At 42.9% G+C, this 144,179-nt stretch overlaps 1 long non-coding RNA gene and 1 pseudogene across 1 annotated transcript; one reads left to right on the forward strand and one right to left on the reverse strand.

Moving 5' to 3' along the window:
• Nucleotides 1-13,133: 13,133 nt before the first annotated feature.
• Nucleotides 13,134-93,153, reverse strand: LOC138737750 (uncharacterized). The gene is made up of 3 exons (XR_011341202.1): nt 93,000-93,153; nt 60,579-60,726; nt 13,134-13,237 (listed from the first exon to the last, which is right to left on the reverse strand). It is a non-coding gene; the product is annotated as an uncharacterized lncRNA (long non-coding RNA).
• On the forward strand, nt 57,196-58,035 carry LOC138736911 (delta-aminolevulinic acid dehydratase-like; annotated as a pseudogene).
• Nucleotides 93,154-144,179: the final 51,026 nt, after the last annotated feature.

A 144,179-nucleotide genomic window follows, 5' to 3' on the forward strand; every position in this document is an offset into this window, starting at 1 on the left:
AAAGTTGGTGCCGGCACATCGGTGAGTTCGGCATGGCCGATAAGGGGACCCACGAACCCGCGACCTCGCTGGGTGGCCTGGTGGCACGCAGGGTAGCATTGGAAGATGCCTCTGTGCGTCCGACGACCTTGCCTGGCCTGCGTGTGGCATCGTGGGCCCGGGAGTTGTTGGAAAAGCTCGGTGCTGTGGGGGAGCCTGAATGCCACCATCCCAAAGAGGTCGGGTTGCCGCTGTCAGGTGTCCAGACCTGCAGCCGTTCAGTCACAAGGACTTGTGATTTCTGACGAAGAAGAGGAACTTACCTTATTGGAATTCATCCAGGAGGAGGAGCTTGCAGTTAAAGAAGGTGAATCTCAATAAGTGGAAGTGGAATCTGGACTGGATTCAGTGTTCGCTGTTTTGGAAGGGATTGCTGGTCAAATACTGCAAATGTATAATATGTCAAAACAAATATCAACTCAAATGACTCAAGGATTTATGGAGATGAAAATAAAAATGAATACTTTGGGTGATGAAATGTCAACTGTGAAACAGGAAATGACTGTAGTTAAAAGTGATATTAATAAATGTATAAAATCAGTAGACACTGTGCAAGATAATTTTAAGAAAATTGAAACAGCTTTCTCTGAGTGTCAAGCTCAGGTAGAATGTAATAGAGAGAAAACAGAAAATGTGGAAGGTTCTTTTGAAGACTGGGGGATTCAAAAAAGAGATTTAATGAAGGAGATTGATTCGTTGGAAAATCAAAGTCGGAGGAATAATGTGAAAATAGTTGGTCTCCCAGAGGATATGGCAGGTGCTGACCCTATAAAAATTTTTAAGCACTGGATCCCAGAGGTGCTGGGTAAAGAGCTTTTCCCTGAGGGCTTGGAATTAGTTAGGGCTCATAGAGCTCTGAGAAGAAGACCACTTCCAGGACAAACACTGAGAGCAGTCTTGGTTCATTGTTTAAAATACCAAGATAGAGAAATGATTTTACATATGGCAGTGCAAAACGCAAGACAGAATCGATCTCCATTAATGGTTCAACATAATAGGGTGTTCTTTTATACTGATTTGAGTCAAGAGGTTATTAGAAGACGACGAGAATTTAATACGGCTAAAGACGTTTTGTGGTAAAAAGGTTACAAGTTTGCTTTTCGTTATCCTGCAATTTTGAAGGTTTTCTATGGAAATTTTCAATCTCAATTTTTTGAGAATGATCATGATACTTTAGTTTTTGCCAAAACTTATATACTTCTTAGGGGAAACAGGATAATGGTTCTATTGATTCTTACTTATCTAAATTAAAGTTACCGGTATTAGATGGAATTGATGTTCAGGAATTGGAATCTCCATTTACGGATTTTGAAATTAAGGAAGCTATTCAGGAAATGCCAAACGGAAAGTCCCCAGGGAATGATGGATTCCCTGTGGAATTTTATAAACTTTTTTATGATGATTTTTCTAATGAATTTGGAGAAGTGTTGAATCAAGTTACTGAAGATCAGAAGTTACCAGAATCCTGTTCTAGTGCTTTAATATCTGTCATTCCAAAAAAAGAACCATTAAAAGTGTCTTTGTATAGACCTATTTCTTTATTAAATGTGGATTATAAAATTATAGTGAAAGTATTAGCTAATAGACTTGCTAAATATTTGCCTAAATTGGTACATATTGATCAAACAGGTTTTATTAAGAATAGAAATGCATCAGATAATATATTTTGGTCAATGCATATCGAAAGCATTAGATGCAGAAAAATCTTTTGATAGGGTTGAGTGAGATTTTTTATTTAAAGTGTTAGAGAAATTTAAATTTGGCCCTTTTTTATTGGTTGGGTTAAGGCTTTATATATGAACCCAATTGCTAGGGTGGTGACAAATGGACAGATTTCTTTACCATTTAAATTGACTCATTCAACTTGACAGAGCTGCCCATTGTCACCAGCCTTATTTGCATTGGTTATTGAACCGTTAGCTCAGGCTATTAGACAAATGAAGAAATTAGAGGGATTATGGTTAAGAATGAAGAATATAAAATTAACTTATTTGCGGATGATGTGTTGGTATACTTGACGGAACTGGAACGGTCATTGAAACAACTGCAAGAGTGTTTGTTGAAATTTGGAGAATTATCAGGATATAAAGTTAATTTGGATAAAAGTGAAATTTTACCAGTTGGAGTGGGAGATTAGTCTGAATTTAAAACAATTACAAAATTAAGGTGGACAATTAAAATTAAATATTTATGTATGTTTTTGGATATGAATTATCAATCATTATATCAATTAAATTATGTACCTATATTAAGATGGATTAAAGCAGAATTGATTAAATGGAAAGATCTTCCATTAACTTTGATTGATTGGGTTAATTGTATTAAAATGAATATTTTTCCTCGAATTCAATATTTATTCCAGTCACTACCTTGTTTACTTTCTAAGGGGTTTTTTTTTCAAGATTTGAATAAAGCAGTACGAAATTTTTAATGGAAAGGTAGATTAGCTTGAATGGCATTGCATAGACTTACATGAAAGCATACATTGGGCGGACTACAACTACCACATTTTCAAAATTATTATGAAGTGGCCCAGTTGAAGTTCATTAGTAGATTGACGGACTTAGATTAGCCTCCTAGCTGGTCTAAAGTGGAGATGGTATGTATTCCTAGGGTTGAAATACATGAATTTATATTTCGTTGGAATTTGAATTTGTTACAGCAATATGATATGCCGATACTGAAACATTTATTAAAGGTTTGGTTAAAAAAATTAGGGTGTTAGGGTCAAAAGATAAATTATCTATTTTAACTCCATTGTCTAACAATCAGCTTATTCCTTTTTCAATGTTTAACAATAATTTAAAGATTTGGGATTCTAAGGGTATAAAGACAATACAAGATTGTTTTATAGAGGGGCAATTTCTTTCTTTTAATCAATTGAGAGAAAGATTTGATATACCTGTAAATTATTTGTTTGTGCATTATCAACTTAGGGCTTTGATAAAAGATAATTATGGTAGAGAGATGATTTTACCTTCTTTGTCGAGATTGAATCTTTGATTTCCTCTATACTGAAAAAGGGTTATATTTCAGTTATGTATAATTTGTTACACGATAGTATGAATAAACCAGATTGGGAGAAATCTAAACTTAAATGGGAGAATGATTTAGTATTTATTTTTCCTGAAGAAGATTGGGCAAATATTTGTCAAGACAATGTAATTAAATTGACTAATGTGCGATATGGAATGGTTAATTATAATTTTTTGCATCAATTATATTTGACCCCGGAAAAGTTAAAAAAATATGGGTTTAGTAATTTGGATTCTTGTTTTAGATGTGGTTCATATATTGGACCTTTTTTACATGCTGTATGGAATTATGTTAAAGTTCAATCATTTTGGCAAGCAATTAAAGTAGTTTTTGAGAAATTATATAATTTTATACTACTGTTAGATCCGATGATTTTCTTGTTGGGAAATTTATATTCGTTAAGAGGAATGGGATTGGATAAAATTCAAATTGCTTTTGTAGATTTGGTATTATCAGTAGCGCGTAAATGTGTTGCTAGTACTTGGAAAGACGATACTGAGATTAATATAGCTCGTTGGCATAATGAATTGAAAGAATGTGTTGTTATTGAAAAGATTACTTATACTTTACATGATAATTATTCTTCTTTTGTTAGTAAGTGGTCTCCATGCATTTAGATATACTTTGAAATGTTGTTAACATTTATAATTTTTATCTTATATAATCAATATTTTTTAAATATATTTTTTGCTCCCCTCAAGGGAGCTGGCTGTAAGGGTGGGAGGAGGGATGGGTATTAATTAAAAATTTCCTTTGAATATTTTTATATTGTATGCTATGTTTCTGTTATCTTTTAAATAAAGTTTGGAAAAAATAAGCAAAAAAAAGCAAAGGTAGAAATACCTAACTCACATTTCAGCCTGAGACCTTCATCAAGGCATGAGAGAATGTGACCAAGCATCCGAACAAAAGGATTGGGGGGAGGGGGTTGGGGGGGACAGCAATGGCAGGAAATGATAGGTGGATGAGGTGAGTGCAGTAAACTGAGATTCACTGGATGGATTGTGTAGATTTGGCTCCTCCCCCAGGCTCCGCCCCCATCTACCCATATATAATCCAGCTTTCCCAACTAAACCCAGAGCCTTACTGAAGACCCTATCCTTTGTTAGAAGCTAATAAAAGCAAATGTTCTCCCTCCAGTTGTGAGAGCTTTTATTCGTGCTACAATTTTATTAGCTTATTATTAAAAAGGTGGAAGTGCTGCTCAAGCCGAGTATGCTACTGATTGACCCTCTGTCCCCAGATGCTGCCAAGGAGTTTCCTTACTGGCTGGACTGCTTCCAGGTCTACCTGAATGCAACTAGGGATGTATTCAACACTGATGAACTCAAGAGGTCGGCCCTCGATTCCAGGGTAGGGACTAAGGGGTATGCAGTCATTCAGGACTGTGAAACCTATGATGCTGCCATTGAGGCTTTGAAGACTCGATATCTGAAGTCACAGAATGAGGTCCTAGCGAGGCATTGACTTGCTCTACGTCTCCAAAGGCCTGGAGAGACCATTGATGACTATCTGCTTGACCTGTGGACTCTTGCCAAGATGTACCGGTATGAAACAGCTACCAGCTATGTTCATGAGGAAGAGCAGATCTGGGACACCTTAGGCGCGGGGTTCCGCTTAAGTTACATGAGGCAGCGACTACTCGAGTCAGGTAAGAAAGACTTGGTCAGCCATGTTGAACTGCCCAAGTCCCTTGAACAGGCCCAGTTCAAGACCAATGACCTCGAGGTCAACGACAATCCTCTCCCCCATGAACCCTTCCTAGGACCAGCAGCCCCCGCTGCCCCTGCCCTAACAGTAGCCACCTCCCGTACCAGAGAGCACTCCCTAGCGCGGGAGTGCTTCTTCTGTGGTAGAAACCAGCATCCTTGTGCTCGATGCCCAGCTCAGAATTCTGTCTGTTCCAGCTGCAGTAAGAGGGGACACTGGGTGTGAGTCTGTCATGCAAAAGGAACACCTGGGAAATCCATAGCCTGCACAGCTCCCGACTCTGACTCCAGCCCCAAACCATCACCCTCAGCCCTAAACTCGCCAGAGCCTACCTGCTGCGCTACTTGTCAAAGGAGGGTGGCGATGGAAAAATGGCACAAAAAGCCTCGGCTGGGATGACTTGATCAGGTACACCATTGCAAGGCAGTAGAAGTGCAGCTTGCTCTCCATACAGACCTGGCAAGACCTAGTCATTTCCCTGATATCCTCCATGGGGTAGGGCAGATTGCATGGCTTGACAAAATGGGCCATGCGGGTAACCCCCCTGGATAGCAGAGCTCATTATCTAGGGTTCACAGTTGACCAGTGTGTGCTGAGGCACACCTTCCTCTGGATAAGGAATCTGGAGGGTCATTGAGGTCTCCTGGCTGATAGGTGGAGAGCTCGATCCTCCACCTAGCAATTTTGTCATTCTTGATTTTCCCCTTGATATTACATAAATGTGACAGAGCGCTGGTCAGTGAGGATCGTAAATTTCCTAACAGCCAGGTAGTGCCTCCAGTGTCTCACAGCTACAACAATAGCCTGCACCTCCTTTTCCTCAGAGGGGTTTCGGAGCTCGTGGTCTTGCAATGTCTGAGAAAAAAAATATAACTGGCCTGCCAGCCTGGCTGAGGGTAGTGGCCAGGGCCACTACATTCTTGTCCAATGTGGTTTCGGAAGTAGTTAAAATCCATTTAGGCTTCAGCTGAGCTGCAAAACATAGTGGCTTTTGTGGGGGGGGGGGGGGCAAACCCTATCAGCATATTGAGGGATCCACTGGGCGTAATATGAGAAAAACCCAGGCATCTCCTCAAAGCCTTCATGATCCTAGGAACAGGAAGCTCCAACAGGGGGCGCATCCTATCGGGGTCAGGGCCAATGATGTTATTCTCCACCACGTAGCCCAGGATAGCCAGACGTTTAGTCCTGAACGCACACTTGCTGGAATTATAAGTGCAGTTCAGGGCTTTTGCTGCATGAAGAAAGCTCTGAAGATTGGCATCATGATCCTCCAAGATGTGGCCACAGATGGTGACATTATCAAGGTAGCCTTCAACCCATACTCATCCACCATTCTGTCCATCTGTCTCTGGAAGATAGAAATGCCATTAGTAATACCAAAAGGGACCCTCTGAAATTGATAGAGATGACCGTTTGCCTCAAATGCTGTGTATGGACCATCCTCGGAATGGATTGACAGGCAGCTGGTGATAAGCAGCTTTCAGGTCAATGGTCGAATAGACCCAATATTGCATGATATCATTCACCATGTCTGAAATACGAGGGAGGGGGAATGAATCCAGGATTGTGTACCAATTAATAGTTTGGTTATAGTCAATTACTAGGCTGGATTTGTTTTCCCCTTTTACTACTACAACTTGCGCTCTCTACGGGCTGGAGCTAGGATCGATGATACCTTCATTGAGTAGACATTGTGTCTCAGGCTTTATGAAATCTCAGTCTGCTGTTCTTTACCTCCTGCTCTTGGTAGCTTGGTAGCAATAGGTTTGCAGTCCGAGGACAGATTCGGGAAGTGGGGAGGGGATTTAGTGTGGAGAGGCTGCATGTGGGTCTGACTTTAGAGGCCCTCTGTTCCAAACCATTATGGGGGGAGGGGATCAAGGTCACGCTTTTAAGGTGACACATGAAGTTCAGACCCAACAACACCAGAACACACAATTCGTTAAGTACATACAAGCGTATTTTACAAAATTCTTCCCCCTCAAACGACAAATGTACTATACAAGGTTCATGAATACGGATAGAGGGTGAATGGGGCGCGAGGAATATGTGATAATTGGAAAGATACTCCTTCAGGTTGTATTATTGTACAATCCATGAGTCTATGAAGTTTTCAGTGGAGCCCGTGTCAATTAGGAATTTAGTAGAGATCCATTTACGTTGCAGTCACTATGGAGTTGCTAAGCTGATGAGGTCTGTCCTGATCCAGAAACATGGAGGCTAGAACCTCGGAGACTCCGTATTCCTTACTTGAGTGGCCCCCACCATCCTGTGGCACACTAAGATGGCTGCCCTCCTTCCTCCTCTCGTAATCAAGGCACCAAATTTGAATTTGAGTCGTGACAAGATGGCCTCTGAGCCTTTTCATGCCGTTTTCTAACTGCCACCCTCCTTTGGTGTATAGCACAGCAAGTGGGTTCAGTCGTATCCAAGGCATTGAAAGGAAAAGCACAAATTGCATACTCTAGTCTGACTTCAGAGCAAGTGGCAAATTATGATACTGTTAAACAAGCAGTATTGAAAGGTTAAGAGTTGGTTCCATAAGCATATGCACAAAATATAGGAGTTTGGTGAAATCATGGTATCAATCTGATATGGATTTTGCTCTGAAGAATTCTGTATGTTTTGACCGTTGGTGCACCTCAAAAGGAATAAACAATGATTTTGACAGATTGAGAGAATTGATATTAATAGAGGAAATTAAAAGGTGTGTCCCAAAGGAGATTAAATTCTTCCTAGATGAGAGAGACTTGGAGACGTGGCAATAAACGGCTAGATTAGCAGATGAATTTGCTCTGATTCACAAAAGTGCATTCCAGAATAGTAAGCATTTTCAGAGAGTTAATGTGGAACGGATTAATAAACCTGTTCATAAGGTTAATGTGGAGCAGAATAGTAAACCTGAAATTAAGTCTGGAGAAATGTTAAGAGAAAAGATGTAAGGTGGGAAAGGACAGAACTTCTGCATTTGTATGTCATTTTTGTAAGAAACCTGGTCAAGTGATTGCAAATTGTCTAGTGTTGAAAAAGAAATGAGAAAAGGAGGTTTTACCAGAAGCATGTATTAAAACAGTGGAATTTAAGGAGAGCAGATGTTCCAGACCTGGTAAGGAGGACATGGATGTTTTCAAACCTTTTGTGTCAAAGGGCTTTGTTTCAGTAAAAGAGGGAGAACCACAGGTTCCAGTTAAAATTCTTAGAGATACTGGGGCTGCTCAGTCACTGTTGTTGGAAAGTGTTTTAACTCTGGATTAAAGGACTGACACAGGGGAGACAACTTTGATTAAAGGTGTTGGATGTGTGGTCGTACAATATTGTGCTAAATTCAGAATTAGTTAAAGGACCTGTTGTAGTAAGAGTAATTTCAAAGTTACCCATGCAAGGTATCTCATTTTTATTAGGGAATGATTTGGCAGAGGATAAAGTTGGGTCAGTTTTGAGATTAACAAATTGGCCTTGTAAGGATGAGGTTAGAGAGGATTGTGAGATATATCCTGCATGTGTAATGAGGTCTGTGACGAAGAAAATTATGAAAGCTGAAGAAGATCCAGTTGATAGAGACTTGCCCAGTACTTCTGAAGTACTTTTGAAGGCACAGGGACATTATGATAGTAAGGATTTCTCTTTGTCAAGGAAAGAGTTAATTCAGCATCAGGAAATAGACAAAGATCTCATCTTAAGGGACAAAGCAGGAACTGAACAGGAGATTAAAGAAATGGCTTGTGGATATTACTTGAAAGGTGAATTGTTGATGAGAAAATGGAGACCTCTTGATATTCCTGTTAATGAAGAGAGGGGGTGGGGGTGATTCATCAGGTGGTTGTTCCTGGAAATTACTGGATGGAAATATTAAATCTAGCCCACAGTACACCGTTGAATGGTCATCTTGGTGTAAAGAGATTTTGAGACAGTTTGTCTGGCCTGGTTTGAGGAAGGATGTAATAAATTGGTGCTAGACATGTCATTTTTTTAAGGTTGTGGGGAAACCTAATCAGGGTCCTCCAGTGGCTCCATTACAACCTATTCCTGTTGTCGGGGAACCTTTCACTAGGGTTATTGTAGATTGTGTAGGTCCCTTGCCGAAAACTGTCTGGAAATCAGTACTTATAACAATTATGTGTACAGCGTCGAGATTTCCAGAGGCTATACCTTTAAGAAATATTAAAACCAGAACAATGGTAAAGGCTCTGGAAAGATTTTTCACAGTGTTTGGACTACTGAAAGAGATCCAGAGTGATCAACGATTTAACTTTATGTCTGGGTTGTTTCAGCAGTTGATTTATGAGTTGGGAATAAAACAGATCATTTCATCTGTGTACCATCCTGAAACTCCGGGAACTTTGGAAAGATTTCATTCTACTCTTAAAAGTATGATGAGGATTTATTGTCTGGAGAATGAAAAAGATTGGGATGAAGGTATTCATTTAGTGTTATTTCCAGCAAGAGAGGCCGTGCAGGAGTCATTAGGTTTCAGCCCCTTCGAAATTGTGTTTGGACATCAAGTTAGAGGACCTTTAATGTTGATAAAAGAACAGTGGGTTAATGAGGATGTACAGTTGAATTTTCTGGATTATGTGTCTAAATTTAAAGATAGGTTACAAAAAGTGTGGACTTTGGCTCAAGAGAATTTAGAAATGGCTCAGGGTAAAATGAAGCATTTATTTGACAGGAAAACTCAAGTGAGGAATTTTAAGACAGGAAGTAAAGTTTTGATTTTGTTTCCAACTCATGACAATCCTTTGAGAGCTAGATTTTCTGGACTTTACGTAGTTAAATCAAAACTGAATGATGTTAACTATGTTGTTAACACTCCAGATTGAAGGAATAAAACTCAGGTTTGTCACATAAGTATGAGAATAGAGGTAGTGGAGAACTATCCATATTTGAGGTGTTAGTTGTTGACAAGGTTGAGTAAGTTATGGATCATAAGATTATAGAACCAGAATCTTGTGAGGGTAACCTTAAAGAAACCATGTGTGCTTGTCTAACTCAACAATTTTGGAAAATTTGGATGAAAAGTTAGGGCATCTTAAGTTACAAGAGCAGATGCAGTTGAAAGAATTACTTTTGAAATACACAAATTTGTTCCCTGATGTTCCAAAAAAGACATCAGTGATTTACCATGATGTAGATGTTGGAGAACCATAAAACACCAACCATATAGGATAAACATTCAGAAAAGTAAAATCATGGATCAGGAGGTTGAATATATTTTGAGAAATGATATTATTAGATCTTCGAACTCAGATTGGAGTTCTCCTTGTATTCTGGTACTAAAACCAGATGGAACTGTTAGGTTCTGTAGAGATAACAGGAAAGTTAATTCAGTAACTAAAATAGATGCTTATCCTATTCCGGGAATAGATGACTGTATTCATAAAAATGGCAAAGCTAAATTTCTTAATAAGTTGGATTTGTTGAAGGGATACTGGTGTGTGACTTTAACTGAGTGAGGAAAGAGTATTACGGCTTTTGTAACTCCATCCAGTTTATATGAGTATAATGTGTTACTTTTTGGCATGTCCTCTGGACTCATAACAGTAAGGTCTTACAGTGATCTTCAGAAGGGCTCAGGGTTTAGGAGGGTAGATGGGGATGGAGCCGGGAGGTGGAGCCAGCCATCAGTATAACACATCACCAGTGAACCTCAGTTCACTGCCAGGAGGAAATGCTGGAGTCTCCCTTGCTGATTTGCACCACGTGGCTCCCCGTACAGACTACTACTGGAGTCCTGATATCGCTACTGGATCCCACTTAATTATCCTCCTCACTACTCCTTGCCTATCCTCCTACACCTCTCCATACTCTACCTGCATCTCCCACTCTCCCCTCCTCTCCCAAATCCACAATCCTCAGACCTCATTTCCCCCTTCTCTCTGGCTCCCCCTCCCTCATCTCCCCCTCTCTAAACTCCCCTACCCCCTCATCTTCCTCCCTCCAATGGCCCCTACCCCCTACCTCCCCACTCTGACCTCCCCAACACAAACCTCTTCCCCTGACCTCTACAACTCCGCAGCTCTCCCCCTCCTGACCTCCCTAATCCCTTCCCCCCCCCCACAAACCCCCTCAACCCTCCTCCTCCTTCCCCAACCTCCTCCCAACTCCATCTCCACCCTTGGACCACCCCAAATCTCCACCTCCCCCTCCACAACTCCGATTCCCTCTCTGACACCTGTCTGGTTTTTACTAACCTCTCTGACCTTCCCTTCTCTGAGACGGAGTGCTTGGTCCTCAGTAGAGGCCTCACACATTATTAAGATCCGAGTACACTGCGATCCCAACTCTTCTTCTGTTGCCTTTGCCTCCGGCCTTACTTCCATGACCCTGACTCTCCCCACTACCCTAGAACCACTTCAATCCTTCTTCCTCCTCCTGGATACCTTGTACTAGCCAGCTGCCCAGTCTGGAACTTTTTATTTCCAAATGCCGCCGACACATCAACTGTCTCAACTTTACTACCCTCCCTCTCGTATTCCAATCTCACATCCTCAGAACGCTCCATCATCTACTCTCTCTGTAACAATCCCAACCTCACCATCAAACCAGCAGATAAGGGTTGTGCTGTTGTGGTCTGGCGCACTGACCTCTAACTTGCTGAGGCCAGTTGACAGTTCTCAGACATCTCCCTCTGATCGACCCCTCCCACAGGATCCCACCACTACATATCAAGCCATTGTCTCCAACACCATCTCTAGTCTTATCACCTCCCTCTACGGCTGCCAACCTCATTTTCTCCCCTCCCTACACTGCCCATTTCTACCTTCTACCCAAGATATACAAACCTAATAATCCGGGAAGACCCAGTTTCTGCCTACCCCTGCCCCACCAAACTAGTTTAATCTTATCTTGACTCTATCTTTTCTCCCTTGGTCCAATCCCTCCTCACCTACACCTCACATGCCCTCCATCTCCTCAATGACTTCAGATTTCCTGAACGGACTGCCTCATCTTCACGATGGATGTCCAATCCCTTTATACCTCTATCTCCCACACAGAAGGTCTGAAAGCATTTTGCTTCTTCCTGGACCAAAGACCTGACCAGTCACCTTCTACCACCACCCTCCTCCACCTGGCAGAACTTGTCCTCACTCTAAATAACCTCCTTTAACCCACTTCCTCTAAATCAAAGGAGTAGTCATGGGTACCCACATGGGTCCTAGCTACACCTGCCTATTTATGGGCTTTGTGGAGCAATCCATGCTGCAAGCCTACACAGGCAAGACCCTTGATCTCTTCCTCTGGTATATCGATGACTACATCGAAGCTGCCTCATGCACCCATAATGAGCTTGTCAACTTCATCCACTTTGTGTCCAACTTCCACGCTCATCTCAAACTCACCTGGTCCATCTCCGATAACATTCTCCCCTTCCTCGATCTCTCTGTCTCCATCTTGGGAGACAAACTGGCCACCAACATGAACTACAAACCCTCTAACTCCCACAACTACCTAAACTACACTTCATCACACCCTGTCCCCTGCCAGGATTCCATCCCCTTCTCTCAATTTCTCTGTCTCCACTGCATCTGTTCCCAAGATGAGTTCTTTCAGATCAGATCTTCCAAAATGTCTGCCTTCTTCCACAAACGTGGCTTCCCCTCTGCCACCATTAACTAAGCCCTCACCTGCATCTCCTCCATTTCCCACTCACCTGCCCTGGCCCTCTCTACCCCCAGATGCGACCACAATAGAACCCCCCTTATCTTCACCTACCACCCCACCAGCCTCCACTTCCAACACATGATCAAGTACTTCAAGTACTTGTAGCTGGAGTTGATCTCTACATACAGGGAGCTGCAATTTATGATAATATAAAGGAAAATCATGCTGAACTTTACAAATATTGATATTCCGGTTTTGCTCCACCAAGATTGCAGCCAACGATGAATATGAGCTCCACTCCTGTCCTACTTCTTCGGTTTCCAGTGTTACCTGAATTATTTAGTTTCTAGTACAACATCAAATTAATCATTCATGGCTATCAGTTTTAAAACCCTAGTTCTGTGGGTTATAAAGAGAACAAATGTATATGAAATTTAAATGATTTATTTTCGGTTTGTTGTCACTTCACACACAGCAGAATGAAAGACATGTTTCGTAGCTTTCAAGCCTACAAGGATCACCCTGCTTGAAGAGATTTGACAAATAAATATATATTTTTACCACATCAATAAAAGTTCATCAACCTTTCTCTGCTTTAAATGTTGTGCATTTCGGCTCTTTAGAAATGATATGATGATAAAACTTTCAAAGAGGATGAAATAGAAATACAAAGAAAATTTAAGATAATGAATTTGAAGTTTTAATATGTTAAAAAAAAAACCAATGAAAGATTAATGAAACAGAAGTGAGATTGCTCTTCAGGATCTAAAAATTTCCACCTTGATGAATTAAAAGATGTAATTGAGGAAAATAGTATTTTTTTTTAAAAGCTGCAGATCCTGTAAATCTGAAATAGAAGTAGAAAAGTACTTATTAGTAAGGGAGCATCTGAGGAGAAAGAATCCAAGTTTACATTTCAGGTAATGATGCTTCAGCTACCTTTATTTTATATGAGGAAGTAGAATTAATTCACTCAAACTTTAATGAATTTCTTTAAAGAATGCAGATTGTAGATGGGCAAGAGCTGTATCCCAATTATACAGACTGTATGCTCATATATACTGTACAAAGCACATACGTACTAAAATTCTTATTTGCTGCAGTCAAACAAGCACTTTATAAAGAAAAAAACTACTATGGAGGTACAAGTTAAATTAAAAAAAAAAACCAAATATAGAAAATAAAAATCCAGTTACCATAGTGCAAGAGAAAATTGGTGTTACAATAGTGCAGACTATAAGTTTTGCAGTGTGAGTGGTCCAGGATCAGACCCTGACAGCCATTGGAAAGAAATTGTTCTTGAATGTAGAAACACAGGAATTCAGGGTTCTGCACCTTCTGCCAGAAGGTAGCAGTGAGAAGAGGTTGTGACCAGGGTGATGGAGGCTTTTTTATGATGTTAGTGGCCTTCTTTATTTAGTTTTTAATGATAGAGCATGGTAGAAAGCCCTCCTGCCCCAGAAATCTATGCCACCCAATTAGATCCAAGTAACCTACCAACCTTTTCATTTTGGAGGGTGAGAGGAAACCAGAGCAAACCTATTCAGGACAGCACTGGATTTGCACCCGGATCACTGGTGCTGTAATAGCATTGCGCTAACCATGACACTAAATGTGCTGCCCGAGGCAATGCCTCAGATAGTAGATATCTTCAGTGTATGGGAAGTGGACCTGGCTACGTTTGCTACCTTTTGCAGACTTCTACGTTCCTGGGCACCCAAATGACCAAACCAAGCAATGATGCAACCTGTCAGTGCACTTTCTATAGTGCACCTGTAGAAGTTTGATAAGGGTATTCGGCTTTGTTTTTTGATGCAGAGGCTACCCTAGGCAGCAATTAATGTTAGCTGTTGCTGGTTAGGTTAGCCAGAAGTGAAGACCAGTCCCAGTATTGCTTTGTGGTTGGAGGTCTGCCCATAGCAGGCAGCGCATTTTAGAAATCAGATTCTTTTGAAAACCGTAGCATTCAGATACATTGCTCCTCGATAGTTAGAGATCGAGTACAAGATAGACTCCTGACTTACGATGTTCTGACTTACGGTATTTTGAGGTTACAATGATCAGAATCTGTTTTGAATTAAGGTAAGTCGGGGTCTACATGTATCCTGCTTTGACGGACCCAATGCCATTTTTTTAAAAAAGCTAACATGGAACGCATGCATAGATTGCTGTCACGGGGGAGATAGATAGAGAGAAAGAGAGAGAGAGAGAGTAATGGCAATCTGTGCATGTGTTCCAAATCACCACTTAGGTTACGAGGTAACACCGCTACCCTTGGTTACCTGGCACCACTTCAGGCTCCCGGCAACATCAGGATATCAGCCTCCTTGCTGCAGCAGCGGGGACATCGGCCTCCCGCTGGCAGCAGCTGGGACATAGGCCTCCTGGCAGGGACATGGCAGACTGCTACCAGTACAGGCGGACCCCAACTTAATGATAATTTCACCTTACGGTGTGAGTTCCGGAACAGAACTCCATCATAAGTAGGGGTCTACCTCTATTGTTGTCAGAGAACTGGGAACAAGAGTCTCGCTACTCTTCCTTTGACCTCCTCCAGCATGGAATTTTCTCCTGCCCCTGGCCTTGATGGAGATCCCAACTGAATTACCACTAGGGTTCTTATTTTTAAAAAAATGACAAGCAGGAAACAGAAGTTTTTCTAAGGCTTCTGGCAATAGTCCAACCCAAAACAATGCAATAAATTCATCTTCAATTCAGTCTTCAAAAACCTTGCAACCTTTTAAGGATCCTTTTCAATGTTTCAAGTTTCGAAATGGGGATATCAATGCTATTTAGACCTGTTTTCTTTTGTGTGATTCGTAACGTGTGTTAGATGCTTGCTCAGAGCCAATTTGGCAGGACAGGTGTTATATCATCATTACATAAGGGCTTAAATTGATCCAACTAGCGGACTCCTCCTGTACTACATCTTCCACTGGATCCACGCATTCAACCATCAGCTCTACACAGATAAGGGTGGTGCTGTAATGTTCTGCCACTTACTGAGGCCAGACAACAGCTCTCAGACACCTCTTCCTATCTAGTCCTCCCACAGAACCCCACCACAGCACATCAAATCACTGTCTCCACCACTACCTCCAACCTCATCACCTCTGGTCACCTCCCTCTCTCGGCTGCCAACCTCATTGCTGTACTGCTTGTTTCTACCTTCTACCCAAGTTACACAAACCTAAAAATCTGGGAGGACTCATTGTTTCTGCTTGCTTTTGTCCACTGAACTAATTTAATCTTACCTTAACTCTATCTTTTCTCCCCTGGTTCAATCCCTCCCCACTTACATCCACAATACCTCAGATCCCCTTCATCTCTTCAATAACTTCAGATTCCCCGAATCCGATGGATGTCCAATCCCTTTATACCTCCATCCCCCACACAGCACTTAGCTTCTTTCTAGATTAGAGACCCAACCAGTCATCTTTCACCTCTACCCTCCTCTGCCTAGCAGAACTTGTCCTCACTTTAAACAACTTCTCCGTTAACTCATCTCACTTTCTCCAAATCCAAATCCATGAGTAACGATATGGGTCCCTGCTACACCTGCCTATTTGTGGGTTTTGTGGTGCAATCTATGTTACAAGCCTACACAGGCAAGACCCCTCAACTCTTCCTCCAGTATATCACTGACTACATCAGGGCTGCTTCATACACCCACAATGAGCTTGTCAACTTCATCCATTTCGCGGCCAACTTCCACCCCGATCTCAAGCCCATCTGGTCCATCTCCAACAACATTTTCTTCTTCCTGGATCTCACTGCCTCCATCTCGGGAAATAAGCAAGACCTATATTACAAGCCCACTAACTCCCACCACTACCTGGACTACACTTCCTTTACCCTGTCCCCTGCAAGGATTCTATCCCCCTCTCTCAATTTCTCCCTCCCTGCTGCATCTGTTCCCAAGATCTTCCAGTCCAGATCTTTTGAAGTGTCTTCTTTCTTCTACAAATTTGGCTTCCCCTCCACCACCATCAACTCAGCTCTCACCCACATCTCCCCCATTTCCTGCTCATCTGCCCTGGCCCTTCCTGCCCTCAGATGCAACAAACATCGAATCTCCCTTATGCTCACCTACCACCCCACCAGCCTCTGTATCCAACACATTATCATCCGGAATTTCTGACACTTACAACAGTATCACACCATCAGACACATCTTTCCCTCTCCTCTCCTCTCTGCCTTACTTAGGGTCCATTTCCTCCATGACTTCCTTGTGCACTCATCCCTCCCCATCAATCTTCCCCCGGCACCTTCCCCTGTGGCCACAAGAGCTGCAACACTTGCACCCACATCAACACCCCCCCTCATCACAGTCTGGAGCCCCAAAGAGACCTTTCAAGTGAAGCAAAACTTCATTTGTGTATCTGCAGGATTGATTTACTGCATCTGGTGCTCCGTTTGTGGCTTTCTCTACGTTGGAGAGACTGGGCGAAGATTGGGAGATTTGCTCTATTCACTAGAGGGACAGACACCTCCCAATAGCCAACCATTTTAGTTCTGTCTCACACTCCCATACTCACCTACCTGTCCATGCACTTATGTACTGTCCGACAAAGTCCACCCACAAATTGGAGGAACAACACCTGATTTTCTGTCTGGGCGCTCTCCAGCCAGATGACATTAACATCGATATTTCCGGTTTCTGCTAGCCTGTTCATCTCTTTTCCCTCCTTCTTTCCCTTGCCCTTTCAGTTCTCCTCCCTCCCTTCCCCTTCCCCTCACCTAGCCATCCCTCCTCCCCTGATCACTGCTGTCCCCTCCTTCCCTCCTCCATCTATCACCTCCTGCCTTTGCGACCGCACCTCCTCCCTTACTCTTTTACTCAGATGCCTGCTGACATTTTGCCATACCTTAATAAAGGGCTCAGGCTGACTTCCAGGCCAAACATTTCTGCAAAACAAAACGGAGGTCCTCCATCAGCCAGCTCCCCACCATGACTACCAGCCCCCCCACATCTCCGTCGGGCACACAAAACTCAAAACGGTCAACCAGTTTACCTATCTCGGCTGCACCATTTCATCAGATGCAAGGATCGACAACGAGATAGACAACAGACTCGCCAAGGCAAATAGCGCCTTTGGAAGACTACACAAAAGAGTCTGGAAAAACAACCAACTGAAAAACCTCACAAAGATAAGCGTATACAGAGCCGTTGTCATACCCACACTCCTGTTCGGCTCCGAATCATGGGTCCTCTACCGGCATCACCTACGGCTCCTAGAACGCTTCCACAAGCGTTGTCTCCGCTCCATCCTCAACATTCATTGGAGCGCCTTCATCCCTAACATCGAAGAACTCGAGATGGCAGAGGCCGACAGCATCGAGTCCATGCTGCTGAAGATCCAGCTGCACTGGGTGGGTCACGTCTCCAGAATGGAGGACCATCGCCTTCCCAAGATCGTGTTATATGGCGAGCTCTCCACTGGCCACCGTGACAGAAGTGCACCAAAGAAGAAGTACAAGGACTGCCTAAAGAAATCTCTTGGTGCCTGCCACATTGACCACCGCCAGTGGGCTGATATCGCCTCAAACCGTGCATCTTGGCGCCTCACAGTTCGGCGGGCAGCAACCTCCTTTGAAGAAGACCGCAGAGCCCACCTCACTGACAAAAGACAAAGGAGGAAAAACCCAACACCCAACCCCAACCAACCAATTTTCCCCTGCAACCGCTGCAACCGTGTCTGCCTGTCCCGCATCGGACTTGTCTGCCACAATCGAGCCTGCAGCTGACGTGGACATTTACCCCCTCCATAAATCTTCGTCCGCGAAGCCAGGCCAAAGAAAGAAGAATAAAGGCTCAAGCCTGAAAATCAGTTATGTATTTTTTTCTTTGCTATATAAAAGACACTGTTTGACCTGAGTTTCTCCACATGGGTTTGTGCGGAGAAGATCATATTTGACAAATCTTGTTGAATTTTTTGAGGAGGTGACTAGGAAGGTTTTTTTTTTGTTTTAAAATTTTTCACACTATACTGACCAAAATACTTACAGACATTTTTCTCTTGAATATATACAGTGCCATTTTCTCCCCTTTTCCCCCCTCCCTTCCCTACCTCCCTCACCCCCCTCCCCATTTAATCAAAGTTCAATCTATATGATACATAAAGACTAGGAAGGTTGATGAGGGTAGAGCAGTAGATATAGTCTATATGGATTTCAGTAAGGCCTTCGATAAAATTCCACATGGAAGGTTGATAAGGAAGGTTCAGGCGCTAGGTATTAATGTTGAGATAGTCAGAGAGTTTAACGGTGGCAGAAAGTAGATGACAGACAGTCATGGTGGATAACTCTCTGTCAGGATGGAGGCTGGTGACAAGCGGTGTGCCTCAGGGATTGGTGTCGGGTCCCTTGTTGTTTGTCATTTACATTAATGATTTGATAATGGAGTGGTAAATTGGGTTAGTAAATATGCAGATGATACAAAAATAGGGGGAGTTGTGGATAGTGAAGATGGTTTTCTGGTATGGCAGAAGGATTTGGACTGCTAAGAAGAGTGGGCTGAAAGATGGCAGATGGTGTGGACTAGAGGGGTTGAGATGGCCTGTTTCCATACTGTGATGATTTTATGGTTACATGTGTTTTTTTACTTCCACCATAGTGTCTACAGATTTTCATGTTTTACTGCTCAGTGTACTTCCTGTATGTCTGCGCATGGAATTTCACAATTTAGCCAGTAGCACGGAGGCGAGATGTTATAATGATTTCTAATTGCCACATACATCTGTGGAGGTGAAGTCATGGGTATATTTAAGGCAAAAGAAGTTGGTACATTCTGGAAGAGAAAAGATGTCATAGGTTTTTGGGAGAAAGCAGAAGAATAAGGTTGAGAGGAAAAATAGATCAGCCAGGATTTGAATTACAGAGCAGTCTCAATGAGCTGAATGGTCCAAATCTGTTCTATATCTCTTGGTCTTACTTGCAGTCAAGCTGAAGCGCAAACTGTGACCCACAAGGATTAAAAAATTACAGAGAAGCATATAAATTTCTGTCCACTTCAGATTCACAGTGATACTATTGTTAAAGCATGGGGTGTGCTATTGTCTAGTTATATCTAGGTTAATATGAACATGTATCTAAAAGTAAAACACTCACACCTTACAGGAACGAGCAATAGATACAGGATGTACCTTTCGCAGATACAAAACTTGGCACCACTGATACCTTGAATGACAACAAGTCAATTTGGGCAGGAGGAAATGGAAGCAGAAAGATTGGAAGTTAGAAATGTAAATGTGACCAAAGTTACTGGTGAGTTTGCATTGGCCAAAATCTATGTGTATTATCCAAAGAGTTTAGAGGCGTTCTAACTGACAGTAAGGTGCAAATTATTACTTGATGTTTGTCATTGTGTTTGCAAATATTTTAAGCTAATGCTATCTGCTCACCTGAGAGATCAATGAGGGTCCTGCTGTTCTGTTATTCCCCAAAAATCAAAGGGAGAATTGTTTTAGTCGTTATGTATAAGAGACTTTTTTTATTAATTTGTTACAGGGAGCAATTTTAATTTCTATCTGTGGAAAAGATGCCAGCAGAATCACATTAACAAAAAGTAACCCTGGACATGTAAGAGTCTGTTTGAGTGATGCTGTAAAGAAACATCTTGCATACCTTTGCAAAATCTGAGTTATAAATAGATGAAGTGACAACCAAAATAATTTCCATTCCTATCCTTCAATTCAGCTAATTTTACTCAGCTTCCTGAACTTTTTTTGCCCACCTTTTCAATAGGTAAATATTGAAGAACAATAGAATGTGTTGCACTAGAAATAGAGCCACTGGCCTCTTTCGTTCATTTTCTTTTGATTTGCTTTGGAAGAAACTGCAGAAGATAGTGAACGCAGCTCAGAACATAAAGTGAACTTCCCTCTTCTCCATGGATTCCATCGACATTTCCTGCTGCCTTGGAGAGGCAGACAACATAATGAAATACCTAAGACACCCTGGATGCACTTGCTTTCTCTTCCTCCCATCAGGGAAAAGACCTAAGAGTGTGAACACATGCACCAGCAGTTTATTCCCTGCTGCCATCAGGCTCCTGAACGAGTCCCATAAAAGTGCTCTAATGCTGCTCTTGCCTGGTGCTAATTCACCTTCCTTTTCAGTGTTATTCTATTCTCTGAACATTGTGCTCTATACATGGTTGAATGCAGTGTTAGAGATAAGCAGTTGGTTTGTTCACGTGTATTTTGTGACAAATAAACTTAGTGTGCACAAAATTTGTGAAACATAGAGCTGTAATTGAAGTACTTTGAATTTTAATTTAGAACATTTGAGTGATTAGGATTAATCTCTCATTCTTGTCATTTGAATATGCTCTCTGAAAACATTATGTACAAGTTTTAAGCTCCAATGTCTTGTCACTACCTTTCTCCACAAATAGCAACCTATAACGTTTTTTTTTTCACCAAGCTCACAGGGCCAAAATGAAATTCGTCTCATCTTTGATAAATGATGTGGTTTCTTTGATTTCAGATATATAAGATTTATTGTCCGAGTACATACATGACATCACATACAACCCTGAGATTCTTTTTCTGCAGGTGAGGCAGATTTACCACTTATTGGTAGTGAAAAAATACTGTACTCAATGTACTCATGAAAACAAATAAAGAAATGTAAACAAACAGACTGTGCAATACAGAGAGAAAAAATCCATAAGGTGTACAAGTAAGAGTCCTTTAATGAGTCCCTGATTGAGTTTGTTGTTGAGGAGTCTGATGGTGGAGGGGTAGCAGCTGCTTCTGAACCTGATGGTGCCAATCTTGTGGCAACTATACCTCTTCCCTGATGGTAGCAGTGAAAACAGAACATGTGATGGGTGATGTGGATTCTTGATGATTGCTGCTGCTCTCCGATGGCAGCGTTCCCTGTAGACATTTCAATGGTGGAACGGTTTTGCCTGTGATGTCCTGGGCTGCGTCCACTACCTTTTTCAGGGCCTTATGCTCAGGGGTATTGGTATCTCCATACCAGACTGTGATGCAGCCAGTCAGCCACACATTTGTAGAAATTTGCCAGGATTTCCGATGTCATTCCAAACCTCTGCAAACTCCTGAGGAAGTAGAGGTGCTGACATACTTTCTTCACGATGCTTTTAGTGTGTTGGGTCCAGGAAAGATCCTCTGAGATAGTGACTCCCGAGAACTTAAATTTGCTCACCCTCTCCACCTCTGATCCTCCAATAATCAGTGCTTTCTCTTTCTGAAGGCAACAATTAGCTCCTTGATTTTGGTGACATTCAGTGCGACGTTGTTGATAGGGCATGCAAGGGTGGCTATCAGACTTTTGCTCATCCTTCAAATTATGAAAAATTCACTTACATGTTTGGTGCTTTTTTATGAACTGCTGGTGTGGCTTTGGCTTCAGAATGAATTCCAAGGTATGCAGGTACATCTGAGATAAGGATCGATGATGTTGATGGACTGTATATAGCCAACAAGGGTTGGAAGCGTGTAGACCAGCTTATACATTCCATAAGCTGCTGTAATTACATTTTCTTACTTATTACAACACTTGTTTGATGTCAATAATGTGTACACTTTACAAGAAAGCAAAGCACTTTCCTTGAAGAACATGAATTCGAGAGATGAGCATAGATTCCAGGAGGCTACTTTCCCTGGCTGGTGAGCCTAGAATTAGAGGGCATGTCCTCAGGATAAAGAGTCAGATATTTTTCACTGAAATGAAGGAACATTTTCTTTAGCAAAGCGTGGTGAATTCTCCACCTCAGAGAAGTGTGGATGACCAGGCAGTAACTGCAGTATTAATGTAAACCAAGGCCTTGTACTTAAACCTAAAGGATTTCAGTCATTCAAAATTCAAATGGAGTACAAACATGGAGATCATTGCCTGGTGCCGTCGAAGCAACAAAGCTGCCTTTTGAGGCTGTCTGCTGATCACATTCACACATTCATTCAAGGCTTATAAGCCAAGTAGTGACAAAAGATTAAAACATTATTAACAAAATGTAGGGTGCTTTGGATATACCTGTACAAGAATAACATCAGACTCCCCACCCCCTCTAGCTTTTCTCTTTTTTGGATTGCTTGCTTCAGAGGTATTTCTAGCTTCTATCAAGTAATTTCCTAAAATATGGGCTTGATTATCTTGGCCTTTTATGAATCCCTTTGCAATTTGATTGTCATATTAATGTCAGAATAAAGTTGACTTAATGTTTGCATCCTCAGCACATCATCTAACCAACCAGTAGCAGAATATCGGTGATGATATTGGCAGAAGAGTTACTACTAACTTTTTGTCTGCTACCAACATCTGCCAAGTGTAAATTTCTTTTTTATTGCAAGGTCTCACATTCCTACTCTCCTTCCAAGGCCTCCACTGTGATTCTGAAAGGGCCCAAGTAAAGTCCAAAATATTAATTTGTGCCATAATAGCCAAAGCAATCGTTCAACATTGCATCTAAATACCCGGAGCTGAATTTGAGGCAGTTCAATCATTCATTTTTCCTTAAATATCAGATTTCAGCAGAAAGCTACGCTTGGAAGCTGAGCGTAATGTGCAATTAGAGCCACATGGTTACTGCTGCCCAATTTTCTTACATGTACCAGACTGAATAAAAAAGAGGCCAAATGAATATCGGTTGCACCCAGAACATTGCAGAACAGTGCAGGCCCTTCAGTCCACAATGTTGTGCTGACCCATGAAAACCTACTCCACATCAATCTGACCTTTCCCTCCCTCACAGCCCTTAACCCTTGATTTTTCTTCGATCCATGTGCCTATCTAAGAGTCTTTTAAATGTCCCCATTGTACTAAAAGTACTATTAAATGTATTTGTTTTTTAACTGAGAATGAGCTATCTGGTTCAGTTGGGAATATTCTTTCTCCGACAATTCAGAGCCAGATTTAGTGACCAGCAACATGGGGGTTATGTTGGGGAACTGGTGTCCAAGGTTGAGCTAGTCGACATTTGCAATGTCAAATTTCAAACTAATTCATTAATTCCTGTTATAAACAGCCACATCTTCTTTAATTATGTGGAATGCATGTGAGGTGCGTCAAAAGAACCAAAGACTTGTTGATCCAAACCAAGGCTTTTTATTAACTAAAAAACTGGAGCATACCACTAGTTCGACCAGTTCAGAATGACCTGGTCTGGCTGGGAGCAATCCTTTAAGACCTGCCAGTAGGTGTGGCTACACTCTCAGCCAATCACAGTCATCCTACACTACCATCTGTACATATGTACATATACACATTGGTGATAGAATCTGTCCTATCACATTGCAAATCTCTGATCATGGAGATATGGAACAAAAGCAAAAAACGCCTGGGTTAATTGTGGAGAGAATCAGTTAGCATTGTAGGTCAAAGATCCTCCATTGCAGTTGGTCCTTGACCTGGAGCACCTACTCTGTTCCTCCCCCAACTAATACTACCCTCCATTATTTTCTGCATTTGTGCCAGGTTTTTATCTGGATGCTACAAGACCAGCAGAGTTGCTCCAGTGTTTCTGTGTTTTGACTACAATCAGAGCATCTGAAGGCTTTCAGTGGTTCACCCCGGGTTTGTATCTGGTTCATGGAATCCATGTGTTCATTCCATCAGGACACTGAGAAGATCTTTGTTCAGGACTTTGTCAGTTGCTTGAATTGAGCTGTGATCTTGGCATGCTTTCCATCTGCTGTGGTAACGTGCGACAAGTTTGTAAACATGTCATCAATTAAGCGAATTTCAGAAACGACAAAATGACAGAAATCTGAAATAAATCCAGAAAATGTTGGAAATTTGGAGAGTATCTGTGATGAATGTTGACTGTTTTACTGGCCACAGTTGCTGCCTGGCCTGCTGAGTGTTTTCAGAATTTTCTGGTTTGTTTCAGCCAACCTTCTCAAAACTGGGACCCTTTGCACCACTATCAACTTCAGTGCTCCAGTAATGGAATACAGTAATGGAATACAAGCCATTTAGCTGGATTGCATACCAAGATCGTGTTATATGGCGAGCTCTCCACTGGCCATTGTGTCAGAGGTGCACCAAAGAAGAGGTACAAGGACTGCCTAAAGAAATCTCTTGGTGCCTGCCACATTGACCACCGCCAGTGGGCTGATATTGCCTCAAACCATGCATCTTGGCACCTCACAGTTCGGCGGGCAGCAACCTCCTTTGAAGAAGACCGCAGAGTCCACCTCACTGACAAAAGACAAAGGAGGAAAAACCCAACACCCAACCCCAACCAACCAATTTTCCCCTGCAACCGCTGCAACCGTGTCTGCCTGTCCCGCATCAGACTTGTCAGCCACAAACGAGCCTGCAGCTGAAGTGGACATTTACCCCTCCATAAATCTTCATCCGCGAAGCCAAGCCAAAGATACCACAATGATAACATGATGAGCTATTTGACACGGGATGGCACAGTTAGTGATTAGCACAGCACTGTTACTGTTCCAGTAACTGGGGTTCGAATCTGGCGCTGTCTGTAAGGAATTTGTATGTTCTCCCCATGTTTGTGTGAGTTTTCGCCCATCCTTCAAAATATACTGGGGTTGCAGGTGTAATTGGGTGGCATGGACTCGTGGGCTGGAAGGGCCTGCTACTGTACTGTATGTCTAAGTATTTATCTAAATTTCTAAATCAGGGCCAAGCACAATGGATTGTATGTAGCAGTACTTGTTAAGAAAGAAAATGGAAAATAGAGGACTATGGAACCAATGATATTGTCATTGATATTGGGAAACCTCTGGATTCAAGTGGTATGGGAATGGGAACATTCGGAAAATAATAATGGAACTGGGCAGACAAATGGATTTATGAATTCATGGATTTATTGTTTTTGACAAGTCCACTGAAAATCTATGAGGTTCTTAAGTAGCAGGATAGATCTGGGCAAACCAATTGATGTGCTGCGCTTGGACTTTCAAAAGGCCCTTGATTTGATGTGACACAAGAGATGATGAAACAAATTAGAGCATGTGATAATGGGTCATGAGGTAATCCAGTGCCATAGATTGAGATCAATTCATGGACAGAAAACAGGCAGATTGGGAGACTTTGACTAGTGGGGTATCAGAGGGATGAGCACTGGTCCTGAGCTGTTCACAATTTAGATCAATGCTTTTAGGTTAGATCAAGAATTTAGGTGCAGTGATCAAGTACAATATATTCAAGTTTGTTCATGATACTGAGCCCAAGTTTAGAAGAATGAGAGGCAATCTCATTGCAATGCGTAATACTCTAACAGGGCCTAACAGGAGAAGGTGGAGGTTATTCTGTCCCTAGCACAATAGGTCATAAGCACAAAATAATGGACCAGCTGTTCAGAACTGTGATAATATGAAAGTATTTCACCTTCCTTCTGAACATTTAGAATTCTCGACCTAAGAGGACTAGGGAGGTTCCGTCTCTGAATATATTCTGGATAAGTGCCTATAATCTTTAATATATTAAGGGAATCAATAGATATGGTTTAGTGAAGCAAAGTTCTACTAAGATAAAAGATCTGCTGTAATCTTATTGAATGGTGGAGTATGCAGAAAGAACTGAATGACTTACTCGTGCTTCTATTTCTTACATTTGGGATCTTGTCCTGAAGCTTGGCATAGACAAGCAAGTCCTTGAAAAATAGCAACCTAATAGTCAAACATTGGCTAATGTCTCCACCCGATACTAGCTGTCCTCTTATCTGACCTGCAGGTCAGAGGTGACAGGATAATGATGTAGACAAGGAATGTTCCTGGTAACAGGACTCTTCATCCCCTTAGAGATGATATCCCTCTCTTGATAGTATTATGTGGAAGAAAAATCATGAATATTCTAATTCTATTGCATAATTCAAACAGTCAGTTGCTTACTGAAGAGAAACAGATAACTGCAGATTCTAAAATTCCTTTAGTGTCTGCAATTATTATCGGATTATAAAAAGTTACTTATAAATAAATTGTTTTATTTGCCTTGTTGTAGGGCCTCTTGTACACCATCTTGAATGAAATTGATTTCCTGCAATGAATTTTTAGTTTAGCTTTTAATTATTTTCAGATGTCCACATTGTGCTGCAGGATTTTCCTATTTTTGCTTAGGTCCTGTTTATATTGCAGTGCAACATCTGTAATTAATGGAGAGCGTGAGTGAGTGGGCAGGTTGAAAAAAACACGTTACCCCCACCAGCAACATAACCATCACCAGCACTGAGCACAGACAAGACAAGACAAGACAAGTTTTTGGAACCATTTTGAAAAGAAATCAGTAAGTATCCACTGATTTATTGTTGAGAACAATGGCTGAGGATATTATTCAGACTTCATTGCTACATTACAATTAAAGAGCTTTTGTCTTCATGAAAAAGAGTTTGTTGATACTTTTCTTCAGTTCTACTGAATGTCACATTCAATCTACAATTCATTGGCGAATAGATTCTTATATCAGATTGTGGGTCTGGGTGTCTGTCAAGAGTTTGTCTTCCGAGATGGAGATATCTCAAGACATCTTCCTTCTCAAAGATCAGAATTTAGCACCAATAATTATGTCATTGTATATTGAACAAACTCATGACAAATCAGGTGGTGCAAACATGTAATATTTCATGTTACAGTGTCGCAACAGAGATACTCCCTTGCTCCTGGTCTGTTTGGTGGTCTGTGGGTTGAACATTAGATATTTTCCCTGCATTGTGTTGTGTAACATTGAATTTATGATAATGATTAATGTGTGCATATTTGATTTTATATATATATATATATGTATATATATATATATAAATAAATAGATTTCTATGAGGCTCTAAAGGGTGTGTACGGCCCCTCACCCCAAGTCCAAAGCCCGCTGCGCAGCTCAGACGGCAAAGTCCTCCTCAGCGACAAGATCTCCATCCTCAACCGATGGTCAGAACACTTCCAATCTCTTTTCAGTGCCAACCGCTCAGTCCAAGATTCCGCCCTGCTCCAGCTCCCTCAACAGCCCCTAAGGCTAGAGCTGGATGAGGTCCTCACCCAGGATGAGACATATAAGGCAATCGAACAACTGAAAAGTGGCAAAGCAGCAGGTATGGATGGAATCCCCCCAGAGGTCTGGAAGGCTGGCGGCAAAACTCTGCATGTCAAACTGCATGAGTTTTTCAAGCTTTGTTGGGACCAAGGAAAACTGCCTCAGGACCTTCGTGATGCCACCATCATCACCCTGTACAAAAACAAAGGTGAGAAATCAGACTGCTCAAACTACAGGGGAATCACGCTGCTCTCCATTGCAGGCAAAATCTTCGCTAGGATTCTCCTAAATAGAATAATACCTAGTGACGCCGAGAATATTCTCCCAGAATCACAGTGCGGCTTTCACGCAAACAGAGGAACTACTGACATGGTCTTTGCCCTCAGACAGCTCCAAGAAAAGTGCAGAGAACAAAACAAAGGACTCTACATCACCTTTGTTGACCTCACCAAAGCCTTCGACACCGTGAGCAGGAAAGGGCTTTGGCAAATACTAGAGCGCATCGGATGCCCCCCAAAGTTCCTCAACGTGATTATCCAACTGCATGAAAACCAACAAGGTCAGGTCAGATACAGCAATGAGCTCTCTGAACCCTTCTCCATTAACAATGGCGTGAAGCAAGGCTGTGTTCTCGCACCAACCCTCTTTTCAATCTTCTTCAGCATGATGCTGAACCAAGCCATGAAAGACCTCAACAATGAAGACGCTGTTTACATCCGGTACCGCACGGATGGCAGTCTCTTCAATCTGAGGCGCCTGCAAGCTCACACCAAGACACAAGAGAAACTTGTCCGTGAACTACCCTTTGCAGACGATGCCGCTTTAGTTGCCCATTCAGAGCCAGCTCTTCAGCGCTTGACATCCTGTTTTGCAGAAACTGCCAAAATGTTTGGCCTGGAAGTCAGCCTGAAGAAAACTGAGGTCCTCCATCAGCCAGCTCCCCACCATGACTACCAGCCCCCCCACATCTCCATCGGGCACACAAAACTCAAAACGGTCAACCAGTTTATCTATCTCGGCTGCACCATTTCATCAGATGCAAGGATCGACAACGAGATAGACAACAGACTCGCCAAGGCAAATAGCGCCTTTGGAAGACTACACAAAAGAGTCTGGAAAAACAACCAACTGAAAAACCTCACAAAGATAAGCGTATACAGAGCCGTTGTCATACCCACACTCCTATTCGGCTCCGAATCATGGGTCCTCTACCGGCATCACCTACGGCTCCTAGAACGCTTCCACCAGCGTTGTCTCCGCTCCATCCTCAACATTCATTGGAGCGCTTTCATCCCTAACGTCGAAGTACTCGAGATGGCAGAGGTCGACAGCATCGAGTCCACGCTGCTGAAGATCCAGCTGCGCTGGGTGGGTCACGTCTCCAGAATGGAGGACCATCGCCTTCCCAAGATTGTGTTATATGGCGAGCTGTCCATTGGCCACCGTGACAGAGGTGCACCAAAGAAAAGGTACAAGGACTGCCTAAAGAAATCTCTTGGTGCCTGCCACATTGACCACCGCCAGTGGGCTGATATCGCCTCAAACCATGCATCTTGGCGCCTCATAGTTCGGCGGGCAGCAACCTCCTTTGAAGAAGACCGCAGAGCCCACCTCACTGACAAAAGGCAAAGGAGGAAAAACCCAACACCCAACCCCAACCAACCAATTTTCCCCTGCAACCGCTGCAACCGTGTCTGCCTGTCCCGCATCGGACTTGTCAGCCACAAACGAGCCTGCAGCTGATGTGGACATTTACCCCCTCCATAAATCTTCGTCCGCGAAGCCAAGCCAAAGAAAAAAAAGATATGTGTGTGTGTGCTTTCAAATATTTTATGTTTCTTGTAACTGTCTGCTATCTCACTACAATTTTGCTCCTCAATTCCAGCCGACTATTGGGATATTTTATATATATATATAATATATATATATATATATATATATATATTAAAAAGTTTGTATCTTATCCCTGTAACTCGTGGATTTCCACTGGGTGCTTCAGTTTCCTCTCACTTTCCCAAGAAGTATGGGTTAGTAGGTTAATTGGTCACAAAGGTGTATTGGGGCCACATGGGCTGGTGGAGTCTGCTATATATTTGTTCTCTTCAAAGCCAGCAGAGGTCATGGTTTTGTTTCTGGGTAGATACAATTTTAGTTAAAGCTCTGAGAAGGTTGTCCTTAAAAGCACGCACACTCAGCAGAAAGAAAGTTTGAGAAGTTTGAATTAAATATGTGAACCATAAAATATTGATATCATGAAAATTGTTCCCAAAATCAGGTGGGACTAAACCATTTTCACTGCAAAAAAAAGAAAATAACAAAGAAAGGAGGGTGACCTCAGCAATGGGTTCAATTGCAGCAATTGACTCTGAATTGACAGGAAAGACATCATGAGATACTATTGCATTTCTATGCTTCAAACAATATTAATGATTAAAATAAACAAAGATCTTTCCTAATTAATCCAATGAGAACCCTGGCCGAAAACTTAATGAGAAATTTGTAGAGCTGGAGGAACGTGGTCACAAAAGGAATGAAAGGAAATGGTGGATTTGTTGAATTGCTTTAAGCTGAAATGAAATTGTGTAAAGGTTTATGTTTGGTTCACAGGAAAGAAAACCTAATAGAAGCAATGGCTAAATATGCACCCAAATACAGGGAGCCATCACAAGAGGGTATTTATGCAATGGTTTCTCTCATGCAGAGGATAGTTAGTGTGCAAAATGACCTGAATCATTCAATGCTATCTGAAGATAATATGACCTTTGAAAATGCACTGAAAATTGCCCAAACAATGGAATTGACAAGTGAAAACATGCAGAACTTGCAAGTGAGATGGGCTGTACCATATAAAAGTGTGTGGGTGTTGGGAGGAGGGGAAAGGAACAAGAAGCAAAAGATAGTGACTAAGCAAACAGAATGTTATTTTTAAAAGAGTAAAAAGAGGCGGTTTCTGCTGTGAAAGGAAACCTGTGGCATCTGAGTGCTGGCTCAGTCAAGAAAAAATGTAATGTATGTGTTCATGTCATGTTTGCAGAGAATAGTAGTGTGGTGTGCTGTTAGCCAGAATCAGACACACACAAGGTAAAGACTGTACAACAGGCTTTAATCCACAAAGACTTCCACAGAGCCGGGCTGGCTGTAGCTGCAGCAACTCTGAGTGAGGCCTCAGGAGGCCGGCGCAGGCTTATATCCCAGAGGGTGATTGACACCCGAATCGGGTGGGGCTAGATCCATTCAGGCCGACTGATTGACAACCGGCCAGATGTTGTCCTGTCCCCTTACAGAGGTACAGAGGTTGTCCCCTGCAGTAGGCCGGTGGTGCACCACCACATTCATCCCCTTCTTTAAAATTGTCCCAGGGCCGGGGGAAGAGGGGGTGTGTGGCAGTAACAAGGAATAGTACCCACTATACAAAATACATTATTTACAGATGGAGACGATCCGGCGGCGCCGGGGTCTCTGTGACTGTCGTAGGACTGGCTCCTGGTCACTGGTTGGAGGGGAAGTGGGGGGCTGGCGGCAGGGGTCTGTGTGACAGGTGTGGTGCCGTGCGGAGGGGTGGCCAAGGCGGCCAGGGTTGAGTCATATTGGATGGGTGAGGGGGCAAGTTCGTCCCCCCCAGGGCTGAAGCAGGCCCCTAGTCGTCAAGGAGGTCCTGCGCGCCCCATAGCTGCCTGGGGATAGGGATGTATGCCCGGTCAGCGTGGTCCTGGGCAGAAGGATGCCGTGGGGTGGTGGGTGTGCCTGCTGGTGCCAGGTCCCTGGTTGAGACTGTGTCCTCCCTGCCGCCGCCGAACCTAAGTTGTGGTTCGTGTGTAGGAGGAAGACCTGCTCAACCAGGGGTTCAGCCTTGTGTGTCCGTACTTGTTTACGCAGGAGGACTGGTCCCGGGGATGTGAGCCATGCTGGGAGGGACATTTCAGTTGCCAACTTCCTGGAGAATGTGAACAGACGTTCATGAGGGGTCTCGTTGGTAGCCATACATAGTAGCGACCAAATGGTATGGAGCGCCTCGGGCAGGGCATCCTGCCAGTACTCAATGGCCCACCCTTTCGACTTGAGAGCCAGGAGGACTGCCTTCCAGACCACTCCATTTTTGCATTCTACTTGCCCATTGCCTCTCAGGTTATAACACATCGTGTAGCAAGTCGCGATGCCCCTCACCGTCAGGTACTGCCTCAGCTCGTCACTCATGAAACTAGACCCTTGGTCACTGTGGATGAAAGCAGGGTAGTCAAACATGGTGAAGATCTGCCCCAGGGCCCTGATGACGGTGGCTGTGGAGGTGTCCGGGCAAAGGATAGCGAAAGTGAAGCATGAGTACTCGTCCACTATTGTGAGAAAGTAAACGTTTCGGTTCATGGAAGGCAGGGGCCCTTTGAAGTCCATGCTGAGACGCTCAAAGGGCCAAGTGGCCTTTACGACATGAGCCTGGGGCGGGTGGAAGCGGTGTTTACACTCCGCACAGACATGGCAGGCCTCAGCCATGTCCCTAACGTCCCTGATGGTATACAGCAGGTTCCGGGACTTAATGAAGTGGTACAACCTGGTGACACCCGGATGGCAGAGAGACTCATGCAATGCCTGCAGCCTGTCGTCGTGCATAGACACGCAGGTCCGAGAGAGGTCATCGGGTGAGTCGTTAAACTTCCTGGGGTGGTACTGGATGTCATAGCTGTAGGTTGCCAGCTCGACTCTCCAGTGCAGGATCTTGTCGTTCTTGATCTTGCTCTTGTGGGTAGTGTTAAACATGAAAGCCACGGCCCACTGGTCCATGAGGAGGGTGAATCTCCTGCCGGCCAGGAAGTGGTGCCAGTGGCAGACTGCTTCCACAATCGCCTGGGCCTCCTTTTCAATGGCAGAATGCACTAGATCAGAGTCATGGAGGGTCCGAGAGAAGAAAGCGACAGGGCGCCCCCCTTGGTTGAGGGTAGTGGTGAGGGCTACCTCGGAGGCATCGCTCTCCACCTGGAAGGGGGAGTCCTCATCCACGGCCTGCATCGTGGAGTCCGCGATGTCCTGCCTGATGTGGAAGAAGGCTGTCTGCGCCTCGGGTGGGAGGGGAAAAGTTGTAGCTTGGGCCAGTGGGTGGACCTTGTCCGAGAAGCGAGGGACCCACTGCGAGTAATAGGAGAATAGGCCAAGGCACCTGCGGAGGGCCTTTAGTGTGGGGGGGGGAGAGGTAACTCCATTAATGGGCACATCCTTTCTGGATCTGGGCCAACGACCCCATGGGCCACGATGTACCCCAGGATGGCAAGGCGGGTGGTGCTAAACACACTCATCTCCTTGTTGTAAGTGAGGTTCAGCACCCCGGCCGTCTGGAGGAATCTTTCCAGATTAGCATCGTGGTCCTGCTGGTCACGGCCGCAGATAGTGATGTTATCCAGATACGGGAACGTTGCCTTTAGCTTGTGCCGGTCTACCATGCGATCCATCTCCTGCTGGAAGATGGAGATCCCGTTTGTGACCCCAAAGGGAACTTAGCGGAACTGGTACAGGCGCCCATCTGCCTCGAAGGTGGTGTAGGGCTTGTCCTTCGGGTGGATGAGGATTTGGTGATACACCGACTTCAGGTCAATCATGGAGAAAACCTGATAGCGGGCTATCTCATTGATCATGTCAGCGATCCTCGGCAGGGGGTAGGTGTCAAGTTGGGTGTACCGGTTAATGGTCTGGCTGTAATCCATGACCATCCTCGGCTTACTTCCCCCTTTGACCACCAAGCCTTGGGCTCTCCAAGGGCTGTTACTGGGCTCTATGACACCTTCCAACAGGAGTCACTGCACCTCCGCATTGATTAAGTCTCTATCTGCAGCGCAATAGCGCCTATTTCTGGTGGCGATTGGCTTGCAGCCTAGCTTAAGTTGTGGGAAGAGCGCTGGTGCAGTGATGCATAGTGTGGAGATGCCGCAGTTTGGCCAGGGCTGGTAGTTTGGTGTGCTGTGTAACGTGAGTGGAGGTTGGGACCACCCGAAAGCAAGGGTGACACTCTGCAGATGGCACTGGAAATCTAGGCCCAGGAGGCCTGGGGCGCAGTTTGGGCATGACCAGGAGCTTGAACCCCAAGTAAGTCTACCCTCCCACAGTTATATCGGCCAAGCAGAGCCAAAGGGTACCAACAGTCTTAGGGTGGTGAGGGTGATCGAGCAGGTGATGGAGTGGACTTTTAATCTCATGGAGTGGGCCACACTCGGGAGAATGAAGCTCTCGGTGCTGCCACTGTTGAACAGGCATTTTGTTACCTGCCCGTTGACTTGCACGTCCATTATAGAGCGCTCGAGGTTGTGAGGGATGCCCCTCATCAGCATGGTGGCAGCCAGGAAAGTCTTGGGATCGGAGTTGTCACTCTCCAGTTGTGCCCGGTGATTTATGACATCCGGAGGTGTGGGGAATGTCGGTAGGGCAGCCTGGTCATCGCCTATGTTGACCACGTCGACGTCGGTTGTGGAGTGCAGTGTGCGGCAGCCGATGGCATCCAGAGGCATGGGGAACGTTGGTAGGATGGCCTGGTCATCACCCGTGTTGACCACGTTGTTCTCCTCATCATCAGGAGCCCTCTGTGTAGGCCGCTGCCTGGCCCAAGATGGCGGCGGCACGTGGGGGCTCGCTGCGTGGCTGCTCTCCTTCCCCAATTGTGTTCATTGCACCAGGGGAAGTGATGTCATCGCGGTCAGTGGCAATGACATAATTACATCTGCTGGAAGTGACATCACGCCATGAGTTGGAAGTGACATCGCTGTAGTTCTCGGCGAGTGACACTGGCGAGGGTAGAAGACCTGGATGGGTTAGAATTTGTCAAATATGTTCATGAAATTTCAAAAATTCAATATACAGAAGTCTCAGCTAGAGAGAGTGGAATACTGGATCTGATATTAGGGAATGCGACAGGGAAGGTGATGGAAGTCAATATCAGGGAACACTTTGGATTGAGTGAAAAGATAGTGCCTTGGGTTGAGATTCTAAATTTTCATGGTTTGAGAAAGGATCTGGCAGTGTGGATTGCAACAGTTTGTTTCTAGTAAAGGTGTTTTTCACAGAACTTCAAAGGTGAAATTTTGAGAGTATAGAATACAGAGTACAGAGTTTGTATGTTCCAGTCAGAATCAAAGGTAAAACTAACAGGTAAAGAGAACTTTGGTATTTGAGAGACAATGAAGAAGGAGGTGCTTAGCAGATATAAGTAGTAAAGAACAAATGAGGTTTTTGAGTATAAGAAATGCAAGAAAACACTTAAGAAGGACATCAGGAAGGCTAAAAGAAGGCATGAGATAGCCCTGCCAGACAAGGTGATAAGGTGAATGAAAATCCCAAGGGACAAGATTGGTCCTATTGAAGACCAGAGTGGTCATTTATCAAGTCAAATCAAGTCCAATATATTGTCATCTGATTGTACAAGTATGTCTGCCTGTTGAAGACATACAACCAGGCATACACATACAGACAAATAATACATACGCAGGACAAGTATTATATCTATAAAAATAAATATATATTGTTTTGTACAATTGAGAGTCTCGGATGGTGAGGGGAGCAGCTCCTTTGGTCGTTCAGCATTCTCACTTCCCATGGGAAGAAGCTGCCCCTCATGTTGGCTCTGTATCTCTTCCCTGACGTGAGCAGCTGAATGATCCTCAGTGGTCCTCAATGATTTTGCGTACCCTCTTCAGACAACAATCCCAGTAGATCACGTCGATGGTGGGGGGGGGGGTCGAAGGGGGATGGGGTGAGGAGGGAGAATCCAGTGATCCTCTCTGCCACTCTTATGGTCCTGTGGATTGGCCTCGGATCCATTTCTCTGCAAAAACCATCCCACACTGTGATGCAGCCAGCCAGGACGCTCTTGATAGAGCTCCAATGGAAGGTTGACCTAATGGTGGCCTGCAGTCTTGCCTGCTTCAGTCTTCTCAGGAATTGAGTCTCTGCTGCATTTTCTGACAAGTGAGAAGATGTTGAGTGTCCATGATAGGTCACTAGTTAAGTGAATTCCAAGAAACTTAGTGTTCTCCACTAAATCCACTACAGAGTTTTCTTGGTGTGGTGGAGGGTAGTAATTCGTGGTCCTCCTGAAGTCTATGATCATCTCCTTCATCTTGTCCACATTGAGACTCAGATTGTTACTCTTGCACCATTTCATGAGATTTTTCATCTTCTCTGTAGTGCGACTCATTGTTTTTGCTGATGAGGTCAACTACTGTTGTGTCATCTACAAACTTGATGACACTGTTGGAGATGGATCTGGTAATACAGTCATGGGTAATTAGTGTGAACAGGAATGAGCTGAGAAAACATTTATGCATGGAGCTAAAGGAGCTGAGGAGACCTTAAATGGACTTTTTTGCATCTGTATTTACTCAAGAGATGGATATGGAGTCTGGAGAAGTGAGGCAAAACAGCAGCAAAGTCATGGACCCCATAGAGGATACAGAGGAGGAGGTCCTTACTGTCATGAGACACATAAAGTTGGTTAAGTCCTTAGGGCCTGGCAAGATATTGCCTTGAGGGAGGCTAGTAAGGGAATTGGAGGTGCCCAAATGGAAATATTTAAAACAACCTAAGATACAGGTAAAGTGCTGGTGAATTGGAGAAAAGTTAATGTTGTTTCCTTGTTTCATAAATACTCTAGGAATATTACAGAAAACTATAGGCTGGTGAGCCTGACACCAGTTGTGCATAATTTATTAGAAGGCATTTGTGCTTGGTTGGTCATGTCTAGAGTTTTTTGAGGTGTTACTCTGTAAGGTTGATGAAGGAAAGTCAAGGAATGTTATCCAGTCCTCATCAGGGCTCAGAAGTGGAGAGGGTCAAGAACTTCCAATTCCTGGATGTTAATATCTCCGACGATCTGTCCTGGAGCTTCCATGTTGACGCAATCATGAAGAAGGCTCGTCAGTGGCTATATTTTGTGAGGTGCCTGAAGAGGTTCAGTATGTCATTTAAGACTCTTGAAAGCTTCTACAGGTGTACCATGGAGACCATTCTGGCTGGGTACATCACTATCTGGTATGGAAGTGCCAACTCTCAGGACAAGAATAAACTCCAGAGGGTTGCTAACTCGGCCTGTGACATCACAAGCACCAGACTTCACTCCATCGAGGACATCTACGTAGGGCAATGTCTTAATAAAGCAGCCTCTATCCTCAAAGACCACCACCACCCAATCCATGCCCTCCAATGTGCTACCAGCAGGGAAAAGGTACAGGAGCCTAAAGGCAGGCACTCAGCGGCACAAGGAAAGCTTTTTTCCCGCTGCTATCAGATTCCTGAATAATCAATGAATTAAAGGTACTGTCTTACTTTTCGTGCACTTTTTTTTAGTAAAAGTGGTTTATCTGGATGTTTCCATTATGATGCTACAGCAAAACACCGAATTTCATGACTTGTTCGTGACAATAAATTCTGATTCTGATACAATGACTTTGGTAAGATCTTTGATAAGGTCCTGCATGGGAGGCTGGCCAGGAAGGTTCAATCTCTCAGTATCCAGGATGAGATGGTAAATTTAATTTGACATTGGCTTTGCAGGGAAACCCCATAAAGTGTTGGAGATGATTGATTGCCTTTCAGACTGGAGGCCTGTGAATAGATGGAATTTAATGCTGATGTGTGAACTGTTTTACTTCATGAGGGATGTATGGATTTGCACTCCAAGGTCTATCCACACATTTAAGTAACCAACCATTAACCTTGTACTCAGCCTTCTGGTTATCCCTTCCAAAATGCATCACCTCGCACTTATCCAGATTGATATCCATCTGCCATTTTTCTGCCCAACTCTGCATCCGGTCTATATCTTCTTGTAACCATCGACAACCTTCAGCTCCATCCATAACTCCTCCAACCTTCGTGTCATCTGCACATTTACTGACTCATTCTTCCACCTCTTCATCCAGGTCATTTATAAAAATCACAAGAGCAGGGGTCCCAGAACAGATCCTTGCAGCACTCCACAGGTTACTGACCTCCAGACAGAATACTTTCCTTTCACAACTACTCAGTATTCCTCCGATGGGTCCATCCACCTGGTCTGACTGCTTTTGGCTCTGAACAGGCTTTAAACAGCCTGTTACAGGAGCCAACAGTGATTTGTTTTAAAATATCCAAATAAAATTTCAATGAGAATTTGTTATAAAAATATTGTGATTTTCTTTTAACAGCGTTAAATGCCAGATTTGGGGGTGGTCATCTTATACAAAGGATATTGCTCAAAACCAATGTTTTAGGTGGAAATTCTGGGCTGACCTATGTGAGTCATCCTTATACAATGGCACATATGAAAGTCTGCAAAATATAACCCACTGGATTGGGGAAATGTTCCATAATTAATAAAAAGCTGGTTGGCAGATAGGAAACAAGCCATAAAATAAATAGTTCTTCTTGTGAGTGGTAGACAATGAGAAATAGTATATATTAGCAAAGTTCAACCCTTGGACCCCAGCTGGTCACAAATTATATAATGATTAGACATATTTAGTATCTTCAAATTTGTTGATGGAACATAGCTGAGTGGAAGCTGTGTGGAGGATGGAGAAGCATCAGAGTGAATTAGACAGCTAGGTGTGTGTGTAAATTTCTGCCAGATGGAGAATAATACAGATAAATAAGAATGGGCAAAAACAGGAAGGCAAATTATTATCTGAAAGGGGAAGTGGTTCAGAAAAGGGGAGGTATAGTGAGAAGCAAATCACGAAAGTCTGTAGACACCATAGTTGACGTAAAACACAAAGCTGGAGAAACTCAGCAGGTCAAACAGTGTCCTTTATATAGCAAAGACAAAAATACATAACCAACATTTTGGGCTTGAGTCCTTCATCAAGGTATGGAAAAGTGTCACCAGGCGTCTGAACAAAAGGGTAAGGGGGAGGCATAGTTGCAAAGGCAGGAGGTAATAGGTGGAGAAGGGAGGGAGAACACAGCAGCAAGCAAAGGGAGGAGGGATAGCTAGGAGAATAGAGAGGGAAGGGGGTGGAGAGCTGACAGGGGGAGGGGGAGGGAAGGGGAAAGGGGAGAAGTATAGTGAGAAACTGGGTGTCCTTATGTATCAATCAAAGAATGCAGGAAATGAAAAAGTAAGAAGTGAAGAAGGCAAGTCGTACTTTGAGCTGCAGGACCAGGGAAGAAATTCAATACAGAAAAACTGCATCTGTTTGGAAGATGAAGCAACACACAAAATGCTAGGGGAATTCAGTGGGCCAGGCAATGCCCATGGTAGGCATTAGTCAGTGAATGTTTTGGGCTGAAGTCCTTCATCAGAATTGGCAGGAAAGAGGGCAGAAGCCAGAATAAAAGGCTGGGGGAGGGGCCTGATCAGGCAGGTGATTGGAGAATAGAGGGGAATAAATGGGAACAAAAGCTTGGTGACAGGAGGAAGAGGCTAGGGACTGAGGAAGATGCACTCAAACAGGACAGTAGATCATGGAATGAAGGGAAGTTGGTAGGTAGCTGGAAGAAGGGTGTGAAAGATTGACAGGTAGAGAGAGTGGGGAAGAGGAAGGAGAATGGGCCCAGAGGGGTCAGGGAGAGCAAGGAGAGTATAGAAAGCAATAGCAGTTACCACAATGTTATTATGGAGTCAGCAACATGAGTTCAAATCTAGTGCTGTCTATAAGGAGTTTTCCCCGTGACCACTAGCTGTTTCCTCCAGGTGCTCTAATTTCCTCCCACCCTCCAAAAATCTACAAGGTTTGTAGGTTAATTAGTGTATTTGGGTAATGTAGGCTAATGGTATAGAAGGGCCTGTTACCACGCTATATCGTGCTGTATCTCTAAATTAAGATTAAATTATTATTTTTTATATATTGTGATAAACCACTTTGTATATTTAACTGTCTGGGCACGTCCATTGGCCGATTGTACCTGTGGTTCCTCCCACAGACTCCTGAATAAAGGTGACTGTTCCACAGCCCCCTCCCCAGTTCAGGACAGTCGACCAGCAGGGATGTGGCTCTATTCTATTGCTAATAAAAGCCTGTCAGTTTCACATAACTTCCAGTCTTTTGGAGTTATTGATGGTGCATCATATATCTTGAGTGTTGAGCTTCTCTGATCCATTCTTGGTCTGGAGCAAGTCCAGACTGAATCCTGGGTTGGTGACACTTATGAAATTGGAACGATTAGGTTTATATTTGGTAGAGTTTAGAAGAATGAGAAGGGAATTGGAGTGATAAACCTGTAGAATTCTCAGCATTGAAGGGTAAATCATCAAGAAGGATTTAGGTCGAGTATCATGGGCTAAAGACATCAATGGAAATAGGGAGAATGCAGTAACAGGATACTAAATTTGGATGATGCACCAAGGCCAGAATGAATGTGGATAAGACTTGTAATTTCATTGTGTCTTTAACGGTTGACCCTTCCACAGATGGTGCAGGAGATGTCTGATTGAGAAGGCAGATGGAGCATCAGTAAAGTCATTGAGAACTTGAGTATCTTCACTTGGAGCACAACACTTAGTTCAGTGAATACAGTGGAAGAAGAGCCTCATCTCCTACATTTCGTATCCACCCATCCCATCAAGCACCTGTGACTAAATCTGTGGATGCCACGCTACCCTCATTGACCACTTCAACTGAAGAGGAAAATCTGTGGATCGATCACGTCTCTCTTCCTCTTCAGCTACTCTGCCTAAATTTACATTGTGGGAAATTTGGACTCAACAACATCCTGTGATGTGCCATCCTTGGATGATTCCCTAATCACCTAAGAATTGTATTCTGACTTTAAACAAGGCAGACTCAGAATATTGTCCAACCTTTTTTTAAAAAAAGCTGTTCTAAGGGAAATCAAGTTTATTTATCATCCAATTATACCAGTACAACCCAATGAAAGTACATGTACAACATAGCATACAGACTGACAAATGATACAAATACACAGTACGTGTGTGTGTGTGTGTGTGTGTGTGTGTGTAAAAATAAATATTATTGACAGATAGTGGAGTTTCTGGAAGACGTTTTAGCAGGTTCATCAGTCATTCAGCTGTCTCACTGCCCATGGGAAGAAACAGTTCTCAGCCTGGTAGTTCTGCTTCTAATACTTCTACATATCTTTCCTGACGGAAGTAGATGGAAGATGCTGTGTGCAACGTGGTTGAGATCCTCCCTGATTTTTACAAGACCTCTTTAAACAACAATCCTGGTTGATCACCTTGATGGGGGGAGAGGAGGGGGTGGGGGTTGGGAGACTCCAGCGATTCTCTCTGCCACTCTTATGGTCCTGTGGATTGACTTCCAATCCAATTCTCTACAGCAACTGTATGACACTGTGATGCAGCCGGCTAGACGCTCTTGATAGAACTCCTGAAAAATGTTGACAGAATGGTGGTTGGTAGCCTTGCCCAACTCAACATTCAAAGAAGTGCATTCGCTGCTGTGCCTTCTTGACAAGTGAGGAGATGTTGCATGTCCAGGGTAGATCACTTTTTAAGTGGATTCCAAGAAACTTTCATCTAATTTGTCTGGTCCATGTTGAGGTTGTTATCTCACTTCTTCTCTGTAGTGCAGCTCCTCATCGTTGCTGATGAGGCCAATTACTGTCGCATCATCTGCAAACTTGATGACATTGTTGGAGCTGGATCTAGCGATTCAGTTGTGGGTCAGTAGTGTGAACAGGAATGGGCGGAGAACTCAGCTCTGAGGTATGCCAGTGCTCAGCAAGGTGGTGCCTGATGTTTTGTTGCTAACCCAGACAGACTGTGTGATGCACGATCTATTACGCAAAGACTGAAGTTACTGGAATTGAAGGCTTTTATTAGCAAGAGATGGACAGCTTCCCTTGTGTTGCTGGCTCTCCCTGACCTGGATTCGAACTGGGGGCAGAAACAGCCTTTATGGGGAGGAGTTACGAGCCAGTGAGTGAGAGCAGGGTCAAACATAAAATGTCATATTATTTACATATAATAGTGGTTTCACAACACTCAGCCCCTCCTTTAAAAAGAAATCCGGGGAGGGGGTGTTGTGGTGAGGTAACCTCATAAGTTCAGCCTGTCCAGTGGCCTCCTTTGGCATTGTGATTGGCATGCCCCTGTCCAGGGGTCTGTGGTGGCCTCTGTCGGCTGTGGCTGCTCCCTCTCGGTTAGCCCAGCTTGGTTGAGCCGGGAAGGTGGGAGCGTGTGTGACGGCTGCCGGGTTGGCCAGGATGGTGGGGGTAGCAGACTGAGGCCTCAGAGAGTTGCTGGGGGGGGGGCATACCTGCTGGCTGGTTGAAGGGGGGGGGGGTTCAGCTGCTCCCATGTGTGTCAGGTCCCGGATGGATGCTGTGTCCTTATATCCGCCTTAGAATGCCATGTAGGCGTACTGTGGGTTAGCGTGGAACAGCTGGACTCTCTCGACCAGGGGATCAGACTTATGGGTCCTCACATGCTTGCGAAGTAGGATGGACCCAGGGAATGCAGCCAGGTGGGTAAGGTAGTTCCCAACGCCGATCTCCTGGACATCCATCATGGCTCTGAAAAGTTGGTGTGGTCTGAGTTAATCAGGGTTACTGATACCAACATCAGCTCACCGTTTCAGGAGTTCCATTGGTTGCTGGTGGTCTGATAAGATGGCAGCCCCCATGGCGCGCACGTGGCCCCGTCATCATTCGTTGAAAGGGAAGAGGGAGAAGACGGATGTGACATCATTAAAGATGGCGGCCCCCATTCGCACACGTTGCTGCTAGGTTTGGGGGTTTGCTTAGACTTATAGATCTTCGTGAAGTGACCCTTCTTCCCGCAGTTGGAGCAGACGGCATCCTTGGCAGTGCAGTGTTTCTTTGGATGTTTGCCTTGCCTGCAGAAGTAGCACTTCAGGTGGTTGGCTGACTACTGTGGAGGTTAGTTTGGGGTGGGAGGGGGTTTATGATGCCATCTCCCAAGATGGGGGCACCCGTGTCCCCCACGAGGTGGCTGTGTATTCGCTGGAGAATGATTCTGCGTTATGGATGGCTACTTCCAGAGTGTTTGCGAGTTCGATTGTTTGAGGTAGGCTCAGTCTTTTCTGCTCGAGCAGCCTCTACCTCACGTAATCAGAGCAGACGCCTGTTGCACAGACATCTCTGATCAGCAGCTGGGTGTGTTGTTTTGCACTCACAGCCTGGCAGTTGCAATCCTTGCAGGCTCCTGCAGGGCCCTGACAAAGTCATTGAACATTTCCCCGGGTCGCTGCATGCGTGAGTGGAGTACGTGCCGTGCATAGACTTCATTCACCTGTACCTTGTACTGGTCTTTTAGGGTGTTCATGGCTTCTCCATAGGTCTGGCAGCCCCAGACCATCTGGTAGACTCAGTGCCCAATGTATGAAAATAGCAGATGGAGCTTGTCTTCGTTGTCCTGGATCGCAGCTTCAGAGACGCCAGAGTGTGAATTTGTTGGCTGCTTCGGGTTCTCTCAGGTCAATTTCTAGGTGGTCCAGCTTCAAGTATTTGTCCACATTCTAAAGAAACAAAGTTTTGCTAACAAAATCAATTCACTATCAATTACACAAAGACTGAAGTTACTGGAACTGAAGGCTTTTATTAGCAAGATATGGACAGCTTCCCTTGTGTTGCTGGCTCTCCCTGACCCAGACTCGAACTGGGGGCCGGCTTGTGGTATGACAGGCTTTATGGGGGATAAAGGGGAAGAGTTATGAGCCAGTGAGTGAGAGCAGGGTCAAACATAAAAGGTCATATCATTTACATATACAAAAGTGGTTTCACAATACTGTGGTCTTTCCAGTATGAAGTTCAGAATTCAGTTACATAGAAGGGCATTGAGTCCCAGTGTGGATAGCTTCTCCACCAGCCTCCAGGAAATGATTGAATTCAATGCCAAACAGGTTGATGAATGGCAGCCTAGGTTGTTCAGGATGGAGAGGAGGAACAAGGCTAAAGCAACATCTGTGGAACAGTTCTGTCTGTAGGTGAATTGAAATGGGTCCAATGTCCCTGGGAGGTTTGCTTTGATATGCTTCATCACCAAATGCTTGAAGCATTTCATAATGGTGGAGGTCAATGCCACTGGGCGGTCATTATTGAGGCCTGTTACCATTGCCCTCTTTGGTACCGGGATGACATGGGCTGCTTTGAAAACCATGGGGATGATGGACTGTTGGAATGACATTTTGAAGATGTCCACAAGGACCTCCATCAGTTGGCTGTACAGTCGTTCAATACCTGACCACATAGGTTGTCTGATCCTGCTGCCTTGTGTGAATTCAACCTAGATAGGATTCTCCTCACCTCAGACATGGCTATGCAAGAGGTCTGTTCTTCAGGAAGAGACAAAAATTTCTTTGGTTTCAGCAGGTTCTTTTCATTGAACCATGTGTACAAGATGTTCAGTCTGTCTGGAAGGGAGGCATCCTGTCGTTGATTCACAAAGTTGTCTTGTCATCTGTAATTATTTTGATATTTTGCTACATGTGCCTCCTGTTGCCAGTGATGTAGAGCTGACTGTGGATCCATTGTGTGTACTCATGCTTTGCATTCCAGGTTGCATGGGAGAGTTCAGCCTGGCTGATCTTAGTGCCAGCTTGTCTCCTCTCCCGAAGGTAGAATCACGAGCTCTGAGAAGTGCTCGGATCTCTGCGTCTGACCATGGTTTCTGATCAGCCCTGGTTGTTCAGCATTTTATCTTCGTGACATCCTCAATGCAATAGCCAGTCAGTGAGCTCGTGTACTTGGCGATGTTTAAGTTGCCATTGTAGGTGGGTGCCTCCCTGAAACAGCTCCAGTCTGTGATCTCAAAGTAGTCTTGCAGCGCTGCTGTGCACCACCCCACCCCCCCACCCCCATCATGTCCTAATTCCCTGCAAATTGACTTTGCTAATTTTTCTAGCAGTCTGTATGTCAGGGTTAGCAGGACAGATATGTCATCTAAGTATCCATGATGGGACTGAAGAACAGCCTTAGGCACCTTTGAACGCACCAGGGACATTGATGTTCACTCAATCTAAGGTGTTCTCTCTTCTGGTGGCGCAGTGGACGTGCTGTTAAAACCATGGTAGAACAGTTTTCAGGTCGATGTGGCTGAAGTTACCAGATACAGTCATGCACCCATCAGGTTGAGATGTCTGAGCTTCACAGATGGCACCATAAAACTCCTTCATGGTTTTAACCTCATTTGCCAAAGGCAGAATGTAAACTGTGGCAATCAGTGTGACCGTGAATTCCCTGAGCAAGTAGAAGGGTTTGTATTTCACCATCTCTGCAACAGAAACATTTGTGTACCAGTTCTCACTGATGTAAAGGCACAGAGGCCCCCTCTTTGAGTCTTGCTAGAAGGAACAGCATCTCTGCCTGCCCTGAAGGAGATAAGGCCATTGAGCTGGATGAAATGATAATTAAATAGCTTTAATATGAACTTCCAGTAAATTGGGTTTCATTTTCTGTTTATCTTGGCAAGTGTTTGATATGTCATTTCGATTCCTGCACTCAGCTTTTAACAAGAAACTACTCTGCAAAAAGCAGGCAGTAAATTTAAATTCCTACAGTCAACAAACGAATTAATTTTGAAGAAACCACCCAACAGAAATATTTACTTTGAATCGTTGGATTAGTAAACAGTTTCAAAAGTGTAAAATAAATACATTTATTTTCAGTGGGTAAGGGCATTAATAACAATGCAGTTCACACTTAATTCAGGAAGTAAGAGCTTTTGGTTCCTTCATCTCATCTCCACCAAAGATTTACTTATGACTCTGAGGTGTCTTAAAAGTTCAAACCACAAACCCATCTGCAGAAGGTCCAAAAATGTCTTCACCAGTGGCATAGCTAGATGGGGCGCAGGGGTCGTGCAGCTCTCCCTGAGCACATTTTACAAAAGTGGAGCCTTCCCCCCCCACCCCTGGCCTGCTCCTCCCCCCTCTTCACCGCCACCCCTTCCCCCCACTCCCCCCCCCCCCCCCCCCCCCCCGCTATGCCCCTGCATTCAACACTACTTTATTGGAACTGCCATAGCGCTGGGATATCTCTGCAGCTTTCACCCCAGTGGGGGGAGAGTTATTAGTAAAGACCTGGGAGACTTGCAGCCACGCCGCAAGATTTGGATCACTCACCATCTAACACCACACTTCAGCAAAGAACTAGGAGGTAAATCTGACATGAAGTAGCAGAAAACTCCGTACATTGAAAGTGCGCCTTTATTTGAAAGGGGTGTGATAGTCATGAAGTGTCCAACCCCTTCTTAGTTTTCGAACCCACTTACCTGTTGATATCCCATTCCTGGTAGAGTAGCCAATGAAAGGCCCCATGAGATTCTCCTCCAGTAGGCAGCCTGGATGATGTCCTGGCACCAGATAGTTGTTTTGAACTTTGAGCTAAGGGTTGTGGATGGCCAGAGAAGAAAGAGGCTTGGTGCCGCTGGTGCTGACAGCCAGTCTACTGTAACGGCGCTGCTGGCTGTGAATCAGGATGATGCCTATCTCTTCCTTGCATCTCACTGTCACATTAACCTGGCCAAAAAACTCACTGAGTAGCTTTTGCCCAGGAATCTGGTGTGGCCATAAGTCCAACTGGCAATTGCTGGGAATGAGATTGCTTGGCAAATGGGAGTTGTTCTAAGGACCTCACTGGCCAGGTGCAAGCAGCTCCTAATCTGTGCTGGGAGGCTCCCAGGTCATTGAGAAGTAATGGGGTTTCTCAGTTCTTAGCTTCCCCTAGAGGATGGCCAAAACCGTTAAGACCAGCAGTAAAACCATGATGAGGAAGCCATAGGACGCCATCACCTCTGCTGAGGTAGAATCCAGAATTAGACTTGCATCTCATGTTGGTGCAGGGCCCTTCCGGGGATCCCGAGCTGGGGTCTGGTGAGCAGGTCACGCAGAAAGCAAAAGGCAGTCAACATTTCAAGCTGAGCCCTTCACCGGGAATATTGAGACTCAGACTGGCCCCTGAATAAAAAGGTAGGGGTGGGAGGAAGGAGAGAGAAAGAAGTGGAGCACAGGCTAACAGGTGGACACAGATGGGAGGGTTAGGGAAAGAGTCTGAGATCGGGGAGAGGGCAGCTCTCTGATAGGAGTAGGAAGGGGGTGAAGAGCTGGAGAAAGGTGGACAGAGGGATGAGGGACAGGGAGAAAGAGAGATCTGAGCTGCTTTTACCTTTACATACAATATTCGTGATGAAACCGGGATCTGAATCTGATCCCACTTGAACCAATATCTATCTTTAATTTTCCTTAGAAAATAACATCACTCGAGAGAGGCTTTATTTGTGTCTTATTCATTTGAAGATGGCGCGGAAGTGAAACTCTCCTTACAAAGCACCGTGCACCTGACATCACCCGTGCATGTGTGTTCCCACAACACTCCATGTACCTGACGTCATCTGCGTTCCCATAACACTCTTCCCCTACAAACAAATGTTTTGTACTTACTGGTAAATAAGTATAAAGTATAAATTAATGATGTTGACTCTACATAGAATTTAACAGTGTTAACCCTACAGAGAATTGAACTAAAATTTAACTATAACTTTCACTAATCATGGTAACTATAGATCCAATGCTACTGGAAACAGACAAAGTTTTAAAGTCTTAAGTTGCTACCCATAGTACATTTGAGGTGTACTGAATAAAGTCTTTAAGTCACTGCACGTAGAAGTGGAGGTGACTTTCTCTCTTGGATCTTCTCAGGGATGAAGAACACTGAACCAGAGTATGACTTATCAATTCTTCAGGGGCACATAACTTCTCCTCACTGGCTGGTACTACTACTAGCTGTGTGTCTGGTATCTGGCCAGCATCTTGCTCCTGTGTTACCGGTACCAGGGCTATCTTAGGTACATCATCATTGGGTTGTGCCCAAACCAGAACTTCTGGGGGAATCGTCTGCAAATGGAATGAAGATGGAATCCTCTTAACTGGTCAATGTGCCGTTTCCATATCTTGTCCACTGAACATGAACATGGACTTAGTTTCTTGCCAAGCACGCGACTTATCCATGTTTCTTTATTCTCCCGGTAATCTCTTACTAATACTTGTTCTCTGATCTCCAGAGCTCTTTTTGGCTTAATCAGGGATGTCGACTGCTGAATAGATAGTCCAATCTGCAGTAAATCAGGTTCTCAAGTTGTGTCCAAACATCAATTCTGCCGACGGGCATTTTCTCGTGGAGTGTGGTGTTGTTCTGTATGATAACAGAAAATCTGCAATTTTATGGTTCCATCATATTTTCCATGACTTCTTTGCTTCATTACTCTTTTCAACGTTCACATGAAGCGCTCCGCTTCCCCATTTGTACTCGGATGGTACAGTGCAGATAATATGTGTCGCACATTGTTGCCTCGCAGAAATTGTTTGCAAGCATCTGACACAAAGCGAGGTCCATTGTCTGCAACCAGTTCTATGGGTAACTATACTGTGTGAACACACCTCGTATTTCCTCAGTTTTTTTGCCGTTGTCGTTGTCCACAATGGCACCACAATAATCAGAAAATTTTCCCCCTTAAAATCAATGTGAAATCTATGTGAATTCAGTCCCATGGTTGTGATGACCATTTCCATGGGTTAGCTTTGGCCTGGGGTGCCTTCAGTTGAATTTCATGGCAGTTGTGACATCTCTGTACCATCTGTTCAATGTCACTGTCCCATTGGTGGCCATCAGACATGCATGTATGCCAGTGCCTTCATCTGGACCCTTCCTGGATAAATGGTGTGGATCTCTTTCAGCACAGTCTCTTGCCATTTCTTGGGGATGATTGTTCTTGATCCCCACAACAGGGAACTCTCTTCAATTGATATTTCATTTCTCCACGTGTGATAAGCTTTCAATTTGGGGTAATAATGTCGGCCTTGGGCCACCCATTCAAGGTGAAGTATAGAATCTTTGACATTGTAGCTTCTTTCCGTACCTCTTTGCTGATAGCTTTCGCTGTAATAGGCAAGTGGTGAAGTTGTTCCAGGTTGATCGCTGTGACTTCCGGTGTCCAATTAATGTTCCCTTTCGCCTGTTCTGTCTCAGGCAGAGGTACATGATAATGCATCCACATGGCCGTTCTTGTCTGCTGGACAATACTCAGGTCATAATCATATGCCACGAGTTGCATCGCCCATCTTTGAATTCTCGATGCCACTAATACAGGATTGCCTTTCATGGGGCCCAAGATCAAGCTCAGTGGTTTATTGTCCACCACTAAAGTATACTTGCTACTATATAGGAATTGGTGAAATTGTTTAAGACCAAAGATTATGACCATTCCTTTTTTCTCCAGTTGTGCATAGTTCTGTTCACAGGCCGTCAAGGCGTGGGAAGCATATGCAACTGGTTATTTTTCCTTTTCCGTGACTTGTGACAATACCACACCGAAACAAACAGGTGAAGCATCAATAGGAAGAGTCACTTCCTTGTCTGGGTCATAGTGAATGAGAACATTATCCCTTGAGGTCAGCAGTTTCTTCAAGCGATTGAAAGCTTTGTTAGTTTTCGCCTCTCAGCACTATTTACGGTCTTGCTTTTAACAATTGGTTGAGCGGGTTGTAGTGTAGATAAAAGCTTACTCTTGACTGGAGGGAGAACTAACGCTTTTATTAGCTAACAACACAGGTAGGGTTCACGAACTGGCTTCAGAGGGGTTCTGGATTTAGGCGGGAAACCAGGGTTATATATGGGCACCCAGAGAAGGAGCCGGGAGGCGGGACCCAGTTTACTACATGGGCTGCACAGCATTGACATGTTAGGGATGTGCTTTTGATCATGGTTAACCAAACCTAAAAACAACTGTAACTCATCTCGATTCGATGGGCAAGGTGAACGGCAGGTGGCTTCGGTGTCAGCTGTATCCATCCTGACTCCTTCACGGTGAATCATAAATCCCAAATATGTTTCTGAGGGTACCATAAATACACACTGATCTTGATGCAGACAAACTTTAGCCTGTTCTAACCTGTCTAGGACTTTTTCAAGGTTTGTTAGGTGCCCTGCGTCAACCTGACCTGTTATGATGATGTCATCTAGGTCACATCAAACATTTAGTCCTTGCAATAGTTTGTCCATGACAGCTTGAAACATCGCTGGAGTTGATGATATCCCATATGGCATCCTGGTGTAAATGAACAATCTCAGGTGAGTGTACTTCCTAGATTCGGGGCCCAATTCCACTTGTTGATATGCTTGTGATAAGTCCAATTTTGTGAATTGTCTCCCTCCTTTCAGAGCATGAAATAATTCCTTCGCTTTCAGAATGGGATGTCCGGGAACTTACAGCCTTTGGTTAATTGTGACCTAAAAGTCCCCACAAATTCGAATTTCATCACTGGGTTTTCGGACTGGCACAATAAGAACTGCCCAATTGCTGCACTGAAGTTTCTTGAGTATCCTTTCTTTTTCTAATCTGTTGAACTCCATCTCAATTCCTTTTTTTAATTGCGAAAGGTCCGTCCTGAGGTTTGGCTTCTGGTTCCAATTGTAATTTCACCTGGACTCCCTGAATTTTTCCCTGGTCCTTCTCAAAAACTGTCTGATACTTCTGAAGCACCTGCTTCAGCTTTGATTTATTTTTACCTCCAGTTTGTATATTCTTCACCGCAAGAATTTCCCTCCAATCCAATTGGATGTGTGACTACCAATCCCTTCAAAACAAGGTGGGCCCTTTTATATCTACAATGTAAAGATATAATCCTTTCTTTGTCTGTCGATGTCAACATTACCCTATCACTTTGATTTTCTCTCCAGTAACTGTCTTTAACATTATGACCCACAGTTTAATTTCAAGTTTGGGCAGTTGTTTGTCTTTCAGATCTTTCAACATTAATGACACAGCTGCCCCTGTGTCAAGTTCCATCTGGACCAGTATAATTTGAACAAAAAATTCTGACCCTGCGATCAACAGCAATAGGATGTCATGGGTTGGCTTTGTGAATGAAGATTTAGGAAGGATCGTAGACGTGGGTGTGTCCTTCGAGCCTGTGCAATGGATTTTTTAAGGTGGAGTGCAGTGTACACAGTACTGGCCACACCCTTTACACCCTGGGGTTATCTGCCACAGCCTAGCAAGTTGAGACGGTGACAGCCAGGTCCCCGGGTCATAGGTGATTGGTCAGAGTGACCTTCTCCTAGATGGATGGCCTGACAAGGCTATCGAGCCCATTCTGCCTGGGTTTGAAATCAGAGTTTTCCATCCCTTAGGCTGGCTGCCAATCAAGGCTAGTGAGCCCAGCCTACCCAGACCTCACCTACTTTACTGCCATTGCTCTGTCATCCTCAGAGACATTTTAGTACTTTGGCTCACTGGTGGAACTTTTATAATTACCCCTGAGGTATTTTAGTTTGGAAGCTTGTCTTTTAATATTTCAATTTTCATTTTTATTCCCTTGGTAACCCTCTTTTTCTCTATTTTCTTTCTGTCTTGGACATTTTGACTTGATGTGTCTCTCCTTGTCACATAAACAACAGTTATCAGGGCTGTGGTTATTTCTACCACAGCAGAAGCATTCTCGTTGGTCCATTCTCTTCACCACATGCTCCCCTTGTATAATATCAGCCACTTCAAAACTCAATGCTATCTCGTCTTTATGTCCAAACTTTTCCTGCTCAACAAATGCTGTTGGGCATGGCGGTCAGCTAAACCGATGACCAACATGTCTCTCAGGGCCTCGTCTAAAAAATGTCCAAAACCACATGTCTCCAACAACTTAAGGAATTCGGCAAAATATTGGCTCACCATTTCGCCTGTCTTTTGCTTTCGGGTGTAGAATTTGTATCTTTCTGCAATCACCACTGGTTTTGGGGACAAATGCTCTCCAATCAGGCCACATAACTCTTTCTAAGGCTTGGTATTTGATTTTGCCAGTGCCAGGAGGATCTTGATCAGACAGTATATTCTGCTCCACACCTTGTATCCCGCACATCATGGGCAATGCAGTACATGTCAAACTTATCCACATAATCATACCAGTCTTCTGTTTCTCTATATTCCATCATTTTAATTACTTATTATTCAGTAACAAAGTAAATCCAGAATTTATTCTAACTTTTTTGTTCTCTTTATCTTGAGTTTCCACTCTTTTCCTTTCTTTTGCTGTCAAGCACATGCTTGCGTCTCACTGTATCCTGACGATGTTCCTTTTTTCTCACTCAGTTTCCACCTCCGCCCAAAATACTGTCGATTCCATTGTCCGGAGTTTATCCTCGTTGCCATTTTTATTGTGTATTTTCCCTTGAAAATAACCTCACTTGTGAAAGGCTTTACTTGTGTCTTTATCCATTTGAAGATGGCACCAAACTGAAACTCTTCCCACAATGCACTGTGTATCTGACATCACCCATGCATGCGCATTTCCACAACATTCTGTGAACCTGACGTAATGTGCACATGCTTATACATCTGGCGAGTAATCCAAAGTTTAGGTGGATTTGCGCCATGCATAAGATGCCCATTGATATTCCATATTACCAGTGACAGCGCAGGGCGTAGCATTACCATTCAATAGGAGTGCATTGGGTCACTTTGAATATAAGGTTGCTGTCATTTTCAGAAGAGATTCACAAACAGTTAGTGGGAAATGGATGAAAGAACACATATATCTTATTAGGATTCATTAGGCCCTGTAATACGAAAAATATGATACTTAGTGATTCCGAAATTACAAAGTGTCAATAAAGTATTCGTGCACATTTAATCAAACAGAAAAATGTTTGCCATGCACCCTGTTGGTTCTTGCTCCCTTAAACTGAGACGACCAGGCCCTGTGCATCCAGGTAGGAACAGATGCCCTACAATGTTGAATTAATTTGGAGAAGACAACTTTTTGTCTGGATCAATAGAGACATGTTGGAGATTGCAGATGTGGGAATCTGAAGCAAAGCACCATCTTCTGGTGCACGGAGCAGCATCAGAATCGTCAACCCTCTGAGTTCCTCCAGCAGATTGCGTTTAGTTGAAGTAGTACACAAAAGGGCTGGACTTTTGTGTATTGCACTCAACACCAGGATATGCCTCCATGTAGCTTAAGTAACCTGATCAAGATTGTTGAAGCAATATTCAACATGCTGGGCAGAAATAGGCGGTCGATATTTCAGGTAGGAGCCCTTCATCGGAAAAAGAATTGTTGAAATATGTACAAAAATGTTATTGCAGCTCCCCCCCACCCCCCCCACCCCGCTCCGGTCTGCCACTGCCAAAAATCAGTGCGGCTCACTATTCAACCAGTGAGTCACCATCTGGTATGTGTCGGGGCACCTTTTTATATGAACTCACTTCTCCTATCTTTAGAACCTGGCTACAGCCCTGGTCCTCACAGGTCAACTGCCCGGTGTCAGGCAGGTCTTCTTTGTTCCTTCCTTCTGTCACCAGTTAGGTCAAGGGTAGCACATCTCTCCCTGAAACATGCCATTGCCTGATCGAAGATGTGGCGCCACTGAAGTTAATTGATGGTTTGCTCCTCCAACAATTGTTTTCTTCAGAGATATTTTCAGGTAGATTTTGTTGAGTTTTCTCTCACTAATATGGGATCTGTGATCATGGACAAGATAGAAATGGAGAATTGTTTGACGTGATGAAAATTGGCATCCTTGCATTCTATCTGGTCTGGTAGAGTTGATGCATGAGTAGTAAAAACACAGCAGGAAGCAAACTTTGGGGTAAATCAAAGGTAATTTACTATATTAAGGAATGAAAATTTCTGTTTTAATTCATCTGAATTAAAGATTGATTTCATAGTCTGTGTAGTAAAAATTAATAGTGAAAACTTCAAAAGGTTGTGTACATCAATTTTTTAGTGGAATTCCCCACTTGAGGAACTGTATGATACAGGTTGAAAACATCACTGCACACATTCCTGTAACCTTTCATTTTTGGTGATAGCATGTGATCTGTAGTTTGGAATGACATTTTCATCTTGTATCATTGTCCCCAATATTACAGGCATAGCCCCTCATGGAATTTGGAAACTTGGATGACCTTTGAATAATCTCAATCAAATTATTAAAAAATACCCTTTCATTTTTTTGAAAGACTCCCGAACTGTGGAGAGTACTGTGGAGAGTACTGTGGTTGCATCACTGCCTGGTATAGAGGTGCCTACTCTCAGGACAAGAATAAACTCCATAGGGCTGTTAACTCAGCCTGCGACATCACAGGCACCAGACTTCACTCCATTGAGGACATCTGCATGAGATGTCTTAAAAAAAGCAGCCTCTATCCTCAAAGACCCCCACCACCCAGGCTTCACTCTGCTACCATCAAGAAAACAGGTACAGGAGCCTAAAGACGAGCACTCAGTGGCACAAGGACAGCTTCTTCCCCACTGCCATTAGAATCCTGAATAACCAATAACCAAAGACACGGCCTTACTTTTCGTGCACTATTATTTAAATTGTTTTATTGTAATGTCATAAGATGGTTATAATAGGATTGCTTGCACTATATTTTTCATAACTTGTTCATGACAACAAATTCTGATTCTGATTCTAATGCCAGATAACTCCTCTTTTAACAGTTTGCCAAAACATGTGACTCCACCCTTTCAAACCCACTAAGAGATTTTTTTTTCTGATACTTGGTCTCTGCCTATAAGAGCAACTAACCTCATTTGTCTGGAATATAAACAACTGGACCTTCTGAGGCTTCCATGTCAGAGTGAACATGTTACTGCTAATGTCTTTTAATGATCACTGACATCAGGTAAACTCCATGTTTTATTTATTGTCACTGTAAACCCAAGGTGCAGCTCACTATTATGTACTTTAAATTTATATTACTTGGGGAAAAAAATTGTACTTAAAATGACAAAGAATTTCAAGTAATCCCATCAGAAAATAATTAGAATTTTTCTTGAATGCCATGAATTTGGTTTTCATTAGACTAGATAGTTATGGTCTTGGTTTAAAAAAAACAATAGGGCTTCATTAAAGATAAGATTTTCTCTTTAGTACTTGAAACCTAGATTCATTGCCATTCTTAAATTAGAATTTGTTTCAGCAAGCCCCTAGTGATGGAAAAGCTGTACAGAAAACTCAAAATCTTATTGAAAATGTATATAGTAAACTAAGATGTAGCCATTTTTTTAATCAAAGGAGCTCAAGATCTCCCTCTATAGGTTATATTATTTATGTAGCAAAAGAAATAAATATTTATTTCTGCTTTTTGGCTGTCACTCCATTAAACATTCTTAATATTGCTTTTATTTTATAATCTTGAATCTTTATTTATAGATTAATGTGAACCCACATTAACATTATAATATATTTTAGCAGGTGTATACAAAAACTTTAGGAATTTCTTTCATTCTGATCTTCTCACCTGGTCCCTCAATACGTCCTTCATGCAGTCGAAATGAGGCGAGCTTTCTGCAGAGCAAAGATTCAATCCTGTGCCGAATGTGTCAGGGATCCAACCATATGTTAATTTTTAAAATAATTCAGGATTTTTTCTCTCAATTTAGCAAGTCCTGCAGCATCCATAAGGAGGCAAAGCTATCTAACCAATGTTTTTGGCCTGAGCCAAGGCCTCTCCAGGGTTTCTCCAGCACTTTTTTTTGTATTTATCTAACCTCTCTACAATTGTGCTCCTGATATTCATTAATGCAGTTTTTTATTTTAAAAATCCCTATTAATATCTGTACTGACAATAACCACACCAGTAATGCGAGTATAAGAAAGCTTTAATAAACTAATATGTACACTAAGAGGTCTTGTCTCTCTGCAAGACGAACCTGGAAGGCTAGACTATAGCTCTGGACTGCTTTATATACAAGGTCACCGGGATGACCCCTGGTGACCTAGTGGTGTAATTACATATCACCACAATATCTACTTTGAAAATAACCATGATTTGGAGAAGAGCGTTAAAAATTCTGTCACCCATTGACAGCATTTCTAATCCACTCTTGAATGGCCTGTCTCTGAATTTTAATCTTAGACTCCCCCTTTCTTTGGCTTGGCTTCGCGGACGAAGATTTATGGAGGAGGTAAAAAGTCCACGTCAGCTGCAGGCTCGTTTGTGGCTGACAAGTCCGATGCGGGACAGGCAGACACGATTGCAGCGGTTGCAAGGGAAAATTGGTTGGTTGGGGTTGGGTGTTGGGTTTTTCCTCCTTTGCCTTTTGTCAGTGAGGTGGGCTCTGCGGTCTTCTTCAAAGGAGGTTGCTGCCCGCCAAACTGTGAGGCGCCAAGATGCACGGTTTGAGGCGTTATCAGCCCACTGGCGGTGGTCAATGTGGCAGGCACCAAGAGATTTCTTTAGGCAGTCCTTGTACCTTTTCTTTGGTGCACCTCTGTCACGGTGGCCAGTGGAGAGCTCGCCATATAACACGATCTTGGGAAGGCGATGGTCCTCCATTCTGGAGACGTGACCCATCCAGCGCAGCTGGATCTTCAGCAGCGTGGACTCGATGCTGTCGACCTCTGCCATCTCGAGTACTTCGACGTTAGGGGTGTAAGCGCTCCAATGGATGTTGAGGATGGAGCGGAGACAACGCTGGTGGAAGCGTTCTAGGAGCCGTAGGTGGTGCCGGTAGAGGACCCATGATTCGGAGCCGAACAGGAGTGTGGGTATGACAACGGCTCTGTATACGCTTATCTTTGTGAGGTTTTTCAGTTGGTTGTTTTTCCAGACTCTTTTGTGTAGTCTTCCAAAGGCGCTATTTGCCTTGGCGAGTCTGTTGTCTATCTCATTGTCGATCCTTGCATCTGATGAAATGGTGCAGCCGAGATAGGTAAACTGGTTGACCGTTTTGAGTTTTGTGTGCCCGATGGAGATGTGGGGGGGCTGGTAGTCATGGTGGGGAGCTGGCTGATGGAGGACCTCAGTTTTCTTCAGGCTGACTTCCAGGCCAAACATTTTGGCAGTTTCCGCAAAGCAGGACGTCAAGCGCTGAAGAGCTGGCTCTGAATGGGCAACTAAAGCGGCATCATCTGCAAAGAGTAGTTCACGGACAAGTTTCTCTTGTGTCTTGGTGTGAGCTTGCAGGCGCCTCAGATTGAAGAGACTGCCATCCGTGCGGTACCGGATGTAAACAGCATCTTCATTGTTGGGGTCTTTCATGGCTTCTTCAGCATGATGCTGAACCAAGCCATCTTAGACTCCACAACCCACAGAAAGAGCTTGTTTCTAAGTATCCTAATAAATCCACCTAACACCTTGAAAATCTCAATGATATTATTCCTGTCCTTCAGATTCAAGGAAATATAAGCCTCTTGTCAAAAGTAACCCTTCACCCAAGTAATTTTTGGATGCCATCCAGAATTGTTATACTCTTCCAAAAATGTGGTATCCCAAACTACATCTCAGCATCCACCTGATATCTCCACTATCACAGAAGCCAGTATCCTGCCAATTTCATTTATTTCATGTGCGTTAGCAAGATACAACAAAGGCCACAGAACCAGACGACATCCCTTCAAGTACTGAAGTTTTGTGCCTACTAGCCAACTATGTTTCTAGACCAGCTGTGCCAGTGCAGTTACTGGCATTTTTATGACATTGAGGAAAATTGCCCAGGTATTTCTTGTTATTTCATATAAACCCAATTCAGTAAGTTAGCACCTTGTCAGTCTATTCTCAGCTATCAACAAATGGTGCAAGCTGTTGTCGGCAGTGCAATTGACCCTACCCACTGTTACCATGTTTTAGTTTTGCAAGACCACAGAGCTTCCTATCTCATCACACTCTATCTCTAAACATTGACCAAAATTGAGGTGAGAGTGATTACCCTTGGCATCGAGGCTACACTTGATTGAGTGTGGCCTCAAAGATCTGTGGTAAATTTGACATCAATGGCATCAAAGGGAAAACACTTGAGCAGTTGGAGTCATACTTCTCATGCAAAGGAAGATGCTCCAAAATGTTACTGCAGGGGGTTCCTCAAAGTAGTGTCTTTGGCTCAACTTTCATCAATGACCTTCAATTCATCAACTGGAAACAGCTGCTGAGGTTTTTCTTTTTACCAGCAAAGTATGGTGTTGATGAAATCGTTCTTACACTGTGACTATTTGCAGACCTTTCTCTATGTCTTGCAGACATGCGCCCCCTCCTTTGCAGCAAGCAACCTCATCTATCCCATCTTTGTAACCGATGAAGCCAAGAACATTGTGGAACCTATTTCACGCTTGCCAGTTCAGGCTACATACTGTGTCAATAAACTGGAGGGAAGGTTGCAACCCCTCATCATCCAGGTTCTGGCTTGTGACTTGAATTACCAACCTAACTTGCCAAAGCTGAGAGAGTCTGGCGTAGAACTGGGGACCCCCTCCTCCATCCATTATGGCAAGTAAAAAAGCTAGGATCCCATTTCTAGGTTCTGCTGATTGACTAAGAGGTCTGTCTCTCCTCAGACACTGTTCACAGGCTGCCGAAGATGGCACTGAGTTATGCCAAAGCAAGATGCTAAATTGTCCTTCCTTTGGATATGATGGAAAGCAGAGTTGAATCCACAAAGCAAGCTCTTGTCTCCAATGACTTAGGAAACAAGGTTTCACTGATGAGCAAGAATACAAAGTTAGATTCCTAATTTTATGATCTTTTCCGACCTGCTGCTCAGTCAAAGTCAGCTTTCAGAAGTGTTGCCAGCTACCGGGGGAATTACTAACCCATCAGTGGACTATAATGTGCATGGGGGAGTGGACGTACCGATGCTCAAACAGGCCTGACCTGTGCAAGAGGTGAAGAACAAATATCCTTGTCACCCACTGGCAATTTTCCGTGTCTGAGGAAAGCTTGGAATACTGTGCCATGGTGACCATGCTGGACTACTTGAGCTCAAGGCAGTTGTGAAAGAGGCAAGTATTGCTCATTAGCAAACAAGCACTTCTTCCATTTGACTCATATCTTCTGCAGAGCGAGGTGTCAGCAATACAACGGTAGATCTTGCACCATCCTGCAATTTCTACGTAGCCATTAACCCCAGAAACACAAGCACTGCAATGAGTCTTGGACACTCCCAACCTTGTGTGAAGAGTGGGCTGGCAGTTCAGGTGCCACCTTGTTACATACAATGAGAAGCAGGCCAGACAGCTTCATAAGTTGAAATGATCAGGCAGTGTTTCAGGTCAGGGCTCTTTTATAAATTCCTTTGGCTACTCCTCAATAAATGAAGCAACTCATGGCTGTTTGCAGTAAGTCCAAGACAACATTTATAGGCAGAGGCTGATAATATGCAGCTACGTAATATTTGTGACAGAAATGTGATGGGAAATGATCATCTACATTAAGATCTAGCCATATATCTAGGAATTTAACGGCATTACCATGGCCAGGACCCCACTGGGAAACAGCATTAACCTGAAACTCAACTGGTCCTGCCACATTCCATATATACTCGTGTAATCTATTACATGGATACAGGTGGTCCTCAACTTACAATGGGGTTGTGTTCGGCAAACCCATCAAAAGTTAAAAGAAAACTACATCTACCATTTTTGATGGGTTGTTTACAGTGCACTCATTCGCACAATTGCTACTAAGAGTGCAAGCATGACTGAGTCAGCATCATGAGAGAGTGTGCTGTACAATACTCTTGCATGATGCTGCCATCGCCCAGCATCATGAGAGAGTAGTGTACTGTGGGGGAACAAATAGGAATTCAAAATTGAAAGTATGGATTCAGGCAATTGTAATTTTGAAAAATCGTAAGTCGGACCTGTAGGCTACTAGCATCAAACCACACGAGGCAGAGTGCAGGTAAAAAACTAGTTTTAATAGAATGGTATACAGCTAGGCTTTGAGGCCTTGGACTTGCCTCTGTACAAGCCAAGGCCAGAATGAGGGGGAAGGGATCCCCCTGGGCTTATATACAAGGTCACCAGGTGAGCCACCAGAGCAAGATTTTATCATTCTTTATCTTCCCCTTGTTCTGCTTATCGAACATGAATCCCACGGATCGTTGGTCTGTGACAAGGGTGAAGCATTTACAGGCCAGAAAATGTCTCCAGTGCCGCACTGCTTCCACAATGGCCTGGGCCTCCTTCTCCACTGCGTGTCTTACCTCGGACCCCTGGAGGGTCCGCGAGAAAAAGGCCACCGGCCGCCCCTCTTGATTCAGGGTGGCAGTCAACGCCATGTCTGAGGCGTTGGTCTCTATCTGAAAAGGGACCGTCTCGTCAATGGATCGCAGGGTTGCCTTTGTGATCAGATCCCTGATCTCCTTGAAGGCTTTGATAGCAGCAGGGCTGAGGGGAAAAGTTGATGCTTTTATGAGTGGGCAGGCTCTGTCGGCGTAATTGGGGACCCGCTGCACACAGTATGCAAACAGCCCCAGACACCTCTTTAATGTCTTTTGAGAATGAGGGATAGGGAGGTCTCGCAGCGGGTGCATGCGGGCCGGGTCCGGGCTGATTTTCCCATTTTGCACCATGTAGCCCAGGGTTGCTAACTTCCTGGTGCTAAAGACACATTTATCTTTATTGTATGTTAGATTGTGGTCCTTTTCTGCCTGAAAAAAACGTTGAAGGTTAGCATCATGGTCAGCTTGTGAATGGCCGCAGATTGTAATGTTGTCCAGGTACAGGAACACCACCTTTAAGTGGTAGTTGTCCACTATGTGATCCATCCCAACGGGGAGGCGGAGGAACTGGTACAACCTACCATTCGCTTCAAACGCCTTGTATATCCTATCACTCTTTCTAATGGACAACTGGTGGTACGCTGCCTTGAGGTCGATAGTGGAGAACACTTTGTACTGGTCAATGCTGTTTACCATGTCCATGATACATGGAAGCGTGTATGCATCCAGCTGCGTGAATTTATTGATGGTCTGACTGTAGTCTACGACCATACGCCTCTTCTCCCCAAACTTCACTACCATTACTTGGGCTCTCCAGGGGCTGGAACTCTTTTCTATAATGTTCTCCTGCAGGAGTCTATGGACTTCTGCACCGATAAATTCCCTGTCTTTTGGGCTGTACCTCCTGCTCTTGGTGGCTACCGGGGTGCAGTCAGGCGTGAGGTGCATGAATAAAGGGGGGGGGGGGCTCTATGTTCAGGCCTGTGAGGTTGCAGTAACACTTCCTTCTAAGGATTAATGGCCCATCATGCACCATTGTGATGCTTTTCAGTTAGTACTGAAAATCCAATCCCAGTAGCACTGGAGCACAGAGGCGTTGGAGCACTAGCAATTTAAACTCCTCATACACCGTACCCTGGATCTCCAGAGTGACCCTGCAGAAGTGGTGGCCCTTAGTCACATGGTTGTTAGATGCCATTAGGATCTGATGGTCACTGGGGTACGTTTTTAATGTGAGGTGTTTTACCAACCCTTGGTCTATAAAGCTCTCTGTACTCCCACTATCCACCAAACAATGTACAGTAGCCCTGTTAACCTTAATAAGTCGTGCGGACTCGCCTGATTCAATCGTAATGAGGCCTGCTTGGTGCTTCCTCCGTTCTGATAGGAGCTTTCATCCCAACCTCGAAGCTGTCATCTGGTCGCTGTGTCCTCTGCTCGTCATCCCAAGATGGCTGACAGCACATGGCTCTTTGCTTCGTCTTGCCTGTGGGGAAAGGAGAAGATAAGAGAGGGCTTTGGCGGGAGCCTTGAGGCTTCTGCATATTTTTGCATAATGCCCCTTCTTTCCACAGCTCGAGCAGTCCTTCTCCTTAGCTGGACAGTGGGCTCTGGGGTGCTTTAGCTGCCTGCAAAAACACACTTGAAATGGTCTAATGAGGCAGTTGCTGCGGAATGTTGCCCCTGTTCACCCGTGCACCTCTCCCTGTAAGTTGCCCACAAGTCCGGCTCAGTGTACTCCTCTAGCTCCCTCCTGGAGTCCTCCAGAGCCTCAGCAATGGTTTCAGCCTCATCTAGCCTCATTGTCCCCTTTTCCAACACCCTCTGTCTTATCTCCGTTGACCTGACCCTGGCTACGATTCTGTCCCTCACCAAGTCGTCTGTGTGGTCTTGGGCAGATACTGTCTTAAAATTGCAAGCCCTTGCCAAATCCTTTAGCGTGAGTATAAAGTCTCTAGCAGATTCCCCTGCTTGCTGCGACCTGGTCATAAGACTGTGCCTGGAGTGCAGCTCACTGAGCCCCCTATTATAATGTCTTTGCAGAGTGTCCATTGCTTCCCGGTATAAATTAACGAGTATGGACGATCTCCCAGCTGAGCCAGCAGTAGCATCAGCATTTCCTCCTCTGACGCTCCCTCTATCCCCGCGTAATTTAAAAAAACACCTCTTCTTTGGCTTGGCTTCGCGGACGAAGATTTATGGAGGGGGTAAAAGTCCATGTCAGCTGCAGGCTCGTTTGTGGCTGACAAGTCCGATGCGGGACAGGCAGACACGGTTGCAGCGGCTGCAGGGGAAAATTGGTGGGTTGGGGTTGGGTGTTGGGTTTTTCCTCCTTTGCCTTTTGTCAGTGAGGTGGGCTCTGCGGTCTTCTTCAAAGGAGGTTGCTGCCCGCCAAACTGTGAGGCGCCAAGATGCACGGTTTGAGGCGATATCAGCCCACTGGCGGTGGTCAATGTGGCAGGCACCAAGAGATTTCTTTAGGCAGTCCTTGTACCTTTTCTTTGGTGCACCTCTGTCACGGTGGCCAGTGGAGAGCTCGCCATATAACACGATCTTGGGAAGGCGATGGTCCTCCATTCTGGAGACGTGACCCACCCAGCGCAGCTGGATCTTCAGCAGCGTGGACTCGATGCTGTCGACCTCTGCCATCTCGAGTACTTCGACGTTAGGGATGAAAGCGCTCCAATGGATGTTGAGGATGGAGCGGAAACAACGCTGGTGGAAGCGTTCTAGGAGCCGTAGGTGATGCCGGTAGAGGACCCATGATTCGGAGCCGAACAGGAGTGTGGGTGTGACAACGGCTCTGTATACGCTTATCTTTGTGAGGTTTTTCAGTTGGTTGTTTTTCCAGACTCTTTTGTGTAGTCTTCCAAAGGCGCTATTTGCCTTGGCGAGTCTGTTGTCTATCTCATTGTCGATCCTTGCATCTGATGAAATGGTGCAGCCGAGATAGGTAAACTGGTTGACCGTTTTGAGTTTTGTGTGCCCGATGGAGATGTGGGGGGGCTGGTAGTCATGGTGGGGAGCTGGCTGATGGAGGACCTCAGTTTTTTTCAGGCTGACTTCCAGGCCAAACATTTTGGCAGTTTCCGCAAAGCAGGACGTCAAGCGCCGAAGAGCTGGCTCTGAATGGGCAACTAAAGCGGCATCGTCTGCAAAGAGTACTTCACGGACAAGTTGCTCTTGTGTCTTGGTGTGAGCTTGCAGGCGCCTCAAATTGAAGAGACTGCCATCCGTGCGGTACCGGATGTAAACAGCGTCTTCATTGTTGGGGTCTTTCATGGCTTGGTTCAGCATCATGCTGAAGAAGATTGAAAAGAGGGTTGGTGCGAGAACACAGCCTTGCTTCACGCCATTGTTAATGGAGAAAGGTTCAGAGAGCTCATTGCTGTATCTGACCCGACCTTGTTGGTTTTCGTGCAGTTGGATAATCATGTTGAGGAACTTTGGGGGACATCCGATGCGCTCTAGTATTTGCCAAAGCCCTTTCCTGCTCACGGTGTCGAAGGCTTTGGTGAGGTCTGGGATCCAGCTCAAGCTCTCTGGCCGCAGTGCCTGGCTGAGCCTCAACTTGTGGTTCGATAGCTGGGGGGTAGGCGTGTGCTGGGGCTAATCCCTCTTGCACGTGGTCGCTCGCCCCTGCAGAGACGCAGGCCCACTCCGGGGAATCGGAGACAGTTGGAGGTGGCTCTGGGGTAACAGCCCGTCCCCCTGATCCTGCCGGTAAACCGCGATCGGCAAGGCGACTTGCCGTTTGCCCTTCACCTGTGTCTGGCATGACTCCTGGTCGTACACTAGGTACCCTGTGTGCTGCCCCGGTGAGTTCGTTAACAGGTAGGGCACTCTGCCGCTCGTTACTTGTCCCAGGATCCCCGCGTGCTGCACGGCTGATCCTGGTCCCGGTGAGTTCGTGAACAGGTAGGGCACTCTGCCGCTCATTACCTGTCCCGGGGTGTTTCTGACCCCTCCGAAATCCACCACGACTGTGGGGTGGGCTCCCCCCTTGCTCTCGATCCCGATCTCGCAGCTTTCTGGCCAGTCCATTTTCGGCTGCACATGCGCAGGACCCATTTCTGTTCCTGGGTCCCTGGGTTGGGTCTCGGCTGAGTCAAGGTCTAGCGGGGCGTCCATTCTGGAGATGTATAGCAGTCTATTAAATTGTAAGCTACTAGCATCAAACCACATGAGGCAGAGTGCAGGTAAAACACGAGTTTTAATAGACTGGTATACAGCTAGGCTTTGAAGCCTTGGTCTTGCTTCTATACAAGCCTAGACCAGAATGAGGGGAAAGGGATCCCCCCAGGCTTATGTACAAGGTCACCAGGTGGTGGTATAATGACATCATGCATGACATACCACCACAGGATCATCGTAAGTACGAGAGCACCCTATACTACTTTTGAGGATCTGAAATTCACACTAGAATCCAAAATATCATATCAGTAGCAGAAGTCCAAGTGATCTCTAAATGTATAAAGAACAAAAACACAATGAATTAAAGTAATAAAACAGAGTCCGCGCATCAAGACACACATCCTATCATGGGGGAGGTTGGGGCTGAGGTAGGCACCTGCATTGTCGGAGGTGTTAGGAGATCCGATCAGCGGGCAGCCCGGACCAAGATAAGAGTCTGCATTCAAGACGGTGGGAGCTCTGAAGATCAGGTAGCCAGAGCTAAGGCAAGAGTTTGCAACAGAGGTGTTGTGAGTTCCAATGGGTGGTGGCTGGGGCCAAGGCGAGAGTTCACGTGCAAAGCATCGGGAGCTCTGTTGGGCAGGAAGCCAGAACCGAGAGTAGTGTCAAATTTTCCATGAGATGTATGGAAAATTGCACATAATGCCAAAAATATGGAGTCGACTTTTACACAAATATATATAGTAAATACCATGGCTACCAATCTGAGGCTGCGTATCCTGCAACCCAAGGCACAAGTCAAGAACATGACTCTGCTTTTCTGGATGAGAGCTCTGAGGAGAGCAACGGCTGCTCTTTTCATTGTTATTCAATATTCATTCCCTCCACCACCAGCACATTTAAATGCAATGTATATCAACTATAAAATATGTGGCAGCCATTCGCCTTGACTATTCTGACAGTGCCTCCCAAATCATGACATCCACCACCAACAAGGTGGTGGGTTTCATGGGAACACCACCACCTGCTGGTTCCTCTCCAAGTTGCAGACCACCCTGAACTGGAAATGATTCGTTGGTCCTTCATGCCACTGCATCCAAATTCTGGAACATCCTCTAAAGAACTATATTAATGTAGGATTACTGTAATTGGGTGATTGATGGTTGGCATCGACCAGGTGGGTTAAAGGGCCTGATTCTCCGCTATATCTCTCTAAGAATCTGTTCTCTAACCCTCCCCCTCTCTGTATATTAAGGTTTTCTTATTTTTGCCAGTTCAGATGAAAGGTCATTAACCCAAAACTTCCAATCACTTCACTCTTTGCAGATGTTGCCTGACTTGCTGAGAATTTCCAGCATTTTGTTTTTCATTTTAATTTCAGTGCATCTGCAATTTTTTGGAATAAGCTTTACTTTGCAGATCATCGCTTAATGCTCTTTTGCAATTTTATTAATTGGCAGACTTGCTTTTTTTTTGTCATTTAGTCGTTCGCCTTACTCAAATATACAAGCTTTATAATCATTTTGTGTTTCTCTATCCTGAATACAACATTGAAAATGAGCAAACGTTGGTCATTACTACATGAATACTTATGCATCATTGGGCTACTAATTAAATGTGGCTCATTAACCAAATGTAATACGGCTTGGTCCCTTGTTGATCCTCACCGCCTTTCAGACAGGTTTATCCCAATTTATACATTCTCTTTAAGCCAGTAACATTTCCAGGAATAATTAAACTTGGCTTTGAAATTGTACTTTACTGAATCCTTTCGAGCAACAACAGAAGATACTGTTATGTGCTGAATATCATAAGTTGTTGTGCATTGATGCACAAAGCAGAAGACAGATGTCTTGTTTATGAAGGTACCCTCGATATACTCTCTCTGGAAAGAGTAACAAACAGCGAGAGAGAATACTGTGCCTTTTCCATCCAGGCAATGTCATGCAATCAACCGTCACAAAAAAATGTGCTGACAGATGGGATCAGGGTATATTGACACACTAAATATCATAAATCATATCATACTATTTCATAGGCATTTGCTTTGAAGATCCTGCTCTGTGAAACTAATGATTGCATCCGTGCATTTAGAGAAAATTTCTCTGTCCATTATTTTAACAGTCATTAATTCATTTAATAGAGTGGACAAAGAAAATTCATACTAACATGACTACTTTTAGACAGGGTAAGTTCAAGGTAATGAAGATTAATATCAGTGCTTTTTATGCTGAGAGTTTCAGAACCAGTTACTTCTTATACATGCACATAAAGGGAAGCAAAGGTTTCAGACACTTCAGAAGAAAAATGAGAAGAACAATGTTACCATGCAGAGTACTTCCTAGTCTGTCCTGCACCTGATATTGATGATTCCTTTTCCTCGACCTCCATTGCCTCCCATTTCCTGGTGCTATAATTTATTCTTTCCTCAAAAGCCCCTCCCTTGATTCATCTGCCTTTGGAAACTATACCACAATCCCACACACAAACTCTCTTAGCTTCTCAGAGTCATTGAATGTGTTATCAAACCTCAAATCTATTTTAATCTTTTCCTCAATTCCAGGACTGAATTCCTCTAATTCTGCCTCACCCGCACCATTGAATTGAAATGGCCATTATGGAAGACACAAAATATGATTCAAGAAATGAATGTTAAACTTAATTTTCTTTTAAATTTAAATTTTAAAGAAATTGCCTTATGTGTGGCCAGGAAGTGCAGAGCGGTAACATGGAAGTCTGACTCCTACCTACTCATGGACAGGTGGTCTTCAGAGATGAATAGCTGCATCCCACTTGAAAAGGTCACATACAATCTCAGGAAGGGATATAACACCTTCCTAAAAATCTGGCAGCTTTATTTAGAGCACATAGATACCTCACTGGCACCATGTTATGATCGCTACTGGCTAGCCAGTAGACCTCTGCAAAGATTTTAACACTGTGATATTATCACGTCTCCATTTAGTTTACACACTGACAATGGGATGATTTTTTTTTCTTTTTCTTCATATTTTTCTGTTTAATGGGAGGGGTTCTCTTGATGTTTTGTATTTGGTATGATTGTTGATTGTTAAATATATTAAAATGATAAATAAAATATTACAAAAGAAAAAACATTAAATTCAAAAAAATTTAGATAGACAGCACAGTAACATACCATTTCAGCCTATGAATCAGGCAACCCAGTTTACACCCAATTAGCCTACACTCTCAGTACGTTTCAAATAATGGGAGGAAACCAGAGCCCTGGGGAAAAGCCATGCAGTCAGAGGGAGAACATACAAACTCCTTACAGACAGCACGGTATATGAACCCTGGTCCCAATCGCTGGCATAGTAAAGGCGTTGCGCTAACCGCTGTGCCAACTTGCCGCCCTATGTGATAGACTATTATTCAAGTTCAAGTTCATTATTATCTGATTGTACAAGTACAACCCTATGAAACAGTGATCTCCAGACCTCAGTGCAAAACATGCAGACACACAACTAGACATAATACACATACAGACAAACAATTGCAGGACAGATATAATATATAAAAATAAATAAATTCTATTCTTTAGTAAATACAGAGTCTTGGATGGTTAGTGTGAGGAGATCCTTTGGTAATTCACTACCTGTGGGAAGAAGCTGATTTTCATCCTGGTGGTTCTGGCTCTGATGTTCCTGTTTCTCTTTCCCAGCAATAGTTGAAGGGTACTGTGTGTGGGGTGGTAGGGGTTGTAGAGCGCGTCGAAAGAACCAAAGACTTGTTGATCCAGACCAAGGCTTTTATTAACTAAAAGATTGGAGCATATCACAAGTAGGTCGACCAGTCCAGAATGACCAGGAGCAATCCTTTAAGACCTGCCGGTAGGTGTGGCTACACTCTCAGTCAATCACAGTCATCCTACACTATAATCTGTACATATACACATTGGTGATATAATCTGTACTATTACAGGGGTCCTCAACAATTTTGCACGCCAGGAGTCACGTTATGGAGTAGTGGCCAGTAGGGTAAAACCAGCCCTCTCCAGAAAAAAGAAAAAAGTCAAGAAAGACAAAGTTCAATAAATATAAAATATAAGAAATAGAAGATAAAGTTGCAGAGAAGAGAAAGAAGATGGCACCCAAGAAGGAAAAAGTAAAAACAACAGGAAAAAAAGAAGAAAAGTCACCGGAAAAGAAAGAAGAAGGCTTTACCTGCACGAAGGAACAGGGAGCTGTGGAGGTGAAGAATGTCTGTTCTCCGAGGTTGGTGCCGGCCCTGTGGAGTCGCCACCCCCCGACTGGTGGACTGCAAAAATGGCTCTCTGAACCAAACAAAAGTGCACAATGCGCATGCACGAGGAGTCGTGCATGAGCAGTGCACAATCAAAGGTAAAAGGAAACACCAATGGGAGGGAGGCTCACCCGAGGAGCGGGCAACCACGGTGCGACCAGCTGAGGGACACCCGACACCAGGGCTCTCAGCTGGAAGATGAGGAAGGCGGCAGGAGAGAGAGTGAGGTACCAGGCAAGAAAGAAAGTCGACAGGGTGAACGGCAAGAGGAGCAGCAGCAGAAGGCCCAACAGATGAGCAGCCCAGAAGGGGAGGACCAACAGCAAGAGGCCCAGCAAGAAGAGGCCCGACAAAGTGATACAAGCAACTCATCAGGAGAATCAGAAGAGACACAGATACAAAGAAGAGAAGAAGAAGACACAAACACAGATACAGACACAGAAGAAGAGGAAGAAGACCAAGATCTTCACAGAGAAATAGAAGGTAAAACAGATGGACAGAATATAGATAAAGCTTTTTTTGAAGAACAAATGAGAGCATTAAAAGAATGGTTATCATTAGAGTTTAGTGCAATTAAAAGAAAAATGAAAAGAACAGAAGATAAAATGCAAAGGTTAGAACTGGTAATGACATAAATAGGGAAAAGAGTAGAAAATGTGGAAGAATGAGAAATGGCTGTAGAAATGGAAGTCAACGACTTAAGAGGAAAATTGGAAAAAAGTTATAAAAAAATTAAAAAGACACAAGAGTTGTTATCTCAGAAAATTGATATTTTGGAAAACTATAGTAGGCAAAACAACCCCATAAAAATAGTGGGCCTGAAGGAGGATGAAGAAGGTGAAGACATGAAGGAATTCATAAAAGGATGGATCCCGAAGGTCCTGGGAATGAGAGAAATGCAGGAAGAAATGGAAATAGAAAGGGCACACAGAGCACTAGCTCTGAAAAATCAAAAGTCAAGATCCATCTTAGTAAAATTTTTGAGATATACGACAAGAGAAAATATACTGGAGCGGTCAAGGAATAAAATTAGAGAAGATAATAAACCATTGGAATACAAGGCTCAAAAAATATTTTTTTACCCAGACATAAATTTTGAACTCTTAAGGAAGAGGAAGGAGTTTAATACAGCAAAATTGATCCTATGGAAAAAAGGTTATAAATTCATGTTAAGACATCCAGCTGTGCTTAAAATATTTATACCCGGGGAGCAAAACAGACTGTTCTCGGATCTGGAGGAAGCACAAGAATTCACAGAGCATTTGCAGGACAGAAGGAGAGATGAATAGATGTAATAAGAATGAAGAATGGCAATAAAATATATATAAAGATGTAAAAACAATGTATATGTAAAGAACTAAAGAAGGGAAAGAGAAGGGAAGGAAGGAAGTAAGGGGAATAAAAAAGGGAGAAATTTGTTATAAGTGTTAAAAAACTGTTTTCTGAGGGGGTTGGGGGGAGAGAATAACAGTCACTGTGAAATCAGTTGACACTTTTGAGCAGGTTCGCAATCCAAATGGAAAAGGGAGTTGTGGTTGCCAAGCAAGGGATAAGGGGCATCTGGGGTTAAGGTAATATTGGGTGTGGGAATTGTTGGAGTATTTTATGTTTTAAATGTGTTGTCATACATTGAGTTTAAAAAGGGAAAACTGAGAGATGAAAATGGGGGAAAGGGGGATGGTGGTGGTGAGGAAGTTGAAATGAGGTGCAATCAAGATATAAGATGGCCACGTTGAACTATATGACTATAAACATTAATGGAATACATAACCAAATTAAAAGGAAGAGGCTATTAAATTAACAGAAGAAAGAAAAAATAGATATAGCATTTATGCAGGAAACGCATCTAACTGAAGTGGAACATAACAAATTAAAGAGAGACTGGGTAGGACACGTAGCGGTAGCATCATATAATTCAAAAGCTAGAGGTGTAGCCATATTAATTAATAAAAATGTACCAATCAAAATAGAGGAGGAAATAACAGATTCAGCAGGGAGGTATGTAATGATAAAGTGTCAGATATATTCAGAATTTTGGAATTTGCTCAATATATATATGCACCTAATGAGGAGGATCAAAAGCTTATGCAGGATATTTTTTTGAAGATTGTACATACACAAGTAAATATATTGATAGTAGGGCATTTTAACCTTAATTTGGATCCAATTTTGGATAAAACTGGACAAAAGACCAGCAAAAAGAATAAAGTAGCCAAATTTATGGTTAAATCAATGCAGGAAATGAAACTAATGGATATATGGAGGAGGCAGCACCCAAGAGAGAAGGATATTCATATTATTTGAGTAGGCGTAAAACATACTCAAGGATTGATAAACCAAGGTGGAGGGAGAAAGGAGGTATGGCATCAAGGTATTGTGTATGAATGCAAGGAGTGTAAGGAATAAAATGGATGAGCTTGAGGCGCAAATGGCAATGGGAGGTTATGATATTGTCGGAATAACGGAGACATGGCTGCGGGAAGGGCAGGATTGGGAAATAAATGTTCCAGGGTACACGTCCTTTAGAAAGGACAGAAAGTTAAGAAGAGGAGGTGGGGTAACTCTGTTGGTAAGAAATGAGATTCAGGCGTTTGAAAGGAAGGACATTGAAACAGGTGAGGTAGAGTCTGTTTGGATTGAATTAAGAAATTGCAAGGGCAAGAGGAATATAATGGGGGTCATTTAAAGGCCTCCGAAAAGTAGCTCAGATATCGGTAGTAGTATAAATCAGGAATTAAGAGTGGCATGTCAAAGTGGTAGCAATACGGTAGTTATGGGGGACTTCAACATGAAGGTGGACTGGGATAATCAGACGGGGGCAGGAACACAAGAGAGCGAGTTTATAGAATGTCTACGAGATACTTTCTTGGAACAGCTAGTGGAGGAACCTACCAGGGGGAAGTCGATTCTGGACTGGGTGCTGTGTAGCGACGCAGACTTAATAAGTGACCTTGATGTAAGGGAGCCATTAGGGAATAGTGACCATGGTATGGTTACTTTTAAGCTGCAATTAGAAAGGGAAATGGAAAGGAAGTCGGAAGCATCTGTACTTCAGTTAAATAAAGGGAATTTTGCAGCTATGAGGGAGGAGCTATCCAAAATAAAATGGGAAGATACACTAGCTGGGAGGACAACTGGGGAAAAATGGCATGTTTTTATGGACATTTTTCACAGGATTCAGGACAAATTTATTCCAAAGTGGAGGAAAGGCTCTAGGAGATGCAAATGGCAGCCCTGGCTAACTAAGGAAATCAAGTGCATTATCAAGTCCAAAGGGAGTAATTATAAGATAGCGAAGCGGAGTGAGAAATTAGAGGATTGGGAAACCTTCAAAGAACATCAGAGGGTAACTAAGAAAGCCATAAGAGACGGGAAAATGAAGTACGAGAGGAAATTAGCAGATAATATTGTGGAGGATAGCAAAAGCTTTTTTAAGTATGTGAAGAGGAAGAAATTGGTTCGGTCTAAAATTGGCCCTTTGAAAATGGGCAAGGGTGAAACTATTACCGGAAACAAAGAGATGGCAGAGGAATTTAACAAATACTTTGCAACTGTCTTCACCAAGGAGGATATAGGTTGTAGTCAGTTAGGGGGTAGTGGTCATGCGGTACCAAGAGACTTGGGGAACTTTACTGGGGAGGTAGGGGATCTAATGGATATCCGGATCCAGAAGCAGGAGGTTATGAGTAAATTGTTGGGACTGAGGGCTGATAAATCCCCAGGGCCTGATGGGCTGCATCCTAGGGTGCTTAAGGAGGTGGCTATGGAAATTGTGGAGGCACTGGTTGACATTTTCCAAAGTTCCATAGATTCCGGGGAGGTCCCTGAGGTTTGGAGAGTGGCTGATGTGGTGCCGCTTTTTAAGAAAGGAGGGAGGGAGAAAACGGGAAATTATAGACCGGTTAGCCTGACATCAGTGGTGGGGAAGATATTGGAGTCCATCATAAAAGGAGAAATAGCAGAACACTTAGTCAGTAATAATAGTATAAGGGCTAGTCAGCATGGATTCCTTAAGGGTAAGTCATGCTTGACTAACCTTCTGGAATTTTTTGAGGATGTGACAAAGAGGGTGGACTCGGGAGAGCCAGTGGATGTGGTGTATTTGGACTTCCAGAAGGCCTTTGATAAGGTACCGCACGGGAGTCTAGTGGGCAAGATCAGGGAGCATGGTATTGGAGGTAAGGTGCTGACATGGATAGGAAATTGGTTAAGAGATAGGAAACAAAGGGTTGGAGTGAATGGCAGGATGTGACGAGTGGAGTGCCTCAGGGATCGGTGTTGGGTCCTCAGTTGTTTGTAGTTTATGTTGATGATTTGGATGAGGGGATTGTGAATAACATGAGCAAATTTGCAGATGACACTAAACTGGGTGGCGGTGTGGGGTGTGAGGAGGATGTAAGGAAAATGCAGAGGGACTTGGACAGGCTGGAGGAGTGGGCGGCTAAATGGAAGATGAATTTCAATGTGAACAAATGTGAGGTTATTCATTTTGGGGGAAGTAATAGGAAAGCTGAGTATTATTTAAATGGAGACAAGCTAGGGAGTGGGGAAGTGCAAATAGATCTGGGTGTACTTGTTCACTGGTCACTGAAGGCTAGCATGCAGGTTCAGAAAGCTGTGAAGAAGGCAAATGAAATGTTGGCTTTCATAAAGAGGGGATTGGAGTATAGGAACAGAGACGCCCTTCTGCAGTTATACAGGGCGCTGGTGAGACCCCACCTGGAGTATTGCGTCCAGTTCTGGTCTCCAAACTTGAGGAAGGACATACTAGCTATAGAGGGTGTGCAGCGCAGATTTACAAGGTTAGTTCCAGGGATGGCAGGGTTGTCATATGCAGCAAGGCTAGAAAAACTGGACTTGTATCCATTGGAGTTTAGAAGGATGAGGGGGGACATGATTGAGGTATATAAAATCATCAGGGGGATAGACAAGGTGAAGTCTGATTACTTGTTTCCAATGATGGGGCAGACGAGGACTAGAGGGCATAGTTTAAGAATACAGGGTAGGCCCTTTAGGACGGAGATGAGAAAGCATTTTTTTACCCAGAGAAGTGTGAATCTGTGGAATGCTCTGCCACAGAGGGTGGTAGAGGCGGATTCGCTGACTATGTTCAAAAGAGAGTTAGATAAGACTCTTGTGGGTAACGGAGTTAAGGGTTATGGGGATAAGGCTGGAAAGGGGTACTGATGGTAATGATCAGCCATGATCTAAAATGGCGGTGCTGGCCCGACGGGCCAAATGGCCTACTCCAGCTCCTATTGTCTATTGTCTATTGTCTATTGTTTTTGTTGTCGGCCCATATTCAATGGAGAATTAGGAAAACTGAGTATAAAGCTAGACTACTATCTGATCATTCATCCCTGTTATTAGTAATAGAACTGGAGGACATCCCACCAAGAACATATAGATAGAGGTTAAATTCCATGCTACTTAAAAGGCAGGAATTTAGAGAGTTTATTGAATGCCAAATTAAAACGTATTTTGAAATAAACACGGAATCAATGAAAGACAAATTTATATTATGGGACGTAATGAAAGCATTCATTAGAGGGCAGATAATAAGTTATGTAACTAAGGTGAAAAAGGAAATAGAACAGTTGGAAAGGGAGATAGTAAGTACAGAAAAGGAACTAGTAAAAAGGGATGATATAACGAAAAAGAGAGAATTGGCGGACAAAAAAATGAAACATTACAAACGTACAAGGTGGAGAAGAACATAATGAAAATAAAGCAAAAGTATTACGAACTGAGTTAAAAAATACGTAAAATATTAGCCTGGCAACTTAAAACAGAACAAGGTAAAAGAACTGTATTGGCATCAAGGAAAAAGGACAAACAAATTACATATAACCCAACAGAGATTAATGAAAACTTTAAGAAATTTTATGAACAATTATACCAAACTGAGAACGAGGGGAAATATGATAAAATAGAAGAGTTTTTAGCTAAAATTGAACTGCCGAAATTGCAAGAAGAGGAACAAAACAAACATTTGAAATAGAGGAAGTACAGGATATATTAAAAAAGCTGCCGAACAATAAAACACCAGGAGGAGATGGATTCCCAATAGAATTCTATAAAACATTTAAAAAGTTATTAATTCCTCCTCTCCTGGAAGTAATGAACCAGATAGAAGAAACACAAAACTTGCCAGATTCATGTAAGACAGCAATAATTACAGTAATACCAAAGATGGGGAAGTATCCATTAACACCAGCATCATATAGACCAATAGCTCTACTTAACTCAGATTATAAGATAATAGCAAAATTATTAGCAAACAGATTGGCTGATTGTGTACCAAAAATAGTAAAACAAGATCAAACTGGATTTATTAAGAAAAGACGAACACCGGATAATGTCTGTAAACTTATTAATCTAATTCATGCAGTTCAAGGAAATAAGAAACCAACAGTGGCTTTTGCTTTAGATGCAGAAAAAGCCTTTGACAGAGTAGAATGGAACTATTTATTTAAAGTATTACAGAGGTTCAATCTACCAGAAAAATATATTAATTGGATTAAAGCATTATATAATGGAACATTGGCGAAGGTAACAGTAAATGGATATGTATTGAGCCAATTTAAATTAAGTAGGTCAACTAGACAGGGATGTCCATTATCCCCCTTATTGTTCGCCTTAGCAATAGAACCATTAGCAGAGCTGATAAGAACAGAAAATAAAATAAAAGGAATAAAAATAAAGGAGAAGGAGTATGAAATCAGCTTATTTGCAGATGACATCATAGTATACTTAACAGAGCCAGAAATATCAATAAAAGAATTACATAAGAAATTGAAGGAGTATGGAGAAATATCAGGGTACAAGATGAATGCAAATAAAAGTGAAATGATGCAAATGACTAACGCGGATTATACAGAATTTAAAAAAGAATCACCATTTAAGTGGCAGGCACAAGCAATCCAATACCTAGGGATCAGGTTAGATAATAACTTAAGCCACTTGTACAAACTAAATTATCAGCCACTAATAAAAAAATTGCACGAAGACTTAGAACATTGGAAAGAATTACTGCTAACGTTGATAGGGAGGGTAAATTGCATTAAAATGAATGTCTTCCCAAGGATACAATACTTATTTCAATCATTGCCAATTCCCTTAACAGAGAAATTCTTTAATGAACTAAAGAGAATAATAAGGAAATTCTTGTGGAAAGAGGGGAAACCAAGGGTAGCATTAGATAAATTAACAGAGAGGTATAGCCAAGGTGGTTTGCAGTTACCAAACTTTAAAAATTATCATAGAGCTGCACAATTAAGGTATTTATCAGATTTTTTTTTACCAGACAAGGGAAAAATTAGAATGGACTAAAATGGAATTAGATAAAATAGGGGAGAAGGTACAGGAACATATACTTTATAAGTGGGATGAAAAGTTGGTGCAATATAACAACTCACCAGTAGTGCATCATTTACTTAATATATGGAAGAAGATCCACTTAGAAAGGAAAAAAAATGAATTACCAAATACCAAAATTGTTATTGACTCAAAACCCACTAATCCCTTTTACAATAGATAACCTTTCCTTTAGAGAAAGGGAGAGAAAAGGAATCAAAAGAATAGAAACTTGTTTTTTGGGAAATAATTTATTAACATTTGAACAGTTGAAGTACAAATATGGAATAACTCATGGTACAATGTTTGCATATCATCAACTGAAAGCTTATTTAAAGGATAAATTGGGAAACAGACTGAGATTACGTGAAGGAAGCAGCTTTGAATATGTGATTACAGACACAATGATAATTAAAAGATTTATAACGAACATGTACATTAAGATGCAAGATAAGGAAAATGATGAAATAAGCTATAAACCTAAACAAAAGTGGGAAAAGGATTTAAACATAAAGATAAAAAATGAAACATGGGAAAAATTATGTTCTGGAGCTATGAAGAATACAATAAACACAAGATTACGCATTATACAGTATAATTGGTTACGTAGGTTATATATCATGCCTCAAAAGTTAAAAGAATGGGATCCAATATTATCAGATAGATGTTTTCGCTGTAAGAAGGAAATGGGAACAACAGTACATGCAATTTGGGCATGTAAGAAAGTGAAAAAGTTTTGGGAAGATCTATATCAGATATTAAATAAAATCACAAAAAACAACATACCAAAAGATCCAGAGATCTTTCTTCTAAGTAATATAAGAAGTAAAGAATTAGGCCTCAAATAAAGTGCAAAAAAGATTTATTATGATAGCCTTAGCTGTAGCAAAAAAATGTATAATGTCAACTTGGAAATCGGAAGAGAGCCTAAGAGTACAGCAATGGTACATGGAAATGAATAAATGTATTCCACTGGAAAAAATAACATATAATTAAAAAAATATAGTCACATTATTTGAACAAATTTGGGAACCGTACATGGAACATAACAGAGAGGGCTTGCCTCGGACCTCCACCCCCTAATATGATAAGAAGACAAAACTACTTGATTCAGTGTGTAAAAGTAGATGACACATTTTTCTTGTTTATTTTTCAATTGTGTGAAGACATTGTTTTATGGTTTTATTGTATTGTATATGTTGAATATTGATTGGTTTGGAAGGGGGGTTGGGAAGGGGCGAGGGAGGGTAGGGGGGAAAAAGCAGAGAAAATGCCACTGTGTATATTTAATGAGAAATGTTTGTATATATTTTGGTTGATATGGTTCACAGTGTGAAAAATAAAAAATTATAATAAAAATAAACAATTTTGCACATCCTCTTCAGACAATGATCCTGGTAGATCAAGTCAATGGGGGGGGGGTGGGGGGAGGGAGACCCCAGTGATCCTCTCTGTAGTTATGATCCTGTGAATTGATCTTCAATTTAATTTTCAAAAGCAACTGTATCACACTGTGATGCAGCCAGCAGCCAGGATGTTCTCAATAGAGCTCTTGTAGAAGGCTGATATGATGGTGGCTGGTAGCCTTGCCAGTTCAGTCTTCTAATGAAGAGCAGTCATCGATGTGCCTGATCAGTGAGAAGATGCGTGACAACAATAGGTCACTTGTTAAGTGGACTCCAGCGAACTTGCTGCTCTCCACTCTTGCCACTACAATGTTATTGATATATACTGGAGGGTGCTTGTTCCTGGTTCTCCTGAAGTGTAAGATCATCTCATTCATCTTGTCCATGTTAAGACACAGTTTGTTACTCACATTACATCACAAGATTTTCCATCTCTTCTTTGCAGGATGACTCAACATTGTTGCTGATGAGGTCGACTACTGTTATATCATTTGAAAACTTAATGACTCCATTGGAATTGGATCTGGTGATGGACTTGTGGGTCAGCAGCGTGAACAGGAGTGGGCTGAGAACACAGCTGAAGTAGTGCACCAGAGTTCAGCATGACCGTGCTCGATGTTCTGCTACTGATCCAGACAGTCTGAGGTCTTTCAGTTTGCAATTGCAGAATCCATTTACAGAGTGGGTATTGTTCCAGCGAGGACAGGTTCTCCATCAGCCTCTGGAGAATGGTCATATTATACACTGAGCTGAAGTTGATGAACAGCAGTCTGGTGTATGAGGAGTCGTTCTCCAGGTGGCTTAAGATAGAGTGGAGGGACAAGACTATAGAATTCTTCCTCCCTTTGAAATGAACACATCTCCCTCATCTTATCTGCTGCTGCACTGTGATGTAGTTAATCTGCCATCCCAAGATATTGTCTGGGATGGAGCAGTTCAGTTATGAGAAGCAAATGGAAAACTTAGTCTGTTCTCCCTGAAGTAGAGGAGGTTAAAAGGGAACATGATTGAAGTAAATTAAATTAAATGACATAAGTTTGTGGTAAAGGTGACATGATTTAGAAGTGTTGAAGTTGGGTTACCAGTAACTTTTAAATGCTACACGTATGAACATGTGAATTTCTGAATCAATCAAAATGCTGGGAGATGGGATTAAAATGAAAAGGGTGCTTATTGGATCAATTGGCCTGTTTTCATGCAGTACATCTTGATTATTCTAGAGCCACTGTTCTGCTATCTGGTTGGGAGGACATCCTCACAGCTGGTTCCATTCTTATTTGTCTTGTCAGGAGGGATTTAAAAAAAAACAATCACCTGCAATCAATTCTTTTTCTGCTTTTAGTGTTCTATTCTTTGCCCTCAGCTACTTCTCAACCAAACTGACTCAATAATCAAAAAATATGTCTGGTCCCACAGGTAAGTCAATTTGCTCAGCTCTAGCTCACTACCACTCGCCTTTGCTCCTCCACCATTTGTTGCATTGCAAGTCTTTCACCCAGTCCTGGATGAGCAGAAATTTTCTGCTCATTATTAGCAATCTTCTTGTATCCAACACTAAGGCTATTTACATTATGAAGAAGGCATTCCTCTATCTCTGTGGTCCTCTCTCTCTCTCTCTCTCTTAGCTTATCTGATGCTGAAATCTCTATTCCCGTCTTTACTACCTGCAGATTTCACTCAAACAATACTCTCCTGGACCATCTACCAGCCTTCATCCTAAATACTGAGTTCGCCCAAAGTTGCAGGAATTTTATTTTAGAGTTACTGGTAATGGGCCCTTCTGACCCAAGAGCCTTGCCATCCAGATACATCAATAAACTTACAAAGTCTGTTTGATAAGTAAACTCAGATAAAAGATCAAGAATTATTTTGGAGGAGCAAAGCTAAGGGGTGAAATGGTCTGCTGCTTTTTCTTTTTCTTATGTTGGTTATTTTTGTAACTAATTAAAAATATATTCAAAGAGAATGAAGAGTAAGAAATTATGATTTTTTTTCTCTCCCAGGTGTTTGCTCTCGTGTCTGGATGATTAGCCCTTAAATCACCAAGACTCCTGGAGAGTTGCAACCCTATTTCATTCTGACACATCAGAGATCTGGAAATACTACACCAGGGCATACAAATAAGAGACATTGTTCCTTTCCACAAAAAGAAATACAAATGGAGGAATGTGAATCAATGATCCAATAGGAAATCCAAGATTTACTCAACCTTTCACAACATTTAAAATTAAATCAGAGTGACGTACAATACTCGTAAGGTAGATAAACACAAGAAATGCGAATGCTGGAATCTAAAGAGAACAAATAGAGGCTGGAGGGGCTCAGTGGGTCGGGCAGCATCCATAGAGAGAAATGATCAGGTAACATTTTGGGGAAGGTCCCTTTATCAAGATCCAGTCTTGTTAAAGGGTCCTGACCAAAAATGTGATTGGCCAATTCTTTCCATAGATGCTATTTCACCTGCTGAGTCCCTCCAGCTCCACTTTGTTCATCTTCGGACAGTAGATGGGTGAATTAGATATTAATCCGCTCTCAATAACTCCAAAGACTAGAAGTTACCTGACTGCCAGGCTTTTATTGCCATAAACAGAAGGCACATCTCAAGTTGTTGACCTGAGACTAAAGCTTGTTCCAGGGGAGGCGTTGTGGCATTGCTGCCTTTATTAGGGGAATCAAGGGGAAGGAGCTACAGGTACAATCAGAAAGGGGCAGGCCAGCCATACACTTACAAACAGTATTAACAGTGGTTCCACCACAGGCATTTTGCTCCTTGTTTTATTGTTCAAAGATATTTATGAATAAAGCAAAATGAGTCTCATGCAGACAAATATTTTGTGCCCCTGAATAACCTCAATTTCAGAAAATCAAAATTTGATTAAAGAGATGTGGATGCTGAATTAGAGGTAATTTTCTTGACACCATGAATTAATTTTGTTAAAAAATGACTACTGTATGATGTTTACAAAACAATTTCTGGTCTTATTGCAATGGGGCCACAATACTTTTGACAGATTATAGTTAGACTTTGAGTTAATTTGCATTAAAGCAGTAAGTCCAGTAAGGTGCAACAATGAGGCAGCAAGTGAGTAGAATCATGAGAGAGACTTCAGCAAGCTGAAATATAAATGAAAGGATGCGCTAAATAAAATTCTCCATGAACCATAAATCATTTTATCTAATAGATTGGTATAAATCATTTAAATAAAAGATAGATTGTTAAAGTAAACCAAGCACAAAATATAAAAACAGATAGTAAATATGTTTTATAATTATATCAAATGGAAACATGGCCAAAGTGAATGGAGGTCCTTTGGAATACATGAAGGGGGAAATTAACTCAGATCTCAGATTCAGATTTATTGTCAGAGCACATAAATGGCATAATTCTGAGATTCTTTCTCTGCGGGCAAGGCAGAATTACTATGTATTGGTAGTGCAGAAAAAACCCCTTCAAATTCCAAACATGTAAACATGTAAACAAATAAAGAATTGTAAATAAACTGACTGTGCACTGCAGAGAGAATTTTAAAAATCCATAAAGTGCAAAAGTAAGAGTCCTTAAATGAGGCCCTGATTGAGTTTGTTGAGGAATCTGATGGTGGAGGGGTAGCAGCAGTTGGTGTGAGTCTGTGGCACCTATACCTCTTTTCTGATGGCAGCAGCAAGTACAGTACATGTGCTGGGTGGTGTGGGTCTTTGATGATTGCTGCTGCTCTCTGATGGCAGTACTCCTTATAGATGTTCTCAATAGTGGGGAGGGTTTTGCTTTTGATGTTCTGGGTTGTGTCCACTACCTTTTGGAGGGCTTTGCATTCAGGGGTGTGGTGATGGAGAGTGGGTGATTATCCTGACCTCTGCAAGGCATTGGAGATGGAATGTTCCCCTTCAGGTAAGATGCACAAACTGGATGTGTTCCACTAGGTTGTGAGTTTATAATAAAATATAATACAGTAGAATCCATGTTTATTTTTTATAATAGAAGAAACAACTCATGGTACCAGAAGTTGGTATTAGCAGGAGAAATGGAAAGTGTGAAGCCATCTGATGCTGTGAATTGGACTGGGAATGTCAACCATGAGTGGTGGTTGTTCAAACAATGATTCAAGCTGTATCTGCAAGCAATTGGACTTGATATCAAACCAGATGCATAGAAGATTACACTGCTATGTACCGTGATGGGACCTCAAGCTCTAGTGGTTTTCAATGCATTTGTTTTTGCCAAGGCAGATGACAAGGTTATCAAGATTTTTGATGGATGCTGCTCACCAAAGAGAAATGAAAAGTTTGAGAGATACATGTTTCACTTGTGCATGCAGGTACAGGTAGAGAGTTTTGATATTTTTTTAATGGACTTGAAATTGAAAACAAGAAGGTGTAATTTTGAATTGCTGCAAGATTCAATGATACATGATCAAATTGTGTTTGAAATTATTGACAAGAAAGTGAGAGAGAGGTTGCTATGAGAAACAGAGCTTACTTTAGCTGGAGTTGTGAATTAGATCTGCTACACGCGAAAAAGTTCGGTGAGAGTGCAAGGGCTGGTGAAAATGAAGGCATAGCCATAACCACAGTGTCTGGACACACACATAAACAGAGAACAAGACATAGGAAACCACAAAAAGATGGAGAGGTATTCAATTGTAAATAATATTGCACTCAAAATGCACCAAAACAATGCCAAGCCTATGGAAAATTCTGTAACAAGTGCAAAGGGCAGATTACTGTACAAAACTATATTTTTCCAAAGGGAAATAAAACAGAAGTGAAAGTGTGCACATTATAGAAGAAACTGCCCTCAGTGATGCATTCTTCATGAGCATGGTAGAGCAGGAAGGTTTCACACCAATAGACACTGAACAACCAAAACTGAACAGAGTTGAGCAGGACAAGTGGACAGTGTCATTGCATGCAAATAGAGCAGATATTCTTTTCAAGCTGGACATGGGGCAAAGGCCAATTTTATCTGTGAGCACAACATCAAGGCAATGAAGATTAAGCTATACATTCATCCAAATTCTGTTAAGCTCAAGGCCTATAATGTACAACACATTGACACAAAATGCACATGTAGACTCAAGGTGAAAGTTAAAAGTAAAGCTTGCAGTAGTCCCAGATGGACATGACTCACTACTTGGTGACAAAGCATGTGAAAACTTAGGCTTCGTCGAGAGGGTGTACTGCATTAACAGCGCCAATACACAGAACAGCATAAAGGAAATACTGGAATAATTTCCAGACATCTTCAAGGGTTTGGAGTTCTATCATTCACCTATAAGATACAGATAAAGGAGGATGCACAGCCAGTAGCGTATGCACTGAGGCAATTCCAGCGCCATTAAAAGAAAAGCTCAAGCAGGAACTTGATTGAATGATGGCACTAGGGGTCATAAGGAAAATGGAGAACCCCACAGAATGGGTGAATTCAATGGTTTGTATCAAAAAGAAGAACAATGACCTACATGTGTGCATGGACCCATAAGACTTGAATGCCAATATAAACAGGGAACATTATCAGATTCCAACCAGGGATAAAATTACATGTGAGATGGCCGGTGCAAAGTTTTTCACCAAATTGCCAGGGTGTCTGCCAATTAAAACTGCATGAAGATAGCACAAAATACTGTATATTCAATACACTGTTTCATCGATGCTCCTGTATCACCTTTTGAAATTTCCTCAGCTCCTGAAGTGTTGTTCCACAGGACAATGGAACACATCAGAAGACATAAATGGGGTACGCGTGTACATGGATGACATGATCCTATGGAAATCCACATAGGACCAACACAATGAGAGGCTTGTCAGAGTGTTATAATGCATCCAGAAGTATGGATTAAAGTTAAACAAAGAAAAATGTCAGTTTGGTGTGAAGGAAATCACCTTTATGGGAGATAAACTGTCAGAGGCAGGTGTGGAGCCAGACAAGAGCAAGGTAAAAAGCAATCTAGAGATGCCCAGACCCACAGACAAAAAGGGTATATTGAGATTGCTGGGAATGATCAATTTCATTGGTAAATTCATACCAAACCTGTCTTCCAAAACAATGTACCTGAAGGAGTTGTTACATGACAAATGTGAATTTAAGTGGACAGACAACCACCGAGAAAGAATGGGGATGACTGAAGACCATTCTAACTACAGAAACGATGCTTTTGACATTTTTAACCCATCCAGAAGGACAAAAATGTCTACGGACACTTCAAAAGATGGAATAGGTACTGTACTACTTCAGGCTGTGGGAGAAGATTGGAGGCCAGTTGTATACACATTAAGGACAATGACCATATGTGAATGTGCATACATAGAGAAAGAATATCTAGGCCCGATTGATGGACTCGAGAAATTCCACAGTTATGTGTAAGGGTCTACCAACATTTGTGGCAGATACAGACCACAAGCCATTAATAACGATAATCAAGGAAAATCTCAGTGAAATGTCACTGTGAATCCAAAGACTAATGATGAAGCCACAACATTATGTCTTTAAATTGGTGTACACACCAGGGAAATTTATTGTGCTGGCTGATGTGTTGTCCAGGGAAATGACGCAGAGTCTCCACAGAGACAGATGTGAATCTGCACGAGCCTGATCACTGAATCTCTTCCCGTAACTGACTTGAAATCCAAGCTGATCGCAGCTGAAACAGAAAAGGACAGTTTTACAGAGGGTCATCAAAACTCTGAATGAAGATTGTCCTAGAGGTGAATGTCAGCAAAACTACAACATCAGAGCAGAGCTGAGTGTTGTCAATCGGCCTTTACACAAGATAGAGCAAAATTATAATTTCTCAATCATTGCGACAAGGTATACTGAAAAGGCTGCATGAGGGGTATGTTGGAATGGAAAAATGCAACAGCAGGGCCAGAAAACCTGTTTATTGGCCAGGGATAAATGCTGACATTCACAGGATAATCTTAAGCTGTGAGATCTTGCTGAAACATCATGCAAAATAGCCAAAGGAACCCATGACCATAACTAACTTACCAGAGGAGTTATGGCAGAAAGTTGGGACTGATCTATTTCACCTGGATAGAAATAATTACCCGCCAGTTATTGACTATCCATCGAACTATCCTGAGATGGTGCTGCTTCCCAACATGTCCACTGCCTGCATGATCAGATAAATGAAGTCGATCTTTTCAAGACATGGAATTCCTCAAATCATCTACAGTGACAATGGACCATGCTACAGTGGTAGAGAATTCCAGAACTTTGCAGAGGAATATGATTTGCAACATGAGACTTCAAGTCCTCTGCACCCTCAGTCAAATGGTTAAGCAGAGAAAGGAGTTCACATAGTTAAACAGTTGCTCAACAAAGTACAAGAGAGTGGCTCAGATCCTTATCTAGCTCTGTTGAGTTACCAAGCTTCACCATTTGAACATGGGAAGTCACCTGCTGAATTCCTGATGAGATGTAGTCTGCGCACCACACTTAGGTACTCCGCAGACCTAAACAGGAACAGAGATGTCAAATGGAAACAAAAGCATCTGCAAAGGAAACAAAAAACAAACTATGAAAAGTCAGCAAGAAGCTTATAGCCACTGGCACAACACAACACCATTATTCAGTGGATTGCATAATTCTGGTTTTCCCTTTCTGAAGAGTCCCAGGTCTTGAGTTTGCTGATCAGTTTTGAGGGCATGATGGTGTTCAATGCTGAACTGTAGTCGATAAGCAGCATTGTTTTGAATACATCTTTACTGAGTTATATTGACTAATGCAGAAATGACCGAGATCTTGAAGGACTATTTTGTGTTGGTCTTAGACAGTGAAAAACATCTCTTGTATGCCAAAGAGTGATGTTAAGGATGCAATGAAAGGTGAGGTCCTTGATACAAAAGCTAACACTAAAGAGATAGGTGCCGAGCAAAATAATGGGTCTAAAGGTAGATAAAAGATCCTTGGTCCTGATAGAATTATCCTAGAGGACAGACAAAAAATGGCAGAAGTTGTACTAGATGCCTTTGTAGTAATTTATACAAATTATCTGGACTCTGGGCAGGTTACAGCAGATAGAAAGACACCAAATGTCATGTTGCTGGATAAAATTGGAGGCAGACATGTAACTCCAACCTAGTTAGCTTAATGTCTGTAGTCAGACAAATGCTTGAAGTTATCATTAAAGAAGAAATAGTGAGACATCTGGATAGAAATTTTTCCATTCAGGTATGGATTCGGAAAGGGAGGTTGCATTTGACAAATTTACTGGAGTTCTTTAAGGATATAAAGAGAGCAGTGGATAGAAGGGAACATGTGGATGTTGTGTACTTGGATGTACAAATGGCATTTGATATTAAGACTTATCCATAATATAAATATGCATGGAGCTGGGTATAATGTATCAGCATGGACAGAGGATTATTTAGAGAGTTGGGATAAATTAGTGATTCTCTGGTTGGCAGCCAGAGGTGAGTGGTGTGCCACATGGGACAGTGCTAGGCCTGTAACTGTTCATTTTATACATTAATGATTTAGAAAAGGAGACAAAGTGCAGCATATCTAACTTCACTAATGTCAATAAATTGAGTGGAAAAGCAAATTATGCAGAATCTGGAGTGATAGATATAAAGAGGCATAGTGAGTGGGCAAGGGTCTGGCAGATGGAGTACAATGCTGTTCATCCATATTGCAAGGAAAATGGATCAAATTATTACTTAATTGGTGAAACATTGCAGAGGAACTCATTTAATAGATTTAATACATGGTTAGATAGATTTTTTTCATCGAAGGGGAAATTAAGCTTTATGGGGAAAAGGCAGGTAAATGGAACTGACTCCACGCCCAGGTCAGTCATGATCTTATCAAATGGTGAAGCAGGCACGATAGACCAGGTGACCTACTCCTCCTCCTTCTTGCAGAATCATAGAACACCATAGCACAGAAACAAGCCCTTTGATCCATCTCATCCATGCCAAGTCCCATTAACTGTATCCGGACTATAGCCCTCCATACCCCTCACATCCATGTACCCTCTCCAAATTTTTCTGAGATATTAAAATTGAGTCCTCATTTACCACTTTAGCTGGCAGCTTGTTCCACACTCTCACCACTCACTGCATGAAGATATTCTGTCTTAATGTTCCCCTTACAAATGTCACTTTTCACTCTAAATCCATGTTTTCTAGTTCTTGCCTCAGTGGAAAAATTCTACTTGTATTTACTCCATCTACACGCTGTAATCCTCCCTCATTCACCAATTCTCTAGGGTATTTTTCCTATAACTCGGCTCTTCAAGTCCCAGCAAATTTGTAAATTTTCTCTGCAAAAATCTTTGTAAAGATTACTTTGGTCTCATTGAGATCTTTTCCGTATATAGGTGACCAAAACGGCACACAATACTCCAAATTTGGCCTCACTAATGTGCTGTATAAGACAACATAACATTCCAGCACTTGCATTCAATATTTTGATATATGAAAACCAATGTGCCAAAAGTTCTATCTGATAGATAGACCCTATCTATCTGTGACACAATTTTAAAGGAAGTATGTATCTACATTCGCTCAGCAGTGACTATACTTCCTAAGGAGGTTGAGGAGGGCAAGACCAATGGCCCCCATCTTAACAACATTTTACAGGAGCTCAATTGAGAGTATCCTGTCTGGCTCCACCATTGTATGGCATGGTACCTGCAAATCATTGGACCAGAAATCAATACAGAGCATCATTAAAATGTCCAAGAAGACCAGTGAGGTCTCTCTTTCTTCTACTGATGACATTCACTGGAGCATTGCTTACATAGGGCTCAAAGTAGGATCCCTAATACCCATCATACAATATTTTTGACTAACTACCGTCAGGAATGAGGTACAGGAGTATCAAAATATGGATTGTCAGTCTGGGAAAGGCCTCTTTCTGTTGGCTGTTGCTTAATTAATGGTATTCTATAACTTAGGATATCTTTTAAATGAAATGAGTGAATTATTCTTAAATATTTGTACATATTTATTTGATATACTTTTATGTATATATGTGATATTTGTGGATTATGTGTGTGCATGTTGTGGTCTGGAGAAAAACTGTTTAATCCGGCTGTGTGTTTACAGTCATCTGATACAGTACGTTTCAGATTATCCGAAAACCATTTTACTGAAATTCTCAGTTATCCGCAAAAAGTTTTGGTGGTGACATGACAAGTTGAAAAAAGTTGATTTTTTTTTTAACCTGCCTTGCTCAAGTACAACTCTGATGCACTGTTAGCACCATTTTGAATGTTGCTGCATTTATCATATTTTTGTAAGTAGAGATCATGTCATTTTTTGGTAAGAATTAAACTTTATTTCATGCTTGACAAATCTTCCCTTGTTCTTTGTTGTTTTAAACCACTGATACTGTACAAGTATTATGCTGATGCTACTGGGCTGGGATTAGAAAAGGGACCTTGGGCTCCCGGGCAGGTTCGGTGATGGCGGTGGGGAGGTGTCGGGTTCGGTGACAGCCAATACAAGTATTCTGCTGCTTAAACTGAGCTGCTTAAGGCCATTTCTTAGGTATCCATAAAATGCAGTTAACTGACACATGTCTGGTCCTAAACATTTCAGATAATAGGAAACGTACTGTAATAAACTTAATCTTAAACTTAAATTCCATCCGCCATTTTTCCAGGTAGTCCAGATCCCACAATGGGATTTGAGGGCCTTCCTTGCTGTTCACTACACCCATAATTTTTGTGTCAAATGAAAATTTGTCCACCTCCTGAGTAATTGCTGATGCAAAAATCACATTTAAGCTCTCCCTCATCTCTTCTAGCTCCTTACACAAACAACCATTCTGTTCTGCAAGACCAATTAGTCCCTTGCTATTATTTTGATCTTAATTTATTTGTTGAAGCCCTTGGGATTTTCCTTCACCTTATCTGCCAGAGCACCTTCAAGCCTTCTTTTAGCCCCCCCCCACCCCCCCCCCACCCCACCCTGATTTCCTTCTTAAGAGTTTCTTGCATTTATAATACTTCTCAAGTACCTCATTTGTTTCTTTCTGGCCATGTCTGCTATACACCTCCAAGTCTTCCTAACCAGAACCTCAATATATTTCGAAAACCATAGTTCCTGATACCTGTTAGGCTTGGCTTAAATTCTGACAGAAACATATTAACTCTGTGCTTTCAATGTTTCACTTCGGAAGGCCTCCCACTTGCCATGAATGCTTTTGCCAAAAATCAACCTGTCCTAATACATTCTTGCCTGGTCCTGTCTGATTTCATCAAAATTGGCCTTTCTGCAATTTAGAACCTCAACCTAAGGACCAGACCTATTGCTTTCCCTAGTTATTTCAAAACCAATGGTATTATGATCACCAGATCCAAAGTGTTCCCTAACTCATACTTCTGTCACCCACCCCTGTGGGAGTGAGGTAGAGAAAAATTAGACTGCTGTGGTATAAGCACAAAGCTGGAGAAACTCAGCAGATCAAACAGTGCACTTTATATAGCAAATATAAACAGTGCACTTTATATAGCAAATATAAAGATACATAACTATCATTTTGGCCTGAGCCCTTCATCAAGGTATGAACAACATGTTGCCAGGCATCTGAATAACCTGGTGGGGTGAGGGGCAGGTTGAGGAGCACAGGCAAAAATATCCTTTGCAATTTATACCACCTACAACATTGTCTCACCACCAAACACATCTTCTACTCTCCTCCCCTCTGCCTTCTGTTCCCCACTGAAGCCGGACAGAGTTATTCCGGGATGAGAAAAGAAGTTCAGGTATAGGCTGCCCTTCTCATCTCTGCAATCAGGCTAGTTTAGCCTGGCCTTGGGTGTGGGAGGGGTGGCATTCAGTAACCACCGGTGCAACAGTAGTTAACAGCAATGTGCCCCTGTGCCCAGCTCTGGAGTGGCTGCACAACAATACACTGTAGATTCAACATGCTGGTTTCTTGAACAAAGCAAACGAGTCTAATCGCATGACAGGTGCAGAGGCTTTAAACAGAGGAGGGGGAGGGAGGGAGGGAGAGAACGAGAGAGAGACTGCTTCTCCCTATTAAAAACCTTTCGCTCGTCCCACTTCTAACCCTATTACAATGAACTTGGCTGTGAGGAACAGTGTCAACTTTATGTAAGCTTTTTTAACTGGCAGGGGAGCCCAATTTCTGTACTTACCATAGGTGCTATTTTATCTAGATATGGCACTGCTCACTCACCACCATTTGGGGCCCCAAACAGTCCTTCCAAGTGAAGCAACATTTCATTTGTGAATCTGCGTGAGTCATCTACTACATCTGGCGCTCCTCTCTATATTGGAGAGACTGATGATCACTTCACTGATCATCTCCACTCTGTCCACATCAATGACAAGGATCTCCCATTTCAATTCTGCGCCCCACTCCTGTGTCGAAATATCTGACCATGGCCTCATGCACTGTTTTCTGCCAGCCTACTCCCTGATCTCCCTCTCTTCTCCATTCCTCTGTCTCCTTTCCTCCAGCTCCCTTCCCTCTCCATTCACAAAGCCATCTCCACTCCCCCTGTTTGCTGTGCCCTCCCTCCCTTATCCAGCTATTGCCTGTGGTCCTATGCTCCTCCTCCCCACCATTTTATTCAGACACCTGGCTACATTTTGCTCATACCTTAATGAAGAGCTCAGGCCTGATATGTTGGTTATGTATCTTTATCTTTGCTATATAAAGGACACTGTTTGACCTGCTGAGTTTCTCCAGCATTGAGGTTTTAGTAAAATCATGGCATCTGCAAACTTTCATGATTACTTTATTAGATTGTTCTGGAGTGGGTTTACATAGATCGGCACAACATTGTTGGCTGAAGGAGCTGTAGTTTGCTGTAAAGTTCTATGCTCGATGTTTCATTTACTCATAGGAGATCCTGTATAGCTCTCTTTCTTGTTAGGACCAGTATATTGATTAAGAAAACCTTCCAGAACACACTTTGACACTATGGTTGTCCCAGTCAATGTGTGGAAAATTAAAGTCACCTACTTTCATAACCTTATATATTTCTTGCCTCTGCAACGCAGTCAGATATTCTTATGTCCTTAATTTAAAATAAAATGGAGCAGAGAAGCACATTTTGTACAAGAGCTTATTAGGTTCACTATAAAATACATTATTCCTAGTGGTTTGGTTATTGCAGATTATGACAAAATGTGAACTTTTTTTTATCACAAATGCTGCATTACCAGCTGAGTGCTTCAAGCATTTTCTGATTTTATTTCAGTCTTCCGCTCTGCAGTGTTTTTTTATTTTCTAGGAGCGCTATTAAAGATTTGAAGTTGATTGGAGAGCGATATTTGTAAAACTGGACCAGCAAACTAATTCCACACTGGTCCAAGTGAAAGTATTTTAACTTTTTCTGTGTGTTTTTAGAGTGTATTTTTTTTTTTAAAAAGCTATGTATACTTTAGAATATGATTTACAATGCAATGTATGTTTCAATCATACTGAATGCCTTATTAAGTTTGTGTAACTATCCATATAATTGTAGCGAGTGAACAAAGCACAACAAAATTGTTTAATGGAACTTTTGCAAGAGTTTAAATAAATAGTTTTAGCGTGCTATCACCATCACCTAACCCTGGAAGTCATGCGCCCCCCCACCCCCACCAGCCACTGGGAATTCCCATCCTGCGAGGGCCCGTAACTATGGATGCCATTTCAATAATGGAGTGGTACAGTTCGACACATGACCCATGACCCCCCCCCCCCCCACCAGAACTGGAGTTTGGAGGTGATACTGCAGTCGCGATAATATGGCTAGAATGGGCTGGTGGACGACCTCTGTGCTGGGACCTATACCAGTTGCTGCAGGTCCAAATGTGCTGGCTTAAGGCAATCCACAGAAACAGTCTCTTGTTTGCCACCCATGTCTAGAACAAATGATGTGGCGTTGTTCGGCAGCACCTTAAAAGGGCACTTGTATGGCCAATGCAATGGTGTCCTGTAGGCATCCCTGTGAAAGAACACATACTGGCAGTCTTTAAGCTCAGCTGGAACATAGGAAGTCAGAAGTCTATGCTGGGTGGTCAGGACCAGTGCCAGTGCACCCACCTTCTCTCTCAGGTGTGTCAGTAAATAAGTGGGAGACTCCTGCTGCCCACACACTGCCAGGATGAAATCACCTGGGACTGTTAGAGGGGCTCCAGACACCAATTCAGTCAAGGAAGTAGCGAGATCTTCTTTTTGTACATTACATTTACCTAACAGTACCCAGGGTAATTCATCTATCCAGATGAATAATGGAGTGGTACAGTTCGACACTCCTTGAGGAGTGCCATGAGGGCTGTCTTCATGTGTTGATGAAACCACTCCACTATACAGTTAGACTGAGGATGATAGGCTGTAATATGGTGCAGCTGTGTGCCCAGTAACTGTGCGATTGCAGTCCATAGCCCAGACATGAACTGTGCCCCTCTGTCAGAGGAGATGATCATAGGTAAACGGAAACAGGCTATCCAATGAGCAATGAGGGCTTGTGCAGAAGCTGTAATGGAGGTGTTCGAGAGTGGAACTAGCTCTGGCCATCTCGTAAATCTGTCCACCATGGTAAAAAGGTGAGTAGCGCCTCTGGACAGGGGTAATGGCCCAACAATGTCGACGTGGATATGTTCAAACCACCTCTGTGTCGGGGTGAAAGTCTGCAGTGGAGCCTTGATGTGGCATTGAACTTTGGAGGTTTGACATGGGATATATGTCCTTGCCCAAATGCAAACCTGCTTGCGCAAACCATGCCACAAGAATTTGTCCACCACGAGCCTTGTTGTTGCCCAAATAGAAGGGTGAGCCAAACCGTGTATGGCGTCAAATACCCAACATCGCCAGATAGTAGGGACAATTGGCCTCAGTTGTCTGGTGGACACATCACAAAGCAGCATGAAATTTGCTGGTCCAAACCATGCCCTCTAATTTCAGGCCTGAGATGGCAGTGTGATATGCGACCATCTCATCGTCTTCTTGCTGAGCTGCTCCAAAGCTGTATGTTCTATTCCTGGAACCAGAGAATGGACTAACGCGATGGTTGTGTGAGATAACGTGTCAGCAACCAGATTGTCTCCCCTCATGCTGTGCCGTATAGAAGTTCTGAACTCTGATATGTATGAGAAATGTCATTGCGGTCGGGCAGTCCATGGATCTTATACCTTGGTGAAAGCGTGAATGGCTTGTGGTCTGTAAAAACCATGAACTCTCTGCCCTCCAGAAAGTAATGAAAATGTTGCATGGTAAGGTAGAAAGCAAGGAGTTCTCTGACAAAAGCACTGTACTTTTGTTCAGGCTGTCTCAGGTAGTGACAGAAAAAGGCCAGGGGTTTTCAGGTGCCATTGACCAGCTGTTCCAGTACCCCACCTACAGCTGTGTTCAATGCATCGACCGTGATGTGGGGAACTGGGTATCGATCTGCTGTTATAATCTTTTTAAGACTGTCCCCACAGGGCCTCCAGTCACCAGGTGCTTTGGAAACCATATGAAGTGGGGACACCCATGGGTTATTGGAGCATCAAAATATGCCCATCTCTTCCATTCTCCTGAATTCCTCCTTGGCCAACTGCAGTTTGTCTGGAGGCAGCCTGTGTGCTCATGCATGAAGAGGTCGTCCATTCATCGGGATATGGTGCTGTATTCTATGCTTGGCCTGGGCCACTGAAAACTGCGGAGTGACGAGGCTCAGAAAGTTGGCCAGGAATTTGGTGTACTCATTATCCAAGAGGCTCATGGGGTCAAGGTGTGGCGTGGGTAATGCGGCAAGTCGTAAAGTGAGAGATTCAAATGTCTTGGAATTAACCAGATGGCAACCTTTTAGATCCACTAGGAGGCAGTAGAAAGTCAGTGCCCAGCAGCGCTTGAGACACATCGGCGATGGTCAAGGACCATCTGAATTGGGAAGTGCTGAAATTGGGCAGTACTGTCCTTACCCCATATGTTCTGATGCTGTTGTTGTTGGCGACTGTCAGGAAAGGGCATTTTTTTCCAGAACATGTATCTGGGCCAGAAAGGGAGAACTGACTTCTGCTCCTGTGTTGATGAGAAAATGCCAACCTGAATGCCAATCCCACAGATAGAGGAGGCTGTCCTTGTGGCCAGCCATCATTGCTACTACCGACTGACAGCCTTGGCGTATGTGCAGGGGGGGTCAGCACTGGCAGGCCGCAGCTAACCACCTTTGATGATAAGAGCACCACATGGCCTCTCGCCGCTGAGTCTGACTCTACACTTCCGTTGGGGGTAGGTTTTTGGTGTGGCACTGCCACATGACCAACAGTGGCTTCCCTGTGCTCTTTGGCTTGCCACAGCTCATTCGTGTGGGCAGCCAGTTGACAGGGATCGCTGAAATCATTGTCTGCAAGGAGTAGATGGATGTTCCCCGAAAATCTGCTCGAAAAGAAAACAGGGCCCGTGTCCATCCATGAGCCCCAGAATCTCATTCATCAGTGCAGAAAGCCTTCTATAAGAAGGTGCCTTGCCACTCTGTTGCTGAGGGAAAGTCTGAAAGTAGAAGTAAGAAGAGCTTTGATAGCTTTGCACATCATTGGCTGGAGGCTGGTGCATACTGCAGTGTCATGATGTGACAACATAGCAATATTTAGTAGCATCAGCAGCAATCTGATGAAGGTAAAACTGGGCCTCGGCCTGATCGAACCAAACCTGTGGTTGTGAGGTCCAAAAACCGGTAGCTTGAGCACGACTGCGTATCCATAGCTAGGTCCAAAAAATTGCTTTGGTCCGTCAAGGACACCTCTGTAGGGAGTGGTGCAGTAACAAAGCAAAACAGAAATCGTCTGTGAGCTGACCCAACAGAATTGTTTAATGGAACCTTCATAGAAGTTTAAATAAATACAGTTGGTGTGCTATCACCGTCACCTGACCTTGGAATTCATGCACCTCCCAGAGTCCTTCGTGTCCCCTGGCCACCGGGAACTCTCAATCCTGGGGGGAAACACGACTACGGACACCGGTTCGGTAGTGGAGTGGTGCGGTTTGCCACATCCTCCTGTTTAATTGCACCATTTTTTTGTGCAAGTTCTTTATTAAAATCAATAAAAATATTTTAAAAAGAAAGAAAAGTATTTTAAAGGTTCATGTAGATCATGTGTTGGATGGCAAAAGTGGCCAAAAATGTAGAGAATGAGCTATACATCTTGCAATTAGCTTCATTAAAAAAAAATCATAAACTATCCTAAATCTGTCAAGGGGAAAGCAATTTCAATAGAATCTCTTGATTCGCTTTTTTTCTCTGCCAAGCCATTCATCAAGAATAGACTAATGTGAAGTTCCATAGAGAATATTTTTCACTCGTCTTATCAGCAACTTTAAATAGCCACTTAAACACAGGGAAAGGGAATAGGATCTAAATATTGCCAGGGAGAAAACCATTTCTTTAGTCACAAAATCAAAGCTTCACCAAACCTTTGTGAAATTAAACCCTCTGGAGCTCTGGATACCAGAGCAATATTGTGAAGAGAAACTCCCAACACTTGAACAGCTGACAAATCCCACAGGTGCCTGTAAGAAATACAGTCTTCTGCTCAAAAACTGACAAATGCTAGAAATGGGAAACAAAAATCATCCAGCAAATAGTGGAGACGTGAGAAATAGGAGTAGGTTATTTCTCCACTCGGTTCCCTCCTGATATTAATTATGTTCTGGACTTTCATTAAACTCTCAGTTTCCTTCCATTTCTGCTCCATTAATTATGTCATTATCTGTAAATAGAGTTATAAAATATTTTCTTAATGCTTCAGCCAGTTCTATATTCTCATTGTAATTTTCCCCATCTTTCTTTCAACAGGAACCACATTTCTTTTCTGCTCTTATACTTATTACAAAGTTGAACAAGTGTTTACTTATTTTTAAGCCTCTTGCTAATTTATACTCAGCATATTTCTTCTCCCTCTTTTGCAAATTTTTGACCATCCTTTGGTGCTTCTTAAAATAATAATAATCATCTTCAATTTCCATAAATGATGGGAACATTACCAACCTCTTCCTTTAACATGAAATGATGGGCTGTAGGATATGCCCAGCAGGTCAGGCGATAGAAAAGAGATGTGAGTTTTGGTTAACACCTTCTTGAAGGCAAGACGGAAAGACCAAAAAAGAAAATGAGGGTGAACGAAACAAAAGAGGACAGATCTTTCAGGAGAGCAGAGGAGAACTTCTTCAAGATGACATTCTCAAGTGAAGCAGCAGTGAATGCAACAGTATGATTTCCATTCAAATGTGTGAAATTGAGAGTAAAATATAGGCATGGTTAGATTGGTTAAACCTCAGCTGAAAGAATAGCAAGCATTTTAAAGGAAAAATATAATAATAATGTTTATTGCCATTGACAGATACCTAAAATGTTTTGTTACCTTCTCCATTCCTGAGCATTTGAATGACCAAATCAGGCTGTGATGCAACCAGTCATTATAGTGCACCTTTCAATAGTACACCTGTAAAAATTGGAGAGAATATTCACCGACATGCCAAACCTCCTCAGACTTCTTGGAAAGTACAGATGTTGGTGTGCCTTTGTCACAGTTGCCTCAATGTGCTGGCTCCAGGTGAGGTCCTCTGACATGTGGACACCCGTGAACTTGAAGGTATTAACCCTCTTCATTGCTGTCCCATCAATGAATACAGGTATGTGATCTCTTGGCCTTCCTAAAATCCACAATAAGCTCCTTGACCTTTTTGGCATTGAGAGCAAGTTAATTGTTCTGACCCCATCCAACCAGAATCTTCATCTTCAACCTGTAATCTGACTCATTATTTCTCATTATTTGAACATTAACAGTGGAGTCATCAACAACTTTATAGATTTTGTTGGAGTCTAATTATGGATCTACAGGGAATAGAGCAGCAGTCTTAGCATGCAGCCTTAAGGAGGCCCGAAGTTGGTGGTCACTGATGTTGCCAATCCACACTGATCGGGGTTTGCAATAAGAAAGTTGAGAATCCAGTTGCAAAAGATGAACAGAGTGCTGGATCCTTCAGTTGGATTAGAAGTGTTTCTGGTATGATGTTAAATGTCGAGCTGTACTCAATGAACAACAGCCTGATGTGCACTTGTGGTCCACAGGAACTTGTGCTAATCACACGACAGAAAATTATTTAAATAATGGGAAAGAGTGCTACATATTTATGCATTTGACAATTGAAAATGGTATCTGGATAGGAGATAGCAAATTACAAAGCCATAATAACATGAATGTTCAAAATAGTTCTCAAAATTTCCTGACAAGGAGAAACTGTTTGCGTGGATAGAGAAAAATTCTTTCCGTCAGTTGGAGAATCTAGTGTTATATTTAATGACAATTATTTTATGTAGAAAGAAATTAAGAACCGTACCAATGCATAAGAAGATAAAAGTTAGGTACTTACTTTCCATAAAGATGTGACTGCCCTTTGACCAGTCATATTTTTCATCCTGCTAGCCACCCTCACACAAGGCAAGCCTGGTGGGGGAGCCGGTTTAGTCGTTGACCACTTGACCATGCAACAGGTAGTACTGGGTTACCTGGTATCAGTAGCATTCTGACGAGTGATCTGATAGGGACAATTAATGGAAGGTTAATAGTGAACTGAATTCTTACCACCAGATTCAGGAACAGTTGCTACTCCTCCACCATCAGACACATTTAAGGACTCATACTTTGCAAATTACTTATTCATTACATTTATTTTTTTTCTGTATTTTCAGTCAATTTGTTTACATTTCTTCATTTGTTTACATTTGTTTGCATTGTTTGCATTTGTATCCTTTTTGAGTATAGTTACACTACTGATAAGTAGAAATTCTGCCTGGCCTGCAGGGATTAAAAAAAAAATCAGGGTTAAATATATATGTACTCTGACAACAAATTTGAAATTAAACTTGAACTAGAATCCCTGGAAAGGCTGAGGACCCTGTGATATCTGTCTCTGAGGGCGACATCAGAACATCATTCAAGAGGGTGAACCCTCACAAGGCGCCAAGCCCTGATGGCGTACCTGGCAGGGGACTGAACATCTGCGCCAACCAACTAGCCGGAGTAGTCATGAACATTTTCAACCTCTCATTGCTGCAGTCAGAGGTTTCCACCAGCTTCAAAAGGACGTCAATCATCCCGGTACCCAAGAAGAGTATTGTGGGCTGCCTCAACTACTACCACACAATAGCAATAACTTGTACTGTGATGAAATGCTTCAAGTGCCTGGTCATGGCCAGAATTCACACATACCTAAGTAAAGGTCTGGACCTACTGCAATTCACCTATTGTCACAATCGCTCCGCACCAGATGCAATATCGCTGGCCCTCCACTCAGCTCTGGATCACCTAGAAAACAGCAATTCATATCTACAGCTGCTCTTCATGGACTACAATACCATTATTCCCTCAGAGCTGGTCAAGAAGCCATAAATTCTAGGCCTCTGTACTCCATACTGCAACTGGATCCTTGATACTCTAATTTGAAGACCACAGTGAGTATGAATTGGAAACAACATCTCCTCCTCAATGATTGTCAACACAGGCTTAGCCCACTGTTCTCTTCATGATTGTGTAGTCAGGCACAATTCTAAAACCATCTATAACTTTGCTGATGACATCACAGTTGTCAGCAGAATCATAAACTGTGGAATGAGGCAATGAGGAAGCGAACAGGAGGGAGATAGATCAACAATCTTGTGCTCAACGTCAGCAAAACCAAGGAGATGATTGTGGACTTCAGGAGGAAGTCAGGACCCAATCCTCATCAAGGGCTCAATAGTGGTGAGAGTCAAGAACTTCAAATTCCTGTGTGTCAACATTTCCGAGGATCTGTCCTGGAGCCTCCACGTTGATATAATCACAAAGACGGCTCGCCAGTAGCTATACTTTGCGAGATGCCTGAGAAAATTCGGTATGTCTCAAAAACTTCTATAGGTGCCCTGTGGGTAACATTCTGGCTGGTTGCATCACTGCCTGGTATGGAGGTGCCAACTCTCAGGATAAGAATAAACTCTAGAGGGTTGGGTTTTTTGAAGCCTTTTTTTTGTTTTTATTTTAAAAATAAACTTTAAACACATTGAAAACATATACAAAGGAAAAGAGTGTGTGGTGCACTGTAAGACAGAATCAGACACACACAAGGTAAAGACTGAACAGCAGGCTTTAATCCACAAAGACTTCCACAGGGCAGGCTGGCTGTGGCTACAGCAACTCAGTATGAGGCCTTGGGAGGCCGGCGCAGGGTTATATCCCGGAGGGCGATTGATACCTGACCGGGTGGGGCTTGATCCATTCAGGCCAACTGATTGGCAGCTGGCCAGGTGTTGTCCTGTCCCCTTACACTTCTGCAGATACAGAGATTTCCTCCTGCAGTAGGCCGGTGGTGTAACACCACACAGTGCAACATCTTTTTACTCTTTTAGTGAAACATTTGTAAGTGCATTCCTTTACCATAGTGTTAGTGTTAACCATTTATTTTACAACATGGTACTCTTGCCTCTAATGTGGGCCCCTGGAATTACTCTCTTTCCCCCACCAGTCTTAGCCCCTCAATGGCTGGTGACAGGAGATCCTAGACTTTTGTCCTTCAAAACAAAGCTATTGGCTGCATGATGTCTCTGAATGTCCCTTAGCAGGAACTCCTGAGCCTGGAATGTGCAATTTGACAGCATTCCCTCACCACATGTTTAGGACAGACCAAAGAGTGCCTTCCAGATCTTCCAGCAGCCCAGGATGTCTATCTCTATATGTGTTCCCAGGAACAGCCCATAAATCAAAGAATCCTCTATAACGCTGCTGCTAGGCAATGAATGGTGTGAAGGACTCTAGCATGCTTCTCTGCACCCTTTTAATGAATCCACAGTCTGCAAAAGGTTGGACAACTATCTCCTTCCCATCACATTCATACAAGAAAGAGTTTTCCTTGGCTCTTTGTAGGGTGGGGTGGTTTTAAAAGTGGTAAAAAAAGAAAATCTGCAGTTGCTGGGATCTCGTGCAGTTCACAGAAGTTCTGCATCTGTTGGAAATAAAAAGCAGTCAACATTTTGGGCCTGAGCCCTTCATCATGTTGTTAAATGATATGCTAAGTTGTTAGTGCAGTGAAAAATAGGATGGAGTGAAGTGATTAGCTATTTGGTGACATCAGAACCCTGATTATGACATAGTTATTGGAAGTTCATCAACCTGAAAGGTTAGCTATTTTTCTTTCAACAGATGCTATCTGATTTGCCTTGTATTTCGGGTCGATTTTGTTTTAATAGCAGTAATGTTATTTTGCCATTAAAACTTTAAAAAAATGTTTCTTTAGTTCTTGACATTTGGATTCGAATTTTACCAAGGATAATGCAGTTCTGATATTTGCTAAATCTTCGTTAATCTCACTCCATCACCTTTTTAAAAATTTTTTTATTTCTTGCACCATGAATCATATCAACAACATTGACAAATGATCATCACTAATATATACACAGAGACATTTCTTCTTTTTATCCCCCCTTCCTCCCCCCCCCCCCCCCCCATGGCCTTTCATCCCTGAACCTGCAGGAAGATCACCGGAGGACAGACCACACCTGGCTAGCTGTCAATCAGCTGACCTGAATAGACCTAACTCCACCCGGCCGGCTGTCAATCAACCACCCGGGATATAATCCTAGGCCAGTCCCTCCCGAGCCAGTCACTTAGGGGCCACTAGTACAGCTACCATTGTAGCAGAGACTTTTAACCGAATAAAGCCTGTTGCACAGTCTTTCTTAAGTTTGTGTCTGCTTACTGCTGCAGCCGTGCATCACAGCATTTATGGAAATTAAGTGGCAATTCAATTTGAAAGAAGCAATATTTCAACTGACTTGTGCTTGGCTAATTTTCTGGCGTAACCAGTATTGATGGCAGGAAAAAAGCTGACATTTTGATTGAGGAATTTAAAATGTTAAAATATATCAACTAAGCAGATTTATAATTACCTTGGCATTGAGCTACAAGATCCAGCTTCTGTTCATATTTAAGAAAATCAATCGGCTACATGAAACAAAACTTCCTGAACATGTGGCACTTGATATAGTGATACTGTTACTAGACGTGTAATTTAAAGGCCAGCACTAAAGATCCAGGGACATGGTTTGAAGCAACTCAACTGTAACAAACCTCTACACAATGCACAATGATACAAGAGTAAAATAGATTTTGGCATCAGATTGGACATGCATACTCAACCCAGTCAAATCCATTAACGTCTTCCTCACAAATCTGAAGTCATGCTCCTAAATGAGAAGAGCTGATGCACAGACTACTTATTCAACAGCTCAACAGAATTATATTCACAGAATTTCTCCTTGTCACTAAAGACTGAGATTTCTCTTTGACCAGAGTAATACAGTTGCTTTGGAAGTCTTCAAAATTGACACCAGACATCATTAAGATTAATAGCAAGTCAAAGGCATGAAATAAGTGTAACTGTCATTCTTTTTCATTCATCTACCTTTACACTTATCCATGACAATACTGGTAGAAATTATGCTGGATAAACAATTATCTACATCTGACAAAATGGATTTGTTCAGATTATACAATATTTAATTCCATTTACACACAGCATATTTAGATTTAAAATTTAAATTGATTGAAGCAACATATATCTGCATGCAACAGGAACTGGACTGTTATTCAGATACGACTCAATAAGTGGCAAGACGCATGTCACGTAGTGACACGCAATAATTATCCCCAGCGAGAGAAAATCAAAACATTTTTGGCCTTCGTAAATTAAAGTATTGAGAACAGGAGTTGGGATGTTAAGTTGAAGTTGCACAAAGCATTGGGGAGACCAAATTTGGAGTATTGTGAGCAGTTTTGGTTACCTATCTGTACATATATCAAGAGAGATACATTAAGATTTAAAGTGCAGAGAAAAGTTATAAAGATATTGCCAAGAGTTAAGGAGCTGAGTTATAAAGGAAGGTTGAATTGGTGAAGACTTTAGTCCTTGGAGTGTCAGATAATGAAGGGAGATTTGATAGAGGTGTACAAAATTATGAGGGGTATTAACAGGGTAAATGCAAGTGGGCTCTTTCCACTGAGGTTAGGTGAGGCAAGACCTGGAGGACATAGATTTAGAGTGAAAGGTGAATTTTTTAAGGGGAATGTGAGGGATAACATCTTCACTCATAAGGCAGTGAGAGTGTGAGTGCATTTGTTTTTGACATTTAAGAGTATATTGGATGGTATGTAGATAGGAGGGACTTGGAGGGCTCAGGTCCAGCTGCAGGCCCATGGGATGAGGCAGAAAAATAGGTTGGCATGGACTAGATGAGTTGAAGAGTCTGTTTCTGAGCAGTAGTGTTCTGTGGTTCTATCCTTGATCTCCAAGTGGTGGTACAATCACATAGTCCCCTACCTTTTATCATCCGGGAGCCCTACTGAGGAGAAACTCACCCAGATAAGCAATGAATTCTATGGTGGCAAGGGTATATCAAAGGATTGGTTTCCTGTGGCATGTGATTCACCTCCTGATAACTCAAAGTTCCAGACACAAGACACAAGGGCCAATGAGATGTATCCCAGCTGGCAAAGGGTGGTAAAGGAAGAGATTCCTGTGGCTCTGACACCATTAAGGGTACATGTTCAGCAAATACGATATTCTTATTCCATCAAGGCAACAAGGAGCAGGCAGGTATTTACATGCCTGTGAATCTAACATCACATAGGAAGCTATTGAAAACAATTCTGAGAAACAGGATTAATCTGCACTTTGAAGGGCCCGGATTAATTGAACAAAGCCAGAGTGGCTTTTGTTAAAAAGAAATCCTGTTTGACCGGTTTGAATAGAATTTTTGGTAACAAAAAATACTTGGTGTGGGAAGTGTGGTTGATTTAGTCAAAATAGATTTGAGTAAGGATGGAACAGTGGTCCAAAAGATTAGAACCCCTGGGACCTAGGGCAAGTTAGAAAATTGAATCTGAAATGGGCTTGGTAAAAGGAGGCAGAAGATAATGGTGGAAGCTGCTAATGCGATTGGAAGCCTGTGACCAGTGGTGCATCATTGGGATCAACTCTGGGTCATGTAGTGTGAATAAAAGCTTTCATGACTGGAGGGAGAACAAATGCTTTTATTAGTTTATAACTAAGGGCAGGGTTCAACAGTAGTCTTCAGAAGGGTTCTGGGTTTAGGCGGGAAACCACGCTTATATGTGGGCAGATGGGGGTGGGGCCAGGAATTAGCACAACACCCTACCAGTGAATCCCAGTTCACTGTATTCATCCCTTCCTGTAGAATTTATGGTCTGTGAATGAAGACAGAGAACATGGGTTCAGAAACAAGTGGTAAAAAATATATAGTTATTTACAAATTTACAAATTTATGTGTTCTGGGGATCTGGAGATCCTGGTGGAGTGCCTTGGGTCTCCTGGCCCCCTTGTGAGGGAGGAGAGGTGGACTGCATCTCCGGCTCGACGATGAAGGGGGGCGCACTTTCCTTCTGAACCAGATCCCCTGAGGCCCTGACTGTGGGGGTGGGGGGTGAGAATGAGCTCCATGGCTTGCAGGGCATTTGAGGCAATGGTGGGTTTTGATGGGTGTCCTCCCTACCATCCAGGTACCCCATGGAGATGAACATGGGATTGGCATGGAGCAGTTTCACACTTTCCACCAGGGGGTCAGTCTTGCTTCTCATCATGTGCTTCCTAAGAAGGACTGGAGCAGAAGTAGTAAGCCAGAGTGGGAGAGTGGTTCTGATGCCAACCTTCTTTTGAAAGTGAATAGGAGCTCGTGAGGAGTAGCATTGGTAGTGGTACCTATTAGCGACTGGATGGAGTGAAACGCCATGGGGAGGACATCCTTTGACTTCAGGGCCAGTTTGACAGCCTTCCAGACCTGCCCAGTCCCCTGGGGATTGTAGCTAATAGTCCTGCTGGACTAGATGCCCCTCACCAGCTGGTACTGACATAGCTCATCACTCATAAAGTATGAGCCCTGGTCACTATGAATATAGCTGGGATACCTGAACAGAATGAAAATGGAGTCTTCATAACGTCTCTGGGCATGGAATGGCAAACAGGAAGTGGAAGTACTCGTCAATGACAGAGAGGAAGAAGGTGTTCCCATTGGTGGAGGGGAGAGGCCCCTTAAAATTGACACCAAATGATTCGAAGGACCTGGATGACTTGATCAGGTGCGCCTTTGCGAGGCGGTAGAAGTGTGGCTTGCACTTCGTGCAGACCTGGCAAGACCTGGTCATTTGCCTGACATCTTCCATAGAGTAGGGCAGATTGCGTGTCTTGACAAAATAAGCCATGCGGGTAACCCCTGGATGGTAAAGCTCATTATGCATAGACCGCAGTTGGCTGGTATGTGCAAAGGCACAGCTTCCTCTGGATAAGGCATCTGGAGGGTCATTAAGGGCTCCTGGCCAATAAGTGATGTCATTATTGTGGGTGGAGAGTGCAATCCTCCACCTAGCTCTTTTGTCATTCTTGATTTAGCCCCTCTTGACATTATTGAACATGAATGTGACAGAACACTGGTCAGTGAGGAGCATAAATCTTCTACCAGCCAGGTAGTGTCTCCAGTGCCTTACGGCTACTACAATGGCTTTAGCCTCTGGAGCTAGTGGCCTTGTAATGTCTGTGAAGGAAATGCAACTGGCCTGCCTGCCTGGTTGAGGGTAATGGCCAGGGTTACATCCGAAGCGCCGCTTTCCACTTGGAAAGGTACATTCTCGTCCACCACATGCATGGCAGCTTTCGCAATGTGATTCCAGAGGTAGTTAAAAGCCATTTGGGCTTCAGCTGAGAGGGTGAAATTAGTGGCTTTTAAGAGAGGATGAGCCTTATCAACGTATTGAGGGATCCACTGGGCGTAATATGATAAAATTCCCAGGCATTTCTCAAAGCCTTGGTGATCCTGTGGATGGGGAGCTCTAACAGGGGGCACATCCTATCAGGATCGAGGCCAATAATGCCATTCTCCACCACGTAGCCAAGGATAGCCAGATGTTTAGTCCTGAACACGCACTTGCTAGAATTATGTGAGGTTCAGGGCTTTTGCCACATGGAGAAAACTCTGGAGGTTGGCGTCATGGTCTTCCAAAGTGTGGCCACAGATGGTGACATTATCGAGGTAGGGGAAGGTAGCCTTCAACCCATACTCATGCACCATTCTGGCTATTTGCCTCTGGAAGATAGAAACCCTATTAGTAATACCAAAAGGGACCCTCCGGAATTGATAGAGATGACTGTGAGCCTCAAATGCTGTATATGGATGGTCCTTGGAACAGATGGGTATCTGGTGATAGGCAGCTTTCAGGTCGATGGTCGAATAGACCTGATACTGTGTGATATAATTCACCATGTCCGAAATACGAGGGAGGAGGTATGCGTCCAGGAGTGTGTACTGATTAATAGTTTGGCTATAGTCAATTACTAGCCTGGACTTGTTTTCCCCCTTTACCATTACCACTTGCACTCTCCAAGGGCTTGTGCTAGGTTCGATGATACCTTCATCCAATAGATGTTGAGTCTCTGACTTTATAAACTCTCGGTCTGCTGCATTGAACCTCCTGCTCTTAGTAGCAATAGACTTGCAGTCTGGGGACAGATTCGGGAAGGGGGGTGTTGATATTCAGTGTGGAGAGGCTGCATGAGGGTTCTGATTTTAGGGGCTCTCCATTCCAAACCATTACAGGGGTGGGGGGGAGGGGACCAGAATACTCCAAGGTCACACTTTTAAGGGGCACAGGAAATTCAGACCCAACAACACCAGAGCACACATCAAGAATTTACAAGCGAAATTTATAGAATTCCCCCCCTTTAAACGACAGATGTACTATATAATGTTGTTGAACACTTGTAGAATGCGAATGTGACGCGAGAAATATGCGGTAATTAGAAGGATACATCTTCAGGTTGTATTTTTGCGTAGTCCATGAGTCTATGAAGCTTTCAGTAGAGCCTGTGTCGATTAGGCATTTAGTGGAATGTCCGTTTACCTTTACAGTCACTTTAGAGTTGCTGAGCTGGTGAGGTTTGTCCTGATCTAGAATGATTGAGACTTGGTCTCCAGAGACTCCATGCTCCTCACTCAAGTGGCCCCCACCATCCTGGGTTGCCCTGCATGGGAAAGATGGCATCGACCTCATAGCGTGAGAAGATGGCCACCCTCCTTCCTCCTTCGATGTTGATGGCGTTGAGTTTAAATTCAGGTTGTGGTATGATGGCTGCCGAGCCTTTTCGCACTGTTTTCTCATTGCCACCCTCCATTGGTGTGTCGCACAGAAAGTAGGTTCGGGTGAATTCAGGGCAGACAGCTTGGGGCTGGAATCTGATCCAGGAGCGGTGCAGGCCATGGATTTCCCCAAGCTTCACCCCGCGCAGAAAACCCTCATGCAATGTCTCCAGTGTGATTTGGATAAATTGAGGGACTGGGCAGATACATGGCAAATGCACTACAATGTGGATAAATGTGAGGTTATCCACTTTGGTAATACAAACCGGAGGGCAGATTACTATTTGAATGGCAATAGATTAAGAGATGGGGAAGTGCAGAGAGGCCTAGGGGTACTTGTACATCAGTCTCTGAAGGCGAGCATGCAGGTACAGCAGGCGGTTAAAAAGGCAAATGGTATGTTGGCCTTCATATCAAGAGGGTTTGAGTATAGGAACAAGGATACCTTCCTGCAGCCGTACAGGGCCTTGGTGAGACCCCACCTGGAGTATTGTGTGCAGTTTTGGTCACCTTATCTGAGGAAGGATGTTCTTGCAATGGAGGGAGTGCAGAGGCGATTCACCAGGCTGATACCTGGAATGGCAGGAATGACTTATGAGGAAAGATTGCGCAAATTGGGATTGTACTCGCTGGAGTTTAGAAGATTGAGAGGGGATCTCATAGAGACATATAAAATTCTGGCAGGACTGGACAGAATGGATGCAGATGGGATGTTTCCAAGGATGGGAAAATCCAGAACCCGGGGCCATGGTTTGAGGATAATAGGCAAACCATTTAGGACCGAGATGAGGAGGAATTTCTTTACCCAGAGGGTGGTGAATCTGTGGAATTCATTGCCACAGAGGGCAGTAGAGGCAGGTTCATTAAATATATTTAAGAGGGAATTAGATATATTTCTTCAGTATAGGGTATTAAAGGTTACTGAGAGAAGGTGGTGACGGAGTACTGAACTTTAAGATCAGCCATGATCTCGTTGAATGACGGAGCAGGCTCGAAGGGTCGAATGACCTACTCCTGCTCCTATCTTCTATGTTTCTATGTTTCTATGTTTCTTGCCACAGCTGGACACACTGAGTCTTTAGCCTGGCAACAAGATCTTGGATCCTGGCTCTTGGCGCAGAAAAAGCATGGGAAGCAGCAGCCATTGGGGCAGGGGTAGTGGGAACAGCCGGTCCTTGAAAGGGCTCACCTGAGTGGGCGAGCTCGCTGGCTTCAAGGTCATCGTTCTTGAACTTGGCCTGTTCCAGCAATTTGCCCAGCTCAACGTGGCTAGCCAGGTCCTTCTTTCCCAACTCGAGCAGTCGCTGCCTCATGTACCTCAAGCGGACCCGGATCTGTTCTTCCTCACGAACGCAGCCCAGAGCTGCTTCATACCTGCACTTCTTGGAAAGCGTCCACAGATCCAGCAGGTAGTCATCGATGGTCTCTCTGGCCACTGGTGATGTAGAGCGAGTCGGTGTCTCACTAGGACCTCATTTTGCAACTTCAGGTACCGATCCTTCAATCTTAATAGCTGCGTCATATAAGAGTAGTCCCTGATGACTGCACACCCTTTCGCTCTTACCCTCGAAATGAGTGCGGACCTTCTGAGTTCATCGGTGTGGAAGACATCTCTGGTCGCGTTCAGGAGGCCTGGAAGCAGTCTAGCCAGTATGTGAACTCTTCAGCCGCGTTGGGGGATAGATGGTCTATCAGCAGCGTACATGTGCATTAAACATAGATACAAATGTAGGAGATATGATGAGGAAGTTTGCTGAAGACACAAAAATCAGGATTTTTGTGGATAGTATGAAGGAAATATTTTTAAAAAAATGCATACATACAGCATGGTAACAGGCAATTTCAGCCCACCGACGGTGCAGAGTATAACACTTGACAGTGGTATTTCTGAAATTGCACGCCAATATCAATCGCATATCAATATTGCACAGATTCTCCAAGCCCGTGCCACCCAATTTACTTACTCCCCCAGTACATTTTGAACAGTGGGAGGAAACTGGTGCCCACAAGGAAAATCCTCGCTGACATGGAGAACGTACCAACTCCTTTCAGACAACGTGCGGTTCGAACATCAGTTCCAATTGCAGGATCTGTGAAGGTGTGCTAACTGCTATGGCAACTGTGTTGCAGTAGGTTACAGGATGATATCGCTCACACAGTGTGGAAAAGTATTGTTTGGATTTCTTGCCTTCATTGGTCAGGACATCACTTGAGTCATCATATTGAAATCATACAAAACATTGATGAGACCCCACTTGGAATATTGTGTGCCATTTTGATCACCTAGCTATGGGAAATATATTTTAAAGTAGGAAAAGGTACAGAAGATGTTTATGAAGTTGTTGCCAGGATTGGGGAAGCTGAATCATCGAAAGAGACTGGAGATACCAGGCCTGTTTTCCTCAGAGCATTGGAGTTTAAATTGAGATCTATATTGAGCAGCAAGAACAGAGGGAGCAGACACTCTGTTCTCGCTGCTACCATTAGAAAGAGGTAGAGGTGCTACAAGACTCACACCACCAGGTTCAGGAACGACTGCTACCCCTCCACCATCAAACTCCTCAACGACAAACTCAATCATTTAAGGATTCTTACTTCTGTACTTGATTTTGATTTTATTTATTCACTCTATGTTGCACAGTTTATTTACATTTAGATCCATGGAACCATAGAACATTACAGCACAGAAACAGACCTCTTTGGCCCTTCTAGACCATGACAAACATTTTTTTTCGTCTCACAGACCTACACCCTCCATACCTCTCCATCCATGTGTTTGTCCAAATTTCTCTTAAATGTTAAAATTGAGCCTGCATTCTCCACTTCAGCTAGAAGCTTGTTTCATATCCTCACCACTCTGTGTGAAGAAGTCCCCCCTCATGTTCCCCCTAAAGTTTTCCCCTTTCACTCTTAACTCGTGCCCTCTGATTTGTAGCTCACCTACTCTCAGTGGAAAAAGCCTATCTACATTTACTCTGTCTATCCCTCTCATAATTTTAAATACCTCTATCAAATTTCCCCTCTTCCAGGGAATAAAGTCCTAACCTGTTTAAACTTTCCCTGTAACTCCGAAGTCCAGGCAACATCCTTGTAAAACTTCTCTGCACTCTTTCTATCTTATTGATATCTTTCCTCTAGTTAGGTGAACAAAACTGCACAAAATGCTCCAAATTTGGCCTCACCAATGTCTTATACAACTTTAACATAACATCCCAACTCCTGAACTCAATACTTTGATTTATGAAGGCCAATTTACCAAAATCTTACAACCCTATCCACCCGTGACACTATTTTCAGGGCATTATGTATCTGTATTCCCAGATCCCTCTGTTCTACCCCAATCCTCAGTGCCCTACCATATATCATGTATGTCTTGTCTTGGTTTGTCCTTTCAAAATGCAACACCTCACACTTGTCTGCATTAAATTCCATCTGTTATTTTTAAGCTCATTTTTTTCAGCTGGTCCAGATCCCTCTGCAAGCTTTGAAAAGCTTCTTTGCTGTCCACAACTCCTCTGCTCTTAGTATCATCTGAAACTTGCTGATCCACTTTTCCTTATTATCATCCAGATCATTGATATAGATGACAAACAACAATGGCATCAGCATTGATCCCTGAGACACACCACTAGACACAGGCCTCCAGTCTGAGAAACAATCATCCACCACATTGTCTATCTTCTCCTGTCCAGCCATTGCTGAATCCAGTTCACCACCATGAATACCTAGCTTCTGAACCTTCCTGATTAACCTCTCATGAGGAATCTTGTCAAAGGCCTTACTAAAGTCCATGTAGACAACATCCACAGTCTTTCCTTCATCAACTTTCCTGATAATCTCCTCGAAAAACTCGATAAGATTGGTTAAACATGACCTACTCAAAGCCATGTTGGCTATCCCTAATCAGTATCTGCCTATCCAAATAACTGTATATCTGATCTCTTAGATCACCTTCCAAAAATGTACCTACTATTGATGTCAGGCTCACTGGCCTATAATTTCCAGGGTTACTTTGGGAGCCCTTTTTAAACAATGGAACAATGTGAGCTACCCTCCAATCCTCTGGCTCCACACCTGTGGCTAAGGATATTTTAAATATTTCTGCCAGAGCCCCTGTAATTTCTACACTAACCTCCCTCAATGTCCAAGGGAATATCTTGTCAAGCCCTTGGGATTTATCTACCTTTATTTGCTTTAAGACAGCAAGTATTTCCTCTTCTTTAATCTGTATAGGTTCCATGACCTCACTGCTTGCTTTCCTTACTTCCCATGACTCTGTGCTCTTTCCTGAGTGATTTAAAAACATTTAAGACCTCTCTCATCTCTTCTGGCTCCATACAAAGTCAACCACTCTGATCTTCAAGGATCAATTTTGTCCCTTAATATCCTTTCGCTCTTAATATACCTGTAGAAAACCCTTAGGATTGTCCTTCACATTGTCTGCCAAAAGCAACCTCATGTCCTCATTTAGCCCTTCTGATTTCTTTCTTAAGGTTTTCCTTGCATTTTTATACTCCCCAATACCTCATTTTCTCCATGTTGCCTATACCTGTTATACACCTCTCTTCTGAACCAGATTCCCAATATCTCTCAAAAACCAAGGTTCCCTAAGCCTTCTAACCTTTCCTTTGATCTTGACAGCAACATACAAACTCTGTACTCTCAAAATTTCGCCTTTGAAGGTTCTCAACTTACTTCACACATCCTTGCCCAAAAACAATTTATCCCAATTAACACATTCTAAATCCTTTCTCGTTTTCTCAAAATTGGTCTTTCTCCAATTTAGAATCACAACCCAAGGCTGTAGAGCTCGTCGAAAGAATGAAAGACTTGTTGATCCAAACCAAGGCTTTTATTAGCAAAAGACAGGAGCTCTTCACAGGTGGCCGACCAGTCCGGAATGATCCGACCTGGCTAGGCCCAGACAGTAGGTGTAGCTTAGCTCTCAGCCAATCGCTGTAAGCACAGTCTAGATACTGTAACTATATACACTATATACATTGGTGATAAATCTGTACTATCACAAAGGCCTAGACCTATTCTTCTCTATAATTAACTTGAAACTAATGACATTATGATCACTGGATCCAAAATGTTCCCCTACACATACTTCTGTCACCTGTCCTGTCTCGTTTCCTGATAGGAGATCCAATATTGCACTCTCTCTAGATGGTACCTCTATATATTGATTTAGAAAACCTTCCTGAATACATTTGACAAACTTCAAGCCATCCAGCCCTTTTACACCATGGGAGTCCCAGTAAATATGTGCAAAGTTAAAATCTCCTATGTTTCCTGCAGCTGTCTACCATCTCAGTTTTGCTGCTCCAGTTCTCACTATTGGGCAGTCGATAATACAACCCCATGAGTATGGTCATACTTTTCTGGTTCCTCATCTTCACCCATATAGCCTCAGTAGACTAGCCCTCTGGTCTCTACCTGTTTACATATATGCAGTTTCTTTTTGCAATTCCAATAAGAGGTAATTCTGTATTGCCCGCAGGAAAAAGAATCTCGTGGTTGTATGTGATATCATGTATGTACTCTGACAATAAATCTGAAATCTGAAAATTATGAGGGATATAGGTGAGGAGAATCTAAGATGAGAGTGCAAACCTAGATGGTGAGGAGGGAATGGGATTTAGAAGGACATGGGGTGGACAGTTTTTCACTCAGGGGATAGTGGGCATATGGAACGAGCTGCCAGACAAAGTGGTAGAGGCAGGTATGTTAGTAAAAATACTCCATCGGTGAACCTGACTTCCTGTTCTGAACCTCCGATCTGAATGCTTTCAGTGCCTGAGGGTCTTCAGGAGCCCTTCTTACCATCTTCACCATCACAAATCTTGGTCCTGATACTGTGTTTCCACGAGCCAGTGTCCAACAGCCCACAGTCTAGTGTGAATCCTGTCCCCATAGCCCAGAACCTGTGTGGATCCTTCAGTTGCTGACACCCTTGTTGCCAACAATGCATCCCATGCACCCACTACTCTCTCTGAAAAAAAAACCTCTTGCATCATCTCTATACTTAGTCCCAAGCACCTTCAACCTATGCCCCCTTGTTGGCCATTTCAGCCCTGGGAAAACCCCCTGTCCATCCATATGATCAATGCCTCTCATCATATTGTACACCTCTATCATGTCATCCCTCATCCTCTGTCGCTCCAAGGAGGAGATTGAGGCAGAACCTGATAGAAGTATCCAAAATTATGAAGGACACAGATGGTGTAGATTATCGCACAGCAGAGGTGTTTAAATCTAAAGAGCATATATTTTCAGCGAGGAGTGAACTGTTTAGCGAGAATCTAAGGAGAATCTTTTCACTTAGAGCATGGTTGGAATCTGGAAATAACTGCCTGTGAACCTGGTGGAGAAAAATACTCATAGAACAATAAAGAAATGTCTGATAAATGCATGAATTGTCAAGGGATAGAACACTATGGTTCAAGTTTAAGTTCAAGTTTATTTACCATCAGGTATAACCTGATGGAACAGCATTCTCCAGTCCTTGGTGCAACACACTGCAAACACACATACAGACAAAACACACATACAGACAAATGACACATATGTGCAGTACTTATATACAAATAATAAAATAACTAAATATTACTGTTAAATAAATAGTTGTGTCACTGAGGGTTTATATGAATAGTTCAGCAATCTTCAGCGGTCTCACTGCCCTTGAAAAGAAGTTGTTTCTCTGACTCCTGACTTTGGTTCTGATACACTGTATTTCTTTCTGAACGGGAATAGCTGAAGTTGCTGTGTGCAGGATGTTAGGGGTCCTCACTGATTTTGTGAGCTCTCTTTAGCAATGATCCTGTTAAATCCTATTGATGGATGAAGAGAGACTGCAGTGATCCTCTGCATCCTTGTGAATGTTGGTAAGCAGATTAGTATGGATGGATACCTGAAGGTTAACGTTACGGACTAAAGAGCCGGTACGACTCTGACTCGAAGTCAGAGCATAACAGAATACTCTCCACATGTTTGATTGAGCACAGCTCCAGAAACTCTTAAAAGTATCTAGTCTAAAGCAACCACTTTGTTGGCACCCCATCCACCATCCTGAGTATTCACTCTCTTCATCACTGGTGAACATGGTTTGCAATGTGTACCATCTACAGAATTCAATGCAGTTATTTACCCAGGCTACTCCAATTTGTCTCCAAACACACATCTTCTATCATTAGAGAGGACAAATGGCACAATGCATATGGGAACAATACTTCCTGCTGAGGGAAATGTTTCGCTGGTCCTTCATCATCGTTTGGTAAAAATCCTAAAAATGAATAAATTCTGATGCTTAGTTTGCAGAAGTTACACCATGATTGGCTGCTGCCGGCTGGACACGCCTACCAAGACAGATCCTACCCATAGTCCTTTGCACTCTCCCCATTCCACTCTGCTTGATCAGTCAATGAGGTTGATTGGTTGTTCCAGTCTATAGTTAATAAAAGCCTGTCAATTTCACAACTTCAGTCTTTTGTGATTATTGATGATACATCAATTTTACTAACTATAAATTTTTAAGAAATATGGAACAGAACATAGGAACATAGAAAATAGGTGTACGAGTAGGCCATTTTGCCCTTCAAGCCTACACTGCCATTCATTATGATCATGGTTGATCAGTACCCAGTTCCTGCCTTCTCCCCATACCCCCTAATCCCATTGGCCACAAGGGCCAAATCTAACCTGCACTTAAATATTGACAGGGAACCGGCCTCAACTACTTTCTGTGGCAAAGAATTCCACACATTTACCACTCTCTGAGAGAAGAAATTTTTCCTCATCTCAGTCCTAAAAAACTTCCCCCTTATCCTTAAAACTATGGCACCTGGTTCTGATTTTTCCCAGCATTGGAAACAACCTTCCTGCGTCTAGTCTGTCTGAATCCTTAAGAAATTTATGTTTCTATAATATCCCCCCTCAATCTTCTAAATTCCAGAGAATACAAGCCTAATCTATACAACCTTTCTTCATATGCGAGCCCCTCCATCCCTGGTATCAGCCTAGTGAACCTTCTCTGCACTCCCTCCATTGCAAGAACATCCTTCCTCAGATAAGGTGACCAAAACTGCACACAGTACTCCAGGTGTGGTCTCACCAAGGCCCTGTACAGCTGCAGCAGGATCTCCCTACTCCTAGACTCAAATCCTCTCGCTATGAATGCCCACATACCATTCGCCCTCTTCACCGCCTGCTGCACCTGCATGCCCACTTTCAACGACTGATGCACAGCAACACCCAAGTCTCGCTGCATCTCCCCTTTTCCTGTTCTTACCTCCAAAGTGGATAACCTCACATTTATCCACATTATATTGCATCTGCCACGTCCTGGCCCACTCGCCTAACTTGTCCAAATCACCCTGCACTCTCCTAGTATCCTCCACACAGCTAACCCTGCCATCAAACTTCATATCATCTGCAAATCTCAAGATACTGCTATCTATTCCCACATCTAAGTCATTGATATATATCGTAAACAACTGTGGCCCCAGGATTGAGCCCTGCGGTACCCCTCTCATCACTGGCTGCCATTCTGAAAAGAACCCATTTATTCCTACTCTTTGCTTCCTGTCCCTCAACCAATTCTTTATCCACCTTAATACCATATCTCCTATACCATGCTCTTTAAGTTTATATGGTAGTCTTCTGTGCGGATCCTTATCAAACGCCTTACTAAAGTCCAGATATACCACATCCACTGGTTCTCCCCTATCCACTCTACTGGTTACATCCTCAAAAAATTCTATTAGATTCGTCAGACATGATTTCCCCTTCACAAAACCATGCTGACTCTGTGCGATGATACCACTACTTTCCAAATGTACTGCAAATGCATCTTTAATAACCAATTCTAGCACTTTACCTACTACCGATGTCAGGCTAACTGGTCTGTAGTATCCCGATTTCTCTCTTCCTCCCTTCTTAAAGAGTAGGGTTACGTTGGCCACCCTCCAATCTTCAGGAACTAATCCAGTATCCAAAGAGGTTTAAAACATTATCACCAATGCATTCACTATTTCCTGGGCTACTTCCTTCAACACTCTCGGATGCAGACTATCTGGCCCCGGGGATTTATCCACCTTTAATCCCTGAAACCCGAAAAGCTCAACACAGACTCTCGATCATCTGACACCCCAAACACATTCAAACTCTGGTTATGCTGTTTTGAAGACTTCATGATGGTAGCAGCAGACTTTATCACTATGGATGAAAATCAACTGAGGATCCTCTTCTCGCACGTCGGACCCCTGGTATTTCCACCAGTTTGAACGCAGAGGCCATGGGGATACTAAAGGCCCAGTATCGCAGGAGGATAAATGATCTCTACACCAGGCACCTCCTGGCCACCAGAAAGCAGAAACCTGGTGAGTCATGTGCCGAGTATCTGTGGGCCCTCTGGAGCCTATGCAGAGCATGTGACTGCAACGCAGTTACGGCCACCCATAATGCTGGGGACCTCAGCCGGGATGCTTATATGGCCGGCATCCGCTCCAGGTACATTAGGCAGAGACTTCTAGATCAAAAGGTACTTGATCTACAGAAGGCAGTTGAGCTGACAGAGATACTGGAGGTGGCCCTCGAAAACTTGGATGATTACTCAGCTGCCTCTTGGTCGCCACAAGCACCGCTATCTTGGGACAGGGGATTTTCCCACGCCATGAGTAACTGCTCACTGACACTATCCCACTCCTCTAGTGACCTGACTTTGGTCCCCGTTGCGGGTGATCACTCCAAATGCTATTTCTGCAGGCAGGATAACCACCTGAGGAAACATTGCCCTGCCAAGAAGGCAGTATGTGCTAGGAGCAGGAAAAAAGGACATTATGCCCAAATCTGCCACTCCAAACCATCTACAAATCCTAGCAGAACCACATGTGGGCAGTCACCACTCTGGACAGCACGATCAGCACCATCTCCTCTGCCAACCAGCGACACCATGTGCGAGTCATGGGGGGCTGACATTTTGGACTGCACAGCAAACACCGTCATCTCAGGCGTACAACACTACATGGGAACAGTGAGGGTGGTCATCTTGGGATTGTGAGCCCCCATCGAACTCAGACAGTGAGTCTATATTGGCCTTCAACACCCTGAATCAAGAGGGACCACATGAACTCGTTAAGTTCATGATGGACATCCAGGTAAATGGGCGCATTATGAACTGCTTATTTGATAGTGGGAGTAAGTTTTATTCATCTCAATACTGCTAAGCACCTATCCCTCAAGGTACAGCTTGCCAAACACAAGATATCACTCACGGCAAAATCTCAAATGACAGCCATCTATGGGTCCCGCATAGTGAACTTGACCATTGGAGGCATAGTTTACAAAAATTTCAGGCTACCCGTCATGCCACAATTCTGTTCCCCCTTGCTACTGGGACTGGACTTCCAGTGCCAACTTCAGAAAGTGACATTGAAATTCGATGGGCTCCAACTCCCATCCCCCCTTGACTGTTGGCCCTCTGCGTGCAACCTGTGGCCCCTTGACTCCCAAGGTTGAACCCCACCCCCCCAACCTGCTGTTTGCCAATCTCACGCCCGACTACAAGTCAATGCCCACTAAGAACAGATGATACTGTGCCTCAGACAAGACGTTCATTAAGTTAGGTTCAGCGCTTGTTTGGCGAGGGCATCATTGAGGCCAGCAATAGCCCTTGGAGGGCCAGGTGATGGTGGTGGTAAAAGAACAGGGAAAAGAATAGGATAGTCATAGATTACAGCCAAACCATCAACCCCCTTCCCTACATATCCGATAAGGTCAACCAGATTGCACAATATTGGGTATTCTCCACAATTGACTTGAAGTCAGCATATCACCAGCTCCCAATCTGCCCGGAGGACTACCAGTATACTACATTTGAGGTGGATAGCCGCCTCTTTCACTTCCTCTGGGTCCCTTTCGGCGTCACCAACAGGGTCTCCATTTTCTAGTGGGTGAGGGACTGCATGCTAGACCACTATAAACTGCAAGCCACTTTCCCATACCTTGATAATGTAGCCACAACCTGCAAAATCATGAAGCAAATCTCTGTAAATTCTTCCATGCAGCAAAACCCCTGAACTTTACTTATAACAAGGACAAATGTGTTTTCTGGACAGCATGACTAACCATCCTCGGCTTTGAGGCCGAGAATGGCTCTGACCCCGACCATGTGCATCCGTTGCTGGAGCTACGTCTCCCAAATATTCTTAAAGCATTGAAGAAATACCTAGGGTCCCCATATGCAAACAAGGTTTACCCATTGTCAAAGCCACCATGTTTCTCCTGCTGGCAGAGACTCAAGCAGCATTTCACCTTCTCAAGAATGACATTGCCAAGGCAACCATGCATGCTATAGATGAGTCCACACTGTTCCAAGTGGAGAGTGATGCATCCGACTTTTCCCTGGCTGCCACACTCAACCAAGCAGGCAGATCCGTCACCCTCTTTTCATGCATTCTCCAAGGCCCTCAAAAGAGAAGGAGGCCCAGGTCATCATGGAGGCAGAATGCCACTGGAGACACTACCTCATGGGAAAATGATTCACCCTCCTCATGGATCAGTGAGCAGTCGTATTCATGTTTAATAATAAGCAGAGGGGCAAAATCAAGAATGATAAGATCCTCAGGTGGAGAATCAAACTGTTCACTTACAACTATGACATCCTCTACCGGCCTCACAAACTTAACGAGCCCTCGGACAGACTACAGACTCTCCATAATAACCTCTATCACCCTGGAGTGACTAGGTTTTTCTATATTATTAAAGCTTGGAACCTACCATACTCCATTGAGGAAGTCTGGACAATGACTGACAACTGCCAGGTCTGCATCGAACGCAAACAGCAATTCTACCGACTGGACACCTGATCAAAGCTACCCATCCCTTCGAGCACCTAAGCATTGATTTTAAGGGGCCCCACCAATCCTCCAACCAGAATGGCTACTTCCTTACAATCATCGACGAATACTCCCATTTCCCTTTCACCATCCCCTGCTTGGACATGACCACTGCCACAGTTATCAAGGCCCTCTGCAATATCTTCATGCTCTTTAGGTACCCCAGCTTCATCCACAGCAACCAGGGGACCTCAATCATAAGTGATGATCTGTAGCAGTACCTGCTGGGTAGGGGCATCGCCAATAGCAAGACCAACAGCTACAACCCTAGAGTGAATGGGCAAGTGGAAAGGGAGAATGCCATCATCTTGAAAACAATCCTCCTGGCAGAGGCCACAGGGCCTCCCCATCTCCCAATGGCAACAAGTCCTCCCAGATGCACTCCACTCCATTCGATCACTTGTATGTACAGCCACTAATGATATGCCTCATGAATGGATGTTTGCTTTCCCAAGGATGTCTGTGCCAGGGACTATGCTGCCTGCCTGGCTTACCTTCCCAGGGCAGGGCCAGTCCTGCTTCAAAAGCATGCCAGGCAATCTAAGTCGAGAGAGTCAGCCTCCTCCACACTAACCCTCAGTATGCCTACATTGTCTTCCCTGATGGGCACGAGGACATGGTCTCAATCTGGGATCTGACAGCATCAGGCTCCCCTCTGGCCACCACTGACCACCAACAGACACCTCCTCCAACTACTACCTTTGGGGTCCCTGAGACTGCAGCTGAACACTCTCCACCCCTGGCTACTGTTGTCACCAATGACGCAACAGCACCACACTCCCTTATCCCTTCACCAGTTTCCCTCCTCCCCCTCACTGACAAACTGTCACCTGTGATGACAGGCCAACCCCACAAGCTGCTCAGGGTGCTACGGCAGCATCCTAACCATTACCACATCATTCGATGTGGCAAAGGAGACCCTCCTGAGAGACAGTCTGTAAAATGTATACATTTATATTTGTTTCATTTTCTTTTCTTCTCACCCCTCAGGGCTTTTAAAAAGGTGGGGGGAATGTGGTAAACCACTGTTATGGTATGATTGGCTGCTGCCGGCTGGCACACCTCCTGAGACCAATCCTACCCTTAGACCTTTGCATGCTCCCCATTTAACTCTGCCTTGATTAGTCAATGAGGTTGACAGCTGTTCCAGTCAATAAAAGTTAATAAAAGCCTGTTGGTTTCACAATTTCAGTCTTTTGTGATTATTGATGGTGCATCAAGAAGTAAGCAAGGATATAATGCTAAGACTTTATAAAGCATTGGTCAGACCATATTTGGAGTATTGTGAGCAGTTTCAGGCCCCATATTTAAAAGAAGGATTTGCTGATGTTGGAGCGAGTCCACATGAGATTTACAAAAACAATCCTGGGGATGAGAGGATAAATGTATGAGAAGCATTTGATGGCTCTGGGCCTGTAGTCTATGGAATTTAGAAATATGTGTGGGGGATCGCATTCAACCTATCAAATATTGAAAGTCCTTCATAGAGTGGATGCAGTTTCCAGTAGAGGGAGAGTCTAGAATCAGAGGGTACAGCTTTTAGAACATTCCTTTAGAACAGCAATGAGGAGAAATTTCTTCAGCCAGAAGGTGGTGAATTAGTTACCACAGAGGCTAGGTTTTTGGGTATATTTAAAGTGGAAGTTGAAAGGTTCCTGATTAGTAAGGGTGTCAAAATTTACAGGGAGAAGAGGGTTGAAAAGAAAAAGATATCAGCCATGATTTGAATGGTAGAGCAGAACCAATGGGCCGAATAGCTTAATTCTGCTCCTACATCTTATGGTCTTAAAAATGTGGACATATATTAAATACAGTAAACCTGAGGATAATGCATATCATCTTTGTCTTTCCATACTCTTCCACTTCATCCTTAAAGCAAATCCTTCTTTGCATGCTGCAGTTATCTCTTTAATTCTTCTGATATTGCCTGTTTTATTATTTCAGACATTTACTATATTTTGCCAGATCAATTAATAAGTTACTGTTGGCAAATGCTAAAATAATACTAAAATGGAAAAGAGTGCAGGGAAAACAAGGCCAACAATAACTGAGCAAAAGTTTAGAGGATTTCTAGCAAATGAGATCATCCATGGAAAAGAGCAAGGCTTATCAGAAGATAGAAAAAAAAATTGTTTGGATGCAATGAATTGATAAAAATTCTTTTAAACTTTTTTTGATGTTTTAAAATATAAGCAATTATGCAGTACAATTATACAATGTGCTACAGGATTCGAGAAAGAAAAAAATAAAGTATTATACAATATTATCATAATAAGGTAATCCAGAGCACAGGGCACAATCCTAACAATTTAACAACAAAAAAAAAGGTTTACAATTCTCTTTCTTTTTCTTCTCCATAAATTGATAAAGATTAAAGGAAATCTTCTATGGTATGTTCACTTTTGGAACATGAATGGTCAGGTTATAGTTGGTTGATTGAGTGTTCTTTTTTCAGTCCTGAATGAGAGTTTCAATGAATCATTATATTTGATATAATCATAATTAAAATGTTATGTGGACCAGAGAATTAACATTGGGGCAGTGGTTTACCTCACATGCTCACACACACACAAAATCTGGGGTACAATGGTGGATGACCAAATATCAATATCAGGTAAAATAGTTACTGAATAAAAGAGCAAAATATTATTACAAATGTGGTCATTAAGAGGATTTATGTTTCATCTTTTGTAAAGATGACAACATTCTATTGCATTGCAGAAGAGCTAAATTTCAGAAAAATAAACTTATTAAGATAACAATGATGAATATGAGAGGTGAATTGGGACTTTATTTGAAATTCTCCAATGAGTTGTTGGGTCAAAGCTATATATAGGAGCTTGGGAAACCATTCAAGACTTAAAATTACCCACTACATATCTTTAGAAATTTATGGTTTCCTGTTGTTTAAGTAATGTTCTGTTTTTCTAATAAGGTTGACAATATTCTATGTTTTCCTTTTAAATCCTATTTAATGCTGGGAGGACTCTAACAAAAAAGTATAGGCAAATTAGGTCAAATCTTACTGGAGCAGGGCTGCCACACTTGCTCTGGATGTAGAGACTCTACCTTGCTGGCCCAAAACATCTAAACTCAATCAGCAAGGTATGAGTGGTAGCAAGATCCCCAATAGCATAACTCTGAATGCTATTAATAGCTTTAACAGCCAATGAAGCCCCGCTTAGTTTTGTGGTCTATAAAACCTGTTGCTTAATGGTTTATGAATGTCCTTGACACTCAGAGACATTGAAGATCTATTAACAATGAATAATTAAAGCTATTGTTTCAAAACATGAAACCCCTGGTATCCGGTGCCTATAGAGATTGGTAGATCCCGGATAGTGAATTTTCCGGTTGTTTGAGATTGTGTGTTGCAAGATTTTAAACTTCTGTATGTTTTACCTATTTATTTTCCGTGGTTTTTTTTTGCCATTTGCTTGAGGCTACCTGTTGTTTGAATTCTGAATAACAGGGGTTTTACTATATTACTTGAAACACAAATAATTAAAATATTAAAGCAATAATTTTTTTTAAAAAAGCATTTTACCTCCTCTTTGCTTCATAGTTAGGGCTGTACAACTTCCAGTAAAATCAATGAGGCCCTGAGTCTGATCCTTCAGAGAGATGATCTACCCAATCTGCAAGATGGAAATTCTTCTACCAGAGTCCACTGGGAGTTTAGTGGTGGAGTGAAGAGAGACTTATCTTTCCAGATTAGTCAGGAGGCTCATGACTTCCACATCTGATCTTGAATACAGAGGTCTCCAACTTTCCGGTAATAAGCTGGTGGGACGATTTGAACTGTTGCCTTTTACCAATTTTACAAGATATAGGTATAGAACATCAAATAAACTTGCAAATATTTCAGGGCAATTGAGTGTTTAATTTGCAAGAAACATGGCACATCCCAAAATGTTCACATTGGCAACCCGCTAAGTTGGCGTGTTAATGATCCGTTTGAAATACTGGTAGGGCCGCTCATGCTGGACCAAGAAAAACTGGTTCCATGTGCCGTTTCACATTACCCACCCAGTATCACAGAGCAAATGGGTGACCAACCTCCACCGGTGACATCCTGAATGACGTATTACATACTCACAGGCAGCGATATCTCTCCATTCTCAGTAATGGAGGGTGACTATGAAGTTTGCATAATTGTCTTGCAAATTTGTGGTCTTATCACGCAGGTGAGTCTTATCAACAATATGATGCAAACACTGTCAGAGCCTTATGAAGACCATTTACATGCTCTCAGGATGGAAATTTTCCTGGAGAAATTGAGGAATTTGATGAGGAAGTTCAAGCTGCGCTGACTTGCCATAGACAAAGACGTCTGGTTATTTTGAGGCATTTTGAATGGGTATATAAAAGAATGTGGAGGAGAGAGAGAGAGAGAGAGAGAGAGAGAGACCACAGGGCCCATGTTCTGGTCTGATGTCCTCAATAATTTTGATGAAGAACAGTGGCAGAATCATTTTTGAATATCTCAGAGCACTTTTGACTTTGTAATTGAGCTCCTCGAGCCAGAACTGAGGTGCAGGAGAACAAACTACCAAAAGCCTATAGTCCCTTGGCTCAGACTTGCCATCGCTTTGTGGTGGTATGCTTTCCCATGTGAATATCGATCCCTCAGTTGTATTTTTGGTGTGGGTGCCTCCACTGTGTGCAATGTGATGCGCCAAGTTACTGTCACATTGATGGCAGCCCTCTTGAAACATTTCATTGACCTGCTGAGTGGAATGTGCCTTCAGGAGACAATCGACTAGTTTTCAGAAAGGCAGTATCCAATGTATGTTGGTGCCGTTGATGGTACACATATTCCCATCATTGCCCACATGACAACACAGCAGCCTACTGTAATCAGAAAGGGTGGCTCTCTGTTGTTCTTCAGCTGTTGTTGACCACAACTGCTGGTAAGGATCATGGCCTGAGTTACAATTATTTGTCTTCACCGATGAGTGTTTTCCATATGTTAATCAATGCATTGTGCTTTTGTGGTTCCAGCTTCAGAGATGTGTATGTGGGTTGGCCTGGTCGCATGCATGATGCTTGAGTTCTACCCAACTTGCCCATTTACAGAGAGGCTGAGGATGCAGGCAGGCATCTCTTTCCACGTGAGGTAAATCAATATGCCCCACTGTAGAATGATGTTAGTGTAGCTCAAGCAATGAGCTTCCTTGCAAAATGTACATGAAAAGGTCATAATCATGTGAAATGGCATAAAGTGTTTTTAATACATATAGACCTAAGGAGGTCAGTTACAATCCTTATATAGTTCAATGGCCACAGGAGGTCATGGGTGAATTGGCTGGTTATGTCAGAGGTTGTATGAGATACCTATACATCTGCATTGCTCTGCCCACAGGTATCCAACACTAATAACAGAGTGGAAATCCCTGTACATTTAATCGGGGACCACACCTACCCATTCAGGAATTGGCTGATGAAGGGGTTCACGAACCACTAGGCTCTTGATCAATGGAAGCAAAATGTCAACTACTGTCTGAGCTCAGCATGGATGGTGGTCAAGAATGCTCTTGGACATCTCAAAGGTCACTGGAGGTGCTTGGTCAAATGATTTGATATTCGTACCACATTTGCTTCTGATGTTGTTATTACCTGTTGTGTCCTGCATAAAATATATATATATATTTTTTTTAAACTTTATTTATTCGTTCAAAAAGCAAATAATATGACATATGCAGCAATTAAACATGAACATGAACATTTTTTATAAGAGAAAAAAAAGAAAAGAAAAGAACCCCCCCCCTTCAGCCAACTCTCCTAAGGAGAGCCATAAGAAAGAAAAAAGAAAGAATATTAAAGAAAAAGTTAAATATACATATTTAAATCTAATCAATATAAATTGAAATGTAAATATTCTGAGTATAACAACCACTTATTAATAAAAAAATTATAATTATCATGAGAAAGTGTCCTGCATAATATATGTGAGATTATTAAGGAGCACTTGTTGACAGAGTGGATCACTGAGGTAGCAGATCTCCCTGAACCAGACAGAGTTCCTTATCAGGGTGCAACAGCGTGGGATCACCAGGCTATTATGCCCATTCTGTGAACACATCAGGCAAACAAATTAAGCTTTTAAGTAAAAGTTTATAGAATTTTTTTTTTAAATAGTGCACCAGAGATATGTAAACGAGGTAGAACCATTGGCATTAAAAAGGGGTAGCAACAAATGTTGTTATAAATAAAAATTTAAACTGTGACTAACTATATACAACTCTAAACCTGAACAAAACAACAAGATTCAAAATGTAAACTGCTAATGTATACAACCATAAACTAAACACTAATAAACAACTTTCAGGGCACAAAACAATCTGGTAAACTAATGATTTATCTTCTTACAACTGCAAGAAGGAGGAGGAACAAGGAGGATCAAAAGATATGTAGACCTCCTCCAAATGGGTCCAGCTGCCCTCCCCATTATTTGGCGACCAATAATATTACAGTGGGGTGGCAGGAGTGTACTGTTGCTGCAGGGGTCTTTGGTCCATTTAGGGTGGGAGAATGGTGGAGGAGGGTGGAGTGAGAAGGGTGGAGGCATGCAGGAGACCCAAGCACTCCAATCATGTCTCTCATCAGGCTTGATTGTGTCTATATCTCCTGTTGAAGATTGGAAATCATTTGCATGAATTTGTCCATATTCCTCTCCTGCTCAGCCTCCCCGTGCCTACCTCTCCACTTCATGGTGTGCTCACAGAAGCCTCTCCTCCCGCTCCACTTGCCTCTCCTGACACAGCCGGTCATGCACCAGGTTGTCCCGGTTGATCTCACGGAGCAAGCCCCTGATCTCAGTGGTGACCTCCTGCATCCAGGTCAGCTTCTTCCTCTCCCTCCTCCCCTCGGATCCTGGAGAAGAATGGAATACCTGGAAATTTGCAAGATGGCACCTCATGCCCTCACAAAACACATCAGAAAACTGGGCTGATGCACAACCTGTCTGTTGTGTGCCTCCGCAGTGGGTGAACTGGGGGCGACGGTCTCTTCAGTGGTATTGACTTCCCCCTCTTGGTGCTGGTCGACCCTACTGGCAACTCAACGGGTGCTCTCTTGCTGGGCCCTGGGCCATCCGTGTTGGACATCAGGGAAACAGGGTTTACAGACCGGCGGGCACCCCAGATCCAGTAAGCAAGGTCAAAGTATGGCCTGTCCAACTGGCCCCTCCCACTCCTACCATTGTGATCCACCACCTGAAGAAACTTCATATGAAGATTTTCAGCTTGTTGATCACCTGTGCCTTGTCCTGGGCAAACCCTAAGTCCTGGAATTGTTTGGAGATTTCCTCCTCGGCCTTTATTGAAAGGAGCTCCCACATCTCCCATTCCCCCCAGTTAACCACCATTATCTTTTTTGATTAATAGTGTGACAGACTATGTTGTATTTTATATTGTATATAGATGTTTTAAAGGAGATAAATTGTGCAGGTTTTTAGTGTAGGTCACTGTGATAGTACAGATCTATCACCAATGTACATAGTGTATATAGTTACTGTATCTAGACTGTGCTTACAGCGATTGGCTGAGAGCTAAGCCACACCTATTGTCTGGGCCTTAAAGGGTTGTGTCCCTAGCCGGGTCGGATCATTCCGGACTGGTCGGCCACCTGTGAAGAGCTCCGGTCTTTTGCTAATAAAAGCCTTGGTTTGGATCAACAAGTCTTTGGTTCTTTCGACGAGCTCTACAATTTTATTAGCAAAAGAATTTTTTTTGAAAGGGATGGAGCGTTTAACTCGGCCAGAAAAACTTGTTATCGACCCACAGTCAGCTACAGCCTTCAAAGCCTTTAACGTCTGGCTGCTGAACTTTGAAAACTTCCTGAGATTCATTCAGGTAGAGGAGGATAACCAGCGTCTAACACCATTGCTGTCTATGGTGTCCTTGAGAGTCTACGAGAACATCCAGGATGAGACCACTTACACCGCAGCCATAAAGGTACTGAAAGGACTGTATGATCAACCGGTGACAGAGTTCATGCCCGGCTCGTGCTTGCGTCGAGGAAGCAACAGCCCGGTGAGTCCAGCAGGGCATATTTACAAGTATTAAAGGCATTGGGCAAGGACTGTAACTGTATGGACAAAACTGCTGCCGAGATCACAAATGATCTCGTCCGGGATGCCTATGTGGCCGGGCTCCGATCGAATGAAATGAGGCTGCGCTTGCTCGAGCAAGGGGTAGAAAAACTAGAGGACGTGGCCCGGATTGCAATCACAATGGAGGATGCAGCCTTAAAGTCCACCGAGCTCTCTAGGGACTGGACCCCATGTTCTGATGTGAGTAGAGTGCCCTTCTACCCTACCCCTGACGGCCTGTCGGCTGCTGTTACACTGCCCCCTGCGAACCCAAAATGTTATTTCTGCGGGAGGGACAAGCACAGCAGGTCCCAGTGCCCAGCAAGAAAAGCCAGGTGCCAGAAATGCCACCCCCCACGAAAGGATGTTCCTTTTCCTGAGGAAATCCGAATCGGGAACCACTGTACCGGCATGGCTCACCGTCCCTGGCCCCGTCCTTTTGCGACGCCACGTCCGGCACTCAAAGAACGACCCCTTGGTCGACCGAGTGACTCTACTCCACGCGAACCCACATTACGCATACGTGGAGTTCTCAGACGGGCGGGAGGACACTGTTTCGGTGCGGGACCTAGCTCAGGACGCGGTAGACCCAGCAAACCCCCCAACTCATTCTCCAGGCCCCGTGCTGCAACAGAAGGACCAACAGCACCCCAATGACCCGGGCCACCCTGCCGACAAAACGACTGGGGAATTGAGCGACGGAGCAGTCGCACCCGACGAGCCCGCTGGCGACACCACTCCAGCGACCCCAATCCCGGCACCACGGCGGTCACGCCGGATGGTCAGACCCCCTGACCGCTACAGTCCTTGACCTACCCCTTCCTTTCATTCTCTCCCTCGTTTTTGTTTTTTTTTTCACAGGGTCAATTCTCCAAGAAGGGGTGAATGTGATAGTACAGATCTATCACCAATGTACATAGTGTATATAGTTACTGTATCTAGACTGTGCTTACAGCGATTGGCTGAGAGCTAAGCCACACCTATTGTCTGGGCCTTAAAGGGTTGTATCCCTAGCCAGGTCGGATCATTCCGGACTGGTCGGCCACCTGTGAAGAGCTCCGGTCTTTTGCTAATAAAAGCCTTGGTTTGGATCAACAAGTCTTTGGTTCTTTCGACGAGCTCTACAGTCACATACAAACATTTCAGAACAGATCTCATTTAATATACTGGAGCTCTGCTCAAGCCAGCTCTGAATGCATTTGCAAAACTTTGAAGAGTGCCCAAGGAACTTCAATAATGGATTGTTGTTTTGAAAAGCAACAGATTAAAGAACTCGGAGAATTAGGCTCGGAGCCGTAGGCTGTCTGAGTGCAGTTTGCTGTTCTAAGAGAGTCATGTGGTTTTGCAAGCAGAGAAAGTCAAACAGGGCTTTTCTCTGAGGGAGGGAGAAAGAGAGAAAGAGAGAGAGAGAGAGAGAGAGAGAGAGAGAGAGAATTAAATTCTACAGTGCTAGAGTTCAGCAGTAACAGCTGGCAAGCTTGAGAAAAACCCCCACTTTGAAGACGGGTTGTGAGTTCTTAGTTCAGCCTGGTCAAAGCCCTTGTGGTCCATGCAAGAGGATAGGACTGGTAGTCTAATGTTTCACTTGAAATAAGGGAAACAAAAAGGAACTGTGGTGACCTGAAAGAAAGAGGTTATCACTTGGAAAACCCTGATGGGGCAAGTTTCTTCGGCAAGACACTAACATGGCTGATTACAAGGAATCTGTTTGTGTCCAGTGAACAACAAATCTCTCTCTGAAAACCAAAAGAACCTTCCTGAGAGTTAACCATTTACCTTTCAATCACCAAAGCCTGGTGAACTTCATGAATGTTAAATTCTGTGCACAGTATAAGAATTGCCTGCAACCAGTGAACTTGGAGGAATGAGAAGTGAGATTGGACTATGAATTAAAGAACTTTTCTGAACTTATGTACACATTACATACATGTATGCTTTGAATTAGAAGGGGGTTAAGTTAAGTTAAGTAAGTTAATAGTAATAAGTTAGAGTTTGATCCTGTTTTCATGTTTAAAGATAATTAAAAGTAACTTTTGTTTAAGTAACCATTTGTCTTGGTTGCTGGGTTTTGGGGTCCTCTGGGCTCAAAACAATAGTCATTCTAGTTATTCTGAAAAATCCAACACTACCTGCCTGCCCACACCACCCCCCCACCCACCCCCCAGCACGCAAGAATGTCATCAGTGCATTCCTAATGGGACCTGGCATACTGGGTTGCCCGTTCTCACTGAAGCTGATTTGAAACAGATTGACTTTGATATTATCTCCCTAGGTTGTTAAATCCTGGGTCGATTTGGGACCCCCTCCCCCCAAATATTAGTTTGGGAGCATTCACACTGATAGGTGAACCGGTAAATTGCTGGTTATTTCCTGGTTTCAAGTGACAGTGTGATAGGGGCTATAGAGTGCAATATTATTTCACATATATATATTGGTTAACATATAAAGGGACCCATAAGTATTTTATAAATGTAGAAATAATTATTGGGCCATTAGAGAAATCACAAATTGATTAGGAACTGAAAAAGAGATTTTCCTATCGAAGCAAACTGAGATATCAACTAAAAAACTTGTACAGTAAAACCACTGGTATCCTGCACCGATGTGGAATGGTAGATCCTATATAGTGAATTTTCCGGTTGGTTGAGATTGCGTGCTGTATGATTGGTGAACTAAAGGCAAGTCATGCTAATTTTAAACTTCCATATTTTTTGCAATTTTTTGTTTGCTGGTTGCTTGGAGGCTGCCGATTGTTTGAATTCCGGATAGCAGTGGTTTTATGATATTTACTAAAGAGGATGCTGGTAAATTTATGGTAAAGAAGGAAATAGGAGAGGAATTTAAGAAAATAAAAACTGATAAAAAGTGATGCAATTTAATAGATTTTCTGCAACCATGACATGATTCCCAGTTTGCCCAAGATTGTCTTTCACCTCTGCTTTTTAATATCTACAAACTCAAACAGTCTTTCCAGGTGAAGCAGAAATTTATTTGAATTTTGAATTACAATGGAGAAACCAAGTGCAGATTTAGTAAACATCTCTGATCATTTGTGATAGTGACTTTGAGCTTTCACTTGACTCTCATTTTAATTCTCGACTTGAAACCCACTCTGACTTTAGCCTCCTACGCTGTTCCAACAGAATAAAATGAAAGCTCAAGAAGTAGCATCTAATTTTCCATCCAGGCACATTGTACGTTGATATTGAATTTAAAAAAAATAAAATAGCCAGTCTTTTCTGTTTGTGTTAGAACTGAGCAGTTCCAATGTAGGATTTGTTCAATTTTCTCTCTTTACACAAATGTTTGCCTGAGGGATCAGATTGAAAGTGGGGTAGAGGGTGGCAGATCTATAATCCTGACAAGATTTAGGTGTTTTGGGAAGTCAACTAAAGGGTAGAACCTATATAATGTTGATAAACAGCAAATCCTTTGGATACAAGTCCATAGTTCCTTCTAAGTGGCAACACCAAGTAGATAAGGTAGTGAAGGAGGTATTCAAAGGTCAGGGCAAAGGTTGGGACAACTTTACAATGATGGGTTAAGCCATCCTTGGAATATTGTTTGCAGTTCTGGTTGCCACACTATCAAAAGGATGTGATTGCACTGGAGAGAATGCAGAGGGGATTCACTGGAATACAAAGTTATGAGAGGCATTGAGAGGTTTAGAATAGCAGATTATGTACCTGAATCTATAGCAAAATTATATTTTGCCTGGAGGGATCTCCTTGGATCTTGTGAGTTGGAGGTGCATGTGAGCAATATTACTTCACTCTTCTGGTTTGTTCTTTGTGTATGGTGGAAATATTTCTGAAACTGACCACAATACATACGTGGCGCCAGTTTTTAGATTCAAACATTACTTGCCAATGTTGAATAGTTCTTGCAGCATGGAATTGCTAAGGGGTTACAAATGAAATTAAATATTGAGCAATTATTAATGGGCATACTTACTTCATGACGATAGTAAGTAGAAAGGAGCTGAGGATGGTTAGACCTAAAAATACTGTTCTGAGAAGTTCCAGCAGCGATATCCTGGGCATGCATAATCACAACAATCTTCCTTTGTGTATGGCTGCAACCATTACAATATATTCCCCTCAATACCCATTGGCTTCAATTCTTTCAGAGGCCTTGAAGCTCTTCTTGGTGTTGAAATCAGTCTCTCATATCATGGATCTGGAATTCAGCTCTTTGGTCCCTGTTGGAACTGAGTGGTCCTTGAATTAGCCAACCTGTGTATTAGTGAAAAAGACATTGTCCTGAGGAACCTCTTTTGTGATATCCAGAATGAGTCCATGAACTGCTACTGCAGAAGAATGTTCATCTTCATGAATGAGATATCAAGAGGCATATTGCCTGTAATGTCTCTTTGCCAGGACTGAATAGATTTTAATACTTAGAGTCAAGAACAACACAGACAATTTCCAACATAAACATGGCCAATGATCAACAAATATCTTTAAACTAGGACTTCCTGAGTGCAAGGAGAATTAGATGGGGCAAAATTTCTTGGTGCATCCTAGAGAGTTTCTTGAAACAGTACATGGATAGTCCAAATAGAAGAGGGACCATACTGGGGCTTGTTTTGGGAAATGAACCTGGCCAGGTGACCGGCCTTTCAATGGAAGAGTATTTTGGGAACATTGTATACCTCATCGGAAGGTACTAATTTGGGAGAGGGCTATTTACAACTATAGCCAGGAGAATTGGATTGTGTGCCTCTAATGTGTGGGAGTTGTGAAAGGACTAGCTGATCAGAATTCAGGACTTATTTGTTCCCAGTAATGAGGAAGGCCAAGGTTGGTGAGGTAAGGTAAGGTAACCTTGGATGATGAGAGGTTATCTCAGGAAGGTAAGGAAGCATATGTGAGGTTTAGGAAGCTACTATCAGACATGGCCAATGTGGAATAAAAAGATGGCAGGAAAGCGCTCAAGCAAGGTATTAGAAAGACCAAAAGAAGCCAAGAAATATCCTTGGAGAGAATCCCAAGGCAACTTATACTTGTATTTAAAAAAAAGAGGATAACTCAGGAGGCAGTAGGACAACTCAGGGACAAAGGATAGAATTTATGCTTGAAGTCAAAGGATGTGGGTGAGATACTAAATGAAAACTTTGCATTGGTATTCGTGGAGGAGATGGACATGGAGGAGAATGAGGGGAATGTGGAGAATGTTAATGTGTTAAAAAACTTTGAGATCAAAAAAGAGGTGGTGTTGGATCTTTTGGATCATTAATGTGGGTCAGTCCCCAGGGCCTGATGGGATATATCCTAGGTTTTGAAGGATGCAAGAGAGGAAATTAATGGAACTTTGTCAAACATGTTTGTATTCTCACTAGCAACAGATGTGGTCCCAGAGGACTGAAGAGTAGCTAACATTGTTTCTTTGTTCAAGAGGGGAATTAGGACAACCCAAAATAGACAGGTGAGCCCTATATCAGTGGCAGCAAAGCTATTGGCGAGGATACTTAGGGATATGATTTACATACAGAATATATGGAAAGGCATTATTAGATTAAGGACATACCAGCATGTCATAAAATTAATTGAGTTTTTTGAGGAGGTGAAGGGGTAGGACAGCAGATGTGGTCTACATGAACTTCAGTTAGGTATATAACAAAATCCCTCACAGTTGACTGATCTAGAAGTCAAATTCAAAATTCAAGAATATTTTATTGTCATGTATTAAAATGGAAAATGTGATATTACAGGAAATTTCCTTTAGTCCACCGTCAGACAAAGATTCTCTCACAGCAGAAATTGCCCAGCATTGCTTACATTCAGAGAAAGAGAAGCAAAAGAGAGTCCCCCAGAGTCATCGAGTCTCCAGTGCTCCCACAGTCTCTGGAGCTGCACAAACTTCAGTCCAAACCATCAGCAACCTGAGCTCCAGATGCACCCCTCTGATATGATCAGGAAGCCTTCAGCGCCCTCGGAACCCTTTCAGTACTTGGTACCCCTTCAATCAGTTTCCAGCAGTCTGCAGCCTAGTGTGATTCCCTTGACTGCAATTGCCAGCAGCCCTTAGCCTGTGTGTTCTGCAGCCTCAGAGCCCCTTGCTGGTCTGGCTCAGTGGACACTGTCCCATGGGTCATCTCCTCTGCTTCTCCTTCTCAAACAGGGGTGGTCTCCCTGTTTTCTGCTACCCTGTGCCAGTTCTCTGCTTCCTCAGAATCTGCAACCCCTCGAGGTCACTGATGTACATAGGCACCACCATCTTGGGCCCAGACCCCATGGATGCAGGATTTTAAAATAAACTACCTTTAACAGGCTGGTTAAAGCCTGCATGGAACCAATGGTAGTCAGACTGGATGGTTGGACCTCATGGGGGTGAGAGCACAGTATTTCCGCTCCCCACATTCCTGGGTTCACACCAATGGTAGCGCTGCCATGTCTTTTCTATGCATAAGATCCATGGCAAATTGATATTTTCTATTCAGAATTGGTTTGTCCATAGAAGACAGTGGGTAATGGTGAAAGGGTGTTATTCTGGCTGGAGGCCCATGATCAATAGTTCTCCACAGTGATCAGTCCTGGGCCCCCTCTTGTTTGTGATATTTTTAATTATGGATGAAAAAGTAGGTGGGTGGGTTAGTAAGTTTGCAGATGATACAAAAATTGGTTGAGTTGTGGACAGTGTAGAGGGCTTTCCATAGATCAGTTATAAATATGAATTAAGAAATAGGGAGATGGGTTTAATATTAAGAAGGAGGTATTGCACTTTCAGATGTCCAATCTGAAAAGGGAATCATATAGATTTAATTGTTGGATTCTTAAAAGCATTGATGTTAAATTAAAAATTTAATTTAGACATAGAGCACAGATAGCACAGGTTTCAAACCCTGGTTCCGATTGCTGGTGTTGTAACAGTGTTTCGCTAACTGCTAGGCTAACTGAGCCGCTCCAATCTGCAAAGGGATCTGAATGTCCATAGCTCTCTGAGTGACCATACAAGTACATAGAGAGATAAAAGAAGGCTTACCTTCCATGGTCAGGCCATTAAGTATAAGAGTAAGGACATCATATTGCAACTATATAAAACTTTGGAGCACTGTGTGCAATTCTAATTCACTTTAAACATTTAATCTTTCATCCTTAATCAATGTCCTCTTGTTCTTGTCTCACCCAACCTCAGGTAGGTAGGTACCTTGGGGAGTGGTGGAAGCAATCTGGACATGTGAGAGAGTAGAAAAATTTTGGGATGATCTCAGTCAGATATTAAATAAAATAACAGAAAACAATATACCAAAGAATCCAGAGATCTTTCTCCTAAGTAACATAACAAACAAAGAATTTGGAATTGATTTGGAGGATGCACAAAAAAGATTTGTTAAGATAGCCCTAGCCGTAGCAAAAAAATGTATTATGTCAACCTGGAAATTGGAAGATAATTTGAAAATACAACTATGGTATATAGAAATGAATAAATGTATTCCATTAGAAAAAATAACATATAGTTTAAGAAATAATATTGAAATATTCGAACAAGTATGGGAGCCTTACATTAAATACAATAGCGAAAACCTACCGGGGACAAACATTACCTAAGTTGATGGTAGGAGAAGGAAAGAAAAGAATGGACTCAGTAGAATTTCTGGTGTATTTTTGTTGAATGACAACATTGTCTGACTGGCTTAATGCAACCTAGATTGTATACCTAAAATGGATGAGAGGGGGGGGTGGGGGGGTGGCTTGGGAGGAGGGAGGGGGGGGGAGAAAAAGTCACTGTATATGTGTGAAAAAGAAAAAGTGTATATCATGGCTAATGTGATTTATGGTGTGAAAAATAAAAAAAATTTTTTAAAAAGTGGCTTTTAGTTAGACACATGCATATGTAAGAAATGGAGGGATATGGATCACATGCAGGAAGAAGAGAGTTAGCTTAATTTTGCATTGTGTTCAATGCAGACATTATAGAATGAAGGGTCAATTTCTGAGCTGTACTGTTCCATAAAAACATGCTGGATCTCAAAAACACCAGCATACAATCGTTTACTTGCAAGGACATAATAGTTGATGGCTGAGTCACCTAGAATCAACTTTGTGCACAGAACACTGTTCACTGTTACATTATGATAACCAAATTGCTAAATTATAAATCAGATGTGGATGTTCTTTGAACCTTGGATGAGATAGGATAGGATCACTTAAATGTACTAAGAATATTTCCCCAATGATTTTGTTTTCAAACTTAATTGAAAGCTACTAGCTGTCTGGATATCAGGAACACATTAAAAACTGAAACTGAAACATCATCAAGTGGTTTATTTTAGATATTTTCAACACAGATTGTTATTCTTGACTCTGCTTGTTAAAATCTACCTTGGTCCAAGTTCATTGGCATAGCCTGTAATGTAGAAAAAGGCCTCAGGAAAAGATTAATTGGCATTGAGTAAAATTGATTGAGTACTATTCTTCACTCCCGCAAACTTCAAAGCTGTCCATTATCTTTTAGAGAAAAGGATCTTATTCAGGTCTGCAAACACCATCCTGACATGGAAATGTATTGTTGCTCCCTCACAGCCGCTGGGTCAAAATCCTGGAATTCCCAACCTAACAGCACCTGGGCAATAGTGATGGACAATTAAATGCTGGTTCAGCCTGTGAAGCCCACATCCGCTAAATATATATATATAAACAAGTTTCGAGCAGTGGCAAAGATGAATATCTGAAATGGAATGAACTTTGGAAATGTTTGAAATGGAAAGAACTTTGATAAGCTCAGTAGTTGGAAAAATGGCAAAAGCAATTAATATGTAAAGTAACAATGTCAGATTTGACAGGAGGAAGACTGATAAAAAAAAGTTAAATGGAAAAGTAATTAATGTTTTGAATCAAGAGGGAGATCTTTGGAGATTTGCAGTTAGGACAGCAAGTCTTTAACCAAAATTCATCACAGGTTGTGCAAAATAAGAGTGTTGGATACCGAAGAATGATAATAAATACCAGCAAGAGAAGTAATTTTAGAGCCATGTTTTAGCCTTTTGACATCGTATAGTCCCAGCCTCTTTTTTTTTTTAATTTTATTTAAGATTTTATAACATGAATAAAATATAAAATTACATTTTTAAAAAATTTAAAAATGAAAAAATGAAATTACAATACAACATCAGTAATCTAAACAAACTATACCCCCCAATAATTATTACACAACATTAATAAACCGACTCAAATTAATCCAACCCCCCCTCCTTCTCCCCCCACAATAAAGAGTGAAGGATTAATAAGATTAGTAATATATGTAAGAGAAAAAAAACCCACTTACAAAAAAAACAAAAACATTAAACAATAATCAATTCTTAAAAAAGAATTGTAGCATGAGGAAAAAAAGATTAAAAAAAAAACTTCCTCTATAAAAATAAACCTTCACCAAATATCAACTAACTTCACATCTATCATCATATTAGTCACATAAATCACCATCTTAAAACAAAATCCAAACCTCATTAAGCATTATACAATTCAATTTTAGTACTCTTCCACCATTTTTCGCTTTTACTCTTGAATAATTATCCAATAAAAGCTCCAATACCACATTTAAATATCCCCAATCATTACTTTAAAATTCACATATCCAAATAATAAAAACACATCTACAACAAAAACTATATCTTCAACAAATGGTGCATAAACAACAAACAAAATTCAAGCCTTATTAAAAATTGTACAATTCTATTTATAACTTTCACCATTATTCCCTTCATTCTGTAACTAAGATAATAAAATAATTTACACCAGAATTACCACTCCTTTCACCTTGAAGTTAAATAAAAAATAAAAAGCTTATCCATCCCATTCAAATTTAAATTTCAAATATTCCTTATCTACTAAATAAACTTTACAAAAAAAACCACATCAACTTTTAATTTTTTAAACAAGCAAATACTTTCTTATACTTAATAAAATTATTAAAACTGTAAGTATTAAAAAAAAACAAATTTAAATTTAAACATTACTAATCCCAGCCTCTTTGATTGCTTCTGGGAATAATAGAACCAGCAGGAACTCCAGTTTCGTGGAGAATGAGATTTGAAAATGGAGTAATTCTGCACAGTGTGTTGTTCTGGTTTCTACTAAATTGAGGCATGAGGGTGCTGTGGAATGCACACTCTGTAGACTGCAGGCGCACCAGGACCCTTCTCAAATTCTAGACTGCCACATATGCTGAAAGGATAATTTACTGGAGGAGCTTAAACTCTAGGCTTTGTAGTTGCACATGTGATGTCACTACAGTCCATCTGCAAGGCTGAATGTTTCATGAACAAGCAGGCTGCCTTCCTGCTACTCTAGACAGCATGAATAATCAGGGAGTGGGTAACTGCCACCAAATAAGACCAGGCCTCTTGTAAAAGGAGATAGCACAGGATATCTTGTCCTCTAACCAGAACATCTCTGAATAATATTGAGGTAAGGGATCTCTGGGCGAATGGCACAAGAAAACCATGGGGGGCTCAACTGTACAACAAGGAAGGAGAACATTCAAAAGAGTAATTCAAAAGTTTTATAACAAGGGAAACAGGCAGGTGCGATTGCAGTCACGAACATGATTCCAAGATGGAATATTGCCTCCAAGATCCAGTGTCAATGGCTGCAAAAATTCTGTGAGGAGAGTGCAATGCCAGAGGACATATTGGGACCACCGACAAAATGAAAGAAAGTGGATAAGGTTCTGTTGACAGATTAACAAGCCAAACAGTCTAATGTATGCTGATGCTGTACACCAGTGTGAAAAAAAGTGAGGTTAGTGCAGGAGAATGCATGGGTGTTACATTCTGCAGATAAGACCAGTTCTGGGAAAAGGGATCTTCACAGACCTGGGAGATTGGATTTTAAGTGGATCAGGACACTATTCTCATGACTTGATCATTTGTTCATGATGTTTAAGCTACCTTGGCAGGAGTGAAAGAGGCCGAGTTCAAAAGCTGAGCTGGAATTGGAACACTGAAAATGAATGACATATTTTGAAAAGCAGAGAAAGACAAAGATTATAAAAATGGACAAGAAAGTAGCCTGGTTTGCTTAATGGTACATACCTAAATGCAAACAGCATAGTGAATAAGGGAGCTGAGGAAACAAAGAAAGTAAACATTAGATGGGACAATACTGATAGCATAAAATTAAAAGATCATTCAGTGCGCACCCAGAGATCCCAAAATGTAGCAGAGCAATTCGGTAACTTGGTTAACTGGGACACTTTACTCTATAATAAGAATAAAATGGAAGGTGACGCCACATTAACTTGAGCAATGCATAGTCTTCAATATCACATTCATGGAAAGATGTGAATGCGCAGGAGAGGGTCCAATAGAAATTGACAAGAATGTAAAATGTTGTTGCTCGGTAAAAAGATGAGATAAAACATGGTTGTTTTCCTTTGAAACAGAGAGCCCTACAAAGCAACTTAACTGAGATACAAAAATATGCTGAGGGGAAGAACCATTTTAAAAGTTTGGGGCACAGATTTAAAGTAATACCACAAGGTAGAAGAAGATTTTTTTTTCCCATTGAAAAGGTAGAAAGGAGTTTTAAATATACTGCCTGAAAGAACTTGCATGTGCCATGATTTGCAAGGCCACAGATCTCAGGCTGGTGGACGGGATAAGGATGAATATTTCTTGTTGACACATAGGGTCAAGCCATTTTCACCATTGTTAATTTTCTACAATTCTATGATTTCAGAACCCTCTTGCTATTGCAATTAGGGTATTTATTAGGAACCCTTATTTAAATTAACATTTCAAATTCTCCTGTTGAAATGGTTGGCCAATTAAGACTTTCAAAAGTGACATCCTTTTGTTAAAGCAACAGCACTGGCAGATACAGAAACAGTTCATTTCAGTTACAGTACTGATCATCTATAATCCAACAGAATAGTGGAAATGACAATGTTCCTTGCTGCTTGAAGCCAGCCAAAAAGACAGAAATTGTAGGATTTAGCTGCATCTCACATACAGAGATGCAGGTTGTCATTTGATTTGCAGGGAAAGCATTGGACCAAAGCTGGACAAATATATCTCTACTTTCTCTCACTCACTGATAACCAGAGGTCAAGGTAATGGATCAATAAAGCACACTGCAAGGTGGGAGTTAATACGATTGCAGAGTGGCTTTTAGAAATTGGAATCTACTGTCCTTTTGCTGTGCACTGGTAACATAACACAGACAATTACATAGGCACAGCTTCATTATTTTCCAAGACAAACGGTCCAGCACTTTACTGATGTAATTGATATTGCACTTATCTCCTTTTTCCTCTCTTGATCATTTCTTGCCACTGAAGACATTGCCACAGTTTTTTAAACTTACAGATGGCTGAACTGGGAGCTTGGGTTAATTGATGAAGCAGATAGGAGTTTGGGTGGCTATAGAGATTTCAGGAGACAAATCCTCAGACACTTGGTGTCTCTGAAGGGACTCATTTGTTTTTCTCCCTTTTGCTAATAGTGCCTCCTTGTGGGCATTTACAACGAGAAAATGTTTACAATTTATTACATGGCAATAAAGGAATCTTGAATAGGAAAGCCTACTCTGGTGTCAGAGAAGTTGAAGTGATGTTACACTGGGCATCCTTCAATTGCTTTATTGTGTGTGTGTGTGTATCTGTCTGTCTTTTGGAGGAGGAAATAATAAAATTGCATCAGTAAAATTGTGCTGAATTTAAAAGCAACCCTGTCTCAAAATGCCAGTTGGATTGTGAATATACAGGAATAAATTTTCGAATATTTTCAAACTCTTGACAAATGGTCACTGACCTAAAAAATTAACCATTTTTGCTGCGATGGAAAGGTGCTGTCTCTCCCACTCATACTCGATGGTCGTCAGATGTGACGGCATGTCTCTCTCTCTAGAAAAAAATAGGTGTTCTACTATTTCAGTGGGTCGTAACTTTCTTTCTCTTTGGGGTCCTTTTCTCAGTTACTTGCAAAATTTGTAGATTATTCATCTCTGCTTTTTTATTTTTAAATGACCCTATAGCGATTATTATTAGTAGTGCACTTCTTAACTTGGTCAGCAACCCTCATAGGGTGGGGCTTGATTATTAGTTGAGAATACAGGTATATGTTTTTTTTTCTTTTACTTTTGTCCATTTAATAACATGGGTTCACATGTACCTTGTTTATCATTACTTGATATTAACTTATTTTATTATTATTACTACCATATGTATCTATGTATTTTGCATCTATTAAAACCAATAAAAAGATTGAAAAAAAGAAAGAAAAAAATTAACTTTGTCTCTTCTACAGCTGGCTGCCTGTCCTGCCTAATATTTTCTGCACTTTATTGATTTCTGCTTTATTTCTTTTACTTATCGTTTTCCCCATTTCTTGCAGGTACTGCTCAAACAGACATCTGTGCAAGAAATTTCACCTAGTTAAATTCATGTAGTTTCACGCAGACAGCCAAGAGATCTTTTTTTAAATGGCATTTTGCAGCCCTGCATGGCTGAGCTTACTCAATGGATAAAAAATGCTGACAAGAACCTTCTTTATTTTGCATTCGTGAACTGAAAGACAAAGTTACTGCAAACATGGCCAAGTCCAGTATTGGCTTTGATCTCCTATCCTTTGAAGACATCTGTATGATGTTGCTTCAAGAAGGCAGCCAATAAATAGCATAAAGGACCTCCATTGCCCTGTTCTCACTCCTATCTTCAGGTAAAGTTTTAAAGACCAGCATCACCAAGTTAAAGAACAGTTCCCCACAGCTATCAGACTCTTGGACCTCTCCATGTTTTCCTAATCGTTGACTGCTCTGACACCACAAAAGGATTGCCTGCACCACTTTTTTTTCTTGCACTGCGGTAATGTGAATATTACTTATTTTTTAAATATAATATATACTATTGAATTGTATTTTTCCATAAAGTACCTGTTCAGTTGAAACAAGAAAGAATTTCTGTGCATGTCTATTGAACAATGTTGTAGAATCACTTTACTAAAAGCATTATGTAATTTCTCCTTGGTATGTGTGAAGTGTAGAAGGCCAACATGGTAATTGTAGGGTTGTTGGTGAAGAAGGCCTTTTTCTGCAGACTTGTCTGTTTCCAAGATATATGCCAAGGCAAAGGGCCACTTGAGATATAAGGAATTATAAACCAACACCACAGGAGGGATGGAAAAGCACTGAGATAAGAATTATGTTAGATTTTGAAGGGTGCAAAATGTGAGGTTTAAATGTGTGATCCTTTTGAACAGTCTAGCATTAAATAACTACTGTCGATAGTTCAAATAAACAGGACATTTGAAGAAATGAGAAATATACAGCAATTTAGGGTGAGACCCTGTTAAATGAAATTGCCGCCATCCATCAATGAGAAAGGTAATGGGGCAAATTTTTGTTTGATCGGAAGGTTATCAAAAGGGGCCTTGTGTCCCTTGTGTCGTCGGGACTTCATTTTGGACTTGGAATAGTACAACAAATGATAGAAGTCAGTGCCAATAGGCTGACACAAGTGAGAGGGACAAGAGACAGAGAGAGAAAAAAAGACAGCAGGTGAAAGAAGCTGCTAAACCAGGAGTTCCCATTAACTCTGAACTTAAATTTCAGATTTATTGTCAGGCATGACATCACATGTAAAAGATTCTTTTTCCTGCGAGCATGGCAGAATTACCACTTATTGGTAGTGTAAAAAAAATATAAACAGTGCATACATGCTCTCACTTTCATTTTCATTTTAGTGGGACTGTCACTTTAAGAGTTAACAAATCAAGCTGCAAACCCTGCAAACTTTGGAGATGACTCTGGGCTGACCACAGACTGGCACAGTGTGTTCCCATTTAACTACATCTAAAGAGAAGCAAGGAAGTGTTCCAGGGACACAGGACACAGGTGCAGAGTCATGTGACTAACAGCACATTGCTTGATCGGCAGGGGGTGGGTGGGGATATTTTAATGAAACACCATTTTGAGCAGCACCATCTGAAGGGACTGTGCTGGAGTGGCTCTGTGTGGTAATGATCATGTTGGTTGTTTGTTTCTTCCTGTCTGGAGGAGTTTTGATCCCCCCCGTGACCGAAAGGTCATTTTAAGGCGGATATTTCAATCCCATTGTGACCAAAGGAAAGGTTACTTTGACTGACCCGTATTTGGGTACTGGACGTTTTCTGAAAGTCACTTGTTTCGGTTCCCCTATGAAAGGAAAAGGGGAGTTGTGACTACTACTTGCCTGAAAGGAAATTCGCTCTGGAAGTAACTCATCCAGATTTCGTGGGTTGGTGGCAGTCTGTGTCTCAGTCTCCCACCTCATTCGTAATCTTTTTTTTTGCATCAATTTAAGAATCATGATGTCAACACTGGATGTCTAAGAATGACTTTGGAATAACTTTCCAGAATTGTGCCTGAACTGTAATGGTTTGGGTATTTCCAAACACACACACACACATATATTTACACATAGTTGGGATTAAGTTTAGATAAAGTGTTACATTATTGGTAATTAATAAATAAAAATATCATTTTAAATATAACACTGTCTTGGCAAATTTCTATTAATACTGTCTGAGATTTAATAATGTAAATACAAAGACTTGTGAACAGATAATGAATTTAAATAAACTGACTGCAATGCAGAGAGAATAAAAAAGTGCACAAATAAGAGCCCTTAAATGAGTTACTGATTGAGTTAGTTGTTGAGGAGTTTGATGGTGGAGGGGTAGCAGCTGTTCCTGAACTTGGTGGTGCGAGTCTTGTGGCACCTATACAGATGCCTAACCTTTTATCTGGGATCGTCGGGTCTGGACACCTGCCATTGTTCAGAATCTTCCCAATTTCAGAATAATTTTAAAATGGCGATCCTGTAGCGGCCCACTACCCAGGAGGTGACCCGATACACTAAATGACGATGAACATGGCAATCTCGCAAGGCCTGTGCAGGCTAATGGCCTTTCTTCCTGGCTAAATGTCTGCGCAGTGGGAACACCGGCCAATCAGCAGCTGGAACACTGTTGACGTCACTTCCACCGGCAACGGCGGGAAAACCGGGCTTATATAAGTAGGAACAGAGAGAACAATAAACCAATCTTGATTATAACCATATCAAGTGTGTGTTGTTCTTCCACATTTTGTTGTAGCACATGCTGCATTAGTGACCCTGACTGGTCTAAATGACATTTGGACCTGAAGATGACTGATCTGTCAATGTTCCACGCAGTTTCCTTGAAATTGCCAACGTTCTGGACAGTGCAGCCACTGGTGTTGTTTGAGTGGAAACACATTCTTCCTAACATTGATGAGTACTCCCACTTCCCGTTCACCATTCCATGTCCAGATTTGTCCACTTCGTCAGTCATAAAGGCCCTATATTCCATTTTTGCCCTGTTCAGTTATCCCAGCTCGATTCATAATGACTGAGGCTCATCTATTATGAGTGATGAGCTATGTCAGTACCTGATGCAAGGGGCATTGCATCCAGCAGGACTACTAGCTATGACCCCTGGGGAAACGGGCAGGTTGAAAAGGAAAACACCAAGGTCTGGAATGGTGTCAAACTGGCCCTCAAGTCAAGAGACCTTCCAGACTCAAGCTGGCAGAATGTTCTTCCTATGGCGTTCTATTCCATCCGGTCACTACTATGTACTGTGACCAATGCTACTCCTCACAAGCTCCTATTCAATTTTGAGAGAAGGTCGGCATCGGGAACTACACTCCCAACCTGGCTCACCACTCCTGGAAGCACGTGAGGCGAAGCAAGACCAACGCCCTGGTGGAAACTGCTCCACGCCAATCCCACGTATGCCTATGTGGAGTACCCGGATGGCAGGGAAGACACCATCTCCATCAGGGACCTGGCACCCACCGGAACAGAGGGTCCGTGGCCTCAAGTGCCTTGCGAGCCACATAGCTCATTCTCGCCACCCCCAGTCAGGGCCTCGGGGGATCTGGTTCAAGAGGAAAGAGCACCCTCCTTCATTGTCGAACCAGATATCCAGCCCGCCTCTCCTCCCTCACAAGGGGACCAGGAGACCCAAAGAGTCCAAGGCCCCCCAGTGCCTAAGGTGCTCCACCAGGATCTCCAGACCCCCAGACTGGTTAAGTTTGTAAATAATTGTATAGTTTTGGAATTTTTTTTTCTGAATCCATGTTGTCTGTCTTTATCCACAGACCCTAAATTCTGCAGGAAGGGGTGAATGCAGTGAACTGAGATTCACTGGTGATGTGTTACACTGATGGATGGCTCTGCCCCCATCCACCCATATATAACCCTGGTTTCCTGCCTAAACCCTGAGCCCTTCTGAAGACCACTGTAAGACCTCACCCTCAATTATAAGCAAATAAAACCGTATGTTCTCCCTCCAGTCGTTAGAGCTTCTATTCACACGACACAGCCAGTATAGGAAGCCAGGCCCAGCCCTGAGGGTGGCGAACAGTAGCAGTACAAGGACTTTCGGCACCTGCACTATTCCACTCTGCTTTGACAACAACCAGTTCATATGGACTTCTACACTAGCGGCGGTAGCACAACCGCTCCTGGGTGCAGACTTCCTCTGAGCCCACTGTCTGCTAGTGGACTTCAAAGGGTGGCGTTTGGTGCACGTAGGACTTTCCAGACTTTCTCCCTGGGGTAAACTAAGTTATCGGCCCTCTGAGCACTGCTGTGTGAAGAATTCAGACACAAAGTCCACAGCTTTAATCAGCTTAACCTTGTACACACTAAGTTTCAGTAGACTCCTGGCACAATGTGTCTGACTGTTCCCAAAGAGGCCAGCTCAAGTCTTTATATGGTCCAGTGATTGACATGGAGCTAGTCTCCCCTATTGCCTACCTACAGGTAGAGTGGTTGCCCCCTGCATAGGCTGGTCGGAGTGCGGCCAGTGGAGTGGACTCTGTCATGGTGTCTGACAACGAATTCACGCGCATCCTGGTGGAATCCCCTTCCATCGTGATACCACAGTTTACCTCAGCTGAGTCCAAGCACGGGGTACAACACCACATCCTGGCAGAGAGCCCTCACTCCATACCAGGGCATGCTGTCTCCCTCCTGAGAAACTCAACCTCGCGAAAGAGAAGTTTAGAAAGATGGATGATCTGGGGGATCATGTGGCGCGCCAACAGTTCCTGGGCCTCCCCCCCATACATGGTACCAAAAGCAATGGGAGGGTGGAGGCCATGTGGAAACTACTGCCACCCCAATGAAGCCACCACAGCGGACAGGTATTCTGTACCACATATACAGGATTTCACGGCAAACCTACAGGGAGCGTGGATATTCTCAGTTGACCTCATCTGGGGCTATCATCAGATCCCAGTCCACCCTGATGACATGCCTAAAACAGCAATCATCACCCCCTTTTGGGCTCTTTGAGTTCCAAAGAATGCCTTTCGGGCTCAAAAATGCAGCCCAGACCTTCCAGAGACTGATGGATGCTGTGGGCCGGGACCTCAGGTTTGCGTTCATGTACCTGGATGGCATCCTGATAGCCAGCCGCAATAGCAAGAAACACACGGCCCAAGACAATTGTGCACCTTCCTGAGCAACTTCAGCCTCACAATCAAACTGGCCAAATGTCAGTTCAGGCTAGAGACAATAGACTTTCTGGGCCACAGAATCAACAAACACGGGGCAACACCCCTGCCCGGAAAGGAAGAGGCTGTCAGGTGCTTCACCATATCCCTCACGATGAACGGTCTCTAGGAATCCATTGGTATGATCAATTTTTACCACTGTTTCATACTCATGGCAGGAAAGAAAAAAAAGAGGTCACATGGGACAGGGAAGCATCAAAGGTGTTCCAGAAGGCAAAAGATGTACTTGCTAATGCCAAGCTTCTGGTACACCCCAGGACAGATGGCCCGACCACCCTCACAGTAGACACCTCCAACACAGTGATTGGGGGCATTCTCGAACAATTGATTGAGGGGTAGTGGCAGCCCCTGGCATTCTTTAGCAGACTCCTCTGGCTACCTGAATTTAAATACAGCGCTTTTGACTGTGAACTCTTGACTCTGTACCTTGTGGTCTGGCATTTCAGGTACTTTTTGGAGGGGAGGCAATTTAAGGTTTATACAGACCACAAGCCTTCGCCTTTAATAAAGTGTCGAACCCGTGGTAGGCCAGGCAGCAAAAGCACCTGTCCTATGTGTCTGAGTTCACCATGGACATTGAACATATCGCTGGGAAGTCCAACGTAGTGCTGATCCACTATCATGACCTACGATTCAATCCATCCAGTCCCTGTCCCGGGGATAGATTATGCGGATCTGGCCAAGGAACAGCAGACAGACCCCAAGATTCCCGCGTATAGGATGGTGGTTTCAGGACTCAGGCTAGAGGAAGTCACCATCAGCCCAGGTCCTTAGACGCTCTCATGCAGCATGTCCACCTGCAATCCCGCCCCATCATACTGGCAGCCTAGAGATATGGTGCACAACCTGGTGCACCCGGCCATCAGGACCACCATCAAGATGGTAGCCAGCAGATTTGTCTGGCACTGCCTTTGAAAGCATGTCAGCCAATGGGCCAAGACCTTCACACTTTGCCAGGCATCAAAGGTACAAATGCACATCACGGCACCACCCCCCCAAACCTTTGAGTCAGCACGTCGAAGGTTCAGTCACATCTACATTGACATTGTAGGACTGCTGCCAGTCTCCAGAGGGTAAGATACCTTTTGACAATGGTTGATCGCTTCACAAGATGGCCAGAAGCGATCCCACTGGCAG

This window comes from Narcine bancroftii, chromosome 6 (assembly GCF_036971445.1).
Source record: "Narcine bancroftii isolate sNarBan1 chromosome 6, sNarBan1.hap1, whole genome shotgun sequence".
NCBI lineage: Eukaryota > Metazoa > Chordata > Chondrichthyes > Torpediniformes > Narcinidae > Narcine > Narcine bancroftii.